The 144179-nt window shown below is 37.1% G+C and overlaps 1 long non-coding RNA gene across 1 annotated transcript; it reads right to left on the minus strand.

Moving 5' to 3' along the window:
- Positions 1 to 3893: 3893 nt before the first annotated feature.
- LOC131506373 (uncharacterized) lies at positions 3894 to 113065 on the minus strand. Its single transcript, XR_009258899.1, has 4 exons — positions 112970 to 113065; positions 107845 to 107966; positions 30511 to 30550; positions 3894 to 4298 (listed from the first exon to the last, which is right to left on the minus strand). It is a non-coding gene; the product is annotated as an uncharacterized LOC131506373 (long non-coding RNA).
- Between the last annotated feature and the right edge of the window lie 31114 nt (positions 113066 to 144179).

Consider the following 144179-nt stretch of genomic DNA (forward strand, 5'->3'; position numbering starts at 1 on the left):
TAATTTTCACTGATGAAAAATATGGTAAGATTCTGTTTAAAAACTTTCACTTTAGTCACTCATTTGATAATGGACTGGAGAGGCCAAGAGAGGAACTGGGAAAACAGCAAGAAATGATCAAGGTGGTAGCAGCAGGGATAGTAACAAGGTGGCTGAGTTCTTGGCATATATTTGAAGGATTTAATTCATTAAATCCCAACAGAATTTCCTAATGGCATGAACATATAAAGTGGAGAAAAGAGTTAAGGAAGACTGAGGTGGTTGATATGAACATTTCAAAGACGAAACTGCTTTTAACTCTGAAGGAAAAAACAGAAGAAACAATAAGGTCTTAGGAAAAACATATTAATTTGAGATGCCCATTAGATGCCTATCAAGCATCCAAAGAACCATGTGGTCGAAAAGTTTGATAAAAGAATCCAGAGTGCAAGGAGGGTATAAATTTCCCAGAGGGCAAAATTTCCCAAAGACACATTAAACATTATACTTTGCTACTGAATGTTAAGTTGAAATGATAATTTTTTGAAATTTTTACATAGCATCTTGGGTCCTGCCGTCAAAACTAAGAATATGCATATTCAAAAAGTATGAAATCAAATTTACAATTCATATTGTCTGAATATTGCCATGGTTTACACACCTTTCTAAAAGTTAACAAGTCCTTACAAATATGTGATGTTAGTGGGATTGCTTCATCTTTTGAAGAGGCTATGAACTAATAGCAAGTTTGCATAACTGTTAATCATATTTTGATTTCCATAGCACCTTAAGGTTGTGTGAGAAATGAATGTCTTCTCTCCAAAATAATCAAAACCTAGCTTTTGACAGACTTATAGTGCAGCAAAGTATGTATACTTTTCCTTAATAACTTACAGTAAATTATAGGCCCAAATCACATATAGAAAAAACTGATTATACAGTCAATTCTTCTTATTCATATAGTTGTGCTCTGTATAGTCTCTACAAAGATTGCATTAGCTAATACTGAACAAGTGTTCCTAGGGGAACTACAGAGCTGGTTCCTGCAAACTCTGGTTACAACATTTTCATCAGCTTAGCCTTGATCAGTACATAGCTTTGTCTTATAGAAGTTTCCTTCCAACAGCACCTTACTTAATCTATATCACTGAATAATGTACAGTGAACTCATGGTCAATAGCATTGTAACTCATATCTGAAGGGAGCTTATCTAACACATGTACTCATCTCCTTTCTCCATGAGGCACATCACAGCCTTCTTGCACTTCAGCACTACATCTGGGGTCATTTTAAATAGTAAAATCACTAAAAGCTAAAAAATTTGAAATATGTCACACTAAATAGACTATGAAAAAGGTGCATTTGTAGTATGAGAGCTGAAATAAGAAGGCAGAGCACTGTACTCTTTCAACTTCCCTGGAAACATACACATAGAATGACTTCAATTTTTAGCCACTCCATACAAATCCAAGCATGACCGTGAATGAGCTGCAAGTATTGATTTGGGGGGGGGGGGTACAAAAACTTTAATGCATAGGCAAGTTGACAAATATAGAATCTGTGAATGAGGATCTATTGGTCATATACGCCTATATTCTTAGATTCACATCTAAATGTCCACTCCTCCCCCATAGACAATAAAATGTCAACTACTTAGTAGCAGAATGGGAAAACAACACAACAAATGAAAAATCAAAAACAAAAATCATAAAGCCTGTATCATAATGTCAGTGCTATCCTAATGAAGAAAAATTAGAATGAGGGGGAAATGATTGCTGGATACTAACAGAAACATTTTGTTGGTCTGTAACTGCTTAGGCTTGATGTAGATTTTCAAACCAGTATTTTTGGTGGTTCTATATAATTTTTCCTTGTAAATATCACACCTATTATCTCTACTAATGTCATTATTTTTATTTCACTCTAAAATGGGTTTCAGCTATTATATATGCTATGGTAGAACATGCTGTATTAGTTGATTTTAAGTTGATCCTTGTTACCAACATTATCATAGTCCCCTTCACTCTCCTATTGAGATTATTGCTTTTCTGTTGGCCAGGAAGAATAAGATGAATTTTGAATTTTTAAAATTCTACAGAATATATTTGGGCATCTGAACAAAAAGAATAATCCTTGATCACTGTCCTTTGTTTATAAGGAAACCTGAATGAGAGAGTATGAGAATCTGTAAATATTTCAAATTAAGCAATATTTGATTATTAACACAGTAAGATAATCAATGCACAATGGTTTTTCAAATTACTTTACTTACCTTTGTTCAAAATTTGCCAATGCATTAGGTCTCATTTTGAATCATACCAATATCTTTATACCACACTGTTTTACAAATATATTTTAAGTATTATTACGATGTAGGCAGGCCGGCTCCAAGGATCCAGAGGGGGTCCCACAGGAGCTACCAAGAGGATTCTTGGCTATGTACAGGATAGAAATCAAACGTAAGCCAGCAGGAAGTGAATCAGAGTTTACTGAAGATATACAGAGGGAGCTCAGATGCAGGTGGAGAGTCTGGGAGATTCAGAAAGGAAAGGAGAGTCTCATCTTTGCTTTGGGTGTGGGGGTTTTATTGAGGATTGTGCTCTGGTGTATGTGTCCTTCTAGGCATCCAGGTACTGGTAAGAACAAGGACAATAGTCCAGGTTTCCTCCATAAATCTCTTATTCCTTAGAACCAGGGGGTCTTGGTATCAAGACTTCTAGCACTGGTGGTCTGGAATATGCACACGATGGCTTCATCCAGTCATTCTTGCCTGATCCATCCTTGGATGTTATCTATTATGCTGGAAGCTCTAAAGAATCATTAACTACTTGTCCTTTACAAGGAGAACATACAGTATGAAGCCCGTGTAAGGTAGGGGTGCAGGTCTTATCAAGAATAGAAGCAGGGAAAAGGAGCAAAAAGCAGATTTCTATGGAGTCCCTTCAGCTTCCCTATTCTCACTTATATTAACAAAAATAGCATTGTATAGTTTTTCATTTGTCCCATCTGATATTTCTAAAGCTATCTTTGCTATCTAAATTTTGCTTCCTTTCTTTGCTGTATATTTATATTCTTTGAATGAGTTTTACTCTGCTCTTCTAGATTTCAGGTAATTGTCACAGTTGTGCATCGCTTTACCTATCACCTACCAGTGCAGACCAACTGAGCCAGACACGAAGGGAGAAGGATCATGTATGCAAGTAAACACCGAATCACAGTTTATAGACTAATTTAGTCTCATTGCTTTCGATGACTGTTGGAAACTCAAAGTATCTACTAGGTATCACACTTAAATGAGTAGTTAGTTATCGTGAAAACACAGAACTAACAATGCTCACTTGCACTTGGGTTAGAATTATGCTACTTGCATATCACTTGGTCATGGTGCTTAAAATCTTTTAATTAAATATCCCTATGCAAATATATTAATATTAATAAACATTTCAAATTAATACATATCTCATATCAAACAATATTTGACTATTACACATTTGATTCAAGATTTGTTCAGCCAATACTTATACCAACTATCAAAAATTCATGTTCATAATTCGTGTGTGTGTATAGCTATATCTATATCTATATATATCTATATATCTATATATAGATACACAAATTCTACACTCCCTGTTTTTAAAGATGCATCACTCTATTGTCTTTCACTGATTATTTTGCTTTTAAATCATTTCTTCTGGTCAATCATTTTGTCTTGATACCTACTGGCACATTGATTAGTTTGTGACACATCAAAAATAAAAAAAGTCAGAAAAAGTGTAGAGTGAAGAAATATTGTAACAGAACTAACTTGAGTTTGCTCCTTGGTGAATCACAGATAGAAACCATAGCAGGTAGAGTTGTTGCACAAAGCAAACTATTTGCAGCAAACAAGGAGATCATGGAAAATAACTGCCACAACTGTGATTTACCAAACAAAGGTAAATGGGTTCCTTTTATTTAGGGTTAGGGATAAATACTTACAAAGGGAGGCCTTGTTCATCATTTGTAGAGGCAGGCGTAGCATTGCTCTTGTGACTTAAGGAAACATGACAATCAATGCATTGTATGTCATGTAAATGAGGCTTGTGCCTTGGGCAGAGATCTTAGTATTATAGTGAGCTAAAGGTAACTGTTGGGAACTCCAGGAGTCACTTCATGGTCTATCTGTGCAGGCCTGAGTTGGCATTAAGTTCAAACTGGCCTGGGTGGTCTGGGTCGCTGGAGTTCCTCCTCCAGGGGGTGGTTATTGCTTCCGGGGTAGTTTTGATTTCCCACAGGGGATGCTTTGCCTGTATGGTCTTTCGCCACAGTGACAAGATAAACTGGAAACAAGAGATTACAGAAAATTATGCGACAAAGATCGGTGGGTACAAGCAGGTGAGCAGTAAAGGTCATGTCTTGGGGTGTAGCTGGTGACAATATTATAGCAAAAGAAGTTTTTAAGTGTCATTGCAGGAGCATATATTAAAAGAGGCTGTGGCCTGAAAGCTCACAGAGAGAAAAAACTGAGAGGGTTGGGGTGGGAGGTCAGGACATAGCAATTATTCTGCATTGTTCTCTTCAACTTATTAACCACTAAGTTCCCTGGAAAGAAAATACACACTTGGTTCCTATGAATTACTGGAGCTGTACTTCACATTTTTGTCATCATTTGATAAATAGTACAGTTAAAACATGCATCAGTGTTTTACCTTTCTTGACATTTTAGACACATAGCATTTGGAAAAAGAAACTAATTATAGAAACTTTCTCTTGATTAACCCAAAGTATTTTAGTAAAACAATATCTTGATTAAGCCACATAAATCATAACTCTTAATGTTTTTATCAATGGAGATCATGTATATTTTTACTGAGTCCAAATCAATAACAGAAATAAATTAATGATGAAGTAGCAAAGACCATATGGTAAATTCAATTAAATTAATTAAGAATTTAATTAGAAACAAACATGTGCCTAGTAGTCTATTAAATATTGAAGGGCACCCAAAGGAAGCACAGGGTACAGAACATGTTCTCCAGATACATACAACAGCACTTGAAAAATACATGAGATACACACCTGAACTAATTAAGATTAAGGTAATTCAGAACTTTGGAATTGGAGTGGCATGGGTAAAAAAACTTAGAACCCCAGCTTCTAAATCTTTAACTTTGGGCACATTGCTTGAATTCTTTAATCCTCAAGGCCTCAACTATACAATGGGACTATGAACAAACACATCAATGGATTGCTTCAAGAGTAAAATGAGGTATGAATATAAAATAGTTCATGAAATACCCATCATTCTGTAGATATTTTTAAAGTGGTAAAACATGAAAATATGGTGGTTCATTCACCTGACACAGTAATGGCTACATAGTATCTAACCTTATAGAGATGCAATGATAGGGATATTAAGAGGAAAGACTACATCTGTGTACAGCATGATGCTATATGGAATGGTATAAAAATGATTTTTTGGATAGGTTGAAATTACAGGTGATATTTATTTTATGTTTTATTTTGTCTATATACTCTTCAAATTTTTTGGAATAGTTTTTATAACAGTCATGTATTACTTTTTAACCAAGAAATTGAGTAATGAATGAGATACATTGTACTCATCAGTGTTCTCATGAAGTAGAACCAACTGGAGAGAGAGAGAGAGAGAGAGAGAGAGAGAGAGAGAGAGAGAGAGATTGGTTGATTGATTGATTGATTGATTATGAGGAACTTGCTCACACAATTATGGAGGATGAGAAGTCTCATGATATTCCATCTGTAAGCTGAAGACTAGCAAAGCCCGTAGTCTATCGTCCATACACTCTGTGTCCAAAGGCCTGAGAACCAGGGGACCCACAGGTGTCAGTCAGCCCCAGGGGCAGACAAGAATGGTGATCCAGATTCACTGTTAGCTGAAACACAAATTCTGCTTTCCTCCAACTTTTCATTCTATCAGACCTTCAGTGGTTTGGATCCTGTCCATTCACACTGGAGAGAGCAATCTGCTTTACTCAGTCTACCAATTCAAATGCTACACTCTCCCAGAAACACCAATAATAGACATACCCAAAAATGGTAAGCCAACTTCTCAGCACCCTGTGATCCAGTCACACTGACACATAAAATTATCCTTCACATATATTGCACAGACATGATATTTTAAGAACAATTAGGTATGGAAAATTTACTATCAGAATAAATACTATCTCTTCCACCTTTCTGTAGTTGTAAGAAGGTTATGCATGTAGGGCATACGCTTGAAAGCACTGGATATAGTGATGGCTCCCTCTTTGAAATATTTTGTATTAGTCTTCTAGGGCTCCCATAATACAATATCACAGATTGGATAGATTAAATAACAGAAATATTTTAAATCACAGTTCTGGAGGTTAGAAGTCCAAGACCAATGTGCCAACAGAGTTAGTTTCTGGTGAGATTCTCTTTCCGACTTCTAGATGTTTGCCTTCTCATTGTGCACTTACGTGTCCTTTCTTCTAGGCAAATGGGGAAAGGAGATCTTTGGTGTCTGTCTTTTCTTATACAGATACTAGACAAACCAAATTTGGGCCTCACAATTAGTCACTTAACCTGACCTATCTCCTGAAAGGTCCTGTCTCCAAATACAGCCACACTGGGGGATAGAGCCCCAACATATAAATTTTGGGGGGACATAATTCAGTCCATGACATCTTTATTGATTTAAACTTCTATAAGACACAATCTCTTTTGATGTCTCTTATTCTTTTACCAAACCATGATACTGATTTTGTGGGTGTGTAAAATGTGTGTGGGTGCACAGAGTATCCTACTAGAAAGAATCCCATGATTGTTTATATTCTTTGCTGTTGTCGTCCTGAAGTTATTAGTAATTTTTATTAATGAATTTTGTTTTATACAGCAGGTTTTGGTTCCCAGGAAAATTAGGTGGAAGGTGCAGAGATTTCCCAAACACCCTCATCCCTGCCCACACACTGTTTCCTCCACTTATCACTATCCCCCACTAGAGGATGAATCTATTACAATTGACTAAACTACACTGACACATCATTATCGCTCACAGTCCATACTTTATGTAAGGGTTTTCTTTTGCTTTTGTATATTTTATGGATTTTGACAAATTATATAATGACATGTACCCACCATTCTCCTATCGTGCAGGATAGTTATACAGCCCTAAAAAATTTTTGTGCTGCCTATCCGTCCCTCCCTTCCCCGAACCCCTTGATGGTCACTGATCTTTTCACTGTCTCCGCAGTTTTGTTTTTCCAGAGTATCATGTAGTTGGAATCATACAGTATACAGCCTTCTCAGATTGGCTTCTTTCACTTGATAATATGTATTATATATTTCCTCCATGCTTTTCCATGGCTTGATAGCTCATTTCTTCTTATCAGTGGATCATACTCCATTGTCTGAATATACAAAGTTTATTTATCCATTTTCCTACTGAAAGATATCTTGGGTGCTTCCAGGTTTTAGTAGTTTGTTTTTTTTTTTTCCATAAGACTTTTAATATGACTCCACTCTCTTCTTACTTGCATGGTTTCTAGGAGAAATTATACATAATTCTCTTTGTTCCTTAAGTTTTTTTCCCCTTCTAACTTTGTTCAAGATTTTTTCATTATCTTTGATTTTCTGAAGTTCAAGTATGATTTGCCTCAGTATAGCCTTTTTTCTTTTTACATTTATCCTTCTTGGTGTTGTCCTTAAGATCTCTGCAGATCTTCCTAGATCTGCAGTCAGGTGTCTGACATTAATCTGAGGACATTTGCAGTCATTTATTGCTTCAATTATTTCTCCTGTTCTTTTCTCTTTCTCTGGCATTCCAATTTATGCATTTCGTGCCTTATGTAGTTGCCCCACAATTCTTGGATATTCTTTTTTTTTTCCAAATACTTTTCTCTTTGCAGTTTTTGCAGTTTCTATTGTCTAATCCTTGAGATCAGTCATGCCCAATATTTTCCTGTGTCCAGCAAAGACATTTTTTTTTTACTACACTGTGTTTAATGTCTAGCATTTTTTTATTCATTCCCAGAATTTCTGTTCACATTATCCATATGTTCTTGCGTGTTGTCTATGTTGTCCTTTAAAGTCCTAGCATATTAATCATAGTTTTAAGAAAATCTCGTATCTGTTTAATTCCTAATTCCTTGCCATATCTGTCTCTGGTTCTGATGGTTGTTCATTTTCTTCAGACTGCATTTTTCCTCTGAGTGTGCCCTGGGATTTTTGTTGAAAGGTGTGTATGATCTGCGTGAAAGAAACTGCTATAAATCTTTGTTTACTAATGCAGTAAAGTGTGGGGGAATGGGATGTATTCCGTAATCCCATGATTAGGTGTCAGGCTTTTGGTGGGGCTGTGTACCTGAATTGTGAACCTCACCAGTGCTGCTCTTCTTTGCTCGAATAGGTGAGATGCAATGGCTGAAGTTCACTGAAGCAGTGTTTCCCCTCCCCCCCACCCCCCAAAAAAACGGCTAGAGGGGGCTGAAGTCGGGGAGCTCCTTGCTTGCAAGTGTCAGACTCCAGTGAAAGTGTCTCCTCAGAGCAAGTTTTGTTAAGAAGAACAGTAAACTTTGGTGTATTTCGGAACGACTCATTTTCCCCTCTGTTCACCAGAACCCTGAGGGGATTTTTCTACAGGATTCACTGTGAGGCCTGGTGCAGCTCCAAGAGGTAAAATTGGGTCCCCCTGGAGTTTTTCCTCTCTCACGCTTGTCTACACGGAGACTCCAGCAATTCGCCAATTACAGTTGTGGTTTTCCAGCCCCAGTACTGGTTCCTGTGCAGGTTTCTCCACGTGGCTTTCTGGTCATAGTTGTGATTCTCTGTATCTGCTTGTCTCTCACTCTCTCTGATTTTGGAGGCAAGAGTTTGCCCTGGGAATCTGACTTCTCTGAAAGATCTATGAAGAGGTTGATTTTTTAGTTTGTTCAGGTTTTTTACTTGTCATTATGATGGAGTGAAGACTTCCACGCTTTGTAAATGCTGGACTGGACACCAGAAATAAATCAAGTTCTCAGCAATTTTTTTAACAAGGGGCCCACATTTTTGAGTACTGCAACTTGTGTAGGACAGACCGTTAGGGTGCTCAGAGGCTCTCTCCTGCCTGCTTCCTCTCTCCCTTCCTGTTTTGTTCTCACCCTCATCCATACGACTGTCTAACCATCTGTCCTCTGCTGACTTCTCCCAGATGCACTGCCTACTTGGGATCTTGATTCTCATATCTAGTAAAATTCTGAAATATTTTCCTTGGAGATTTGTCATCATCATCATGAGGATCACCATACACATAATCACACAATCGAAAACAAACGAAAGTCTGAGAATCTTTTTATGTTTAATTCTTGTATTCCCTTTAGATTCTCCATCCAATTTAAGAGAATGTCCTTCCAGCTCTACCTCCAAAATCAATCCCAAGGTAGGCCACATCTCATCCTTTCTATTATTCTGGCATTAACTGCTATCAGTAATCAGGCCGCATATAGTATGAACCCATGTATATGAAGTGTCCACAAAAAAACAAATTTATAGAGACCAAAAGCACAGTAGTGGTTGCCTGAGGTTTGGGATGGGAATGGAGCTTAACTGTAGGTGGACATAATGGATCTTTGGTGGGAAATGAGGGGGAGGGTATTCTACAACCAATTCATGATGATGGTTAAACTGTTGGGTAGTTACTAAAAGTCAATGATTTGTACACTTGAGATGAATAAACTTGGTGATATATAAAATATACCTCAACAAAGCTATTGGAAAATAAGTAAATCCTTAATCTGTTCCTTTTCTCCTAAACCTGTACCTATAGAATGTATTCTCTACTCAACTGCCAGAATAAAAGTTCCATCAGTCACTCCTTGTCAGGTTTCCATTTTGTATTCCACTACAGTCTCAGTGCACTTGGCTGCTTTTGATTCATGTTTCTTGAACTAGCAAACATTATTCCTGACTTGGGCTATGCTCGTATCTGTTGTTATCTTGGCTCATTGGTTGGTGTCTTCTCATTATTCAAGCGTAATATCAAAACTGAAAAGAGCTTCCTACATAGCCTAGCTAAATCGCTCCCTCACTTTATCCTAATTTTCTTCATACCAAATATTGGTCTCCTAAATTCTTCTTTCTGTGTTTATGTTTATGTCTTTAGATTTGCTTCTTCCACCAGAATGGAAGTTCCTTGAAAGCAGGGATTCTGCTTATTGGTTCACCATGAAATTCCTAATGCTAAGATTAGTAGCTGTTATAGGTTAGGGGCTTCCATACTTCCTGATTGACCTTAGAAATGAAGCCTAATAGTGAATTCAAAAGACAGCTTTAATTGTATAAGAAAAAAGATTTAAAAAGAAATCTAAGACACAGAGCTGCACATCTTTTCCTAAATACTGTGTCATTTTTCATAACATTCATAATATAAATGGGTCTTTAAAATGTTACCCATGCCAGACTTTTTTATCCACATTCCTCATCATTATAATTTTACTACTACTACTTACCAAACATGGCATGTTCTAGCCTCAAACTGCTTTATAAATGATAACTGACATTAATTAATTAGTCATTATCAATTGATTTGTTGAATTAATCTCATTTCTAAAATTTCATTTTTATTAAAGATAATTAAGAAGGTGTCCAAACAGGATCTCAAGCCATATCTAATCATATCTCCTGTGCATATATTGTGTCTCAGTAAGAAATTGGAAATTCTTTTTTTCTGTGTATTTCTAAATTAGTGCAGTTAAAGTGACCTTCAGCTAACACCTAATTTATTCATAGTCTCTCACTTTTCTTTCTAGATCTCAAAAATCTTAAAAATGTCCTATGATAATACATGTTCTTCTCATAGTCCAAAAAGCTCACAGGCAATCAGAATAAATTCACGATTTCACTTCCTTATCTTTCAAAGTATCTTGAATTTTTATTTTTATTAATAATGTTTAGAAAGCATTTCTGCATTTTATCATACTATATTTTATCCTCAGATTTGGGATATTAGTAAATAACAACAAAAAAAACCCCAATCCACATTTACTCTTTATATATAATGCTACACAGAGAACTTCTAACCGCCAGCAACAAAATATCAACAAAGTATGAAAGAAGAGAACTCATCTTTTCACTAGTATTTCCAAAGTATTTAATACTTTCATGTTCTTCATTAAGAGAGATAAGAAGATACTTTAAACACTGTAAAACCCATCCTAAATATCTGTTTTATATCATTTAAGTAGTATGAAGTATAGTAAAATAGTAACACTCCCCGAATGGCAGGTTAAAAGTCTCAGTATTTATGTTTGCTATCTTTATTTTTTAAATTTTTTTAATGTTTATTTTTGAGAAACAGCATGAGCAGGGGAGGGGCGGGGCAGAGAGAGAGAGGGGGAGACAGAATCCAAAGCAGGGTCCAGGCTCTGAGCCTTCTGCACAGAGCCTGATGCACAGCTTGAACCCATGCACTGTGAGATCATGACCTGAGCGGAAGTCAGACACTTAACTGACTGAGCAACCCAGGTGCCCCTTGTGTTTGCTCTCTTATCTCTGTCAGTTACAGCAAAACTGAATAGGATTCAAACTATTCTATGGAGATCTATTGCCAACATACCAAAAATAACAAAATGTCATAAATGACATGGCTGAGTCAACAACAAAATAGTATAAAACAATATTTTCTTACTTGTAGTCCTTTAAAAAAATCTAGCTTTAAATTTAGTGTCTTATCATTTGCACATGTTGGTGACCATATTCACAGTACAACCTGAAGTCTCCTTTGATGTAGGCATTTCCCTCCCATCGTCTGCTTTTATAATCTTTTTCACTCAAATTCCAACCAAACAAAAACCAAAAATTTACAAAGTTCGTGTTAGTGTATCAAACAATATTTCTGGCTGAAAGTAGGTTCGCTAAATACAATTTTGTGTTACTGTTTAGAACAATTGGAAACCGACTTAGTTGAATGACTGAATATATTTTTATCTTAATTTGTTATTAGAGGGAAAAATTCCTATAAGCAGTGTTAACTGCTTTTTCTCTGAATATAGCACATAATGTATATGAATAATGTGTATTCATATCCTTTTCCTATTTTGTCTCCATTTAAATCAGTTACTCTTTATAAGGTTAACCACACAGTTTTGAATATATGGTCGTATGTTTTAGTTGCAATGTAAATTTATATATTAAGGGAGTTACTAGGGTGGAAAATCTATTATTAGTTTTACTATCACCATTTACAATAATGGCAAGAGTATGTATTAGTTAGTTTCCTAGGGCTGCTATAACAAAGCAGCACAAGCTGGAGCTTTGAAAACACCACAAATTTATTCTTTGACAATTCCAAAATCAAGGTTGGTGTTGGTGTCATTTGAAGACACCGAGGGAAGATCTGTTTCACGCCTCTGTCCTAGTTTCTGGTGGTTGACAGAAGTTTTTGGTGTCCCTTGCCTTATAGATGTATCCATCCAATCTCTGCCTCCATGTTTTCATATTCAAATTTCCCATTTCTTAAAAGAGCATCCTTCATACTGGTTTAGAGCCCAAGCCAATGCAGTTTGACTTGACTACACCTGTAAAACACTATTTCCAGATAAGGTTACATATCGAGGTTATGGGTAGATGTGAATTTGGGGAGAGGGCACTGTTCAACCCAGTCCTCTCCACCTTCTGTCCCCCCACCAATCCAAGTCCTTCTCATGTGCAAAATACATTTACTCAATCTCAACATCACTAAAAGTCTTAACCCATTCAAGCATTAACTCTGAATTTAAAATCTCATTTAATATCAACTGAAAAGTATTCCAAATCTTATAAAATCAGATATAAGTGAGCCTCTGCATATTGCCCATCTGAGGACAAAATTCCTTTTTGTTCAGTGATGAGCACAACGAGAAAACCGGTTATCTGCTTCCAAGATACAGTTATGGGACAGGGATGGAATATAGATTCCCATCCCAAAAGGGAGACACTGAAACAAACAAACAAACAAACAAAATATATATATATATAGGGGTTACTGGTATAAAGCAAGCGTGGATCTCTTAAGAGCAAATTCCAATAGGTCTCTAGGCCTGGGAGTCATCTCACATGGCTTGATGTTCTGCCCTCTCAGCCCTGGGACAGCCCACAGTCCTGGCCATCCAAGGCACCAGACTTGTCTTTTCTGGCCTCAGCATCCTTGTCTCTGGTCTCAGCATCATTCTTCGTTTTGTCCCATCTCCCTCCTTTTTAGTCTAGGCCAGTGGTGTAGCTATAAAATTCTCGGAAGCCTTATTATTGTTTTTCTGGGTTGTCAAGGGGATCCATACCATCAAATATGAGGATTCTCCACAGATCCCTCCTGGATAATCCCATCTCTATTCCTGGCTTCTGCAGAGAGGTTTATTGGATCCATAAGTCACATTCCTCATCTCTTTAGTGAAGATTTCCCAGATACACCCTTGGGTTTGTTTCCCAGGCCTACTGTCCTGATATACTGGGAAATTTTCAAGTCGTCAAGTGCTGATAACTTCGTGCTTTTCAGTTTCTCTCTTTCCTCTCACATTTCACCCTAAGCAGCAAAGAGAAATCAGGCTTCATCTTCTCCACACTGCTTGGATAGTTCCTCAACTAAATATCCAAGTTTGTTATTTACATGATCTACTTTCCACCCAACAGAAGTTAATTCAGTCACATCCTCTGCTACTTTAAAGCAAAGGATCATCTTATTCCAGTGTCCAATACCATGTTTCTCATTTGTGTCTGAGACCTTACCAGAAGCACTTGAACATATTTCTGGCAGCATTCGGGTAGTGATAATACACATTCTCCCCAGATAACAGACATTTTCTCTACATCTCTTCTAGCTTCTTTTTGAGACCTCACCAGAATTGCCATTAACATCAATTTTTTTTTAATTTTTAACAATTATTCATTTTTGAGAGAGAGAGAGAGAGCGAGCGAGCATGAGTGGGGGAGAAGCAGAGAGAGAGGGAGACACGGAATTCAAAGCAGGCTCCAGGCTTTGAGCTGTCAGCACAAAGACCAGCACTGGGCTCGTACTCATGAACTGTGAGGTCATGACCTGAGCCCAAGTCCAACACTTAACCAATTGAGCCACCCACGTGTCCCAACATTATTTCTAAAAACAATCTCTTTAAGGCTATCTCGGTATCTCTATCCTAAGCATCAAAATTCTTCCAGCCTCTATTACCAATTCCAAAGCCACTTTCACCTTTTCTGTATTTGTTGCAGTTCTACCCAACTGGCTAGTACCAATACCTGTATGTTTCCATGGGCTTTTATAACAAAGTGCAACAAACCAGGGGGTTTAAAACAACAGAAACGTATTCTGTTACAGTTGAGCGGCTCAAAATCCAAAATCAAGGTATCAGCAGGGTTGGTTCCATCTGAAGACTGTGAGGTAGAATCTGCTCAATGCTGCTTTTCCTAGCTTCTGGAAGCTGTCAGAAATTCTTGGTGTTCCTTGCCTTGTAGATGCATCATCCCAATCTCTGTTTATATCATGTTTTGTTTTCCTTCTGTGTCTCTATGTCCAATTTCCTGCATTTCTATGTAGGAATCCACTTTTCATAATTTGAGAATGCACTATTCAACCCAATACAGCATATTTTATGGAAATAGATAAACCTGATAAGATGATATATTCACCGAATAGCTGAAAATTTAACTATTATGTCAACTCAATATTTGGAACTGTGTCCATGTAATTCCTTGAATTTGAAGAAACTGAGAAAAAATGACATAAAATAATTTGGTGCCTCCACTTTCTATAAAACCATCATTATAATATGAATGCCTACTTTACTAACAGAAATTACTACTGATTACTAGTGACCAAACAAAAGGTTAAATATTAAAATTTAACTGGTAAACTTGAATTGATCAGTAACTTACCTTTGAATATTACAAGTTTTATCCTATTTACTTCTCATTCCCCTTCCCTGCCCCACATAAGCTATTATTTAGTCCATTTTAACAACTAGGGAAATTAAAGGTCACAAAGATTTAGTTCTTGATTAATGCGGGAATGAGGAGACAGATCTGTTTAATGGCATGTGTTAGCATGCTAAACATGATTATTTTACTACAGTCTTCTTCAAGAATTTTTGCTTTGTGCTATTTCCTTTATTACTAAATCTTTCTTCTAGTCTTAGATAAATTTTATCATCATAAATTCCTTTATGATTCCTTTAACTTGAAGGCAGTCTTGCATAACATCTACTGGAGAAAGGATGGTCGTTTTGGTACCATTCAACTTTCATTAACAAAATATTAATGAAGGCCATATAATGTATATGCTGATATAGAAATTTATATCTAGGCAGGCTTACAATTATGGTTTTATCAAAGAAATTATTTAAGAGTCAGTCTCATATTCACTATGTATTAAAAAAGGAACTAGGCTTTGGGCAAAGAAGACTGTTCATCAGAATTGAAAGTAAGATTCATGTCATTATTAGTGTTTTCCTTGGGGCCATGGTGCTTGTAACTGCAGTGTCTTCTGTCCTTTCTTCATTGTGTTCTTGGAAAATGGGAGTAAGTGGGGGAGTGGGCACACGGTGGGGGCTCTGGAGGAGGATAAAAATAGAATTTGTGGATTTATCTACCAGTCAGAAATTTTCTTTAGTAGCTTAAAGTGACTGATGACCATGATTATTACATTAATTTTCATGACACCCTTGGGCGACAGTCTGAAGTATCATTTTCGCTATTTTTAGAGAGAGAAACCTAAGATTCTCAGATTAAATAACTTTGCACAGGGCAAACAAGTCCTGAAGTGGGAACAGTGTTCCCAGAACAGGACTTAAGTCGACTCTTTTGTAAAAGTACAGGAAATCTTTCACCAAAGGCAGAATTGTAGTTGCAGATGGGCCTCTTAACGTCCCGTAGGCTTCCGACGCGGTGCACAATAGACAGTCTGAACATCTGGATTCAAATCCAGCATCTACCTCGATTATTTCTTAACCAGCGCACGACTTTATGCAAGTTACTTAACTTCTCTGAGCCTCAATTCCTACCTAACAACTTCACTTCACTGTGTTTTTGAGACTGACTGAAAGCGTATATACCCGAAAACACTAAGCTCACAGTTTGGCACATAACAGGCGCTCCTGGAAACATCCACGTCAGTTCATTACATCCACGCATGCCTCCAGGACACAAGATTGCAAGTCACAGTTAGAAGTCTATTCCTACCTTTAATGACCCTCAGATTAAGTCTCTGAAAAACATTTATTTAACAAGCCTGTTGTTCTCAGCCTGGCATGCTTGAAGTACATTAAAAAGCACCTGTTTGGCTCTTGCAGAAAATCAGGACTGAAGAATGACTAACCTCGTAAGCCAAGCAGAGTCAGGAAATGCTACTCGCGTGTATTTCAAACTGGAATTGATGTTTGCTCCATAAAGCAGGCAGGCTACAGTGTAAGTCTCAAATATAGTAAACCGTCAACAAAATGTTAAGGGTAGAAGAAAAGCGTCATATAAATATCAGAGCACTTCTGGTGGAGACATGATGCAGACCCAGAAATTACAGCTTGACTGGTTTTAGGCACTTTATTCCACTAAGGATTGAAAGTGTAATTATTAAACATTTGTGAAATTTCTTCATAGAATATTAACGTAATACTCTTAAACATTTCATTGTAGAAATCTAGGCTCCATTCTAGTAATCCTAAAACTTGAATGTAGGTTTTTTTTTTAAACTTTTTAAAAAGTTTTTATTTATTTTGAGGGAGAGAGAAAGAGAGCTTGAATGGGAGAGGGGCACAAAGAGAGAAGGAGACAGAGAATCCCAACCAGGCTGGACACTGGCAGTGCGGAGCCTGATGTGGGGCTCACAACCATGACCTGAGCTAAAAACAAGAGTCTGTCGCTTAACTGACTGAGCCACCCAGGGGCCCCTAGATTTGAAAATAGTTTTAAGGTAGTAATGATCAGGGGAAAATATTTTAAGTATCTTTTATCTATGAAGTATACTTTATTGACTGATCCTTCAAACTGTGCTCTTGAGTTAAAATTATAACATAGACATTAATTCCTCTCCCACAAATATTAGGTCTAAGTTTACATGATGTATTTTACAGCAATAAAGTCATCTTCATTTTGCATTTTTTGAATATTTGAAGCTTCTCTTAGAAATGTTTTCCTCCTTTAAAAAGTCTATCAAATGCACATGCCTATCTTTCATACAACATTTCCTCATTCTTATGTAGAGAGAAGACAATAAAATATAACTGTCACTCTTTTGGGATGTTGTTTTAGGGTTCAACAACAACAGACAGACAAAAGACATCAAAAATACCTTTGTAGCTATGTCCAAAAGGAAATATTTTCAGGCAGGGTAGACAGGAAATACACCGTGCAAATTACAGCGAGCGAAAATGCCTTGGTTAAGAGTGGGTGCATGTATTCACGGAGCCCCCATCAAGAGCTGATTCTTGGCTTCTTGTGAGGCTTTGCCTGATCGTCTAGGGGTGGTTCTCACCTCAGAGCTTATCTGCAATTTAAGTGCAATATATGTTGATTTAAAAACCATTTTAGAGCTACAATTTTTTCCAAGGAAGTTTAGTTTGTAATTAAGTCCTTGTTTCTGGGAATCAAGTTTGCATATTAAAAAATTTAAAAAAATGAGCATTAACAATTAAAACTGTCATTATAGGTTAATACCATTCCCAATATATTCATAGATCAAATAGATTAAATGTGTCTTAACATCAGTACGTGTCTATCACACTAAAAGCAAAAAAAAAAAAAAAAAGTATGTGAATGGAATAAATTATTTCCAAAGAATCAAAAGTTAACTACCCTTTGTTATATTTAATAAAACCTGTGAATTGCATATTTGCTTGTATTCTTGAGTTATTTACATGGGGGCCAATAACTTAAAAAGTTTCTGGAAGGCATAACGCTTGTGATGACTAGGGCAGGTGTGAAGAATACAAGACTAAATCCTATGTCAAACCTATTATATACTTAGGAGAGTCTTTGGCAAAGAAATTGAATGCAAATATGAAAACAAACGGTTGTCATATATAGTGGCAATATAATAAATCCTTTATCCATGAATTTAAGCTTTTATGAACCTATTTATATTTTCAGTACTTACCACGTTTTAATATAATAAACACCATAGATTTGCTACCAGTAAAACCTTAAGGAGATCGGTTGTCCACATCTCAAAAAACATGGTTATATATTGACAAACACACACACACACACACACACACACACACACACACCTTAAACACTTCCAATTGCTCTGCTGTCAATAGATCAGCCCAAGGATATACAGCAAAAACCAAAAGAGAGAGCCAGAAAGAGGGGGAGGAAAGAGGGAGGGAGGGAAAAAGGGAAGTAAAGGGAAAAGGAGGAAAAGAGGGAGGGAGGACAGGACGAAAAGACAGAAAAAGAAGGAATCCAAATTTCAAAGAGTACACCTAGTGTATTGTATTTTGCTGTTATAACTTGGAGGAAAAAAAAAGTCTCTTATGAGTTTATGAAGTCTATAAAAAAGGGACAGAATTTTCACACAAAAGCTAATAAACATGGTAGAAAATAGAGGCAAAAAACAAAAAACAAAAAAAAGCCAAGAAAGGAAAATGAAGACACTACTGGTAATTTGGGACAGAAAGAAAAACTATAATAACTAGAGTATCATTAGACATGGCAGAAATCTTCCGACAAAGCCTGCCCTGATGCCTGAGGTGATTCACATCTCCGGGTGTGCATTGGGGTTGTGAATCCATTGAGGAAGAGAACAGAGAGCCGCGCTTCAAACCAGTGAATTAGGACTTTTCATAAGAAGGCAGGACAAGGTTTGACTGTTCTTGAATGTGCTGATCCTGCAGAATTCTAGAAGACAGAACATCTGGTAAATGGGAATTTTATCATTCTAGAGTATTCACATGTGTCCCATATTTACTCATTACTGCAAAGACAGTAGCTTTTGTTTGACTAACTGGCTTACCTTTAGTAAAAAATCATTTCAGAACCCTGAGCATGCCTAGGAACGTAAGAAGCAGGAAAGGACTCCACTGCCAGGCAACTATGGAGGTAACCGGAAGAAGCAAGGGTGTTGTTGGAAGTAACTCTGATTACTTCAGTCATTTCTTTGGTTTAGTTTGTGAAGGAGGGTCTTATTTAGAAGTTTTACTGTTACTTCAGAAAATGTTTTGGGATAAACCATTTCATTGTCTGTGACTCCCATTCTTGAATTTATCTAAGTTAATGCTTTGATTCTGGCTTATACGTGTATTCTAGTCAAAGCAAAATATTAATGAAAATTTGAATATTGATTCTAAAATGTCTTCTATTGGAGCCGTCATTCCTCCTTGGTGTCACTGCCACAGTCAGAAGACAGCATTGTGGTGCTTAATGGAGCTTTGTAATGCTTCCCTCCCTGTGGTATCTGGAAATTAGTCATTCCTTACCCCCCTCCGCTTGAGGGACACTCTGATATATGATGATGTAAGCACTTATCATATTGTTTCATCACGACTATCTGTGCCTCAGAAAAACCTAACAAGTGAGCTCTGTTAAGTAGCCTCTGAACTGTTCATCCTTAAATTCCATGCAAAAAAGCATAAAATGTGACAGAGCTTTCTGGATTTTAGCGGTTTTTTTTTTCCTTCAAGTGGGTTCAAGGAGAGCGATCAATTTTTATTAATGTTATTATATATTAAATGTAAAAATAGGATATCAGAAATTAGTTTATTAAACCTGCTGAGATTTAAATCTGTTTAGCTTTGGAAAAGAAATTTATATCTAGTGTTTTCTAGACCCTGCTTCATTTTTAAACCCTTACGAGTTCATACATCTTAAATTCCGAAATTTGAGAACCCCATTGTGTAGCACAGAGCATTTAAAAGAATTAAAAATTTACTTTTTGCCATTAAATGCAACTTGGTAGGCATTAATTTTTCAGTTTTTCCCACTACTAACCCTTTTGTCAGGTATTAGGACAGAAAAGCCTTGTTTCTTAGTCTAGCATTTTCCACATTAGTATCAAACTAATCATCCACATAGACAAACGAGTGATTAATTTTTTCCAAATAAATTATTTGCTAAGATCCTTTTTATAAATTGTTAGTTTAAACCAAGATCAACTATTAGTATTGCAATAGGTGATAGTTTTCAAGAGTTTAATAAGCAAAATTCAGTCTGTTGGCTTTACAATTTCAACAAGATATAATTTATCAAAATCTTCTAAGATTCCTATAAACACTTATATCCACATATTCCTATTTCCCTTACCTCCATCCTTAAATAGAAGCTGAAATGGAACTTCTTTACTTACTAAAGATCAGCTCTTTATAGGGGGGGGGGGTATTTTATTTAAAACAGTTTAAATTTGCATAAAGGAAATGGTAAAAAAATAGAAGCACCTAATCACTTCTCTTTTTCACCTTAAAAATGTAATTGCATCGGTAGTTCTTTTGTTTCACTGGGGTTTGTTTCTTTGGTTCTTCATTTATGTTCTGTTGGGGCATTTTCTATTTCAGGGAAGGGGTGATTACAAATTAATTCTGATAGGAATTTTGGCTGAGAAGTCTAAATCACACTATGGTGTAGAGCCATAAACATTTCTCCGGACTTCCATAAGACTATGGCTTGACTTTGTTACAACAGTGTCCAAAAGAAAATGTGTCAGATTATGAGAAGTTGAAAAAGGCACCGAAAACATGGCATAGTTAAAGAGCTAATGTGGGCAGTGCTACTGATTAAGTATCTGAAGTGTACTTGGTGTTTATCTTTTCATGCTAACTTCATATGCAGCCACCGTAATAGGGCCATTTAGTGCCATCATGACTTTTCTTTTGATCCAGATGTCATATAAATTCAATTAATTTCAACAGTATCTAGGTCTTCAAAGACCATACGCTATCTCTGGGGAATGTCTGTGCAATCTACTTGCCAGCTGTGAAACCAGAGCTATGAACCAGCAATTTTCCGATTCACAGTTACAGCGTTTATGGCCTAATACCACCATCCACATGAAGGAAGAACACAGACCTGCTTCACTCAATGTTTGGTGGAAGGATGTAGGCTGTGCAATAATCTGAATGATCTTACATTAGGCTTGCTTCATTGTGCCCTACCATCCCTAAGGTGCTCTGCCCCAGTGTATTTTGTGTGAGAAATTAGAAGTATGCATCACAAAGTAAGTACATGTCTCCTTTTATTTTTATTTTTATTTAAAAAAATTTTTTTTTCAACGTTTTTTATTTAGTTTTGGGACAGAGAGAGACACAGCATGAACGGGGGAGGGGCAGAGAGAGAGAGGGAGACACAGAATCGGAAACAGGCTCCAGGCTCCGAGCCGTCAGCCCAGAGCCTGACGCGGGGCTCGAACTCACGGACCGCGAGATCGTGACCTGGCTGAAGTCGGACGCTTAACCGACTGCGCCACCCAGGCGCCCCAGTACATGTCTCCTTTTAAATGATTTATTGTGTTAATGTAACGTAAACAACTTCTCTCTACAATGCATATCCCTTATTAGAGAATCCAAATATCTTTCCTGTTGCAAAATACCCAATTTGTATCTGAAATGGTTAATTTTATGTGTCAACTGGGTTAAGAGATGTCCAGATGGCTAGTCAGACATTATGTCTGGATCTGTCTGTGAGGGAATTTCTGAAAGGGATTAGTATTTGCTTCAGTAGACTGGGAGATGGCCACTCATAGTGGTGAGGGAAACTCTCTTCACTCAGTCTGCTGATGGCCCCAATGGAACAAAAGATGAAAGAAGGACCGATTCCCTCTCTCTTCTTGAACTAGAGCATCTATCTTCTCCTGCCCTCAGGCATCAGTGATCCTGGATGACAGGCCAGGCCGTTGGACCCCGACTGAAATATACCACGAGTTTTCTGGTTCCTCAGCTTGCTGACAACAGACTGTGGACTTCTCAGCCTCTGTAGCCCTGTGAGCCAATTCCTGTGACAAATATCTTCACATATGTTTATATATCCTACTGCATTTTTTTTTCCTCTAATACAATATCTAAGCAAAGTTGAAGATGTCCTAGAACATTCACACTTGATGGATTTATTGTCAAGGGAAAGAAAAGTGGCTGGAGAGGACTGTGTATGCGCATTGGTGTTAAAGCAGGTGGTATGTGTATTCAGATCATAAAATGTAATCTAAGAGAAAACAAAGGTGAACAAAGGGCTGACCCAGATATTACTCAGTATCCTGTTTAGCACTTCCATTTTCTTGTGCAGTTTACTTTTTCCTTGATTTTTCCTATTGACTATGTCCTATTTAATGGAAAATCCAATTTTCACCCTCTCTCATTTTAGAAAGACTACATTAAATTCACTTTCCTCCAGCCTTGGACTGAATGAAATCCCCACTCTGAATCTAGCAGTTGTTAAAGGTGCACTAAGCCATCTAATGTATCTCATAAGGATTTTTAAGTACAAGAAGTTTTGGAATTGAAATAAAGGTAGCATCCACCTGATTTACCCATGGATGGTGGTTCCACTGGCAGTTTCCATTTTGTTTAGTGGTTCAGTGGTGTTACGGTTTGGTGTAAGTTGTGTTTTTACTACTCGTGGTTTTCTGCATTTTCAGTTTATATATTTACATATCTATATTAGACATACAGGTATATTTTAATTCAAAGAAGATCAGACTGATACAGTGGTGCCTTCTCATTGGTGTCAGATTTTTCTTTAAAAAATAATTAGATAAAAGGTCATGGGCAAATTCTTTATGAAAAGTAAAGATTTCCGATGCCGAAGTGTAGTGAGCATGTTAAGCCCTTGCCAAGGAATATATCATTTCTATTTAGCTCTTCCTAGATAAAGTGACTGTATTGAGTCTTCAGTGAACTCTGTTATTCTGGAGTAAAGGAGAAATGACTCAGAGGAAATATGTGAAGGGCATCTTGAAAAAGGGAATTGTAACTGCAACTTTTCAAACCTTTGCAAATTATAGTATTCTTCCCTACCTGGAATTCTGCTTTCTGTTCAAATTAAGTCGAAGGTGATTAGTAACCCTTACATTAGAAACTCTTCCCGTGATGACACTGTTAGCTTTGAGAGAAAATTAAGTTAAGTTAGGAAAAAGTTTAGTTTGATAAAACACAGTTGCAGAATTATAAGTCAGTGTCTGTATCGCTTTATTACGTGGAAAATGACTGGAAGGAAGCAGTATCCTAGCAGTGTTTCCGTTCAGGTTTTTCATACTGGAAATGTTAATTCATTTGTAAAAACTAGAGATATAGAACTATTACAAATCTTGATTTCAGCTCAGGTTCCCCTAAAATAGAAAAGCTGCCAGCGTGTCTATTTCTGATCCAAATGCGGAAAACCACAGTGCCATTTCTCAAAGGTAACAACCCCGCCATTGCTCTGCCTGAGGACTTTATTAGATTTAATACTGAGAGCTCACAGTCAGCTACTGCCAGTGAATCCCTTGAAAGCTGGAAACTTGGATTATCTTTTGTCTATATTTCTATTACACAGACTGTTGTTAACCTTCCATTCCCAACTTGAACCTACTTAATGGTGTTGCCAACCAGCAGCTGTACCTCTGAGGGCCTCCAGCAAAACAAAAGCTGTATTTCACATCTTAGGTGTAGTGTAGATTTCCAAGAAGAAAGGTAACCTGATCTTTTAACATTCTGTTTGTACTTGCAAAGTATAGCACATTTGCAATATGATATTCCTTCTGAGACATCACCATGTGGATTATTCTGCAACTTTCAGAGGTGATTGAAGTATTTCAAATTAGAGTCTTGAAATAAAGGAGCTCATGGCCAGGAGCATTATCACTTCACAGAGTGGAAAATGAGGTTTACTAGTTACTAAATCAATAGAAATAACAGGATTTGTATGAATAACTTAGGGACTCTTTATTGAAGCTTTTGTTTTCTTCATTCTTTTCCTTGCTTACTCCTAATTTAAAACATAGCAAGTATGGCTTCAACTTCACTCTTCATTATACAATGTCAATATTCTTGGTTTTTTATACATGACACATACACACAACACTGCTCCAGGTATACATAAGGGCATTGTAATTGCTTGCTTACATGTTAAACTAAAATACGTGCCTATTAGTTTTCTCATTTAGACACAGGTAAATGTGAAGGGAATAGTTCTCAAAATCAGAATGTCATCTCTGGATGAAAGTCATTTAACAGTCAGTTCTTTACTGTGCATCCCAGGGCTAAATGCTCTTATTAAATATCTAAGTCAGTACTTCACTATTGTTTCATTTTACTTTTTTAAGGTTTATTTATTCTTGACAGAGAGACAGAGACAGAAACAGACAGACACAGAATCTGAAGCAGGCTCCAGGCTGAGCTGTCAGCACAGTGCCCAACGCTGGGCTTGAACTCACAAACTGCAAGATCATGACCTGAGCCAAATTCAGACGCTTAACTGACTGAACCACCCAGGCACCCCAGGCCAGTACTTAGTCATTACTAATATTCTGATTAGTTACCACAAAATATTCTTGCATTGAAGCAAGAGTTTTGTTGCATAGAATTCAATGTTCTTATTCAACATCTAGAGATCATGATTAAGGAAATCCTCTACTCAGGATATATACTTAACATGAAAGAAACAGAAAAACAGAAAAATGATTACTCCCCATAACTTCTTAATGTCCTCAAACTTCTGAAATTTTTTTGTAGTGGCATTCCAGCTTACAAGTATCTTTCCAATGAATAGGATAATTCTTGGCTTTAATGTCATATTATCCCAAGCAAAAACTCAGGGAAGGCTACACATGCATAAATTAATCTGACCCGTAATTCACAGCCTTGACACTAGCTTCAGAAGGAAAACTCAGTATACACCCAAACCCTACCAGTCAAGTATGTGGAATGGTGACTAATGCTTTGCAAAATACAGAAATACTAACCATTCTTTTTTTTTTTTTTCTAGTATAGTTAACATACAGTGTTATGTTACTTTCAGGTGTACAATGTAGTGACTCAACAATTCTATACATTACTCAGCCTTCATCACCTTAAATATACTCTTATCCCCTTCACCTATTCCATTCCTTCCCCGATCCACTCCTCTCTGGTGACCATTAGTTGGTTCTCTGTAGTTAAGAGCATGTTTCTTGGTTTATCTCTTTTTCTCTGTTCATTTGTTTCTTCAATATTACGTATTAGTGAAATCATATGGTGATTTTGTCTTTTTTCGCTTAGGATTATACCCTCTAGATCCATCCATGTTATTGCTGGTAAGATTTCATTCTTTTTTATGGCTAATATTTCATTGTATACATACACCACATATTCTTGTTTTCTTTTTTAATTTTTTAAATGTTTATTTTTGAGAGAGACAGACTGTGAGCAGGGGAGGGGCAGAGAGAAAGGGAGACAAAGAATCTGAAGGAGGCTCCAGGCTCTCAGCTGTCAGCACAGAGCCTGATGCAGGGCTCGAACTCACAAACCATGAGATCATGACCTGAGCTGTAGTAAGACACTGAACCAACTGAGCCACTCAGGCGCCCCCATACACCACACATTGTTTATCCATTAATCTATGAAAGGACACTTGGGTTGCTTCCACAGTTTGGCTGTTGTAAACGATGCTGCAGTAAACACAGGAGTGCGTGTCTTTTCAAATTAGTGTTTTCATATTCTTTGGGTAAATACCCAGTAGTATAATTCCCAGAGCATACAGAACTCTATGTTTAATTTTTTGAGAAACCCCCATACTGTTTTCTACAGTGGCCACACCTGTTTTCACTACCACCAACAGTGCACAATGGTTCCTTTTTTTCCACATCCTTGTCAACACTTGTCTCTTGTGTTTTTCATTTTAGCCATTCTGACATGTGTGAGATGATATCTGTTGTGGATTAGATTGGCATTTCCCTGATGACGAGTGATGTTGAGCACCTTTTCATGTGTCAGTTGACCATGTGTATGTCTTCTTTGAAGAAATGTCTGTTCACGTCCTCTGGCCGTTTCTTAAACTGGATATTTGGGTGTTTTGGTGTTGAGTTGTATAACCTCTGTAAGTATTTTGCATACTAACCATTTATCAGATATGTCATTTGCAAATATCTTCTCCCATTCTGTAGGCTGTGTTTTAGTTTTATAGGCTGTTTCCTTTGCTATGCAGAAAGTTTCTATTTTGATGTAGCCCCAATAGTTTATTTTTGCTTTTGTTTCCCTTGCCTCAGGACACATATTTAAAAAGTGACTGCTGATATCAGAGACAGGACTGCCTCTGCTCTCTTCTCAGATTTTTACGGTTTCATGTCTCACATTTAGGTCTTTAGTCCATTTTTGAGTTTATTCTTGTGTATGGTATGAGAATTTTGTACACTTTCATTCTTTTGCATATAGCTGTCTAGTTTTCCCAATATTTGTTGAAAAGAATGTCTTTTTCCCATTGCTTATTTTTGCCTCCCTCATCAGAGATTGACCATGTAATTGTGGGGTTTTTTCTGGGCTCTCTTTTCTGCTCTATTGATCTATGTGTTTCTTTCTGAGCCAGTACCATACTGTTTTGATAACTAAAGCTTTGTATTACCTTGATACCTGACATTATGATACCTCCAGGTTCAGTCCTATTTTTAAGACTGTTTTGTATATTCAGGGTCTTTTGTGGTTCTACACAAATTTTGAGATTACTTGTTCTGATTCTGTGAAAAATTCTGTTGGTATTTTGATAAGGATTGCATTAAATCTGTAGATTGCTTTGGGCAGTAGAGACATTTTAACAATATTTGTTCTCTCAGGCCATGAGCATGGAATATCTTTCCATTTGTTTGTGTCATCTTCAATTTCTATCATCACTGTTTTATAGTTTTTCGGCTACAGGTCTTAGGATAAGTTTATTCCTAGGTATTTTATTATTTTTGGCACAACTGTAATGGGATTATTTTCCTTCTCATTCTGCTACTTCATTATTAGTGTATAGAAATGCAACGGATTTCTCTATATTGATTTTGTATCCTGCAACCTTACTGAATTCATTTATCAGTTGTAGTAGATATTCAAATCATGAAAAGAAAAAGCATAGACACTTAAAGCTGGAAGGAACCAAAATCAGTTCATCAGACTCCCATACTGTCTGCAAAAAGAAGGGGGAGGTCAAGTGACTTACAGCGTTAATACAGAGCCATAGTTAAACACATTCCACTTGCATTCTACTATCTAATTTAAAATTACTACATTGGATTTTACCAGTAAGATATCTGAATCCTTCTAGAAGGGCTGAGCTTGCTATTATTTGGCTAAGGCCATATTGGAAACGTCATGTGTCTGCTCAGCAGGGCCATTGCTAGAGAGAGCGCACATTTCTGGGACAATTTCCAGCCCTTTATAGTTAGTTCTTCACATACCCCAAACATTACTAAAGCAATTAACCTTGTTGAATCTTTTATTTAAATCACTGACTTGAAGCCTTTAATTTAAGCCAACAAAAAGTCCCTACAAAATGTCGGCAGTTTGTTTTGTGATAACTACAAAAGTACTATCTAGGCTTACAACTAGGTTATTGAGTCAATAAGCTTTTTCAAATAATTCATCAAATATTTATTGAATACCAATTATATTTGAAACAGGGTATCAACTGTCATTCAAGGCTGGGAAAGTACAACTTTTTTTCTCAAGAAGCTTTATTATGAATTACGTGAGTAACGGTAATGTATTGTATTCCAAACATTTGATTTGTCCTAAGAAAATAACATAAAGTGCTCCATGGTTTCAAAGTTCAAATCAACTGTGTTGTTTGAGGAAGATCAGGAAAGTCTCGAGAGATGAGATGATAATTGACTTTGTGCCTAGGTAGTTTATTAAATTGTAAACAGTGTTTTATATTGTTTTACAAAAGAACACATTTCAGTACAATAAAAAAACATAAGCAAAAACCAAAAATATGACATCTAAAATTCCATCATTCACAGAAATGGGTATGAATGATAACTGGTGCATGTTACTCCATACATTCATATGCATGATATACATTATATATCTTACATTTAAAAATAGTTTCATGAAATCAAATATTATCCAAGTAGAATATGGCTGTACATATTTAACTTAAAGAAACTATCTTTCTTTCAATGTATTTTAATGTCCAGGAAACAGAAAAATCGATCTTTCTATCTATAGCAGAGACTCTTCTAAATCTAATTGAGTGGTAGGAAGCTCCTGAAATGCCAAAATTGTGTTTTTATTTGTTATACAGGATGTAGTGATACTCAAGTTGCATTTTGGAGTTCTGCATCTCCCTATAAGAGAGGTCTTTTAATTAGTAATATAGTAGACATATAGAGTTTATTCATTTTAGTTCTTAATACCACAGTGAGTATATGGTAATTTATTCTTTTACTAATCAGTGCCTAGCATCAGGTTACTATATTCTCAGTAATTTACATCTGGGGATTTTTTATTTAATTTTTTTCTTAATGTTAGTATTATAATAGTCTGCATTAGCAAGTAATAAAATGCATTGCTTTATTAGAACTTCAATAAGGAGGGGCGCCTGGGTGGCTCAGTCGGTTAAGCGTCTGACTTCGGCTCAGGTCATGATCTCGCGGTCCGTGGGTTCGAGCCCTGCATCGGGCTCTGTGCCGACAGCTCAGAGCCTGGAGCCTGTTTCAGATTCTGTGTCTCCCTCTCTCTCTCTGACCCTCCCCCATTCATGCTCTGTCTCTCTCTGTCTCAAAAAGTAAATAAAAAAATTTTAGAAAAAGAACTTCAGTAAGGATAGAATACATCTTTATTTCCATATACGTAAACCAAAATAAAAGATTTTATCATATTTTTCTTCTTCTCAACGAAGTGCTAAATATTAAGATTTTAAATATATAGCTACCAGTTTACCAAAAGAAATTTTCCTACAATATGAGGGCCTGAAGATCTGTAAATATATTTAGTTAAGCCAATCATGATAATAGTACATATGTATTTATTCCTAGTGTGTGTTAGGAGTTGTGTTACTCAGTGCTAGAAACTTTGAAGATTCACAACTACCTAATGAGTAAGGTATTAATATTATTCCCATTTCATAGTTTAAGTGGCTGAAGCACAGAGATAGTGATTATTATGCACAAGGTTACCTAGGTGATGAGGGCGGGAACTGAGAGAGTAATCCAGGCCATTAGACACTATGCAATACTACTTCTTGTGAAATGAAACTATACTTATTCTTTTACCAAAGGAATATTTTCAGTGGAAAATTTTTTGAAAGATTTTTTTTATTCTTTATTTATTTTTGAGAGAGACAGAGGCAAAGACGGAGGGAGACACAGAATCCGAAGCAGGCTCCAGGCTCTGAGCACAGAGCCTGATGTGGGGCTCAAACTCACGGACCGTGAGATCATGACCTGAGACAAAGTGGGACGCTTAACCGACAGAGCCACCCAGGCACCCCTCAGTGGAAAATTTTTGTTCTTGGTTAAACATCTTTTACATATACCACTAGGTCCTACAAAGACGACACTGTAACTTTATGATTACACAGCTTTTAATGTTTAGATCAACACTTTTAAAAAATACTAGTTTCATGAAATGTTTAAATGTATGACTTGAGGAAAGCTATCCATAATAAAGTAATTTGATACTTTTGGGCTTAAAATTAATCTGGCTTCTGTACTATGCCAATTTTAGAGACTTTACATGTGAAATATACACTGTGACTCTTCAAGGGTAATAGAGTATGTCCAGTTTATCATATGAAACCCAAGCAAGGAATGGGTTTATTGAAACATTTAGGTAATTTTATTGCTTATCTTAAATATGCTACATGATAGTGGGTACTGGATACAGTATAGATCTGTTCTGTTTAGTAAGGATTTGGTTTGGGGTAAGGTAGACACCTCAGGGTTTCCATTGGTACTGGATTCGAGAGGTACATCAGTTTTCCTGGGCTAGAGATATTTAAAACAATCTTATAATATAACCATTTGGACACTCAAAACTGCATTACCAATTCTGCATATGCCATCTTGTGATTTTTTTTCCTAATCTGAGATACAGTGTGGTGCAGATCATACAGCTTAAAACATGTTGAAACTCAAATTCCAAATATCTACTAGAGAATATTTCTCATCTGTTTATTAGCAGAATGAAAATTTTCATTACCTGTGAACAATTTTCCATTAGAAGTCATTTACCATATTTTCATAATTTCAAACAGTGGTTCTCAAACTTTAGGGTGCACAGGAATCACCAAGAGGCCTTGTTAAAACACAGATTGCTTATTAGTAGATGTATGTTGGAGCCAGATAATTAGCATTTCTAGCACCACTGGAAGGTTCATCCTTGTGAAGAATGTATATGGCAGTCAATATTTGTGATCATCATATTATTTTGAAATATCATTCAAGACAAGATATTGTGACCCGTGGATTCCCAGATTACACAAATAAAAAGTTATTCAGTTAAATGCTGATATGGTATTTAAAAAACATTTTAGATTACCTCACACCACTAACTACTTTTCAAGCTAAGGTATGGAGGAGATTTGAATTACTTGGAAAATATCACACCTAGAATCAATTCTGTACTTAGTGTGGAATGCATTGTTGTTAAACCATGAGGTACAAAGCCTGAAACACAACTCTAGTCTCACCTGGATTTGTTAGTGATGACACAATAGATAGTCCACTCATCTGTTCACCACGATGCACGGTATGGAAAAGAAAGAGAAAGTGGTAAGTCAGTTACTAACTTTTTAGACAAGCTCCTTGAGTCAAACAGTGCTTCCAGATATATGGTCATGAAGAGCAGACTGCAGTGGAAAGGATTTGAAGGGCTGGATTTTATTGCTCATCGTTTCATGATTATGTCTACAGACAAATCATGTAAACTCGCAACATTTCAATCTATTCGTGAAATAAAAGGATTCTGTTGGATGAGCTCTAAAGTCTCCTGTATTTCTGAAATATACGGATTCTTTGCTTTTGCTCCTACAAATATTTCTCAATTCACTGGCTCAGAACACTGTGGTATTCTGACACTGGTAATGCTCGATTTTACTTATTTAGGAAAATTAATTAGGTGCTCTCTGCTTGTAGTAGCCATAACAAAAATCAATTGGAAGTCATTAACAGATCGTAATTACATTTAAGCAAGCTCTACTGTAATTCAATATTCATGTTAATAGAAACTTCTAATAAACTCTCTCATTAATTTCAGATTTAGAAATTATAATTATCACAGTTGTATCCACATATTTGCCCATAACAATACAGAAAGATAGCAAGCACAGTGGTTAAGTAGGTAAGAACAAAATATACATTTCTGAATATTTTCACTGAAGTCATATACTCTACAAATATACACATATCTAACTCTTTAGATTGCAAAACATAACGCTCACATGAAGCAATCTTAGAAAGAAAACTGTCCTCCCAAATGTCAGTTAATGTTTCATCAAGTGTAAAGATGATCTATATGTAAGGAAGAGTCATTAGAGTCCCAGAAGGAAACCAAATCATAAGCATATTCAGGTGACTGACCATGGAAGATGTTTTAGATTAGAGTCAGAACCTCAAGTCCAAATTAAATACTTAGCTTAAAGAAACACTCATCAATCTGCAGTTAGCATGAATATGACCCACAATCCAGAGAAAAAAAGGCTGTTGATATGCATGTGGACCATAAGTCTAAAAACGATGCTTTCTAAAAGAGCAAAATGACAGCACCAGATAAAAGAGCAAAAGGACAGACTTTCTTTAACTCAAGAAATTCTACTTAGAGCAAAAATTCCACAACAAAACCAATTTATCAAACAGGAAGACCTGAGAGAAGCATTTTGATTTTAAAGCTGAAATGAGGTTCCTTGCAGGATATATTTATTATTTTGATCAAGTCTTCCAGCCATGTGCTTTTGAGATACTCTGCTAATATAATATTCTTTACGTTTTGATTTTGGTAGTATATTATTATTCTCTTGTCACTGGTGTTTCAATATACATGGTTCTCTTCTGATTAGTGATTCCTTTTAACATGTAATTAAACTCAAAGAAAACAACAGACTTAAAGCTTAGTTATAATACAAACCTACAAACTTGGTAAAAACTATATCCAATGACATAGTGTGAGACATCTTTTGCGTGTCAGCCATAGGGGAAGAAATGATAGGCAGTTTCAAAATGCTAAAATGTGTAAGAACAGGAAGAGAACTCTATCATAACCTATTGTAAAAGAGAAATCTGATTAGTATCCACATTCACTAAATAAAAATGTATATTCTAAATACATATAATATGGTGTGTTACCAACTAAAATAGATAACTGACCAATGAAAACAGTATAATTTTAAAACAGTAAGAATAAAGAGCGTTTCATACACCAGATGTCGTCTTGTTGATGGAGAACTTTTAGAATCAGCATAGGTAATGAAAACAAATGGCACAGGAATTGAAATCGATATAATTTGTGAAGCAAATATGAAGACAGAGATAAATTACTGAAAGAGGAATAAAAGTAAGCTCATCAACACTCTCTAACTCCTGTAAGGAAACAAATCAGGAATGTGAATGGTGTTTATGACTATTTTTTAAATGATCCACAGTAAAGGGTAAATAAAGGAGGTTACTAGGAATTCAAAGAAATGAACAAATGCAGAATGCAAAATCTTGCCAAGAAAATAGACTCAGAAACACTATACATACAATTCTGGGATAAAGAAATACTTATTCAAACTCGTCATGATGGAGATTAATGACACATTACTGATGGAGAATAATGGGTGGAAATATTGAGTTGAACTCAGAGAAAGGCAAAAATCTAGGTCAGGTTGTCACACAAAGTAAGGAGATTTGCTAGAGGACAAAGCTGTAAAATGTTGTCTAAAATGTCAGTGAATAAAATATGTGCATCTTTCTTTTGCTTAATTAAAATAATTATGACATGAACTTTGATTCATGGATAGTTTTTGAGTCTCTGTAATTGAACTTAAATTTTTAAAACACACTAACATTCTATCTACAGCGATGGATGGATAATGTGGTAGTTGTCCAGTACAAAATCGACCCCTACTTCCCAGGAAAGGTCTACAACAAGCAGAGTATCACCAGCCAAATTTGTCCCAGTAGCTCTGTTACTCAAATTAAAGCTACAGTTTTGTATACACATACCCCATACAAAGGCAGTTAGAATGACCCAATCAGAATTTGGGTACTTTTCAAACTGGAACAGGGGAAAGTTACTTCCTTTTAGCAGGCAGGAGCAGGTCAATGTAAATACCTAGTCAACTAGTAGGCTTATTTCCGGATGCATTCCTAAGATTGTGTTTGGAGAAATTAAGCTAAGCGAGACAACAAAAGAAATTTAGAAGTGAACAGGAGAAGAAAAAGAGATCACTCCAAAAGTTCGGTTGTTGGACAACTACTGTGTTGATTTCATTTACAATTTGGCTTAAGGGAGAGTGGGCTTGCAACAACAAAATGTAATCAATAACACACCATGGAGCACTGAATCCCTTTTACCATAAGATTATAATATGGGTAAAAATGCTCTCAAAATTATCCCAGAAGTTTTACTTCTAACAGTATGTGGGAAACCCCAAGTATTTGGAAATTAAATCACACATTCTAAGTAATCTACTGTCAGAGATCACAAACACAAAAATCTAGTATGTTTAACTGAATGATGATAAGTAGACAACATAAAAACTTTCAGAATACATATAGTACCTACAGGAAAATTTGTAACTTTGAAAGATTATATTTAAAAGGAAATAAAAATACATAAATATAAATATCTATTTTTCCCAATGCAGAGATACAAGAGCAAATTAAACTCAAAATAAGAATAAGGAAGGAAATAATTTAAGAACAGAAAACAAATAAAAATAGAGAAATATTAAAGGAAATACATAAAACTTAAAGTTGTTTGGAAAAGATGAATAGATTGATAAATAACTAGCAAGGATGATCAAGTAAAGAGGAGAGACAGAATTGCTCACTTCAGAACAAACTAGAGACATCACAATGTTACAGACATTAAAATAATAAAAATGAAGTTGTCAAAAAAAACCTATTTGAATAAACTTGACAACACAGAACATTAAAAAGTAATTTGTAATTAAAAATATTTTCACAAAGAATTCTCTAGCTCCAGATGATTTCACTGGTAAATTTTATCAAACTTTTAAAGAAGGACAAGGATCAATTCTACTCAAACTCTTTGAAGAAATAAAGGAGATTGAAATTTTTTTCAATTCATATTCTGAGGCCAGTATCATAGTGACTGCGAAAATAGAAGTGGATATTAACAAAGTGGATATTATACAGAATAGTATATCTCATGGACACAGAAACAAAACTCCCTAACAGAAGATGACCAAATATAATTCAAAAATATAAAAAAAGGATAAGCATCCATAACCAGTGTAGGTTTACTGTAGGAATGCAAGGTTGCTACAACATTAAAAAATCACATCTAGGGGGCACCTGGGTGGCTGAGTCGATTAAACGTCTGACTCTTGATTTCAGCTCAGGTCATGATCTCACAGTTTGTGAGTTCGAGCCTCATGTTGGGCTCCGGGCTGATGGCACAGAACCTGCTCTTACTTCTGTCTGCCTCTTCCCTGCTTGCCTTCTCATCTCTGTCTCAAAAATAAATATTTTTTTTTTTAAAAATTTTTTTTTTTCAACATTTTTTATTTATTTTTGGGACAGAGAGAGACAGAGCATGAACGGGGGAGGGGCAGAGAGAGAGGGAGACACAGAATCGGAAACAGGCTCCAGGCTCTGAGCCATCGGCCCAGATGGCTCGAACTCACGGACCGCGAGATCGTGGGGCTCGAACTCACGGACCGCGAGATCGTGACCTGGCTGAAGTCGGACGCTTAACCGACTGCGCCACCCAGGCGCCCCAAAAATAAATATTTTTTAAAAATACTTAAAAAATCCAATCTTTTAATTTGCCATATTACCAAGATGAAAACAAAAACAAAAACATAAAAACAAAACAAAGACATAATCATTTCAACAGGTACAAAAAAGCATTTGCTAAATTCAAAATCTATTCATGGTAGAATTTATTAGCAAATTAGGTACAGAAGAGAATTTCCTCAGCCTGATTTAGGGCATGCACAAAATGCCTACAGCTAACATTTATTTGTGGAAAATTACGAAACATGCTTTCTAGCTATACATTAAGCAAGGACATTCAACTCTCAATTATGTCACTGTAGAAAACAAAAATGCAAGAAACACAAACATAAACTGTCCATTTCTTACCAAAACTTTAAAAAGAGATTCAATTAGGTTTCACAATTTACTGACTGGTTCTCAACATCCATTTCCTTTCTCAATTTGTATAAAGGAAAAGTAAGTATGCAGGGAAACATCTCTAGGACAGAAGCAGTTTGATAGGGATTTTGGGAAATGTAAGAGTGAGATGCGTTTTTTTTAATATCAAAATTTATTGATTGAATAAGATTTATTGTCAAAGAACAAATTTTATAAATATACTTGTAAGCACATTTTTGTTCATATAGGAGTAGATTCTTACACAGTAAAGACTTCTCATGAATTTTGCTTCACTATTGAAGCATTGAATATGCTTGAAATATTTTGATATTTTACAGATCACATAATCCTGATATTATTTCCAGCATAATTACACAACTTGGAAATTCACTTTCAGAGCTACTCATATTAGCATTCACAGACGGAATAGAAGAAGAACCAATATATACGATGAATAAAGTTAGAAAAATTTAGTATCATATATTTCATCTGAAATATGTATTTTTAAAAACCATGGTAAATTAAAATTAATAAACCTAGGAAAAATATCTTGAAGAAAGAGAATGTTTTGGCAAGTGACAAGTCAGAGTATTTCAGTAATAGGGAACAGTTAAAACCATCCATTATGTTTTCATTAAATTTCCATTCAGTGTAAGAAGGTAGTAATCACTACAAGGGATACAAATAAAGATAAGACACAGCTTCTACACTACACTGGTTTTCTCTTATTCACTGGAATATTTGCAAACATCAATCATGGTGCCCAACTAATTAGGACAAGTTGCCACCAAAAATGACAATTGCAGCAATATCACATTTCATAACTATTATATTACACAGATTTTATATGAGGATTATGGAAGAGGAAGAGGTGAAAATAAAGTCATAAAGCTACAATATAAAAATTTATGTAAGATAAAACATCAGATAAAATTTTGTTTTCACAAACTGCTGAGTTTATTGAAGGCAGGAATAACCTATTCTATAACTCATCAAAAGGACCATTGAAGAATGCTTAATTATAAGACTGAAAGAATAGAAAAAGTATGCGTATTGCTTTCACATAGATTCTTTGAAATGTGGTTTTTAAAAGATGAACTTTGAAGTGCTTAAACGGTGGTTTGCTGACCCTTTGGTTACTTTCATCCTTCACTTTTATAGGCTATATTGATTCAAATACTGGAAGACTATAATGGTAAAAAACAAAAATACACACCAACCCAATAAATCAATAATACTGATATTCAAGCAATATTACATATTATTAAAATAATCTCATGTATTTCATCAAAGAAAATTAAAGTTCTCTAATACTTAAAATATATGTGTGACTCATCTATGTGTACATGCATATTATGTAAGTATACGAATAGATAAATACTTGGGCAATATTACAACAGAGACACAATTGACAAATCGAGAGAAGTTTTATTAAATTTTTTTGATGGACAAAAGTTCTTATATTGATACAATGCTCATTAATTCATTTGACAAATGTTTATTAAATACCTACTGTGTATTAAGTGTTGTATTATACATTGGTTACACATTGTCCATGGGTGTCTGGGTGGCTCAGTCAGTTAAGCATCCAACTCTTTATTTCAACTCAGGCCATGATCTCACAGTCCATGAGATTCAACCTTGCACTGGGCTCTGCACTGTCTTCGAGGGCTGGTTTAGTGCTGATGAATTTCTTTAATTTTGTTTGTCTGGAAAACTCTTTCTCTCTCCTATTTTGAATGATAGCCTTGCTGGATAAAGTATTCTGGGTTCCCAGGTTTTTTGTTTGTTTGTTTTTGTTTTTCTTTAAGCGGTTTGAGTTTATCATACAGATCTCTTCTGGCCTTCAAACTTTTGACTGAATCAGTTGATAGCTCTATGGGGTTTCCCTTGAATGTAACTCTTTCTTCGTGATGTGTTTGAAACTCTCCTTATCACTATGTGTCCTGGTATGGACCTACTTTGGTTGATTTTGTCAGGGGATCTCTCTGCCTCCTAGATCTGGAATTCTGTTTATTTTCCCAGATTCTGGAAGTTTTTGGCTATTATTTCTTTATATAAATTTTCTGCCCCATTTTCTCTCTTTTCTCCTTCTGGTATCCCTGCAATGCAAATGTTATTACACTAGATGGTGTCCCCGAGTTCTCTTACTCAATTTTTATTTTTTGAGTTTTTATTTTTTCTCTTCCTTTTCAGTTTGATTTCTTTGCCTTACTCTGTCCTCCAAGTGACTGATGTGTTCTTCTGCTCCCTTTATTCTACTATGTATTCCCTACATTTTTAATTGCCATTATGGAGTTCTTCATCTCGGATTGGTTATTTTGTTTTGTTTTCTCTTTGTTGAGGGTCGCATTGAGGTATTCCACTCTTTTCTCAATTCCAGTGAATATCTTAATGACCATTTCTTTAAATTCTCTATCAGGCATATTCCTTATCTCCATTTTGTTTAGCTCTCTTGCTGTGATTTTGTCCTGTTCTTTCATTTGGGACATATTGTTCTCTCCCCTCATTTTGACTAACCCTGTGTCTATTTTTATGTGTTAGGAAAGTTAGCTAAGTGTCCTTCTCTTGGAAGCAGTGGCCTTATGAAGAGGAAGCCCTGTGCTGGCCTGCAGTGCAGTGTACCCTAATCACACAAACCTGGCACCTCAGGAATGTCTCCTCTGTGTGTTGTGTGCACGCTAAACTTGTGGCTGAGCCACTTCTGCTTTTAGACCATTCGTCTTAAATGGCTCTCTTTTTATTGTGGGCAGAGTTTGATCCCCTTGTTGTGGGCCACTCTGGGACCACACTGGGCTTGAGTTGTCAGACCAGGTGTTTGCCAGAGATGCAGTAGCACTGAACTGCAGGGTACTTTACCTGAGGTGCTTTCTGAGAAGCTTGTGTTGTTGGGCGGGTCCTGCAGTCTGACTAGATGTCTGCCCCAACACATTGCTGGGACTGCCGTGGGACTAGAATTTAAGCCTCTTGAAAGCGGGAGCCCTTTTTTTATTTTCATTTTTTATTTTGATAGAGAAATGATTAGAGTCAAGCAGGGGAGGGGGAGAGGGAGAATCCCAAGCAGGCTGTGTGTTGTCAGAGCAGAGCCCTATGCAGGGCTCGAGCTCACGAACCACAGAGCACGACCTGAGCCCAAATCAAGAGTCGGACGCTTTGTGTGTGTGATTTCTACCTTGACAATGGATTACTTAGAATGTTATTTAATTTCCAAATACTTGGGGTTTCATACATACATTCAGAAGTACAATTTCTGGGATAGTTTTGAGAGCTACCATGCTCAGTATGCTATATGCATGTTTTATATAAACCTAATGGTAACCACAAATCAAAAGCCAGCAAAAACAAAGAGAAAGGAATCTTTATCACTAAAGGAAATCAGCGAACCATCGAAGCAAAAGCAAGGCAAGAAAGGAACAGGGAAGAACTACAAAAACAACCATGAAACAGTTAATAAAAGGGCAGTAAGTAATACCTGTCAATAATTACTTTGAATGTAAATGGACTAAATGTTCCATCAAAAGACACAGGGTGACAGAATGGATAAATAAGCAAGACCCATCTATACGCTGCCTCCAAGAGACTCGTTTCAGACTTAAAGACAAAGGTAGATTGAAAGTTAAGGGATAGTAAAATAGAAATAGAAAGTAAAAGAAAGCCAGGGTAGCAATACTTATATTGACAAAACTGACTTGAAAACAAGACTGTAACAGGACACAAAGAAGAACAGTATGTAATCATAAGTGGAACAATCCAACAAGATAATATACCAATTGTAAATATTTATGCACCCAACACAAAGGCACCCAAATACATAAAGCAGCTAATAACAAATATAAAGGAAGTAATCAATAGTAATACAATAATAGTAGTGGACTACAATAGCCCACTAAAATCACTGGATAGTTCATCCCAACAAAATCAACAAGCAAACATTGGCTTTGAATGACACACTGGAACAGATTGATCTAACAAATATATTCAGAGCATTCCTACCTAAACCAGCAGAATACACACTCTTTTCAAGTGCACATGGAACATTCTCCATATTAGATCACATAGTAGGGCCAAAAACAAGTCTCAACAAATTCAAAAAGATTGAAGTCGTATAACATGCATATTTTCTGACCACAATGCTATGCAACTAGAAATCAGCTTTAAGAAAAAAATCTGGGAAGAACCCAAATACATGGAGGTTAAACAACATGCTACTGAACAATGAATAGCTCAACCAAGAAATCAAAAAGAAAATTAAAAAATACAGGGAGACAAGTGGAAATTAAAACACAACAGTCCAAAACCTCTGAGATGAAGGAAAAGCAGGACTAAGAACCAAGTATATAGCAATACAGGGCTACTTCAAAAAGCAAGAAAAATCTCAAATAATCTAACCTTACACCCAAAGGAGCTGAAAAAGCAACAACAAAGCCCAACGCCAATAGAAGGAAGACAATAATAAATATTAGAGCAGAAATAAATGATACAGAAACTTAAAAAACATAATAGAACAGATCCAAGAAACCATGAACTGGTTCTCTGAAAAAAAAAAAATCAAGAAAATTGATAAACCCCTAGCACGACTTATCAAAAAGAGAAAAGACACAAATAAATAAAAACACAAATGAAAGAGGAGAAATAAGAACCAACACCACAAAAATACAATCTTATGAATATGAGAGAGTATTATGACAAAATGTATTCCAACATGTTGGAAGACCTAGAAGAAATGGATCAATTCCTAGAAACATATAAATACCAACTGAAACAGGAAGAAATAGGAAACTTAAACAGAAAGGCAACAGCCAGTAATCAAAAACCTCCCAAATCCAGAGCCAGATGGTTTCATAGGTGAATTCTGCCAAACATTTCAAGAGTTAATACCTACTCTTCTCAAACTATTCAAAAAAAAAAAATTGAAAAGGAAGGAAAACTTCCAAATTCATTCTGTGAGGCTAGCATTACCTTGAGACCCAAATCAGAAAGACTCCTCTAAAAAAGACAACTACAGCCCAATATCCCTGATAAATATGGATGCAAAAATTCTCAATAAAATGCTAGCACACCAAATCCAACAATACATTAAAAAAATCATTCACCACAATCAAGTAGGATTTATTCCTGGGTTGCAAGAGGGGTTCAATATTTGCAAGTCAATCAATGTGATACACCACATTAATAAAGAAAACACTAAGAAACATGATCATTTCAAAATATGCAGAAAAAGCATTCAAGAAAGACAATATCCATTCATGATAAAAATCTTCAACAAAGTAGGTTTAGGGGGAATATACTTCAACATAATAAAGGTCATATATGAAAAAACCCACAGCTAATATCATCCTCAATGGGGAAAAAAAGATTTTCTTCTAAAGTCAGGCACAAGACAGGGAAGTCCACTCTCACCACTGTTATATAACATAGTACTGGAAGTTATAGTCACAGGAATCAGACAACAAAAAGAAATAAAAGGCATGCAAATCAGCAAGGAAGAAGTAAAACCCTCACTATTTGCAGACGACACGATACTTTTTATAGAAAACCCAAAAGACCCAACAAAAATTGTTAGAATTCATATACAAATCATTAAAGTCATAGAATACAAAATCATTGTGCAGAAATCATTCATGTATCTATTCACCAATAATGAAGCAACAGAAAGAGAAATTAAGGAATCAACCCCATGTATAGTTGTACCCAAAACAATAAGATACCTAGGAATAAACCTAAACACAGAAGTAAAAGACTTGTACTCTGAAAGTTATAAAACACTGATGAAAGAAACTGAAGATGACACAAAGAAATGGAAAGACATTCCATGCTCATGGATTGGAAGAAAATACTTTGTTAAAATGTCTACACTACCCAAAACAATGTACACATTTAATGCAATCTCCATTGATACACAAATAGCATTTTTCAGAGGTAGAACAATCCTAAAATTTGTATGGAACCACAGAAAAGCCCAAATAGGCAAGACAAATTTGAAAAGGCAAAGCAAAGCTGGAGACATCACAATTCTGGACTTAAAATTATATTACAGCTGTAGTGATCAAAACAGTATGGTACTGGCACAAAAACTAACACACAGATCAATAGAACAGAAGAGAGAACCCAGATATAAATCCACAACAGTATGGTCAATTAATCTTCCACCAAGCAGGAAAGAATATCCAACGGGAAAAATAGTTGCTTCAAAAATGGTATTGGGACAGTGATTGGGTTTATCAAAACTGGACAGCAACATGCAAAAAGAATGAAACTGGACCACTTTCTTACATCATGCACATATACACAAAACTTCAAAATGGATTCAATACTTAAATGTAAGACATGAAACCATAAAAATCATAGAGAAAAACACAGGCAGTGACTTCTTTGACACTGGCAATGGCAATTTCTTTGTAGTTATGTCTCCTAAGGCAAGGAAAACAAAAGCAAAAATAAACTATTAGGACTTCATCAAAATAAAAACCTTCTGTATAGCAAAACTAAAACTAAAAGGCAACCTATCGAATGGGAGAAGATATTTGTGAATGACGTATCTGACAAAGGAATAGTATCTAAATTATATAAAGAACTAATAATTCTCAATATCCATAAAACAAATAATTCAATTAAAGACTAGGCAGAAGGTATGAATAGACATTTTTTCCAAAGAAGACATGCCGATGGCTAACAGACACATGAAATGATGCACAACATCACTGATTATCAGGGAAATGCAAATCAAAATCACAATGAGATATCACCTCACACCTGTCAGAATGACTAAAATCAACAACACAAGAAAGAAGGGTTGGTGAGGATGCAGAGAAAGGGGAACGCTTTTGCACCGTTGGTGGAAATGCAAACTGGTGTAGCCACTTCAGAAAACAGTATAAAGGTTCTCAAAAAGTTAAAAATAGAACTACCCTATGATCCGGCATTTGCATTTATCCAGCATTTGGGTATTTAACCAAAGAACACAAAAATACCAATTCAAAGGGATCCATGCACCCTGATGCTGATAGCAATACCTACAATAACCAAATTATGGAAACAGTCCAAGTGTGCATTCACTGGTGGATACATAAATCTACACACACACACACACACACACACACACGTGCATGTCCACACACACCCAATGAAATATTACCCAGCCATTTTAAAGAATAAAATCTTGCCACTAAAAAGAATGAAATCTTGCCATTTGCAACAACATGGAAGGAGCCACAGAGTATAATGCTAAGTGAAATAAGTCAGTTAGAGAAAGACAAATACCATATGATTTACCTCCTATGTGGAATTTAAAAAACAACACAAACAAACATAGGGGGAAAAAAAGAGAGAGAGAAGCAAAGAAACAGACTCTTGGGAACAAACTAATGTTTACCAGAGGGGAACGGGATGGGGGGATTAAACAGGTATTGAAGATTAAGGAGTGCACTTTTTGCGATGAGTACTCGGTATTGTATGGAACTGTTGGATCAATACACTGTACACCTCAAACGAGTATCCCACTGTATGTTAACTAACTAGAATTTATTTTTTTAGCATTTATTTATTTTTGAGAGACAGAGAGAGAGCATGAGCGGGGGAGGAGCAGAGAGAGAGGGAGACACAGAATCTGAAACAGGCTTCAGGCTCTGAGCTGTCAGCACAGAGCCTGATGCGGGGCTCGGACTCACAAACCGCGAGTTCATGACCTAAGCTGAAGTCGGATGCTCAACCGACTGAGCCACCCAGGCGCCCCTAACTAATTAGAATTTAAATAAAAGCTTAAAAAAACCCACTAAAGAACAGTTCAGAGAAACCAGGCACTGTTTCTTTAAAAATATCAACAAAATTGATAAACCTTTACGCATAATTATAAACAGAGAGAGAAATCAAATTAAAAAAATCACAAATAAAAGAGGAGAAATAATAACCAACAAGACAGACATACAAGAGATTATGGTAATATTATGAAAAATTGTACACCCACAAATTGAACAGCCTGGAAGAAATGGATAACTCCTCAAAACATACAACCTCGCAAAACTGAACTAGGAAGAAACAGAAAATATGAACGTATCAATACTAGCAGTGAAATTAAATCAGTAATTGAAACACTTCCAACAAATCAAAGTCCAGGGCTAGATAGATTCACAGGTAACTTCTACCAAACACTTAAAGAAAAATTAATACCTATTCTTCTCAAACTATTCCAAAAAATGAAAGGAAGAAAACTTCCAAATTTGTTCTACAAGGCATACATTACTATGATATCAAAACCAGATAAACACACTACAAAAAAAAGAGAGCTATAGGCCAATATCTCAGATGAATATAGATGAAAGTACCCTCAACAAAATACTAGCAGAACGAATCCAGTAGTACATTTAAAAACAATCATCCACCAGGATCAAGTGGGATTTATTCCTGGCATACAAATATGGTCAATATTTAAAATCAATTAATATGATAACATTGCATAAATACAAAAAAGGTTAGAAACCATATAATATTTTCAGTAGATACAGAAAAAAATTGACAAAGTACAAAATACATTCATGATTAAAAGAAACTCTCAACAAAGTAGGTTTACAGGAAACATACTTCAACATGATAGAGATCATATATGAAAAACTCTCAGATAACATTTTACTCAATGGTAAAAACCGAGAGCTTTACCCCTAAGGTCAGGAACAAGACAAGGATGTCCACTGTCACCACTTTTATGCAACATAGTACTAGATGTCTTAGCCTTAGCAATCAAAGAAAAAGAAACAAAAAGCATCCAAATTGCCAAGAAGTAAAACTTTCACAACTTGCAGATGATATGCTACTATATATAGAAAACCTGAAAGACTCCACCAAAAAAAAAAAAATACTAGAACTTATAAATGAATTCCATAAGGTCTCAGGATACAAAATCAGTATACACAAATCTGTTGCATTTCTATACAATAATAATGAAGTAGCCAAAAGAAAAATTAAGAGAACAGTCCTATTTACAGTTGTACCAAAAAGAATAAAATACCCAGGAATGAACATAACCAAGAAAGTGAAAGACTGTACTCTGAAAACTATAAAGCAATGATGAAAGAAACTGAAGATAACATAACCAAATGGAAAGATATCCCATGCTCATGGACTGGGAAAACAAATATAGTTAAAATATCCTTACTACCCAAAGGCATCTACAGATATAATGCAATCCCTATCAAAATACAACAGCATTTTTCACAGAACTAGAACAAAGAGTCTTAAATTTTCTATGGAACCACAAAAGACCCCAGATAGCCAAAGTAATCCTGAAAAAGAAGACTAAACCCGGGGACACTATAATCCCTGATTTCACGATATAATACATAGCTGTAGTGATAAAAACAGTATGGTACTAGCACAAAAATAGACACATAGGTCACTGAAGCCAAAAAGAGATCACAGAAAAAAAACAAAACCATGATTATATATGGCCAATAAATCTTTGACAAAGGAGGCAAGAATAAGCAATGGGAAAAGGACAGCTTCTTCAACATGTGGTGTTGGGAAAACTGGACAGCTACACACACAAGAATGAACTGGACCACTTTCTCACACCATACACAAAAATAAACTCAAAATGGATTAAAGACATAAATGTGAGACCTGAAACCATAAAAATCTCAGAAGAGAGCACAGGCAGTAATTTCTTTGACATTGGCCATAGCAACATTTTTCTTGACAGGTCTCCTCAGGTAAGAAAAACAAAAATAAAAATAAAATATTGGGACTAAATCAAAATAAAAAGCTCTGCACAGCAAAGAAAACCAACAAAACTAGAAGACAGTCTACTGAATGAGAGAAAATATTTACAGATGAATCAACTGATAAAAGGTTAATATCCAAAATATATAAAGATCTTCTAAAACTCAATACCAAAAAAACTCAAATAATCCAATTAAGAAATGGACAGAAGACATGAACAGACATTTTTCCAAGGAAGGCACATGATGGCCAACAGACATGTGAGAAGATACTCAATATCACTGATCATCAGGGAAATGAAAATCAATACCACAATGAAATACCATCTCACACCTGTCAGAACTGATAAATTAAAAAAGACAAGTTTCAAGTGTTAGTGAGGATGTGGAGAAAAAAGAGCCCTTATATACTGTTGGTGGGAATGCCAAGCGCTACAGCCACTGTAAAAACAGTATAGAAAAAAGTTAAAATAGAATTACCTTATGATCCATTAATTCCTTACTTGGTATTTATCAATACAGAAACCCTATTTGAGAACATACATGCATCCCTATGTCTATTGCACCCTTATTCACGGTAGCCATATTATGAAAGTAGCCTAAGTGTCCATCAATAGATGAATGGATAAAGAAGATGTGGCACATATTTACAATGGATTATTACTGAGCCATAGAAAAGAATGAAATCTTGCCATTGCAACAGCATGAATGGATCTAGAGGGTATAACGCTAATTAAAATAAGTTAGAAAGAGAAATGCCATCTGGTTTAAATCACAGGTGAAATTCAAGAAAAAAAAAAGAAAAAAAAGAGACAAACAAAAATCAGACTCTTAACTAAAGAGAACAAACTCATGGTTACCAGAAGGTTGGTTGCGATATGAGACAGGTCAACATGCTGAGCACTGAGCAAAGTACAGAATTAATGAATCACCATATTGTATACCTGAAACTAAAATAACACTGTATGTTAACTATACTGGAATTAATTTTTTAAAAAGAAGCTTGGGGTGCCTGGGTGGCTAGGTTGGTTGAGCATATGACTTTGGTTCAGGTCATGATCTCATGGTTCGTGGGTCTGAACTCCACCTCGGGCTTTAGGCTGAGAGCACAGGGCCTAGCTGGGATTCTCTCTCTCTCTCTCTCTCTCTCTCTCTCTCTCTCTCTCTCTCTCTCTGCCTTTTCCCCACTGTCAGTCAATCAATCGATCAATCAATCAATAGCTTATATTTTATTTTGCTTTACATTTACTTGGTGTTTCATAGTTTAGGATTACTCTAACACACAGAATCATTCATCTCTGTCAGGAAGTTGCTCTAAGATTGTATTTATGAAGAATGTAGCAGAAATGGCTCAGAAAGGAAGTCACAAATATATTCAAAAAATACTAATTCCTTGCCACAGTTACCATCCTTCTAACAGCCCTATACTAGAGAAAATCAAAGCATGAAGTTTTTTTCCTCATAGACCATTTAACATGATCAACGTTCATCTTTATTTTCATAGGTAAATGTTAATACAACAAGGGATATTTCTCAATCTTATCACAGTTTGGGAGTCATAGGAAGTACTTATCAATATTTAAGTTGAATCCAATGGTCAGTGTATAGCCATAATGCTGAACAATTGTGTACTTCCTGAAGAAAATTTCTGATTCTGAAAGCAAAAACTGTGTGACAAGTGACCTGACTGGTTCAAGGTAATTTGGGTGCATTCTGGAGGGACACCAAACTAGTTTAAGTAAAACAAGGAAGGTGTCATAAGGGAAGTACAGCCAGAAGTAAAAGCAGAAGTTAGCATCCAACAAGAAAAAGTAAAGAAGAAGTTCTCCAAGATTGACAGAGGGAAGAGACAAGGAGAGAGGCAAGTGCCTGCAGACATACATATGACAATGGACATATATTTAAGGAGAAGAATTCGACAGGAAATAACAACAGATCTGCCAGAAACTTGCAAAAAGGCATGGCACCATGTTACAAATCTCAGCAAAAGAATATGGAACAGGTGAAGAACTCTACATTGGACATCTCAGCTACGCTCAAAGGCACAAGCTCTCTCACCGTCACCATCTTTGAAAAGAAAAGGCAAGGTAGATTGTCAATTGTCACTTCAGCGAAATAGGTGGGGGGTGCTCCTTCTCTTAGATATTACAGGATGTGAGCCGACTGCTTCTGAAAGGAAAACTAGAGGATCCTGCAGTTGAGAACTATAGTATTGGTCTGAAATACCAGCTATTGTTTTTTAAATGATCTTCAAAGGCACCGTTTTAATGTACATCCACCAAATATATTATCATGGGTAACACTCTGGAGATTCTGCTATGAAATATTCTATGTGCGAAATAGAAAATTTCACAGTCTTTCATGCTGCATTTAAAGATTTACTCTGAGCTAACTGGTGTATGGAAACATTTTTACCTGCACAGAAAAAGAAAGCAAGCCAATGTTCTACTATTCAGTTGATAATCATTTGTAGTTTCTGGATTATTGAAAATTCCAGTACTCTAAGATTCAGAAGAAGGACACTGTAGTTATATAATTATTATTATGGGATTTTTATATATTTATGAGAGTTTGATGAAAACTTTTCTGCTTGGAGAAATATAATAAGTACTGCAAAGATAGCTGTGATGACAGTCCCTGTGATGAATGTGTCAACTTGGCAAGGCTATGGTACCCAGCTGTGTCATCAGCCACCAGTCTAGATGTTGCTGTGAAGGTATTTCTTAGAGGTGATCAACGTTTAAATCAGTGGTCTTTGAGTAACTATTCTCAAAGAATGATCTGAAAGACTTGGAGCAGATTATTCTCCGTAATGTGGGTGAGCCTCATCTAAGCAGTTGACAGCCTTCAGAGAAAACCCTTGAGGTTCCCTGAGGAAGAAGGAATTCTGCCACCAGACTACCAGCTACACTGCAGATTTTGTATTTGCTCGTTCTCATAATCACAGGAGCCAATTCCCTAAAATAAATCTCTCTCTCTGCACATATGTGCATCCAGTGTGTGTGTGTGTGTGTGTGTGTGTGTGTGTGTGTTAGTTCTGATTCTTTTGTAAAGCTCTAACGAAATCTTTTATAATCTATGCTTATTATTTGATTCATTTGACAGATATTTATTGTGCATCTAATTTATGCTTTGCTCTATAGAGTTGGAAGTATAGTAATAAAAAAAAAAAAAGCTAACACAGACTCCCCCCTCATGGAGTTTAAAATATGCTGGAGAGTCAGGACCTCATAAACTGGTCATTACAAAAAATACTGAATTAAAAGGTGGCGCTCAACTGGCCTGACTTCAGGCAGACTAATGTTTATTTTCTGCGTATAGTATCGAGTCTCCAAGTTTGTTTCTACCTATTTAGGAATAAGTTGCTCTTAGTATTCACACGCTGTCTTCCTGTCCGCAAGCAAGAACACACAGTACCTGGTAGTGGGTGCTTTGGCACTCTGTACAGGTTACCCTTGCCAGGCCCCACGCTCATCTCCAAGCTGCTGCAGAGAATTGCCCTGAGCCTAAAGGTAATTACCACCCATCCAGGATACACTCTTTGAAAGTCAAGAGCCAAGGAATTACTGACATGAGGATAAAAAAAGAGAGCATTTGGGGCACCTGGGTGGCTCCGTCGCTTAAGCATCCGACTTGATGATTGGTCATGATCTCATGGTTTGTGAGTTCAAGCCCCACATCAGGCTCTGTGCTGACAGCTGGGAGCCTGGAGCCTGCTTGGGATTCTGTGTCTCTCTCTCTCTCTCTCTCTGCCACTCCCCCGCTAACACTCTCTCAAAAATGAATGAATTAACATGTACAAAAAGAGAGAGAGACAGAGCTCCTTGTTCTTGGTGGAAGCAATGTTTCTGATGCAGAGCTCCTCAGGAGAGGAGGCTGGACACAACATCTGTGGGATGATTTTCTTCTTCCCTGTTTTGCATCTCTCATCCCTTTCTCTCCAAACCACTCTCTCCAAGTCACTCTCATAAAAATCTGCATCAGGTTCTGTTTATAGGGATATAACCGTATACCCCTTCTGGAGGAGAATCTTTACTACTATTGGAGAAGTGATGGTTTTTCCACCAATAGATATTCTAAAGCCCTAGGTGTTCATTAGAGATAGTTCTGCCTGTGCCACATGTTCTTACCTCTGGCTGCAGACTCCAGGGAGGACACTATTCCCCCAGGGAGATTTTCCACTAAGGCTTCCCACAAAGAACTGTCTAGGTCTCAATGACTGCAGTTTTGAGATATACCATTTTCACTTGATCCTCATACAGCTTTTCCCCTAAAACACTCCCATGTGGCTAGGGGACCAGGGACACAGTCAACCCTCTTTTGTGGTGATCTAGACTTTGGAATTGAGTCCTGGAACCTTTCCAAATGTCCCTCATGTGCTGTCCTTTCCTGTTACTTCTGTTACCCTCTTTCTACCAGTTTCACTCTATGCCATCTTATATGTTTTGATCCCTTTGAATCACAGAGAAAAGGGATCACAAGGCGGATATGCACGTATCCACAGGTTTAATTCATAATTTGTAAAACACTTCCTGATAAATTCATGAAGGAGATATACCACCATATTGCACTCAGTAGAACATAGACCTAAATCTCTACCATATGTTGAAGTATAATTGATATGCCACTTCCTTGAGAAAAAAAATGTATTACATTTTAATCAAAAACCTTAAAATTAGGTCTAACTTTACAATTCTTCTTCAACACTACCCACCTCTGCTGATAATAAAAGGGAAATAGGAGGTTCTATTATAAACATGTTAGAGAGCTTAGAAAATGACTCCAGGAGACTTAGAGTTTATCTACCTAAAAATTTGCGAATTAAAACAGTTCCAAATTTTAAAAAGATAAGCATATCAAAACAAAAATGGTAAACTGAGTAACTAGTTGGAAAATGTATTTGTAGAAAGCTTTTGGTGTTTTTAATGTCAAGGTAATTATCCTGAATACCTTTGTATTTGGGTGCAGTGATGTGGGTAAAAAAGAAGATTGTATTGCAAGTTATAAGGTCATAGAGTTTATTACACAAATAAATCAACCAATCAAAAAGTATTGAGTTCTAAGGAGAGAGAGGAAAAGCATATAAAAGATGACCTTTTAGTAAATTTCTTAATTATTCTAGTTACAAGTTGATAAAATGACTTATTTTATGGACATGAAGCTTATTGCCTCAAGTATTCAAGTATCATAAATTTTATTCTGAGTTACTCTGATAGGCTTGAGAAATGACCCACAATCAAATTAATTTATTAACTAAATCTGAAAGGGAACATCACGTGCAAAAATAAGGATGTATGAGAGAACAAATAAGGAAGGAGAAATAGTTTGATGTGATTGCAACCGGGGGGGAGGGGGGCGGTCACGACAGAAGAGGAGGCATACAGGTGACAACTTAATAAAAGGGCTACATGCCTCATGAGCAGATTCACTGATTTCATGAATGTTTCTTAAAAGTGACATCAGATTCATTGTGGGGCATACTTTAAAAGTGCAGATCGTCCCAACAAGGGATTTTATTATCACTAAAGATTGAGAACCACTCTATAAGTAATGGGGAACCCTAAAGGGGCTTCAAACAGAAGTATGACAAAAAGTGAGGGAAGAAATAAAAGAAGAAGACATAAGGAGAGAGAGCTATTACCAAATCCAATGAAATACAGAACATGGATAAAAAAAATCAAATTCTAATTAAAGGCTATACAGATCACTACTGGAATCAGAGATATAATCAGCCCTCTCTTTCAAACTGTGTTGCACAGGATAACTATAAATACAAAGCCAGAAATGTATGTTTTAGACAAGTTCAAGAATTACCCTAACAAACAAAGCACACAATTAAATGGAGAATTACATCACTACTTTTTCTCCTTTTAAATAGTCACCTCCAGAGACATATTTTCTTCTAACCAATTTTGATTTGATATTTCAGCTTTACTGGAATTAATTTGTACTTCCCTTTTACTAACCAGAGGATATAGTTAATATTTCCAAATAATTTTTGGTACATGGGATCAGAAGTGGAGAGGTGAGTTTTGATGATTCAATAGCTAATGCTCTGAGCATATAAAACAAAATTAAATTCTGGAATATTTTATCTTTTTATAATTAATTTTTATAAAGTCCTGGAAAGAGCAAACCTAAATCTCAGTGGGTTCCTTGCGGAACAAATAGCTACTAAAAATACTCTTATAATTGCCACAGAGAACATGCATGCCAAAGCCTTTTGGCTCAGATGGAGATAAAGTTAAAAATATCAGAACTAAACAAATTTTCTGTATGCAGCATCTTTTCTAGCAAATAATACTAGTTCCTTATTTTTAATAAATATAGGGATATTGAAGTAGCCATGTTTGCTAGACTTGAGACTGTTACCTGGCTCTTTGAGTTCCTTATGCCAGTGAATCCACAGGAGAAAAAAGGTGGGGATTACTGTACTGGCTGGGGTAAGTGATCCTGTCAATCAAGGAATTTTGGTTTTCTACTACAGAATATGTGTCAAGAATGGGTATGTCTATAATGAAAGAGATCTATTCGGTTTCTCAGTACTCCCATGCCCTGTGATGAAAGTAATTGGAAGACTACAAGATCCAGTGCAAGCTACACTGCTAGTGGCAAAGAGCCCCCAGAAATTAAGGTCTGGATAATACTACCAGGCAAGGATCCAGCTGAGTATATGTTGAGGGCAAAGAGAATATGGGACGAGTAGCTGAAGAAGGTAATTACAAATACCTTCACAAGAATACAAATACAAATCACAATACAATACAAATACAAATCACAAGAGTACTTGCAGAAACAAGAAATAGTTATGAATATTTCTTCCTTATTTTGATAAATTATATTTGTGTTTATTATAACCAATTCTTTAACTTTTTTCTATTCTCTCATCTCCTGATCATCTAAAATGAGATGTTAATAGTAATTAGTATTATGGCCTAGTTCAGTTAATGGATATCAAAAGGTAATATGTTTACCTAGAAGAATGAACACACAGAAAAAAAAGAGAGAGACTTAGTGTCATCTATCATCTTTGTGCCATTAACATTTTTTATTTGTATATAGGATAATTGTTTCATGTTAGGCAGAATGTGACTTTGCTATTGTCTTTAAAGATGAAGTATGTTTTCAGTTGACAAAAGAAAGCCAGAGTAGCTATATGTGTATCAGACAATATAGACTTTAAAACAAAGACTGTAACAAGGGATCAAGAAGGGCATTATATCATAATTAATGGGTCTAGCCACCAAGAAGACTTAACAATTGTAAACATTTATGCTTCAAACGTGGAGACACCCAAATATATAAATGAGTTAATCACAAACATAAAGAAACTCATTGATAATAATACCATAATAGCAGGGACTTCAACACCCCACTTACAACAATGGACAGATCATCTAAACAGAAAACCAACAAGGAAAGAATGGCTTTGAATGACACACTGGACCAGACTGACTTAACAGATATACTCGGAACATTTTATCCTAAAGCAGCTGAATACACATTCTTCTCCAGTGCACATAGAATGTTCTCAAGAATAGATCACACACTGGGACACAAATCAGCCCTCAACAAGTACAAAAAGATCGAGATCATACTGTGCATATTTTCAGACTATAACACTATCAAACTCAAAATCAACCTCAAGAAAAAATTTGGGAAGGTAACAAATACTTAGGGACTAAATAACATCCTACTAAAGAATGAATGGGCTAACCAAGAAGTTAAAGAGGAAATTAAAAAGTACATGGAAGCTAACAAAAACGATAACACCACAGCCCAAAACCTCTGGGACACAGCAAAGGCGGTCATAAGAGGAAAATAAATAGCAATCCAGGCCTTCCTAAAAAAGGAAGAAAGGTCTCAGATACACAACTTAACATTATACCTTAAAGAGCTGGAAAAAGAACCACAAATAAAACCCCAAACCATCAGAAGACAGGAAATAATAAAGAGCAGAGCAGAAATCAATGCTATCGAAACCAAAAAACAGTAGAACAGATCAATGAAACCAGAAGCTGGTTCCTTGAAAGAATTAACAAAATTGATAAACCTCTAGCCAGTTTGATATAAAAGAAAAAGGAAAGGATCCAAATAAATAAAATCAAGAATGAAAGAGGAGAGATCACAACCAACACAGCAGAAATACAAACAATAATAAGAGAATATTATGAGCAATTATATGCCAAAATGGGCAATCTGGAAGAAATGGACAAATTCCTAGAAACACATACATTTCCAAAACTGAAACAGGAAGGAATAAAAAATTTAAACAGACCCATAACCTTCAAAGAAATCGAATCAGGAATCAAAAATCTCCCAAAAAACAAGAGTCCAGGGCCAGATGGCTTTCCAGGAGAATTCTACCAAACATTTAAGGAAGAGTTAATACCAATTCTCTTCAAGCTATTCCAAAAAATAGAAATGGAAGGAAAACTTCCAAACTCTTTTTATGAAGCATTACCTTGATTATAAACCAAAACATATGGCCACCTAATCTTTGACAAAGCAGGAAAGAATATCCAGTGGAATAAAAACAGTCTCTTCAGCAAGAGGAGCTGGGAAAACTGGACAGAGACATGCAGTCAAATGAACCTGGACCACTTTCTTACACCATACATGAAAAGAAACTCAAAATGGATGAAAGACCTAAATGTAAAACAAGAAGTCATCAAAATCCTAGAGGAGAAAGCAGGCAAAAACCTCCTTGATCTTGGCTGCAGCAACTTCTTACTCAACACGTCTCCAGTGGCAAGGGAAACAAAAGCAACTATGAACTATTGGGACCTCATCAAAATAAAAATCTTCTGCACAGAGAAGGCAACAATAAGCAAAACTAAAAGGCAACCAACAGAATGGGAGAAGATATTTGCAAATAACATACCAGATAAAGGGTTAGTATCCAAAAATCTATAGAGAACTTATCAAACTCAACACCCAAAAAACAATCCAGTGAAGAAATGGGAAAAAGACATGAATAGACACTTCTCCAAAGAAGACATCCAGATGGCTAACAGACACATGAAAACATGCTCAACATGACTCATCATCAGGGAAATACAAATCAAAACCACAATGAGATGCCAGCTCACACCTGTCAGAATGGCTAACATGAACAAATCAGGAAACGGCAGATGTTGGCCAGGGTGCAGACAAAGAGGAAATCTCTTTTGCAGTGCTGGTGGGAATGCAAACTGGTGCAGCCACTCTGGAAAACAGTTTGGAGGTTCTCCCAAAAAATTAAAAATAGAACTACCCTATGACCCAGCAATTGCACTACTAGGTATTTATCCAAGGGATACAGGTACACTGTTTCAAAGGGGCACATGCACCCCAATGTTTATAGCAGTGCTATCGACAATAGCCAAAGTATGGAAAGAGCCCAAATGTCCACTGATGGATGAATGGTAAAGAAAATGTGGTATGTATATAATAGGGTATTACTCGGCAATCAAAAAGAATGAAATCTTGCCATTTGCAACTACGTTGGTGGAACTAGAGGGTATTATACTAAGCAAAATTAGAGAAAGACAAATATCCTATAGCTTCACTCATATGAGGACTTTAAGATACATAACAGAAGAACATACGGGAAGGGAAGCAAAAATAATATAAAAACAGGGAGGGGGACAAAACATGAGACTCTTTAATAGGGAGAACAAACAGAAGGTTGCTGGAGGGTTTGTAGGAGGTGGTGGGCTAAATGGGTAAGGGGCATTAAGGGATCTACTCCTGACATCATTGTTGCACCATATGCTAACTTACTTGGATGTAAATAAATAAATAAACCAATTAATTAAGTTAAATGTAAAAAAAAATCACACACACAAAAGATTAAGTATGTTTTCAAGAGATGTGTATGTTTGCCAAGTTGATGAGAGGTAGATTGTGATGACTTTGTAATGTATCAACATGGCTAGGCTGAACTACATTTTCCCGAATATACTTTTTTTTATCAGATTCTGGTTAGAGTGGTCCACAGGAGAGATTCTTGTGAAGATTTGGAGGATGGAAGTAAGCATCTGCCATTTTGTTGCTCACTCTCTTCTGTCTGATCTGTTGACTTACCTCCTAAACAGCAGTTGGACCTTAAACTGTTCCACCTTCCTCCGAACATTCCTTTTCAAGGGCAGCTATGATGTTTGCTTCTTGACAAGGGTCCCCTGCCTTCTCAGGACACATTCCACCAAGGTCAGAGTGAAAAAGTGATATGGGCTTCAGTCCATTCTCATTGGCTGCAGTGTGTGTGTGTGTGTGTGTGTTTGTGTGTGTGTGTGTGTGTGTGTGTGTGTGTGTGTGGTTTCCAGCTTGTTGCATCCAACTTCTCTTCCCAACTACCTGTCTTTTAAGTCCCAGCATCAGACACAAAAATAAGTCTTACATAGATTGTATAACTGGCTCCTATAATTACATAAGAATATCTATCTGTGAGACATATAATCATATAATATTATTTTGAACTTGACTTAACCTTGACTGATACACACAATAACTTAGAAAGCTAGCATTAGAAATTTCCAAATTACTAATACTATTCATTCCACTCCAACTGACTACACACCACACAAATATTTGAACATCACGTATCACAGGAAATCCTTTGTCCTATTTATGTGTAGCTGTTAGGCAGTTAGGGAAGCATGAGGCAAGAGGGATAAAGCAGTGCTGGCCACCCCTCAGAGCCACTGCTGAAGGTTAACAGCCACAACTTCAGAGCCACCTCTAAGGGCTAACAGAACAGGAAAGGTCTAGCCACAGAGCTGGCTCAAAAGCCACAGGGGACTTCTGAGAGCTGAACATGTGCAGAAATGGATGGTGCAATTTGCCTTGCCTTTAAGATCACAACAAAGCTCATTAGACACTCATAAATATACAATACATAAATACAATTATAACAGAAGGCATCATGGGTAGGTACACACACAGAAACCAAAATGTTATATAACCAAGCTGTCCATCAAAAATGTCAATCGAAGTCAAATTTACCTACACAGAAAACAGGTTTAAAAGGATGCAGCTAGAACTTCTCAGGCCATTGCCACTCTTGCTTCAGCAGTGACCCACTTTCACTCTTGAAAATATATTATACTTACCTACTCAATAAACTCTATCTCCCCATCCTGGTTTCTGGTCTCAAATTCTTTGGCACATCTGGGACAAGAACTGAATGACCAGGTAACGACTGTGAATTCTGACAAAGATGCTTTCCTTGACCAAACTCTGTTTAGGCTCTTCTGAACTCTCTACTCACACAGGCCTCAACCTTGGCAAGGGAAAACTACGGACTCAAACCACAAATGATTTTCTTCAAACCGCCATGCCTATCCCATACCTACACAACACACTACCAGACATGAGCAAACACTAACAGAGATTCTAACCACTCAAGGCCACATCTCCAGGATGACGACTCTAGTGCTCTCAAGTTCTTGCTTAAGAAAGGTCAAAGTGGCCAGAATGTACTATTTGTTCCAGCCGAAACCCAAGGAACAAACCCAATGAGCAGAAAGCTTGCATTATAAATCCTTTCTCTGCCCCTTTGCTATGTAAACCCTCTACCATCAGAACTGTCTTTTCAAGAACCCAAGATGCAAACATTCCAAGGAATCATTCTCACTCCTGCTCCCTCCTGGAGGAGAAGGGCCAATTCAGATGGCGCTTGCTACAATCTGCACCACAGTCTCCAGTCATAAAGCTGGGACAGGTCTGTTTGCTCTCTGAGTGTGAGCCATTTAAGAAACACATATGGCCTGGTCCCATGAACCAAACCTCTTTAACACTACTCAGTGCCTTTCCTTTAACACAGCCCAGGCTTGAAACAGTCTCCTGCCCATTGTTTGGTAAAGGTGAATTCAGTTCTTGCTGGAGCCTCTTCCCTTTTGTAATAGTTACTCCTGAACAACATCTATCCTTATGCCTTTTACTAGTGTCAGGCTTTGTTATCTTGGTCAGTGAATTCCCTTTTAGGATCTGTATATTGAGCTACTATTCAGACTAGTGTGGGACCGGGAATCACTAGGACCCAAACACATAGTTGGAGATGCACTTTAGTTGCAACTTTGTCACCTCCTAGGGATGAATTGGAAAGCCTGGTTGGTTTCAAGGTTTTTTAGCAACTTTCATAAACTATTATTCCCAAGTTATATCCAAGCAGTTGAAAATGGATCTGAGAAGTAACAAGAAACAGACCAGGCTAACGTGCCTTTATTTCAGGGACACTACATTCCCTAAACTTGACAAAGCATTACCAGAGGATTGTGGAAATTCCAAAATTATTCTTTCATTATGTGAACTTAAGAAAACTTTACAAAGTATGAGGAATAAGCCTACAATTTCAGATTTCAAAGTAGCTATTCTCTTATCTAGACATAATTTCAAATATATATATATATATATATATATATATATATATACATGTGTGTGTGTATATATATATGTATATATGTATATATATGTATATACATGTATATATATATCTTTTTTTTTCCAAAGAAAAATAGAAAAGCCCTTTTGGTTTATTGCATAGAAAAACACTCATTTTCAAAAATACAAATTTAATCTAGATTATTTTACAGTAAATTTAGGGTGAATAATTTCTTTCATTTCCTGTAGATATAAAGTAATCTTGGTTTGGGAAACATTACTACTTCTTGCAATACCCAGTACTGTATGTATGTCTGTATATTTGTGGTTTACTACAATGAAATTACAGATTTATATACCAACTGGGGCAGGGGGGGTGTAAATGAATACCAGGTTGCACTATTTCCCCTGGTTAAATTTTTAGCCTATAAATCAAGCCATTCTGAATTACCATAAGTGTCCTTATAGTCAACTACCTAGCTAACTAGAACGTTAGGTAAACCTAAGAACACAGACATACTGACTCCTCGGTTAATGAGTTCTTTAAAGTCCCTCTTGGATTTGAGGCAATCAACATTAGTGACCTTGTCACTTTCCTTTCCTGTTGATTTTTTTGAATATCATTTTCTTTAACCTAAAAAGTCAGTGAGAAACACAGTGATTGTGTATGATGCTGAATGAATGTGTGTGTGTGTGTGTGTGTGTGTGTGTGTAGAGGGAGAGAGAGATACAGTGTTTATTTCAATAAAATGTTAAAAAATGTTTCTTAATTTTAATCATAATTTGGCCAAAGTGAAACACTTTTGGTCTTTGATTTAGTAATACTTCCTTATAAGACCTTCAATTTAAACCTAGTATCATTCAAGACAATGAGAAGGAACATGTACAGATTAGTGGGGGGGAAAAGTTGAACTTATTTAAATCATAAATAGCATAGCTTATGTCCCCGACTGGCTGTTTCTGTAAATAAAGAAAATGAACCCGTTGTAGCCAAGGCAGTTTCTGTCCTGACCACATGTGAGAACATCTTGCTTTATAGAGGGAATATCATCTCTAATGCAGAGTTCACTATTTCTAACCCCAATCTTGGTTGTTTTAAAATTTATGACACAACTTATTTTTGAGTGCCTTTTCTACAAAATGCACAATGTCAGTTATTTCTAGATAAATGAAATTGTCTGATGAATTCTAGATGACAATTTCCTTTCCTCCTTTTACCAAGAGGAGGTCTAAGTTCTGGGCATCACTAACACACTGGTCACCTAAACAAAACTTCAGTGGTATAGAATGGTTAGCGGGAGGAGCTGAGTGTTTACTCTCTTGAGCTGACATGAGTTGTCAGATGGCCAGAATGTGATCCAGATGTTCCCATACGGCCAGTAAGGGACAGTGCAAATTAGCTGCGATTTGGGCTAGGGACGGTGCCAGATAGGGGCAAACATACTTCCTGGCTAAAGTCGTACAGAGTCTATCCAGGCAGTTTTCTGGAAGGAGACACGGGGTCGTGGGGAGGTCTGCAGCGCCATCAAGGGCAGAGGCAGGCAAAGCGAGCAAGGCAGTTCACTGAACCCTGTGCAATGCTTGAGCCAGGTCCTGCATGCTACACCTCTTCTCCATGATGTCATTCTCCCTTCCGATGCGAGGCTGAGGGATTTTATCACCGATGAGACTGGGGATAGTATGTTTGGGCAGGTGCAGCCTTATCTTTGGTTCTTTCTTTTGCAGTGGACTTCCTCACAGTGCATGTTCTTTTTCTCTTGATTTGATCCCCTTTACGAAGTTAGCCAAGAGAAGAAGGTTCTGCTTGATAGAAGTCTGCATTTGACAGTTGCTCTGTCCATGATTTGTAGGAACTTCAACTGAAGAGGTTAAAGAGGTACAAGTTTGGTCCTTGGACAAAGTCTCATTTCACAATCCAGTTTTCCACAAATTGTTTGATCCTTACTTTACTCCCTGTGTCTATTTTTTCTACTGGTTCAGAATTGGGGGTGGGGGGAGAAGTGATTATCTGCTTTGAACACCAAAACCTACTAATAGATTATTATATTGATTGATTCACTAATTCACTAAAGAAATTTTCATTAAGCACCTACTATATGTTGGGATTGGGGTTAAATCATGGAGATAAAATAATAAAAACATATGATCTCTGAACTCACTATGTCTGTGGCTTAGAAAAGATTGATATTAATAAAGTTATCATAATAGCACCTGTGATTTCAAACTGAGATGATCTATTGATTGCAAGCGCGTTGTAAAGGAAATTGATCTTGATAGACTAATTTAAGAAAAGGGAGTGGGGTTTCAGGGAGGACTTCCTTATAAAAATGATCCTCAGGGTTAAATTTGCAGGATGAGTAAATAGCTAACAGACTGAAGGGAGACAGTTCTAGTCCGAAGGACCAGGAAGAGTTATCCCTCAGTCAGTTCCATTTATACTGAAATAATGGGTCAATGGGCATTACTAGGGGCTGATGGTCTTAAAGGAGCCCTGTGCAGATTTAAGGCAGTTTATGTTTACCGGGTCCTTGAAAATATGTTTTTTCGACAGGGCCCACACCTATGTTCTGTGGTCCTGACTATGGTATGAAAAAACCACAGAACTCCCAAGAAACACAGAGAAGGCTTGTGTGGCTCAAAAGCAGAGACTCAACAGGAAAGTGGAAGAGACGCAGGAGAATTAGAAGTAGCACATTTCAGGATTGCATTCATACGAATTGTAGGTTTTATTATACGAACAATGGGAGGCAACTGAAGAATTTTACGATCAGATACGTGTTTTGAAAGTGTCACTCATGTGGACAAGGAATTGAAAGGTGAAAAGTGATGGCAGAAAAGATATGATAGCATGGTATTTCTCTTGTCCTTGTGAGAGATGATAATATTTAAGGTGGTAGCACATGTTTTTAGAGAGGCCTTGAGAACTTTAAAGCTGTAAGTCAGGGAGACAGCTGTGCCATGCAGAAAAGCTTATGTGTCTGACCTGGGCAATTTAACTCATAGTCATAGTATTCTTGCTTAGGAATCTTGGGTGTAGTCACGGTTTATAGGAAAAGATTTGGGTACAGTTTGGCATAGATTTAGCTTAACTTTTATCATACATATATAAGTCAGATCGAATCTTATGTAGATCTGAAACTCACAGGAAAATTCAGAAGTTCACATATAAAATTAAGAGTCATCATGTAATAATGGAAATAAGTAGGAAAGTACATATGGGGATCCTCATGGAGATAACTACGTCACAACGTCAGTACTTCCAAAATTTAATGGTCAGGTGGGAGATGACAGTATGCAGGGAGAAAGACAGGATCCAGGAGCAAAATGTAGGGAGAAAACAAGGAGCAGGTGGATGGAGAGTGATTCAAAAAAGATCAAACAGCCAACATATTTGAAGGATGTTAGTGTTAAAGTACGAGGACTGACAAATGTTCACTGAATGTAATGGCTTTAAAGTCACAGGAAGCATCAGCAACAATTAGTTTTGGAGAAAGTCTCCAGAGTCTACAATACTGATATGGGTTAATAGGTAAAGAGTGAGGGAGAGGTCCACACTCATACAAAGTGAGTATAGACAATTCTATCCAAAAGACTGGCTACAAATGGGAGCAGAGTGAAGGGGTGATAGCCGGAGGGCACAGTGAAGCAGAGCTGGGGAAACTGCTTTTATTATTGTTGGAGATATCGTGTGGTTTAATTTTACAAAGGGAGAACATTAAATTGGATTAAATGTGGAAGTGAAAGATTGATTTCACAAGTGGTTTTTGACTACCAAACTAAGACAGAAAGAATTATAATCAAGGCACAGGTGGAAGTGAGACCACATAATTAATGATTTTCTCAGGTATTTAGTAAGTGCCTACTTAATGAGTCTGATAAATGGGACCAGGAGGTAATAGGGAACAACACTTCTATAAACCGTGGCCTTCCCTGGGACCATAAAGTAATGTGTCATCAGAAAAAAGTTTATAACCCTTTCACATTCAACTTTCAGAGACAGAATGTTTATTATTCTAAAGCTATCTACTAAAGTTAACTCATTTTTTTCATTTGTAATCAGATCCATTTAAAATATAAAACCCTATGTGACATGGTCTTTGCTAAAGTGTTTCTTCAAAAAGGCAGACGAGCTAAATGTATAAACAGATACCTAACTGAACTGTGAAATTTTACTATTGCTATTGTGCTCAATTTACTTTGTTGAATTTTAATGTTAGGATGCTATCAAATCATAGCCACAAGAAAATGCCCTGCATTACAAATGTATATACCGAGTTTCATGAATGTTAATTATTTTATTCACACCAAATTCTGTTCAGTGAAATATTTGACTTTTTATTCATAACTGTTTTCTATAAAAATGTATTAAAGATCCCAAATTATAATAAAATTATTTTACTATCCTACTGAAGGAACAGAATGACACTGTTGCTCAATTTATTAATAGAAAAAAGGTAACAGTAAAGTGTATTTGTTTTAAAAAGTAAGTAACAATGAAGTCTTTTTTTTTTAAATTTCAAGGGCACTTCAACTCATCTGTCAATATAAAATCTAGTCAATATTCACAGAAACTGCCATTTATATATTACAAGGTATGATGAAAGAGTTTTGCTTTTAGCAAGTGCAAAGAGGAAAATTAAAATGCCACAAAATGTATGGAACTTGAAGAATATGCATTCTAGCTTCATTTGACAAGGGAAATTTGTCAAACTCTCAATTGTACTTATTAACCACATGGCTTCACAGTACCAGGTTTTATCTCCACTTTTAAGTTATATTATAAATTTGGCTTTCTAGTTAACAAAATACCCTGACACAATAAAATGATACCTTCTCCACTTACTAGGTAAGATTAACTTTCAGCATCAGCTTTAATTAATATTATCCTTATTGTATTTTGACTTGCTGAAAACTAGCATATTTCCTAAGTTTATACATAGATGTTATCTAAATACTCAGTTCTGGACAGTACATCACAACTGGGAAGTCTGGAAATGCTAATAGAAACAGGTGGTATTTTCAAATGGAAAACAGCCACTACTGAGTTCATTTATGTTAGGTAATTACACTTCTCATTACCTTTTCCTGTTGATGCCAGATTGGTTGTGATTCCACAGGGAATACATACCTAAAAACTGCATTTTCACAATTACCTAGCACTTATTTTGTTCCAAAACTAATCCAGAATATGAAAATTTACAGATTGCGAGGAGACATGATTTTCCTGCAGCTAGAAGAACGCATGTAAGTTTAAAAATTCTCACTCAACACATTACCAAGACATATCCCTTTTCACCTGTTAGCAGGGCCTTAATCGATTAGAAATCTATTACTGTAAGTAGTAAGAAATGCCAAATTCCAAATAACAAAGCATTCTTCTAATATTTTCTTAAAATTAAGTTTTGAATGTTACTAGCCAATATTATGATTTTGAAAGAGAGAAGGAGTGATTGATTGATAGATACTCAATTGTGGGCAGCTAGTGGTTCTGAGCCTTACTCTTAATTGACAATGAAGAAAGTTGTTTGCTTTTGCAAGAACAAAGCAATGAAGATCCATTATTTTGGGGATGGATAGAGCCATCTCAGGATGTAGGATGAAACTTGACCGTGTTTTAGACATGTTCAGATCCATTTGTCAGTTAATGTATAGAGCTCAATTTAAAATCTATTGGACTAAAGATTAGTCCAATCTTTAGTTGGACTGGATTTCAGTCTCCTATCTTAATTATATACTGGTTTTTTATAAGAAAACATAGTATATTTAGTTTGCAAAATGGTGGACAAATAAGCAAGAGAGAAGGTAAACAAAGAAGCACACAAACACAGACCAGCACCAATGTTAAGTTCCCTCCTCCCGCAGACAAATACCAACTCTGTCCCATTTCTGATTCCTTCCACCCCTCAAACTCTTCTAGATTAGCCCTTTAATTAACAAACCAATTACAGTCAGGGACCCTGATATTTTTCCTCTCTTAATTTTATTTTTGTAACTATGAATTTCATCGTATTGGTCACATCTCTACTTCACGTACACATGCAATTCTTATACATTGCAGTCATCTCACAGAACTCATGCTCTTAATATTTAAGGACTTCTTTTGTCCCAATAACCAGCAGTCTTGATGATTTCATGTCAAAGGCAGCAGTTTGCATTCTGTGAAGCATCATTTTGCCAGTAGCGCCATTCTTTGTTCAAAGTAATGTGCAATTTCTCTTCACATTTAATCATAACTATTTTGTTTACTTTCACAATTGGGAAAAAATGATTTTCCAATATATGATTTCTCTTCCCTTCCTAACAAACTATTTTCAAATGTTCTGCCCCAGAGGCACTTTCCTTCATTTCTCTTCCTTTCTTGCTTAAGACACCTGTCAGTACGTTTAATATTTTCTATTATCTCTCCAACAGAAGGGGCCTCAGGCTGTAGCCTGACAAAGGCACCCGAAGGTATCGACTTCTCAAGTAGACCCCAGCTGTCACTACTTTCCTGTCCTCTTGTTCTGAACAGGGAATGATTGAAGTGTTTGGTCTAATGATGTTTTAACATTTATTTAGGGCTCATTTTGTGTCAGGTCTTTAACATGTAAAAGATACAGGTCCTCCCTCCAAGGAGCTTACATTCTAAGATATTCAAAGAAGACAGATATGCAAAGAAGCCCTTTGTAAAGCATATTTTCCCAAGTGCAAGGGAACATAAATGGAAAGAGGAGAGGGAAACATGAAAGGGGAATTTACGACAGAAGCAAAAAAGAGCACTGGCTCTCTGTTGCCATATTAATTGTAGAGACAGTCTTCAACAGCAGAAAATAATTTCCATTAAAGAATCAAAACTGGGGAAAATGAAATTGCATTTCTAGTTTCTAGTCTCACATTTCTATAATTCTCAATGTAAATATCAACTTTCAGATAATACAAGATGGCTTATTTCAGGACAAATCTCCACAGAAAACGATTTGTTCTTGGAAGAATTAGAAAGATTTCAATGTTGTTTCACTCGGGGATGAATCTTAACATCAGATAAATACTGGAATGTCTAGTGGGTTTGAAGTCTGGGTAGAAGAGAAGGGGTAGATTTTAACTCTTCCTCGAATTGTATTCAAATTACAGAGAAAAAGGCATTATGAAGATCATTGGCTAGGAAGACAGCACCGGGGAACAGCATGTGTATTTTGGATTCACAATTTATGATAGCAGAGTGATAGGTGATATACAAGAATTTCTCCCTCTATCCGGGAAAAATGGGTTGCCAGGAAACTTTACTATCTGAAAAGAGACTTAGAAAAGAAGATTTGAGGTACATAAATGAAAAATCCTAGATAAAACCATAAGAACAGAGAGTATGAAAAACAACATGTTATGACACAGAAAATACAATTCTCAGGGTGAGCAAATAGGGAAAAAATGAAAACAGTTTCTATAACCTACAATTTCTATATGTCAATAAGCAGTTGCTGCCATCAATACCCCTTTTTGTTTTAATAAATAAGAAGGCAGAATTTTTACCCTGGGAAGCAAATAGGAGATATCCTAGAACAACAGTCAGCAAATTCTTCCTCTGCGTAGCCAGATATTGTATACAGATCTCTTCAGCAATTATGCAATTTTGCCTATATATTGTGAATATATTGCCTATATACGTGTGAAACAGTTATAAACAACACAGAAATGAATGAAAGAAAATGAAACTTTATTTTCAAAAACACGTGGATTGGCAGGTTTGGTTCATGGGTCATAGTTTGCCAATCTCTGTTCCAGAACCATTGAGGTTATCTGTAAAACGACTCCCAGTTGGGCTTTTGATCCCTCACTTCTTTTCTTTTTTTTTTTTTTTTAATGTTTGTTTATATCTGAGAGAGAGTCAGAGTGTGAGCAGGGGAGAGCAGAGAGAGAGGGAGACACACAATCCGAAGCAGGCTCCAGGTTCCGAGCCGTCAGCACAGAGCCCAATGCAGGGCTCAAACTCCTCAACTGTGAGATCATGACCTGAGCTGAAGTCGGACACCCAACCGACCGAGCCACCCAGGCGCCCCAGTCCTTCACTTCTTTAGTTTAATTCTATGGCATTTGATTTTTATTTTTTTTAAAAAGGGATAGTTTTATATATAATGTTATATCATAAAAAAAACCATGTATTTTGAATTTTAAAATATTGTAAATTTGATCAGTATTAATCCATTGGTAAGTTTCAGGTCACCTACAAAGTCAACAAAAGGGAATACATTTATATATCAACAGTGAACTAGGTCACATTTATAAACACACACATTTATTTAAGATCTTAGTGTTGTTACCTCACTCTTTTCTCACTCAGGGCTCTTTGTGAATATCCTTCCCACTGTGCCTCACCTCCTTTAGTCTTGACCAGGGGTACACGTTATTCTCAGAGACAGCCCCTCACTGTGCTGCAGAATGTCAGCCATGCTCTGATTGGACCTCTACACACCGCTGAGGTGCAAGCACCCAATGTGTGACCGCAGGAGAATGGTTGTTGGGCCCTTAACAGAGCTGAGGTAAGGTGAGGCTCACGGCAAGGAGTGATCTAAATAATCTTATGACTCAACTGGCGTTCTTTCATTCAGCAGCTGTCAAAAGTGTACATATCCAATATATCCATGCTACAGCTACATTCATCCTTCTACAAGATCTCTTTACTGAAACCAGTATGACATTCACAACGAATCAAGAAACGTCACTCTTGTAGAGGCAGCCCTGCTCCAAGTTCAGTCAATTCCTTGACTCATTTTATCCCCCACTATGAGGAGAGACCTTCAGGACACTCGGACCAATACATCTGACTGCTTTGGTCTGGCCTCTCAAAGTTATGGACCAAAGCTTCAACAAAAAGCATGTACTTTCCCCAGTAACAGACATAGGATTTTAAGCACTTCATACCCTACATCCCCACTTAAGAAAGGAAAATAAATTCCCAACATTTTGGAGATGTAGTTCTGTTAATAAACCTTATTTGAGATATTCAATTCTGGCCAATGATGACATTACAATTTCCTCTAAGAACAATGAAGCTACTCACTTTATATTTGTGTAACTAAGGGAACCTAATTAGAGATTTTCCCCAAACAAAAGGAAATCTGCCAAAGGTACATTGAATTTCTCTCTACCTCTAGAGACATAAACTGTGGCAACTTTTAAATACATGTAGTCCAGCTCCAAAAAGATTAAGACACAGTATTCACCAGGCACCCAATTCCAATACAGTTAGAATAAACAAGTATCGACAGCAAATTTCCTAATGTAATCTCTGAGGAAAAACTGAAGGCTTTCAAGGGAAGCTAGAATCAAAGCAGGTAGAAGCAATCACTGTAGGCATGCCTTTAAAAGATGAACGTGCCTTACGGAAAACCAAATGGAAGTACTAAATAGCTTGAACGCCTATTCACACAAAATACCCTGTTTCCCTGGGTGGTTTCCTCTGCTGGAAAACTGCCCCCAACTCCATGAAATCTGTTTGGTTCACTCCCTCACCTCAACTGGGTCTTCACTCACAAGACTTCTTCCATGAGACCTAGACTACCAGAGACTGAATCTCCCTTCCCCACGTTCCTCCACACTCCATTCCTCTACCTTATTCTGTTTTTCTCATCAGTATTTATCATTATCAAGCTTTGTTTCACCTGGTTTATGTTTTTTTTCCCCCTCACAACCCTAGATTAGAATGAGTGCTTCAAGAAAGCTAAGGTTTCCTTCTTATACATAGTAGGTGCTAAGTAATTTCTTGGTAAATAGGTAAATGACTGAATGGATGAATGAGCAAGTGAGTAGCTCTTTCCCACACGATAATATAAGCCAGTCCATTTCTCTTCACCAAAATTTAATATGAAGTTAGGATTTGTGGAGACTTTTATGCAATTTAAAAATACTCATTATTTTCTACTTCAGGTCTATCAATGTTTTCTTTGCTAACTTAAATTTTTCTCAGCTTGTTAGCATTTAATGCTTGATAATGCCACAGCAGACAACCACCCAAATATAGGGGCATTATATCAGAGGTACAAATAATTGATGTAAAGAAATCAACTTAGTCTACAGGCACGGGGATGAAGAAGAAAAATATTCGTCTAAGTCATTCTACTAACACTTACCTTAGCCTGTTCTCAGTCCTTGCAATGCCAGTCATGAAGTATCTTATCTTAAAGCACAGACTGTTTCTAGGATGTCTATTTGCTCTTATAAATTACATATAATTCCTTACTGATTAGAAATGTGAAAAAAATATCTCAATAAAATACTTAAATATAAAATACTTGAGCATACATTTAAGAAAGCCCAGAAACTGTGTGAATAACAGTATAAAACATATTGAAGGTCAAAAATATCTGAACAAACAGAAAAGTATTATGTGCTCTTTGATGGAAAGAAAATAATAAAATTGTCAGGTCTCCCAAAATTAATATAAGGATGTACTCCAAGTTCAATTAGGATCCCAATTGTTTTTTTAATTGGATAAATTAAAATGTATATGGAAAAATTAATAACTAAGTGGCAAGGAAATGTATGAATAGAGAATAGGAAGGGAAAAGTTCCTGTGCCTCATTCTGCTGCTAGAATATGAGGAAATGATGCTTTCATGTCTTACTATGGGAATATGCAGTGCTATAAGCTTGGAAAGAGAACAGACATTATCTAGTATAATTACAAACACACAGACCCTGGGATTCAGCTACATGACCCTAGAATTCACTCCAGAGAAATAAAGACCTTGGTATATGAGGCATATGTACAAGGATGATTATTATACCCTTGTTCAAAGGAAAAATAACTACAAATCTTTCTAATATCCACGGATAAGGCAATGACTGGGAAAATTATGGTAAATTCAAATTATGGAATATCACAAGGAGACTAAAAATCATGAGTTTATTCTACCTCAAATGACTTGGAGATATTCATATTAGGAATCATTTAGCGAAGAAAGCACAGATAAATGTGTGAGATATGATGAAACATATGTATTTGTATCTAAACATATGAATGAATACTAGGCAGGATGTGCAGGTGTGGGTTTTGGGGCAAAGACAAGGAAATGTGGAGATGTGTGGAAAAGCAAAAGTCAAATAAAGGTGGCATTAAAAGTAAGGCATATATAATATGAACACATTTATGCATTCATATAAAATTATACACACACTCAGAAACCCAGGAAATGCAAATCAAAACCATAATGAAATATAACTTTATGACTCTAGGGATGTTATTATCAAAAAGACAGGTAACAACGTGTCAGCAAGAACATAAATAGGAACCCTCATGCACTGCTGACAGGAATGTAAAATAGTGCAGCTGTTTTGGAAAACATTCTGGCAGTTTCTCAAACAGCTAAACATGGAGTTACCATATGATCTAGAAATGCCACTCTTAGGTATAGACACAAAAGAAATTAGAACACGTGCACACAAAAAATGTACACAAATATTCATAGCATATTACTCAATAGCCAAAACTGGGGAAAAAAAAACAAATGTCTATCAGCTGAAATATGGATAAAATGGATATGGATAAATAAACGTGGAATATCCATACAATGGAATATTATTCAGCCATTAAAAAGGAGTGAACTACTGACACATTCTACAACATGGATGAACTTTTAAAACATGACACGTGAAAGAAGCCAGTTGCAAAGGACCTCCTGGCATGATTTCACTTAAATGAAATGTCCTGGGGGCATCTGGGTGGCTCAGTCAGTTGAGTGTCCCACTTCGGCTCAAGTCATGATCTCACGGTTCATGGGTTCAAGCCCCACATCGGGCTCTGTGCTGACGGTGTGGAGCCTGGAGCCTGCTTCAGGTTCTGTGTCTCCTTCTCTCTCTGCCCCTCCCATGCTTGCTCTGTCTCTCTCTCAAAAATGAATAAACATTAAAAATTAAAAAAAAAAAAAGTAAATGTCCTGAATAGGCAAATCTATAGAGACAAAAAGTAGGTTTGCGGTTACCTAGTTCTAGGGGGTGTGGGGAGACTGGCAGTGATTACTAAGGAAAAGAGGGTTTCTTTAAGATAGAATGGAAATGTTCTGTAACTATACTGATGGAGGCACAATTTGTGAACAGGCAAGTAAAGGGGGTCTGAGCAGCTTCTCTAAAAGGGACCCTCAAAAGTTAAGCTGAGTACCCCTCCAAGATGACCATGGACACAACCTAATGGAGGCCACCACATTAGCACAGTCCACGCACATCAAATGGAAGGGTGGATGGACGGTCTGAAGTAAAGAATGCCTCCCTACCAGCATAACGGGAATTTGTCTCCTCCTCCTCCCCTACCTTTCTGCTCCTAACAACAGCAAAACTACAAGGAGAAGGGGAAAGAGGCACCTCACTGAGTGATCCTGCTCCCATATCGCCTCCATGAAATATTCAGCCCGCAGATGAAGTCGCTGGGAATTAGGCAAGGGCCAAAATCTGTTGAGTCTGTGATTGAATTTTTGAAAATGAGTAAAACTGAGACTTACTAATAATTGAAAGTGGCAGGAATTTTATGGAATCTGAGGAAGCTGTCATTGAGCCACCTCCAACCCAGTGGGAAATCTAGATTCCAAAGGTAGTATCTGGGCAAAATAAACTTATGTTTACACCCCAACGCCTTAGGCAACAAACTGGCTGCGTTATTATCATTCTCTTTCCAGTTGAATCTTTTCCATCAGCTTTGAAAGATGCTTGATTCTTTTAACAAAATATGAAAAAAATGAACAAAACATTTTTTGCTCTCTTGTGTTATCTAAAAGTTTTATTGGGAGTTTGACTACTTGCTGATTTCAGTTACTTTTATTCTCTTTTGTCACCTTACTGCATTATCTGCCTCTTCTCTCTTACCATACCACCAAAGATCTTCATTCTCTGCTATTAAATGCAGAAGACACTTTTCAACCAACACCTACCTCAGACTCACGGCAGCATCTAGTGCAAGTGAGCATGGCTTTAATGAGCCCAGTTAATAATGTCCTGAAATAATCTAAAGTTCTCATACCAAGATACTCTAAACCTAAATATTTCAGCAAGATTCTTCAGACACAGTCACACACAAATCCATATACAACCAAGACAATATTTCAACATTCTTCATAGATAGTAATTAACCCCTTAAAATGGTGTTATTCTTAGTCCATATTCAAATTTCTACAATTGATCCTAATGTATTTTTTTACGATTAAACTTTTTTTTCCTGGAAATATTCTTCTCTAAGCTTTCAAGGCTCAAGTTTCACTATTACTTCTACCATCCATCAGACTTATTCCTCCCTGAGTCTTTTTAGGGCATTAAGTATTAGGTTCCTTGTCAAATCCTTCCATGGAGTTTTTTTTTTTTTTTCTTTTCATTCTAGTCTAGGTACTCCCCCCATAGCTATGACTTTATCACCTTAAACTCAACAAGACTCCTATTTTTATCCCCAGTATCTAATCTACTGAAATGTGTTATATTTACTTCCTATTTACTTGTTCACTTTTCTCATCTCTTCAGCCACTGCATTAAGTACAAGCCATCCTTCTCCATGACCTCTGCTATGGAGCCTTTTCACAGCCACATTACCAACTGGTTTTCTAGACATTACTCATTTATTTATTTTATTCATATTTGGTATTTCTAATTTTTAAAATTTTCTTTTGGAGGGAGACACATGGGGAACAAAGGGAGAGCACATGGGGGAGAGGCAGAGGGAGAGAGAAAAAGCATCTTAAGTAGCCTCCATGCTCAGAGTGGAGCCCAATGCAGGGCTGAACCCCACAACCCTGGGATCATGACCTGAGCCAAAATCACGAGTTGGACGCTCAACCAACTGACCCACCCAGGAACCCCCATATTCGATATTTCTAAATGATGTTAGTATTCACACTTGGCCCATGTTTGCATCTTGTGTCCAAATCCATGAGATATTGGTAGTTGAGAAAGTATTTTGTAGTAAGAATCTTCTTTTTAAAATCAAAATATTAAACCACTTTGTTGCTTAAAACTTTAAGCAGCTTTCCATTTCTTTTATGATGAACCCCAAACTCTTTAACGTGAACACCACCAACAAAAAGACTTTTGTGAAAAAAAAAAAAAGACTTTGTGTGATCTAAGCCCTAAGTCCCTCTCTTATTTACCAATATGTTCCTCCATGTTTTCTTCATTTTGCTCTATAGGTTTTTCTTTTAGTTCCCAAAGCCCACAGTTTTGGGGTGTTTTATGGTGGCCAATACCTACAATGCTCATCAGTCAACATCACCTTCATTGCCCACAGATATTAGTTAGTTATCAGCTCAAATATTTGGTCCTCAAGAAATATTCACTGTTGCATCCTCTCAGGAAAGCATTACCACAGTTGATAAAAATAACTCCTTGTGATATTCTGGATAGGAGGCTCTCTTCTCCACTAGTCTGTGAGGCACATGAGGTGTAGCCAGGTGTCTGATTTTAACTGAGTTCGGATGTTCAGCCTTAACACAGCTCCTGTGTCATAGGGATCCTCAATAAATATCCATTGAGTAGGGAAAGAAGTCGACAAATATTTGCTTACTTATCTAAACCATAATATAACTTAGAGCAGGTAGATTTTGTAGCTAGGGTAATAATATTGAGTAAACATACAATATAAAAAGTGCAACAGAAGTTGATCAAAGGCAGGAAAAAAAATTAAAGACGAAGTCATCTCAGACACAGAACAAATTAAACTTGAGCAGGAATGATCAATTATGAAAGATATCTTTGCAAAAGTTTTAAATTTAATGACAAAGGTAATATCCTCAGAGAATACAGGCTGAAGTTCAAGCTACTTACAGGGGTAAAATAAACAAGTTCCATCATGACTACCTCTGTTTTCTGCTGTTCCTGGTGCTATTAATATCCCAATGCAGTGGGAAACCGGCCCTTCTTTGGAAACCTGATGTTGCCATGGGCAATGAAAACAAAGAAGGTTCAAGACACGGAAAACAATCCTATTAATTTGCAGGTGTCAGGGCAGAATGGTTCTACAGTGCAGTTTACACACCATTTAATTAATGAAAGTCTATTGTGAATGATAGTTTGCCAATGAGTCAGATAAGATTCAGATGTGATGGGCAGTAAATCAATGAAACAGACATATCAGCACAGTTGGAAATGGAGAATGAAGAAAAAAAATGGATACGCTGTAGTAGCAGACAGCATTGGATACTAGAAAAAAGAGAACTTGATAATTTAAGTTTCTGTCCCTGCAAACAAGATGCATTCTTAATTAAATAATTTGATACTAGTACATCCTTACTGCTTAAGTATGCTCCCCTTTTGTTTATTTTGCACAAGGTACCTGATGTATGGGCATGTGCATATTGATTTCTTGCTAATTTTGTTTTTTTATTAAATGGTCTATGGTATATTTTGACATAATCACAGAAAATTAGATTAAGAATGGTTCTATAAATGTCTCTCTCTTTCTCCTTTAGTGCCTTCAGAATCAAACACACACACATGCACACAAAACAAAAAGCAGAAACAAAAACAAAAACAAAAAACAAAACACAAAAATCAGCCAAATACTGTTCTTCCTTCTTTACTGGTAGATGTAGGAGGCAGCAATTTGACTTTTACTCTGGAGGGTATGTGCTGGCATAATCCTGACCATGAAATTAGACAACTTTACTGGTGTCATACCCTGAATCTTCCCCAGGTTTCTCTGCCGTCCTTGGAGCACATGTGTGTTGCCAAGCCTATGGTGTACAAGTCACCTCCAGGTGTGGGGGCCCTTTGGGGGTGGGCCCCATCTGCCTGCATAGGCAAAACACTCAGGAAGCTGGTCCTACCAGGGAATCATGATGCTGCTGCTGCCCTTGCCCCTGTAGGTGTTATGCTCAATTAAATCTCTCTACAACTTTCTGCAGGCTTGTCCCCATGACTGCTGGCACATAAGGGCCACCGCATGACCTCTATTACTGGGGAGTCCTATCACCCCAACTTTCTGACCATTTCTCCTAATCAAACCTGAAACAGATAAGAAAGGACCACTGAACTTTGCAGTTCACCGCAGGCCAAACTGAACTATATGTTTCTTAACAAAATAAGTATTTCACATACATTTCCAAACGTGTTTGTATAGAACTCTATTGGCCAATATGGTCGCTGCTGATCTTATTTGGTTACTGAGGTCTCGAAGTGTGACTACCAGGAATTGAGATCCGTTGTAAGTATAAAATAAATCCCAGATTTTGAATATTTAGTAATGAAAAGTAATTATCTCAATTATCTTTGTAATATTCCATGTTAAAATTAAAATATTTTGGGTGTATCACATTGAATAAGATCTGCTATTGAAATTAATTTTGCCCGTTTCCTTTTACCTACAGTCAAAACGATTTAAAATTTCATAGGAAGGACTTTTGAATCTGAGAAATAGGTAGAGATGTACTCTTTGTCAGTATCCTGCTAAAGAAAACTAAAAGCCCTAGACATCACATATTAAACATAAGAAGACTCTGAGCGGTTGGGGGTGGGGGGTGGGGAGAAGGCAGATCCACTAGGAACTTCAGAACCTAACTGGAGTTCTCTGGATTTTCTTTTTGCTCTATAATATCCCTGACTTAGAGCTGTAGAAGCTAGCAACCCAGAAATTCCCATGAAAGCAGACAAAAATATCCACAAGAGAAGTTCATTCTCTAATCAAAGAACAGGGAAAGGGACTAGCTACACATACAGAAAACTTATAGATAATAGCTGCTCTACTCTAGCCAAACATCACATTCAAAACCGTAGCCTAATGTCTACCCATGCCAGCAGAGGCTGAGTGGGGAACATGGCCTTTGGTGTTCCTAGGACTGTAACAAGACAACAAACATCCTCCAGAGCGGTATCAGAGAAGGTTCAGTAGGGAGCTAGGACTTTACTCCCACTTACTAATTATAATATTCACCCTCACCCCCTTCCAACTGTGTCCACAAAAACCACATGTGGAGTCTAGATGTTCACCCTTAACCTGCGAGCATCCCCACCCATCCCTGTTGTAGGAATGGCAGAAGAGGTTCCAGGGAGAGTCAGTACTTCCAGCATCCCTGAGAACTAACCATATCCCTGCACCATAAAACAAGCCTCAACTTGTTAAGGCTTAAAATAATTTAAATCATATAGTGTGTTCTACAAACACAATGGAATCAAATTGGAAACCCATCACTGAAAGACAATGGGAAAATCTCCAAACATGCCTATGGAACCTACTTTATAGCACATGCATCTCACTGAGCATTTTGAAGCCTTTCTGCCTATAAATTAGCAGGTGAGAAGAAGAAGCATCACGTTGGCAGGATAAACGATTCTGATCAGGAGGAAGTAGGAAGGCTTTTACCAATTAAGAGGGGACAGACATATGTTTGGAACCCATGTTGTTCACTTGAGTGCCCCTTCTTACTATTTTGTCCAAATATAACTGAATGGATGTGTGGAACAACCTGGCATTAGGAGGGCATGATAGCCCAGAGCTCAGACCCTTGTGGAATGAGTTTTGGTCACATTAGAGTTAAGCAACCAGGATTAGCTGAGAGCTGAAGGTAGGGTGGATTTAGAATGGGTAGTGCAACATGGAGATGATGGGTACCATTTACAGCCTCAAGTCCAAGTCTGGAGTTGAGAGAGTCACAGCATCTCACTTGCTGCCTTCTCCAGAAGTCTCCTCTACAACAGACACCCACAGCAACTTGGAATTGCTTCTCTGCAGATCTGACAGGAGAGGTGAAAACATGCAGGAAAAAAAAAGGTGAACTATGGAGAGGGTACACCCCTCTCTCTCTTGGCTTCAGTATGTGATTTAAAGATATAGCTTACCAGAACTTACTGATTCACAGTGCGTATTTGATTCTTAGAACTAAAAGGCAGAGGCTTATTTTAAAAGACTTCCTAGTTCTATTTTCTTAGGCACCACATTTTCCTAGAGAGCAAATGGACATGGGTTCAAGAACCAAAAAGACCTAATCTTTGTTTTGACTCATGCTTATTTAGCTGGAATAAAGCATGGTGATATCTAATAATTTTAGGATAAAACCAACTGTTTTTCCTGGGCTCACTGTATTCAGAAAAGTAGAATTGCACCTCGTGGAATGCTTAGAGATTGTTCTGGAAGATAGTTGTAACTAGGACGTTTACTTCAGGCTTTTACCTCTCCATTTGGTATAAATGTGTCATATAAAATACATGAAAAAGTTCGACAGTGTTTCCAGCTGTCAGATATTTGTACAGGAAAGTGTCCTTACGCTCCCCATTTATTTTAGATGCAGAGTCTCATACCTATCTTTTAAATTTCCTGGGTCCCCCAACATAACAGAAGATTTTCACTAGTTCTCAACATATGGTTTGTTATCTCAACATTTTCTGAGGTGTCATTTGGAGACAGACCACAGTTTTCAGGGAGACGGTTCATACTACACAAAAAATATGGCTACAGCACTCCAGAACCCAAAAGGTATTCATGATAATGTGTAAGGTAACACCCTCAGTAGCTTGAGCAGCATTTCTGACATGTTAGCTCCAGGCAGTACCATGAAAGGGAGGATTGGAACTGGATGGAGAACCTATGTCTAACTCTGTCAATCTTCCTTCTCTCTCACCCCTGCTTTCCCTCTTCCCTTTCTTCCTCCCTCTTTCTATCATTCCACTTACTTCTCTTCTCTATTTCTTCCCACTTTCTCTCCCTCCTCCTACTTCAAGCCCTCCTCTCTCTCTCTCTCTCTCTCTCCCTCCCTCCCTCTCTTGCTTCTTCCTTCCATCTCTGACTTAGAGCTTTGTAAGAAAACTAGCTTACCCTGAAGTCAATCTGTCTTATTTATTTCTCTAGCCCAAAGAACTCTTATAAGTATGGACCACCTTTTCATAGTTTTTTTAAGAATTCTTTCTTCTGGGGTGCCTGGATAGCTCAGTTGATTGAGTGTCTGACTCTTGATTTCAGCTCAGGTCATAATCTCAGGGTTGTGGGATCAAGCCCCACATTGGGCTCTGCATTGAGCATGGAGCCTGCTTAAGATTGTCTCTTTCTCTCTAAAAAAATAAACAATTCTTCTTCATGTCTAGAGAAGGAGAAGTGTCCTAAATGACATATATTTTTTGATTTCTTTAATTCCAGGACACATTATAAAATTATGATGTCTATTAGAAAGAAGGAAAATCTGGGGCACCTGGGTGGCTCAGTCGGTTGGGTGTCCAACTTCGGCTCTGGTCATGATCTCACAGGTTGTGAGTTCAAGCTCCAAGTCTGGCTCTGTGCTGACAGCTTGGAGCCTGGAGCCTGCTTTGGATTCTGTGTCTCCTTCTCTCTCTGCTCCTCCCCCATTCATGCTCTGTCTCTCTCAAAAATAAATAAACGTCATAAAAAATTAGAAAAAAAAAAAAGGAAAATCTAAGAGGTCTTATGCAGTGAAGCTATGTCTATTTCACAAAACTTACTTAGACAAGTTCATATACAAATGCTCACCTGAGTATAAATGCATACAAAGGCAGAGAAAGACAGAGCACTTAATTTACGTTATTCTTAGCTGTGAGTGTAAAAATATATATTGCATATATGTTCTATGACATGTGCTAAAGGAAATAGATCATATTCAGAGATCGTTAGCACCAAATTCATGAATTATATGAGCTACGGCCTACTATTATATAGTCACATACATTTCCTGGAAATACAGCCTTCCTTTCCAAGCGTCTCCTTTTAGCTTGCCCCCCAGACAAGCTTTATAAAACATTTCAATTTATAAACATTTCAATTTCATTCACAAACCCAATAATCCCTTGGTTGGCTACACATTAAAGATGGCATATATTAAAGAAACAATTTATTACATAGTTCCTTTCTTTTAAAATGGTAATATGGAGCCTTGCAACATAAACAGCTCCACTACCATATTTGTAAAGACAATTTTTGTATATACCATATCTATATATTTTTTTTAACGTTTATTTATTTTTGAGACAGAGAGAGGACAGAGTATGAACGGGAGAGGGTCAGAGAGAGGGAGACACAGAATCTGAAACAGGCTCCAGGCTCTGAGCCGTCAGCACAGAGCCCGACGTGGGGCTCAAACTCACGGACGGCGAGATCATGACCTGAGCTGAAGTCGGCCGCTTAACCGACTGAGCCACCCAGGCGCCCCTATACCCTATCTATACAGTTGCATATTTACACTGCTATAAAATGTGTCAGTTATATAAACATACCTATAATATATATGATAAACTGTACAAAATGCATTATGCTTCAAATAATATCAGAATAAAACTATATATGTATATAAGTAATACATATTTTTAAATGACCTTATTATTTCTTAAAATTTTAGCCTTCCCTCATGTTTCTGTACTCATCCACAAATGTAAGGTTAATGAAAGGAAATATAAAAATAGCACACTAGCTAAGAGTTTAATAACGATAAATAAGAAAACGGCATACCATGTTGACATGCAACATTTCTGCCACTGGCTTTTATTTTCAATATGACAATGCAAACAAAAGAAGCATAACCTCAGTGGATCTTCTGGAAAAACAAATAAATTCCAAAATGAGGACTGAGTGTCCATCTGTGCATTTTTCAGCCACAACGACAAATTGTTGATTTCATACCATGGGCATTATTAAACTCCCAAGTCCTGCCAACGCAGCTTTCATACACAACAGATTATACTAATTATCATTTGGGGCCAAACTGACACTCTTAATATTAACTCTTATTTACCTGAATGGATAAATCAAGTATATAGAACACAAAAGCCAGCAATGTCCAAAACAAAAAATAATTGGACTGGAAGATGACATTCCCTGGCTAATAAATTCTGATATCAGCTTCGTTTCCAATTTGATAAGGAAACAGAACAATTCTGGGTGTCTCTGAATCAGCCTTTCTGACAATGAAGAGCCAGTGTTGTCATATGACTCCAAACAAGACTGTGGTTGTCTGGATCTGAAATTTTTTTTTTATTTTTTATTTTATTTTTTTAAAATTGTTTTTAGTGTTTATTTTTGAGAGAGAGAGAGCATGAGAGCGAGCATGGGTGGGGGAGGGACAGAAAGAGAGAGGGATGCACAGAATCAGAAGCAGGATCCAGGTTCTGAGCTGTCAGCCCAGAGCCTGATGTGGGGCTCCAACCCACAAACCATGAGATCATGACCTGAGCTGAAGTTGGACGCATAGGGATCTGAAATTTTTGACTTCTCCAGAAATTTTTAAAAATTAATTCTGATCACTTTTGTCCCCTCAGTTTAATTGTTCTACTCTCTAGGTAAAATATGGAAAAAATATAGAGTATTTTCCCTGGAACCTATCAATTAATAAATCTTTCATCAATCCTTTATTGAGCATCCACTATGTGTCTGAGAATCTAGACTTTATTACTGGTGCGATTTAATTGTATTATTAATGAAATCCTCATATTCTGAATCCCCGTGTTTTCAGTTGTAAGAGGTCCATTATTATATGACTACCCCCAATGCAAATACTTAATTAAAAAGTTCCATATGTGCTTATACTAAGAAATTAGTCGTATCCTTACTGAAGTCCCAGGCCTGACAGCACCACCAAATTTCAACTCACAAGTGTCCACTGGATCTCTTCCTACCATACTCAGAGCAACGTAGGGAGCATGATTTTTCTGGTTTATCCTGTTGGGAGGGACAGGATCAAGTGTTTCTGTTCCCAAGGGATGTGATAATGAGTGACAAAATACAAAATTAATTATAATTAACTGAATGAGAGCCAACATTCCTGCAAAAGTTTTTCCTTCCATCTCACACACAGATAGATGCAAACATGCACAACTCCACCTGATGTCCTTCTCAAACTGGCATTTATTTAACATATTTTCCATAGTGAATGCTTTGGCTTACTTATCTGTAACTCTTACGTGTCACTCCCATTTGACCTTTATCTCCACTTCTTATTAATTCTATTCTCACTAAAGACACTGCCTTCCCTACCACTAAATCCAGATACTTCACTCTTTATACGCTCCAGCACTTGACCAATTGTTTGTTCACTCCGCTTTTTCTATTTTAAGATACTATTTTCTTCCATGATATCCCATGGTCCATGTTTTCCCCAAATTTTCATGCTCATTTTTCGTAGTTTTCTTTTCTTCCGTAGTTTTCCCATCTTTAATGATGAGTTCCCATGTCTTCATCTTAGGTCTCATTTCCATCTCATTTTGTCCTCTCTTCCCTTTTTCCCCCATTTTTTCAACAAGGATATCAATCCACTTTTCTCCTATGGACTTTATGATGATCTGGACACAATTCAAATCATTATTTCAAGGTTCTATCTCTCTGCTAAACTGGAGACTAGTATATCCAGCTATTAATGACATCTGCAATTGCATACAAACACTTCAAAATTTTTTTTTTTAATTTTAGAGAGAGACAGAGAAAGAGTGAAAGCAGGGGAAGGGCAGAAAGAGAGATGTAGGCACAGAATCTCAAACAGGATCTAGGCTCTGAGCTATCGGCACAGAGCCCAATGCAAGGCTCAATCTCCATAACAGTGAGATCATGACCTGAGCCGAAGTTGGACGCTTAAACAACTGAGCCACCCAGGTGCCCCAAGGATGCAATACTTCAAATAGAGCAGCATTTTCAACACTAGTATCTTTTCTACTCCTTAGATTATCATTAAACTGTACCATTGTCCTAAAAAATGGTCCAGCCCAAAACATGGGATTTTTTTAATTCCCATTCCCACAGCCTCACTGATACTACCTCTTAAATATTACCCACACCTTCTTTCTGCCTAGTCTTAGCCATCATTTAAGAACTGTCTCTGAATATTTCAGTAGTTTCCAGTATCCTTCTTTATACGATTTTCTACAATGTAACAAGAATGTTCTACTTAAAACACAATCTGATTATTTTATACTTTTGTCTAAAGTCACATAGAAGTTTTCCAGTGGCTTTAGAAATTACATCCAATGTTTTGAACAGGATTTGGCAGGATTTGCCTTTGTTCATCTACTTAAAGCCTCCTTCCATCACTCTTCTGTTCTTAGTATCTATTCACACGCAACCTTTTCCATGTCTTAGTCATTTCTATATCTGTTTTCAATTCCATGACTGAGGACCTCTGAAACATTTGCATAAAACAATCATTCTCAATTATCTCTCCTTCCTTCCCACCTCAACTAAAGTGTCACTTAGAATACTGTTTGTATATCTGACAATTTTAAATCTCCAGGATGCACATTCACCTAACACCCTGTGCTTATACTCTGGAAAGATTTTTCAGTAGACTATCTCTACTACAGTGGACTGTTTAACAACACTAGTTAAGAATGACTGCTGAGGGAAGCAAGACACAATATCTCTTTCTGTGTTAAACTATGAGAGTGCGTGACCCAATGGATTCCATATGTTATATCTCTTTCATTTCAAAAGCCATTATCTCCTTGGATATGCACATCTAATCAGGGAGGGTGACTGGACCATGATGTGTTTTATTACTGGTCACCTAACTCTGTCCAAAATGAAAAGATCTTTCTGATTCCTACATCTTGGGATGGAGTCTGGATTGATGGCCTGTAATTTTTTCTTCCTTATACTGAGTTATACCTAGGAATACAGACTTGTGTTTAGGGATTTCAGTTTGTCTAGCAAGTTCCAATAATCATATAAGCCAATTCTTTTGGATAAGTCCCTTGATACATATCTCCCAGTGGTTCCGTTTCTCTGGTTGAACACTGACATATAGAACATCGCAGAGGCAAGTAAATGAATATTGACAAGTGGAGGCAAATTGATAATGCAGAGGAGGAGACAGTTACGTCTGCAAGGCGAGATACGGGGCTCAATAAGTGTTACAGAGAAATTACAAAATACACTGGTTCTTGGAAAAGCTTATAATGAATAATGGCCTAATATGAAAGCAAAGTCAGGAGAACCAAATGCAGGGAGGAAAAGCACATAAAAAAATGGAGGTATGTTAGATTTCAGGAAAAAAAAAAAAAAGAGTTGACTAATATGTATGACTATATGGAAGGAATAGAGTGAGAGATGATGAATGTAGGAACAGTTAAACATAGATCATTAAAGTCATTAAATGTCAAGTGAAGTTATTCTGATAAGGTTGAAGCTATAATGACAAACAGAGTGTTGTGTAAAATACAAGCAAAATTTGTGTTTTATAAAAATCCACTTTTTCTGTATGGGTCATGGATTAGAATGAAGCATACATGAAGGTATGAAGTAAATAAGAGGCACATGCATTGTTAATGTGAGAGATCCTGAGATATTGAACAAGGCCAATGCCAGTGTGGGCAGAAAAAGAGGCTTAATTACAGATATATCAAGAGGACCAATTATCTATTGAATATAGGACATAAAGGAACTTTCCAAGTCTAGAAAGGTGCTACATTTATAAGTATACTCAAGGAACCAGTACCATCAATGAAGATACTCAGGTCAAGAAGGGAAATAGACTATTAGGAGATAGAAGGGTCAGTATTAAATACCTTGGGCCTCAGGTACATGTGAAATGCCCCATACATGATGAATATACTTGTGTGTACCTCAAAAGAGAGACTGTTAGGATCCCATGCAGCTATGAATAACAAAAAGCCATCGCTTGGGTGATGTAAACAAGTAGAGGTCATCAGGTTATGCAAAGTCATGAGAATGGCAATCCAAAATGGACATGGTATTCAGCACTGATACTGATACTGAGGACTCAGGCTTCTTCAACCTACATGTTGCACTGGTATGAAGAAGATATTATTTACACTCCTATCATAATACAGTTGCTGTAAATTCAGGAAGTGTATTTGTTCCAGGAAAAAAGGGAGTAGGATGAAGGACACAAGGCTAAGCACCTTTTCCTTGGTGTTTGTGCATAGGTGGGAGAGGGAGAGAGACAGACAGACACAGAGACAGGGATTCCTTCCCCAGGGATTTCTATCTATACCTCACTGACCAAAATCATGCCAAATTCCCCTTCTCCAGCAACGAGAAACTGGGATATTGAGCATTTAAGCTTTCCAGACTCCAAAATTTGAACTTCCTTCTAAGTGATAAACCATTAGTCTCTACCACACAGGTGATGTCTAGAAACGCAGGGGTAGGTAGGATTAAACATATTAATAAACGAATTTTTGTGATTGGAAGATGAGTAAAAGACCAGAGGTGTTAAAATAATATCTTGGGCAATGAATAAGGAGTACACAAAGTAAAATGAAAGGGAGACATCAAAAATATACAATCATAATATAGTGATGCCAAATAAGTAAAAAGAAAAAAGCAGGTTCATAAAAGAAATATCCAGGAAATTTATACATGAAGAATATTGTAATGTGAACATTAGATTTGTTAACTGGGGGTGAACCATGAGTTTTGTCAAAACAATTTCACTGGAATATTTTTCATGCAATAGCAGCCTGGCCTCATAAAAAATGTGTATTAAAGAGAGAAAACAGATACATACATTCACAAAAGAATTAAAGGGAACATGAATAAATAAAACAATAAAGTAAAACACAAATAAACAGATTAAATAATCTTATTTAATAAGATTAAATAAGGAACTAAGAAAATCCAAGAAGTGCATACCATTTAGGTTGGGTTCTCGTAGAAGGTCTCTCTAATGAGATCTAAATAAATGGAAATAATATGTGAAATATGGTGGGAAGGAAGAGATCCTTTAGCTGAGCAAGTGGCAGATAAAAATTCCTTATGATAAGAAAGGCAAGCTATGTTTGAGAACCTAAATTCCAAGGTTATTAGAGCATATGAAGGAGACTGAGAGCAGACAAGGTAAGGTTGAAGAGACGGGCTTGGACCATATCACACCAAATTTATTTTCTTTTCTTTTTTCTTTTTAAAATGTATTTGTTTTTGAGAGAGGGAGAGAGAGATAGCACGAGCAGGGGAAGGGCAGAGAGAGAGGGAGACACAAAATTTGAAGTAGGCTCCAGGATCTGAGCTGTCAGCACAGAGCCCGACATGGGGTTCGAATCCCACAAACTGTGAGATCATGACTTGAGCTGAGGTCAGATGCTTAGCGAACTGAGCCACCCAGGTATCCCACACCAAATTTCTAAGTCCATGAAAAAGAGTTTTTTTTTTATTTCCAGTGAAATATAAAATTTTTATGGGTTTTACATGGAAGAAATCACATGATATAACTTACACCAAATTATCACTTTTCTTTTGAGTGAAGAAATATTTGAAAAGGGGTAAGAGTGGGGGAAAAAGAAAAAAAAAGAATGCAAGTAAAAAGTCCATGCAGTACTCAACAAGAGGATGGTAACTTGGATTCAGGGGGTGTTAGCCATCTTGGCAAGCAGTCAGTAAATCTGAGGTATATATTCAAGAAGCAAGAAACTAAAGGTTAGTTAGAGTAAGAATTATGAGGTATTATCTCAGGTCAGGAGACTGGAAGGAGACTCTGATATAAAAGATTTGTATTCAGGCAGTTTTGGGGAGGTGCCCTTAGGAACAACACTGTAAGGGAGTAAAGAAAGCAGCATGGTGCAGAGGGAGGAGGTTTGATGCACTTGCTGCAGAAGTCATAGCCAATGTCATGGGTGCTCTTGAGCTGGAGAACTATTTGGAGTTGTCCAAATGGAGACAATGGAACTGACATTGGTACACTTGATTGACCAGTCATTTAATAAGGCTATCCTGTGTGTGTGTGGGGGGGGGGGGGGGGGCGGTGCTTAGCCTTCAGGTAAGGCAGCTTCATTGGGTAGGAGTTAATTCATAGAAGGAGATATATTATAGGTGTCAGCAGCAAATACTCCTAGAAGATGGGGAACAAGTGACGTAAGAGGGTCCACAAGAAGGGATCTGGATAATCATCATTTATGCTATAAACCATGGGCATATGCATATACACACATGCGTGCACACACACACACACACACACACACCACAAACATCTGTGGCTAATACAACCAAGGTCTGAACGTCCTAGGCAAATTTTCTACATGGGTCTCCTATGAAAATTCCTTCCTCTAGTGTATCCAAGAGGAGTCTCTGAATTCGTCCTGAATGCCCACATTAGGAGCAAACTCCTTTGGTCATTTTCTTAGTAGCCTTTTTCTCTACCTTCTGTAATTTTATTTCATTTTTGTTATCTTTCACGGGCACACCTGACATGAATATTGGAGAGTATGTCCTCTGTAGGGGCTTTATAGCTTTCAGAACCCAGGCCCTGCTTGGACAAGCAGAAGGGTAGGTAATAAGGATTATTTTTAGCCTTGAATAGTCAAATTTTTTTTTTAGTTCGGGACTATGGTTCATTTGTCAATATGATTTCTTCAGAAAGGGAGTAGGCATCTGATTTATTCCATTTCAGTCAGTTCTATGTGCCTACATTGTTCTTAAACATGCTTTATTGTGTTTCCTCACTCTATAGTTCTCTCTCAAGTTAATGGAGACCATTCTGAGACTATATGGAAGAATAGGGAGAAAGACCTTATTCTGAACCTGACCTTTGGCCTGAGTTGTTCATTATTTTTTTTTCTTTCTTTTCTTTTCTTTCTTTTTTTCTTTTTTTTTCTTTTTTCTTTCTTTCTTTCTTTCTTTCTTTTCTTTCTTTCTTACTTTCTTTCTTTTTCCTTCCTTTCTCTCTTTCTTTCCTTTCCTTCCTTCCTTCCTTTCTTTTTTACTGAAATGTTTTCCTGGACCTTAGTCATGAAAATCCCTTTTAAATCACAACTCCTAGGATTTATCACAACTTTTAGGATTTATCACCTGTCACCTTTCCAACCTTGCAAGTCTCTGAACTTCTGGATCCTTTCATTCTGCTTCATACTGGCCAATTCTTCCTGGAGCTCATCTCTTTCTAGTCAAATACAGCCAATAACAACCAAACAAAAACCAAACTTTTAAGGTCTGTTTTCCTACCTCTGCCCTAGAGATTCCCATTACAACCTTTTCAGTCTTTGGTATGAGTACCTTCTTGCCAATCACCAAACAGCTAAGCCAACATCATATAACTTAGGTTTGTTATCTTTACTATTCTAAAGTAAGTTAAGTACATTCTTAAAGGACCAACTTCTATATTAGGGTAAACATTATCTGCTATAATAAAGAATACCGAAATGTCAGTGTCTCAGTAAAGTTTTATTTCTAACTCATCTTGTTCAGATTGAGATCTTAGGGGTCTTGTATGTATACATTATAACTAAATATCCTAGCAAGTTTCCATTTGGGAACTATATTAACTCAACAGAATTTCTCTTCTACCCTGTACTGAGGATAAAGCTTGAGACATTGTACAAGTCACACGTGGAAGAGGTATCATCACTTCTATCTATATTCAGTTGGCCAGAATTCAATCTTATGATCTCATATAAATGTAGTGGGGTGAGTTGCTGGGAAGCATAAGCTTCCTTGTATTTAAAGAAGAATGGAAAAGATTGGTGGACACTGGCCACTAGAGGCATGCTGGAAATACAATTGATGTGTTTTTTTTTTTTTTTATGTATTGAGCATGTATGTGTATGTTTTGACATGCCGTGCCAAGAACAGGAGATCCTGAGGCAAAAATATTATTAAGAGAAACCAAAGCTATAGATTATTATAATAAGGTAGATTAATAGCTTCAACATCTCCACGGGTCAGCAGTGGGAATACTTAAATATATCACCTGAAAGAATAGGAGCCAATGATAACAGAGCGACATTTTGAAAACAAAAGTTCAGGTGGTTCAGTCAGTTAAGCATCCGACTTTGGCTCAGGTCACGATCTCACAGTCCGTGGGCTCAAGCCCCACATCAGGCTCTGTGCTGACAGCTCAGAGCCTGGAACCTACTTTGGATTCTGTGTCTCCCTCCCTCTCTGCCTACCCCCCCAACTCATGTTCTGTTTCTATCAAATATAAATAAACAGGGCTACCTGGGTGGCTCAGTCCGTTGAGCGTTCACGTGGACTCAGGTCATGATCTCGCAATTTGTCAGTTTGAGCCCTGCATCAGGCTCTGTGCTGACAGCTCAGATCCTGGAGCCTGCTTTGGATTCTCTGTCTTCCTCTCCCTCTGCGCCTCCCTGCCTGCTCTCTGTCTCTCTCTCTCAAAAATAATAAACATTAAATAAAATAAAATAAAATAAAATAAAATAAAATAAAATAAAATAAAATAATAATAAATAAAACATAGTCTTAAAGTTAAGAGTTAATGCAAATTCTACAGGCAGGAAAAAGCCTAATTATGGTGCATTCAGAAGTAAATAGTTGGTAAGTATATAGTGATCATATAAAATCACTACTACTTCGCACTTATTTTGCAAAGACCATAAACAACAGATGAAGTTGTAAGCAGTTTAACACAGAAAGGAGGGGAATATTAGCCTGGTAGGTAGATGGGGGCAAAAACTAAGGCCATATTTCTCAGTTTTTTATACCCATACATTTTCTGCAACAACCTTCTTTAAGTATAGATCACTTTACATTATACATAACTTCATACGTATATAATGTTGTTATAACAATGTGTATCACACAGAACACTGAACTAGAGGTTGTATCATAAAACATGTAGCAGGGTACAACTAGATACATCTCATAATAGGGAGATTGAAATATGAGAATGTAAATAAGCTTTATTTTACTAATATGTAAGAGAACATGATCAGTGGTCTTCCAGAAACTTTTTTTGCTCATTTATTTAAAGACAGGAAGGTTTAGAGAAAGAAGCATGTTAAATAGGCAACCTTGAAGAAATCAAAACTGTTGAAAGAACTACAGACAGGGAATGACTTTGTTCTAATCAGAGGAGAGAGGTGCCTTTATCCTTTGAGGTCAGAAGTAAAACAATGATGTGTGTGGATGTATAGGTGTGATAGGAAGTTGAGGGATCCCATGTCTCACAGATTCTTTTGGCCCATGAAAGAAGCAACAAGGTCACGTGTGATCAGCGTTGGGTTTGATCACAGCCTACTTCTCCACGTTCATCAACCAACATCCCCCCTTTCTTGCTCATTTATATCACACACTAGCTTTTGTCTGTTAAATTTTATAATGTTTATTTTTGAGAGAGAGAGAGAGTGTGCACACATGAATAGGGGAGGGGCAGAGAGAGAGGAAGACACAGAATCTGAAGCAGGCTCCAGGCTCTGACTGGTCAGCACGGAGCCCGATGCAGGCCTCAAACTCATGGAGTGGGAGATTATGACCTGAGTGAAGTCAGATGCTTAACCAGTTGAGCCACCCAGGTGTCCCTATGGTTCCAGTTTAAGTATCACCTCTAAGAAGTATTTTCTGGCCTCCCTTTCAAATTAGATTTTCCCATTGTATTATCTCATAAGATGTTATATTTTTAATAATACTCATTTCCTAATTTTATGCTTATTTCTGTCCTTGTTTATTTTTCCACATAAGGTAAACCATGAGATCAAATAACACACATTATCCTGTGTATCAGCCTCTCCTCAGTGCCTGGGCTTAACTAATATTTAATGAATGAATACATGAATAAATGGATGAGTAAATAAACAACCAAGTGAATGATTAAGACTACCTAGCATAATTTAGAACATCAACTGAGGGTATCAAAAGAGGAAGCTTACCAAGAGCAAGAAAGAAAATCTCATTGGTAAGTCTTAAAATAAATGCCACTAAAAATTTGATAGACACGTTGGTATGTTTGACAATTCAGTATATATTTACTCCCATGCATCTTCAGATTTTTCTAAAATTTGTGATTATCAAAAGAGAAGAAGTAGTGATCTCATCAAAATTAGTCTCCAAATGTATCGGTGAAGGACAGACATGAGAGAGCCCATCTCAGACACTGTGATGGATTGGATCATCCTCTTAAAATAGAGACATATTAGATGACTTCCAGAAATAACTGAAATGTAAATGGTAGTTCAGAGAGAAAAGATAAACATAATAAACACAAATAAATGGGAATCTCATAGTTCATCTAAAACATGTTTTCCTACTTTTTAACCCCATTAGACAACGACAAATGGGACAGATAAGAGAAGGAGGCAGGGGTGGGTGGGGAGGAGGCAGGGACAGGCACCATAACAAGCATCAGATGAGCATTCTTTATTCTCATTCTGTGTGACTAGTTACATAATGGAAGAGAGACCTACTAATGACAACAATGGTAGTAGTTAACCCTGCACGGTACTTACTGTGAGCCTGTACTGTCCTAAGTGGTTTTCATTTTAGTAATCCACGTGTCACAACACCATGAGTCAACTACTATTCTTAACCTCATTTAAAGGAAGGAAACTGTACCAATTCTCCATAAACACTAGATTTATTTTATCTGCAGTAAAATTAATAAAATGTTGACCAAGTTGATCTTTGGATCTTGAGCAAAAAACATCTGTTTAAATGGCAAAAATGCTTGAATGGCATTTAAGCAAACAAAGGTCAACTATAACGAAAATGAGAAGTGTGCTCTGATTCCCTTTACCCAGGATGTCATGGAATCATTAGTAGTCACTTCGCTTCGCACTTAGTTTGCAAAGACCATAAACGTTAAAACACTGTACCTCTAAGTTCTCAGAGGAAAAGCTATTTAGCCTTCTAAATCAATGCCAAAATTTTCTGTAGTACTGGGCATTGGCACATCTTTCCTGTGAACGTTTAAAATCAAAGAATCTTAGAACTTGAGATAATTCTGCTTTATAAGGTTTTAAAGGTTAAAGGGATAGAATGATTTAAGTATTTAGAAGAATAAAAGGAGTGTTTTCTGAAGCAAAGAAATCACTCTAAGTTATTCAAAGCCTTCCTTTTCCTCAGGGCAGCTGAAATAATTAGATTCATGGGTATCTGAATCACTGGCAGGGGGTAGAGAGGAACTAATGCCATTTTTTATATTCATCCTAAAATATTTGCTCCACTTTATTATGTCATTTAAAAATAAATTCTTTGACAGAATTAAATACTAAATATGCCAAGTATGATGTCAGGCAAACTATTTTTACAACAATGTAAAGGAAATTACATAAAATTCCTGCAACATAAGTTGTATAAATTTAAAGCAGGTTATCACTTAACCACTGATTATTTAGGACAGTTTATTTATAATCTTTTATACATTAACTCATATCTTTATAAGACTGATATTACCATTTAGTAAGACAAATGCCATATCTAACATAATTGTGAATTCTTTATTTTGATTCATTTTTTCCTATGTTTGCTGTTAACTAGTGAACAACATTCTAGCTGTAACAAGATTTAACAAGAATTGGGTAAACAGTTATAAAATTTACAGAATCACCTTGACTATCATAGTGTTTTTATATATCACTATCAGAACAGGGGAAATCTATCCCAATTCATTAGTTAATTCACATAATATAAATTTTTGTACAAGATTTGAAGTTAGGTTACCATATTCGGTTATAGTTGATGAGGTTAAAAAGAAATACATAAAAGGAAATACTGACTTTTACCATCAAAATAATAGAACTAATTCTTAAAAAGAGAAAGACAAGCAAAATTGATGAAAACGTAAAAAAAAGATAACTGAACTGATAACAAAAACATCAAAAGGAAAAAAATCCTTTAACCACTGCCGATACTGTCTATATTTAACACCGAGAACCAAGGTGTTTGCAAGGACCATAGGAAGCAGCATTAATGCTTTTGCCCAGATCCCTGAAGAGACCATCTTCCTAACTACTGATAGAATGTCTGTAGTTGCTAGAATTGAAAGTAGATTAATAGTGTGCTTTTCTAGGTGCTGATTTGATAAGAGTAGCAACTCTGGAAACAATGGGTCATATTAGTGAGAAAATGTTGGGTATGCAAGCACTAAAATACTGCTTGGGAGGTTATGAATCAGAAGAAAAATAGACCCATATCCTGCTCAATTGGTCATCCTGGGTCAAGTGGGAATAAAATCCAAGCAATAAATAAGACTGGTGATATCTGTGTCTCCTGTCACTCTGAAAAATCTAGAAAGATCACGATTTTTCACAGAGGTCCTTCTTATGCTACCAAACCCCACAAGAAATCCCAATGTCACACAATCAAATATGTGGCTTCCAGTGAAGATTACATTTTCTCAGCCACTTTATGATTAAATGGATTTTACTGGATTTGGAGAGTGAATTAACTGATACAATACATGCAAACATCTGCATACTACACATTAGTGTATGTAGTTATAGTATTACTAAGTAGTTTAAAAATATTTTTTTCAACCTCAAAGGGTTAAGTAGTTATACATGTTAAAAAACAAAATGAAAAGTGGTGGTTTGATGGCTCAGGTGGTTAAGCATCTGACTCTTGATTTCAGCTCAGGTCATGATCTCATGGTCTGTGAGATGCAGCCCCGCGTCAGGCTCTGTGCTGACAGTGTGGAGCCTGCTTGGGATTCTTTCTCCCTCTCCCCTGCTCACATGCACATGTGCACACTCTCTCTTTCAAAATAAATAAACACTAAAAAACAAAAAAAATGGAGAAGATGGAAGACTCTGGTCATAAAGCCAAAGAACGACTACAGAGGCCTTTTCGAACATCATTTAATATTTACTCTACTGACTATGCAATCAACATTTTTATGATCTTTTATATAAAACTGTGGGTTCGGAACAATGTTACAAAGACTAATGTTTGTGATTTAAAATTTACAAAGAGTTGTGGATTTTTCATTTGTTGGCGTTTAATATATTTTAAAAAGGTTTAGAAGGGAATTGGGGATCATTTCACATTTCCAAACCACTTTAATTATATTAAGTACACAGTTTATTTCCTTGATTATAAACTTTAACAGAAAATCTGGTAACACCTAACTTAACCAAGGATAATAGAGTAAGTGAAATTATCTGACATGAGGAAACAAATACAATCTAGAGCTAAGTCACTATAAGATGATCCACAAAGCATTAATTTTAAAAGATAATTATAAAGCATTAAGCTTTAAATTCATATTAAATGTTTACTAGAGAATGTCTTAATTATCCGAAGACATTGAAATGATTTCTTTAATAAAAGAAAAAGAATAGATGGCACAGTTTCTTTTCACCGTGAGTACAAATAACAGTAAATGTCCTGGTGGGGGGTTTTAATGTTCCTACATGAGGACACTGAGCGTCTTCACATCAGAATGGGCCAGGAGCTCCTTTGAAATGAATTTCTAATATATAACAGTTGCTTGTCCTATTTGTTTGTTAAATCCTAAGAATTTCCCAAGGAGATAAAATAAAGAACTGAGTTGACGTATATTGAAATTTGATGCAAAGATTAAACAAGGAAATCCTTTGGGCATATGCTAAGGGAATATGAACTTGGTTCTTAGCAGGAAAAATTCTAAAGGTCTGAGCATCATCCAGGGAATAAGCTTTTTAGAGAAACAAACTGTAGGGCTCAATATTCTATGATACAACTTGTGCACTTCTAAAAATTTGAGAAATATGAACTTGAACTTCTTGAGATAAAGCACTATAAAAAAAGTCTGTAAGTCAAATATAATTGTAACCCTAGGGATTCTGGGGGGAAATAGAAGAGAATTCACTCTGTTCAAGATTCCAAATATTAATTTTAAAATCATAATAGCAGTTGGCAGTAACAGTTAAAAGGAAATGATATCAAATTCAACAACTGAGTGCCACTTTGAACTGAAGTTAAACTCAGGAAGTTGGGTAGGAACTTGTAATATACATGGAAAACCAAAATGCCAGCAACAGAACGTATAAGCTGCTTTGAAATCTGTGAGAAATTTTATTAAAATGAGTAGGTCAGGTGAGAGCCCAGAAATCTGATGCAAGAATTTAAGGATCAAAGAATATCATTATTTTTTAACATTGTCTTTATTACTCATACCCAGGTCTTGAATATATCAAAGTTACCCAAGAATAAATTATGCAAAAGACTTAATTAGAAATAAAATATAGCTTAAATAGTCAAATTTCATGTTTTCCATAAAAACAAATAAATATGGGAATTATTATCTGGAGTTCTATTCTCAGGATGTGGAAATTCATAAACTCATATATATGCAGTCAGGAATTAGTATTTCTAAAAATAATAATAATTAATTTTAAGTAATAATCAACTGATAATAAAATACAAGAACTTTCTAAAACAGAAAAAGAAAAGGAGAAGAAAAGTATGACAACAAAACTGCTGGGAATAATTAATTGTTGCTGGATACTCACTGTTATGGACTAAATTGTGTGCCCTCCAATATTCATATGTTGAACCCAGTGCCTCAGAATGTGTCACTATTTGGAAAAAGGGCCTTTAAAGAAGTAATTAAGTTAATATTAGACCCTTATAGTGGACCCTATTCTAGTATGACTGGTGTCATACTTATAAGAAGAGGAAATTTGGACACACAAAGGGACGCCAGAAATGCATGCACACAGAGGAAAGACCATGTGAAGACACAACAGGAAGCCAGTGGCCAACTGCAAACCAAGCAGACAGGTCAAAATAACACCAGCATTCTTCATAGAGCTAGAACAAATAATCCTAAAATTTGTATGGAACCAGAAAAGACCCAGAATAGCCAAAGCAATCTTGAAAAAGAAAACCAAAGCTGGAGGCATCACAATCCTGGATTTCAAGCTGTATTACAAAGCTGCAGTCATCAAGATGGTATGGTATTGGCACAAAAATAGACACTCAGATCAATGCAACACAATAGAGAACCCAGAAATGGACCCACAAATGTATGGCCAACTAATCTTCAACAAAGCAGCAAAGAATATCCAATGGAATAAAGATGGTCTCTTCAGCAAGTGGTGCTGGGAAAACTGGAAGGCAGCATGCAGAAGAATGAACCTGGACCACTTTCTTACACCATACACAAAAATAAACTCAAAATGGATGAAAGACCTAAATGTTAAGACAGGAAGACATCAAAATCCTCGAGGACAAATCAGGCAAAAACCTCCCTGATCTTGGCCGCAGCAACTTCTTACTCAACACATTTCCAGAGGCAAGGGAAACAAAAGGAAAAATGAACTATTGGGACCCCATCAAAATAAAAACCTTCTTCAGAGTGAAGGAAACCATCAGCAAAACTAAAAGGCAACCGACAGAATGAAAAAAGATTATTTCCAAACGACATTATCAGATAAAGGGTTAGTATCCAAAATCTATACAGAACTTATCAAACTCAACACCCAAAAAACAAATAATCCAGTGAAGAAATGTGAAAAAGACATGAATAGACATTTCTCCAAAGAAGACATCCAGATGGCTAACAGACACATGAAAACATGCTCAACATGACTCATCATCAGGGAAATACAAATCAAAACCACAATGAGATGCCAGCTCACACCTGTCAGAATGGCTAAAATTAACAACTCAGGAAACAACAGATATTGGCCAGGATGTAGAGAAAGAGGAAATCTCTTTTACAGTGCTGGTGGGAATGCAAACTGGTGCAGCCACTCTAGAAAACAGTATGGAGGTTTCCCAAAAAACTAAAAAATAGAACTACCCTATGACCCAACAATTGCACTACTAGGTATGTATCCAAGGGATACAGGTACACTGTTTCAAAGGGGCACATGCACCCCAATGTTTATAGCAGCACTATCGACAATAGCCAAAGTATGGAAAGAGCCCAAATGTCCATCGATAGCTGAATGGATAAAGAAGATGTGGTATATGTATGTGTGTGTGTGTGTGTGTGTGTGTGTGTATATATATATGTATATATATATATATATATGCATACATATATACACACACACACACACACACACACACACAGAGGGTATTATGCTAAGTGAAGCATCTTATGATTTTACTCATATGAGGACTTTAGAGCACAGAATAGATGAACCGAAGGGAAGAACAAATAATATAAAAACAGGGAGGGGGACAAAACATAAGAGATTCTTAAATATGGAGAACAAACAGAGGGTTACTGGAGTGGTTGTGGGAGGGGGGAAGGGCTAAATGGGTAAGGGGCATTAAGGAATCTACTCCTGAAATCATTGTTGCACTATTTTCTAACTAATCTGGATGCAAATTAACAAAAATAAAATTAAAAAAATAAGTAGAAAAAAAAAAAAAGAAGAAACCAAACGTGCTGACATCTTGAATTTGAACTTTGACTTTCTGAATTGTGAGAAAATAAATTTCTGTTGTTTAAGCCACCCAGCCTGTAGCATTTTATTATTGTAGCTCTAGCCAACTAGTGCACCCGGGTACAGTTGATTCTTGTTATCTACCGAAATTATACTCTATAAAGTTGCTGTAAACACTGAACTAGAAAATACCGGACCATTAGTTTTAGGGGAATTATGGGGTAAGTTTCCTGAAAGTCTCTGGTTATTATAGTTTTCTCAGCTAATCAATATATAGCATTGTTTTATGTAGGTTTCTGTTTAAAGACACCCATTTTAATATTATTGTTGATTCTCTAACATGAAAGTCATGGCCAACAGCACTATAGCTCATGCCTAAATGAAGCTTATCTAAGATCTTTATTATCTCCATAAGGCATGTCACGGCCATCTTGCACTTAGGAACACTGGACAGCACTTCAGCACTATGCTTCGGGCATTTCACAGTGAAATCATCAACAAAAAGGAAATAAATATGAAAAATAGAGCACCAAATAGACCATGAAAAGGACACTTGTTTACAGTATGAAAGTTGAGACAGGAATACACAGCTTTACCTGGTTCAGTCTCAGCTGGAAAGGTACACACTCGATGACAAATATTTTGTTGCTCTGTAGTTACTCAAAATGCCATGAAAGTGCCAAAAATACTTTTGAGGATACAAATAAATTTTAGAGAAAAAGAAAATTCCCAAATGTGGACTCCATGAACATGAGGATCAAATAGATCAAGGAATTTTTCTCTTTTAACACCAACCTCGCAGTCTAACACCTGTCATCCATGTCATGCAATGTGTACTAGGAACTCACCTCTCTTGCTGTGCTGACAGCAACAGGAAATGTAGTATTTAAAAGACAACTAGTAGAAATAGGTCACAGAACTCTTGGGAAAGATGGTGGAAGAGTAGACCCTTAAGTCTCACCTCGTCCACAGAAACAACTAGCTAACACCCCCATCATTGTACATAACCAAGGAAAAGACTTAAAGTATTTTAACACTTGTTAAGTGTTGACACTTATAACACTTTCCATAGCTAAATGAAGAGAAGAAGGCATATCAAAGAAGGTAGGAAGAGCAGAGACCCAGTTGGGAGCCAAAGTGACCCACAGAACCGTCCCTGGGAGGGAGGGACACTGGGGGCAATGTGAGGGGAAAGGACTAGACTCCACTCCAAGCACTGGGGACCTGAAATGAGAAAGGGAACCCCTATGATATTTGGCTTTGAAAACCAGAAGGGCCTAATTCTGCTAGTTCTTAAAATCAGCAGGGCATAATGCCTGGAGTTTTAAAAATCAGGTGGCTGGGCTCTGGGAGAGCCAGAGAGCAAAAGGAAATGGAGTCCCCACCCTTAAAGAGACAGCATAGCAAACAGTCCCACTGAGATACAGCACAGAAGCAGCAATTTGGGGGAAAAATAACAACAACAAAAAGAAAATGAAAAAAAAAACTGAGTTATAGGAGGGAGGTTTGTTTACTAATCTCAGAGCATGTACTGGATGGCAAGGATCTTTGGGAGGCATCTCCAACAATAAAAGAGCTGGTGGGCACCATTTCCTGCTCTCATCCACCCAGACTAGACACAGGAACACCGATAGGAACCAGCTCAATTCGAACACTGTCCACCTAGCTTACTAACATTGCCAGCTGCCCCTGAGCACGTTTGCAGATCCACCCCCTCCAACTATGCCTGCCTAGCAGGAGTTTTCCCAGGTGGTAGCAGCTCCCCTCCCTCAGTGGACAAGTAGGACCTTGCTGGCACCATATGTCCTGCCCCCACATTCGTCTGTGGACTCCCCACTCAAGCCCTGAGGCGTAAGTTTTCCAAAGTGGCTCCAGGTCCCCTCTCAGAGAAGACAGTGTAAGTCTTGCTAACACCATACATCTCAATTCCTTTGCAAACCACCCTGGGCAGGAGTTCCTCCAAAGCAGCATCAGAAATGTGGCAGTGTGCAAACAGCCCCAACGGGGACCAGCACCACTCCAAAGTGAGTCTTGACCCAGAGAGAGGGGAAGATCACCAAACACACCAGACCATCAAGTTACTATAGACTAGACTGCTATATGCATAATATGTTATATAAACTTAATGGTAACCACAAATCAAAAGCAGGTAATAGATATATAAAAAATAGAGATGAAACCATGTTTATCACTAAAGAAAGCCAGCATACTATGAATGAAAAGATCAAGAGAAGAAAGGAACAGAGAAGAACTATGAAACAACTAGCAACAAAATGGCAATAAGTACCTAGCCATCAATAATTACTTTGAATGTAAATGGACTAAATGCTCCAATCAAAAGACATAGTGTGATGTCACAGAATGGATGAAATAACAAGACTCATCTATCTGCTGCCTGCAAGAAACTCATCTCAGACCTAAGGACACAGGCAGAATCAAAGTGAAGGGATGGAAAATTATTTGTCATGCAAATGGAAGTGAAAAGAAGGCCAGGGTAGCAATACTTATATCAGACAATAAACTTTAAAACACATTTTAAAAAGAGTTAAATAAGAACACTGTGTAATCATAAAGAGAAAAATCCAAGAATATAACAATTATAAATATTTATGCACCCAACATGAAAGCACCCAAATACATAAAGCAGTTAATAACAAACATAAAGGAAGTAATTGATAGCAATACAATAATGGTAGAAGACTATAAAAGCCCACTTCATCAATGGATAGATCATCCAAACAGAAATCAACATGAAAACACTGGCTTTGAATGGTACATTGACCCAGATGGTTCTAACAGATACATCCAGAATATTCCATCCTACAACCACAAAAAACAAATTTTTCAAGTACACATGGAACATTCTTCAGGATAGATCATATTTTAGGACACAAAGCAAATCTGAACAAATTAAACAAACAAACAAAAAACCTAAAGTCATACCATTCATCTTTTCTAATGACCATGTTATGTGAAACTGGAAATCAACCACAAGAAAAAAAAACCTGAAAGAACACAAATACATGGAGGTTATATTACATGCTATGAAACAATGAATGGGTCAACTGGAAAATTAAAAAGAAAAAAAAAACCACACACGTGGAGACAAATGAAAATGAAAATACAATGGTCCAAAATCTTTGGGATACAGTAAAAACTGTTGTCAGAGGGAAGTACATACCAATACACGTTTACCTCAAAAAGCAAGAGAAATCTCAAATCAACAACCTAACCTTGTACCCACAGGAGCTAGAAAAAGAACAATAAATAAAATCCCAAACACGAAGGAAGGAAAAAATAAAGGTTAGAGAAGAAATGAATGAAATAAAACTTAAAAAAAAATAGAAGAGAACACTGAAACCAGGAGCTGGTTCTTTGAAAAAAAAAAAAAATTGATAAACCTTACCCGAAATCAAATAAAGAGAGAGACAACTCAAAGAAACAAAATCACAAATTAAATAGGAGAAATAAAAACTGAAAGCACAGAAATACAAAAGATTATTAGAGAAATTATGAAAAATTAAATGCCAAAGAACTGGAAAACTTAGAAAGTGGATAAATCCCTAAAAACATATAACCTCCCAAAACTGAATCAGAAAGAAACAGAAAATTTAGGTAGACAGTAAGAACATTGAATTAGTAATAAAAACTTTCCAACAAACAAAAGTCAGGTCCAGATGACAGGTCAATCTATCTGTGACCACATCACAGGTGAATTCCATCTAACATTTTAAAAAAAGTTAATACCTATTCTTCTCAAACTATTCCAAAAAATAGAGGTGGGAGAAAACCTTCCAAATGTATTCCATAAGGACAGCATTACCCTGATACCAAAACCAGATAAAGACACCACAAAAAAAGAGAACTATAGGCCAATATCTCTGATGAACACTTATGCAAAAATACTCAACAAAATACTAGCAAACTGCATACAACAATGAATTAAAAAAATCATTCATCACCATTAAGTGGTATTCATTCCTGGGATGCAATGGTGGATAATATTCACAAAACAATTAATTTAATATATCACATCAATATGAGAATGAATGAAAACTATATGACCATTTAAATTGGTGCAGAAATAGTATGTGAAAAGTATAATATCCATTCATAAAACCCTCAGGAAAGTAAGTTCAGAGGGAACAAACCTCAACATAGTAATGGCCATATATGTAGAACCCAAAGCTAATAACATACTCAAGGGTGAAAAACTGAGAGTTTTCCCTCCACGGTCAGGTGCAAGACAAGGATGTCCACTCTGATGGCTTTTCTTCAACATACTACTGAAAGTCCTAGCCACAGTGATCAGACAAGTAAAAAGAAATAAAAGGCATCCAAAGTTTTAAGGAATAAGTAAAATTCTCACTATTGGCAAAAGATACTATATATAGAAAACCCACGACATCACCAAAAACTTCTAGAACTGCTAAATGAATTCAGTAAGGTCACAGGATACAAAATCAATAGACAGAAATCCATTGCACTTCTATACACTAATAAGTAGCAGAAAGAAAAATTAAAAAAAAAACAATCCCATTTACAATTGAACCAAAAATAATCAAGTACCTAGGAATAAACCTAACCAAGAAGGTGAAAGACCTTATTCTGAAACTATAAAACAATGATGAAAGACATCGAAGGGATATATAAACAAATGGAAAGATATTTCATACTTATGGGCTAGAAGAACAAATATTGTTAAAATGCCCATCCTACCCAAAGCCCTCTACAGATATAATGCACTCCCTATCAAAATAACAAGAGTGTTTTTCACAGAACTAGAACAAATAATCTTAAATTTTGTATGGAACCACAAAAAACCCTAAATAGCCAAAGCAATCTTGAAAAAGCAAAGCAAAGCTGGAGGCGTAACAATTGTGGACATCAAGTTATGTTACAAAGTATAGTGCTGCAAACAGTACAGCACAAAAATAGACATATAGATCAATGAACCCACAACTTTATGGTCAATTAACCTTTGACAAATCAGGAAAGAATATCCATTGGCGAAAACACAGTCTCTCCAAAAAATGGTATTGGGAAAACTAGAGAGCTAGAATGAAAAAAAATGAAACTGGATAAAATTTTCACACCATACAGAAAAATAAACTCAAAACGGATTAAAGTCCTAAATGTGAGATATGAATCATAAGGTCCTAAAGGTGAGACATGAAATCATGAGGGAGCACAGGCAATAATCTCTCTAACATCAGCCATAGCAACATTTTTCTAGGTTGGTATGCTGAGGCAAGGGAAACAAAATCAAAAATATACTATTGGGACTACATCAAAATTAAAAACATCACAGTGATGGAAACAATCAACAAAATTAAAAGACAACCTAGCACATGGGAGAAGATATTTGCATATTACAGAATGGATAAATGGTTAGTTTCTGAATACATAAATTTCAACACCGCTAATAATCCATTAAAATTGGTCAGAAGACATGGATAGACGTTTCTCCAAAGAAGAAAACAGATTAGTAACAGACACATGAAAAGATGCTCAACATCACTCATCTTCAGGGAAACGCAAACCAAAACCACAAGGAGATAATCACCTCACACCTTTCCAAATGGCTAAAATTAAAAACACAAGAAACAAGTGTTGGTGAGGATGTGAAGAAAATGGAACCCTTCCACACTGTTGGTGTGAATGTAAATTGGTGCAGCCACTCTGGAAAACAGTATGGGGTTCCTCAAAAAATTAAAACTAGAAATACAATATGATCCAGTAATTCTACTACTGGGTTTTTACCCAAATACAAAGACTCTAATTTGAGCAGATATACGCACCTCTATGATTATTGCAGCATTATGTACAATAGCCAAATATGGGAGCAACCTAAGAGCCATCGATAGATGAATGGATAAGGAAGAAATTACACACACACACACACACACACACACACACACACACACACCACACAGGAATATTATTCAGCCATAAAAAATGAAATCTTGCCATTTACTACAACATGGATGGATCTAGAGGGTATAATCCTAAGTGAAATAACACAGAGAAAGACAAACACTGTATGATTTCACTCAATGTGGAATTTAACAAACAAAGCAAAGAAAAAAGAGACAAAAAAAGAAAAAAAAGACCCTTAACTGTAGAGAACTGATGTTCACCAGAAGGGAGGTGGGTGGGCCAATGTGTGAAATAAGTGAAAAGGATTAAGAGTACCCTTATCGTGATAAGCACTCAGCAATGTTTATAGAATTGTTGAATCGCTATATTGTACACCTGAAACTAATATAAATCTGGATATTAATTATATTGGGATTAAAATAAAAGACATTTAATAAACTTAATATAAATAGTGTAAAAATAAGTAATAAGCAAAAACAATTAAAAAAAATAAAAGACAACCAGTACTCAGGGACAAATTATTTCATATTATCGTTACATTTTTTGGGTAAATTACAGGTGCAGAATCAGTTCACCCAAACCAGTCTACTTGTGTTTCACATTGCTTCCTGACTCCTCAGGGCTTTGACTCCTTTGCTTCTCTCTAGGCCTCTGTTAGATTCTTAGGTTCAACTTTGAAGCCAAATAGAAGAGCTTTCTCTTCAGAACTCTGAAACTATCTCAGACACTGGTTTTTGTTTCCTTGAGATTCCACAACATATCCCAGTCAAAACAGAATAAATTATGGAATAATCAAGATATCACAGACAATAAGTGTTAACTATTAATACTGTACACATAAGGAAATTACTCTAACTTTTTAATTTATTACTTCAGCTTATTATGTTTAGTGCAATTATATTCTCATACTCTTGTTGATCATTTACTTCTATGGTTTATAAAATGTTATGTAATAAGAACATTTAATTATTTCAGCCATATGAAATCATTCCAGTTCTTCTTAGTAAATTAGTATAATCATCTTTTTTTAAGATTTTTTTTTCATTTTCATTATCTTTGAATGGTTCTATACTATAATCATAAATGTGGTTTAGTCTCTCCCACAGGTAACTTAAAAAGATATTTTAGTCATGATCAGGTTCTTTTGATCCACTGGTAGATCTTTATCAGGCTGTTATTTTCTTGAAGTCTTTGATACTGGAAAACATATTCAAAAGTAATTTTATTTTCTAGAAGTTCAATGAGAGAATCAAAGATTAAAACCTCTAATTAGATGACAGCAACCAAAAATTCTTTTGAGTGTACTAAGCCCTCATTTAAATTCCAAATTAATTCTACCTTTACATAAAAATATCGCTCATTCCATTTTAACAAAGATTTAGTTTTAAAATTTTCTTACTTTAAGACCTTTATATGAATACAAATGAATATGAATTTATGTTAGAACATGTCATTGTATTATAATATAATATAGATTACCCTGAATATAAAATTGTTTCAGAACATTACAAGATGTCTATGTAATTAAGAATTAATAAACTGTCACTAAATATGGAACTTATTTTCAAAAGTAATTTTAATATTCAAAATTATGTTATGAATGGAAATGGAAGCCATGATTACAACAATTATTTCAGAAACCTGTGTAAACTGCTGGTTTCTAAATTTATGAGGATTTGCACCTTCAATTTTTCATTTGGTTGCTTCACTTTTTCTGATGAAGCTGGACAAATTACACAGATCACACTTAATAAATAGAGACATATGCATTGTCACTGTGTCAAAGCTTCTTTCCCTCTAGCAGGATTTCTTAACCTTGATCTACTCATTGTCTGAGCTTTTTGCCTCTCATATACCATCAAGCTTTTATGTACACACAGAAGTCTTTGGATGACTCTACTCAGACAATCCTAAGGACGTTCTTTGTCATGATCATTAACCAATGATTCCTGCATACATCACCTGGGATATGATCCAAATGAAATAAGGCCATTATAAGAAAGAGAGAAACTAAGACTTGAACCCACACAGTGACTGAGGCCACAGGACAAAAAAGGTAAGGCAGTCAAGATGGCTAATTGGCCTACCCAAAGATAGAACAAAAGTATCTCTTCCCCCTTGTTTTCTGAAGGCATCATCTTTGCCAGACTCCCACTGCAACATCGTCAAATATATCTCTGTTTCTCAAGGGTTTGTTCTCTTACCTTTTCTAAATGAAATACCATAGAAATACGGGGATCTATTCACTAAATTCTAACCTAATCTCCTGCTAATCACTGTCACTAACTTTTATTTATTCAATGGGATCAGTTACTTTTCTAAATTTTTCAACAGATCTCAATAGGACCAAACCTCTTTAGAAAAAATTAAGAAAAAGAGCCATTCTTATTCCATGGTAAACAGTCTTAAAATATCCTAAGGAATTTAGGATTCATTTAAAAATTTCTACATGAAAACCTTGACAATAATATATTTAGCTGCTTTTTACATTAGGGGAAGACAGAAAATCTTTGTATCTAAAATTAAACATGTAAAACTGTTCTTTTGCCTTTGTCCAGAGCCAAATCTATGTAGATATAAAAGTTTATATTTTATTTGGTTTTGATTTTTTTAAAGGTTACATGTAGGATGTGGTTAGATATGCGGAATGTTTGACTTGTCTAATTAAAAAGAAAATGCAATACTTTAAAAGAATGTATCTTTTACACCTACCACATAAGAATTAAAAATAATGATAACCTTGTATAGTGTCATATCAAAAAAAATAAAAGCCAACTTCTTGCTGATCAGTAAAACCACAAATGGATGTCAAACATTTTAGAAATTATTTAAATAATAAAATTCAAGAACTACAAACTGTTGATAACCTTTTGAACAAGGAATTTATGAAGCAAAGGGTCATGTACATAGGATACAGTGAAATGTAGAAAATAAGATGATGGTCCAAAAGCAGAAGAGTTGTTAATTCTTGGTATATTTGCAGAATAAATCATCATTCACCAGTTATCAACATAACAGATATTTAGATACTATATTCAAATATAGATGGAGATTTTTTTTTTTTTACTTTCTGTGAGTATGGAGACTAACAGCTAGAACCAAGTAACATAAAGTAACTCCACATTCTAAAGAGAGCCCCGGATTAAGAGATGCAGGCACCCCTTCAGGGTTCTCATTTCATAGTCTACATTAAACATTCCTATTCTGAATGTCATCTCTACCTTTACTATTACTGACAGGTCATACATTTTGCCCTGAGGTTTTGGCAGCCAAATGGTGTTGATTCAGTGGAATAAAATCTCAAAAGTAGCATGACGTGTCTAATACTGGGTCTTAGGTCCAACAAGTACTTGACCCGTGAATCTGCATAATGAAACCTAGTTTAATTGGTAGTCAATAACATTTGTGGAGCAATACAGCAACACTAAATGGCCATTTTTGCTGTTTTTGTTTTGTTTTGTTTTTTTAATTCCATTGTAGTTATCAGAACAGCGTTAGATTCGTTTCAGGGGTACGATATAGTGATTCAACAGTTCCATATATTTACTCAGTTCTCATCAAGAGAGGCATACTCCTAATCCTCTCCACCTATTTTATCCATCTCTATGACTCATTAGTATCTAGATTTTTCCTACCCAGTTGGATACATCTCATTGCACTGAGGAGAAGTAGGTTAGTTTTGGAGGAAGCATAGAGACAAGAAAAACTGGTGTTCCTTTTTGTTTATAGGCCTTCCAGGCTGACTTTGTAAAACCAAAACAAAAGCCCTACACAGTAGATTATAATAAAATACTGCCCAACTACAGAGGCAAAAAAGGATAGGAGGAAGTGATCCTTGTCCCATAACCACTGAGGCTACAGAGGGAAGGGAGTAGGTGGAGATCACCCTTGAAATTGCAGGAGGTGGAAGAGTAGTGGGCTTGGGAGGGAAGGAAAGAGAAGCCTGTTAGAGCCGCTTGGGATGCAAAGGAGACCTCACTGGAGGCTATCAAGTACCACTGGGGTCAGCATAATATTAATGCCTGAGGAAAAGTCAATACCAAAGACTATAGTAGTCTCCACACAACACCCCCATCTGCAGGTTCAATTTCCACAATTTCAGTTACCCACTGTCAGCTTCAGACCAGGAGTGGATAGATGATCTTCCTTCTGAGAAATGATCAAAAGGTTGACAGTGTCCTGACACTACGTCACAATGCCTACATCATCCACCTCATTTCATCTAAACACAACGGCGTTTTATCATTTCACAGCATCACAAGAAGGCCGAGTACAGTGAGATATTTTGAGAGAGAGACCACATTCGGACTTTTATTACTGTATATTAAGATTATTTCACATTATTAATTCTTATTGTTAGTCTTCTGTGCCTAATTTACAAATTAAGCTTTGTCATAGGTGTGTACATACAGCAAAAAGTGTATATACAGGGTTGGTTTCTGCACTTTCTGGCATCCTCTGTAGATAAGGAGAACTTTTTTATAAGAATTTCACTATGCAAAAGAGCTATTTCAGCTATATTTGTTATTAATGGGTGATGAGCCTCTACTAAGAGCCCTCACAGCTCACCTTTGCATTCTTTGGGGATGCATTCTCGGAGTTGAAGAGAGGGGGTTGAACTGGGAATACAGTGTGGTGTTTTCTTGTACTTTGTTGGGGGTGGTGGCGGTGGTGTCTTTTTAACACCCGCAAGTCAGTGATGGGAAGAAACCGAAGCCTCCAAAATTTGTACTTGAGAGTGGAACTGGAAAGTGATAAAACCCTCACTGTCTACTAAGAATGAATGTATTTTAGAGTAAGAAATTCCATAGATGTAGTATGTTCTTCATTGATGACCAATCACAGCAAAGTTAATTGGTAATGAGAATTGAAGGCTCTATTAGTGTGGCTGAGAATGTACCCTATCAGATGAATTAGCTCAACTCAAGAATGATCCTGAGGGTATATGGAGGAATACATATACCAGGTATCATTCAGTCCATACATCTGTCCAAGCTTTTATTTAAATACCTGCGCTAACTATGCTATAGGATTAATTTGTAAATTCACAAGTTATTATGGAACAAACAGAAAAAAGTGAGGCTAACTCCAAGGTCTGACTAGGTAACTATTTATTGCTGCCAACCAGGGGTCTAGCCAAGTAATAGATCAAAAAGGGGAGGGAAAATTAAGCGGTCCATACTCCTTCAGAGTGCAGACAAGGCTCTTCCAAGATTTCAGTTTTAAGAGACTTGTCTGGAAAATGGGTTCCAGAACGCAAAGATGGTACCCGGAAATAGGAAGAGACAGTGAGTGATGGAAGTTGAGCAGGACATTCAAGGGCCACTCTAGGCCACTCTGGGCAAGTGTGTGGATTTCTGACTTCAATTGGTCATTAAAACATTTCATTCATTTCACTCCCAGTTTTGCCATTTGAGATGTCTGTTAACTACTTTCTGCCCGGATTTACATTCAGCACTGGCAAAGAATGATTAAAGAAAACAATTCATGAGAGACAAACAATTTTGCCTAGTTTCCAAATAGCCTGTCCCCCAGGTTTTTCTTTTTTTCCTTCTAAAAAGTTGTTCTTAATTTTAGGACAGTTGCTTTTCATTCCTCAAAGAATTGGGTTGCAACCTGAAAGATATCAAGGTGTTTACTCAGCAATGTAACTATATTATCTTCAATTTGCTCCTTTGTATCAGGGAGAAGATCTTCAACTAAGAAATCAAAAGATCCCTATTTTCTAGATTTACAGCAGTTTGTCTTTGGAATATTTTTCCTTCCCTCTGGGTATACAGTTTTATTTAGTTCAGGAAAGAAGGCTTAGAAAATAAAAGTTATGAACATCTGAACAGGCTCTGAACCCTACCTTCCAATTTGGTCAACTTCTAACTATAGAGCTACTAAAAAACAAACAAACAAACAAACAAACAAACAAATCCTTCGAAATATCGTGTCAGGTTTCAGCCATGGAAAACAGTAAATATTCATGGCAGTATTGAACAACTCTGGACTAAGAGGCATCCCCAAAGAAGGTGCGAAAGACCCTCCCATCCCAAGATCCAGAGCCACTCCCAATGTTAAAAGAGACAAAGACAAAATAATTCCCCTGAGAGCAGGCATCTGTAGGTAGGACCTGAGCTGCATACAAATGGAGCAGAATCATTACTTCTGTCTGGTCACATTGACCTGCCAATGCTGACCATTGAGCATTTTCTGTCTTTTTTCCTTCCTCCCCATATTTTGGAGGCCCCCAACCTGACAGCTGCCAAGCCAAGTTCTCGAGACAGGCAAGGAGGTGATGGGATCAACAAATAATGGGTCTAAACTTGGAAATGAAGGGACAATGTGAAACTTTATTATCCTCTCTCGACCAGGCACTGGAGAGCTCCCTCTGGCAAGAATTCTCATTCTCCACTGGCTTCTACCAGTTGTCCCAGAATCCCATTTGCTTTGAGCAAGTGGAGTTTAAGACAGAATATAGCTTGGGTATCTACCAGAATTTGCTAGGTCTCCATTAATTTTATTTTTAGTTTCCCCTTGGCCTTTGAAATGACTGGTCACCATTTATCGGAGAATCTCTAGGATTCCCATCAACCATCTCATCAAGTCTCGGAGGGGCCCTTAAAGGGCTTATAGATAGTGGCATCTATAAGACGACTAACTTTGGGCTTTTGTTTACTGTACTGTAGTCTACTTAGAGTGGAAAGGCAATGGAGACAGAGGATTAGTAGACTCTGAGTACTCAGGTAAAGGTGGAGAGGGGGGCAAGAGGGAGTCCCATCAGTCTTACAGTCTTTTGTCTTAGGTACCTCTTGTGTCTTTCACTTTTCCTTAGCCTTTTCAAACAAATCCTTCAATGAAATTATTTTGGAATTTTGAAGCTCTTGGAAAGTTTCCGCATGCCTGTTAAAATAACCCATTCTTTTTGTTGATTTGGGATCCCTTGCTTTCAAGGGTATTTTTCAAATAAAGACCTTGTCTAGTTGGAATGTTTGCATAATGGCCATTGTAATTCTAGGTCATCTTGGTAATATTTTGCTGTTTTTGTAAATATTGGCGGTTTCCAGAACCATGGTTTTTAGATCGCAAATAAGCCGTTATGCTGGAAAGTGGCATGGCATGCTCAGTTCTTTGAAACTTGAGGATCTCATTTCACTAGCTAAGACTTGGACTTCTCAGAGTTGAATTAATACCTAAGAAGCATGCGCTGCTGGGCTAAGGATTTTATGGGGTTTGACAGTGCATCCTGTCTCACAACAACTTGCCTGAGGTTGCCAGGTGACCTGGTGTCAATCCAACATCCCGTGACCAACTGATGCTAGCACAGGGGTCTCAGACCTAGGTGGTGATGGCTCTAACAGCTTTTCTGAGCTTCACCCACCAGTATGATGGCTCTGGCTTCTAAAATTCCCATTAGCAAAAGATTTGTTATTCCTTTCACAAGATGTCTTTATAGTGGCCAACACCTTCACGGCTTTTCATAGTCTTGTGCCCACTTAGATTTTGATGGTCAAGACAATCTCAATTTCCTGTGTTAATTGATTTCTCCAAGTCCCTCAAGTGCTTTATGCTGTGGATTTACCTTGAGGTACTGTGACTCTCCTTACAACCACCAATGGTTCTAGACACTGGAATCCCTGTTTCCGAGTGCCCTAATGGCCGCCACCCACTGCAGACTCCCAGTTCCTGAAAAGTTTCCGGGAATTTAATAAACTCCAGAACCTTTCCAGGGTCCCAAAACCTTTCCGGGGACCATACCTATCTATTTACATAAAATTGGTTTGGATTGAAGGGCTGCACACATGACAAAAACTCAAATCCAAAAGTGACTTACCCACAGCTCTTGGGGACAAGAAGAGCAGTGAACTCGAAGGGTTCAGCAGGTGCCTTGTCTGAGCATCTTGCCCTATAGGCCATTAACATTCAGCTTCAAATCTCATCCCTTGTTGCCAAAAACTGTTAAAAAAATGATTAAAGAAGACAATTTAAATGATACAATCAAACTTTAACACTTCATGAAGCTTATAGATTTTTGTTCTTCTTTGTCAGAGAACTGCAAAATGGGGTAGGGGTGCCTGGGTGGCTCAGTCGGTTAAATGGCCAACTTTGGCTCAGGTCATGATCTCGCAGTTTATGGGTTCAAGACTCCCGTCATCAGGCTCTGTGCTGACAGCTGGGAGCCCGGAGCCTGCTTCAGATTCTGTGTCTCCCTTTCTCTCTGCCCCTACCTCACTCTCACTCTGTCTCTCTCTCAAAATTAAATAAACATTAAAAAAATTTTTTTAATGGGATGGAAGGCAAGTTTTTATAGGACAAAGAATAAAGAACAAGGAAGAGACAAAGAAAATAACTGATAGGCTGGGGTCCCACAGTCACTTTGTTTGGAGTCAGGAGGCCCAGAGCTGGCTTGGTGTTTGGGGAAAGGCTGATCATTTATCCTGTGTTTCCGGTCAGCTGGAGCAGTGCAGGGACATGGAAGTTATCTGAGTTTCAGTTTTCTGATAGGGCATCCCAGGCAGGAACAGCTCCATCTCGGGGCCAGAAATTTATTTCAATACCACTTACTACATTGGCCAATGTTGTAAAACAAAACACAATGAAACCAAACACATCAAGTCTGCAAAATCCAGCTGTGCTTCCTGGTTGTCTCACATCATTAACATATGCATCTGATAAATTAGAAAGGTATCTCTCGCAATAAAAACACCTTCATACCAAAATAAAGGTTTCTACAAGCATGACACATATATAAATTCACTTGGCAGCTATGAAATCTTGGTTAGATGCAAGAAACAGATTCGTTTTGCAAGCTTTCAAAAGTTGGAAGATTTTTCAGTTTTTTATTTTCACAAACATTTTTCACAACCAATATTCTGGAAATTGTTGAATAACACATTGTTCGGGATTACACACCTTAAATACTGGCAATATGGATATTTGATGCTGCCAGTAACGACTACTATAGAGTCCTGATAACTCCGATGGCAGTATTTTATGCAAGTGTCAAAGCCCATCGAGCACGTGTGTCTCAATACAAGACCACAGGACCTCCGCATCCCTAACATCTAAATGCTAATGACTACAAGATAAGGTATCAGTGCACTTTTTATTTACACAACCAACAGTATGCTTGGCATTCCTTCTTTGAAGTCTCATCTTGAAAAGTCAACATCAAAGTTAACCTGTCCACAAAGTAACTCTTGATTGTTCTTCTCAGCTATCTCTTCAAATCCTACTCAAGTCCAGTAAATGGCAGCATCCTTCGCTGTGTCGTTTAATCAGGAACCCAAGAGTATCCATGCTTTCCGTCTCTTGTTTGCATCCTACATGAATCAGTCAGTCAGACTTTTTACATCCTCAACACATGTCAAAATTGCCCAGTTCTCTATACTTCATTGCCAGCATCCTGGTTATAGACGCTGCTGTTTTTTGTTTGTTTGTTTTTTTGTTTTTTGTTTTTTTTACCTCGACTATAGCAAGAGTTCTATAATGTATCACTTACCTCTCTTCTTGCCCCTCCTGTCCTGACTGTCCACATACATTAAAGGGACTAGTTTCCCCCACAGATTATTCCCCATGCCATGTGAATGTACACCTGTGATTCACACCATCCCTCTTTTCTTCTGGTTGCTCATCACCAAGCTCTCAACTCAAGCTCCAATTCTTCTAACTAAGAAGGCTTCTTGGTCTCTCTCACCAGGTCAGATCTTTCCATTAACTCTCACAGCATCAATCATCAATCTTTTAGACAAATTCTAACATTACCATTCTATACTGACTATATGATTACTTAATTGGTATTTATCTTTCCATTAGCTCAAGTTCACGTGAGTTGGCTCATGCCTATTGGACCTCACTTCTAAGAACATCTGGCTCTCAGTGGATGTTCTAAAGCTATCAGGAGAGTAAGTATATCCTTCATGTAAGCATAAGCCCCCACAGTTCTGGACACTAGCTAACCTTGCTGTAGGTCTCTTTTTCCTTTGTCCACTCTACCCCAGTCACAACGAGCTTCCTTCACTTGCTAGAAAGGCTTTCCCATCTCCAAGTATTCCAAAGCCAGTTACTTCTACCTAGAATACTCTTCCTATAGGAAGTTCTTGGTATAGGTGGCTTTCTCTCATCTTTCCATGGCCTAAATGTATCTTTCTCAGGGCTCTGTTACCTGAGCTCCTTTATAAGTTGGTTGCACTTCTTGGTTATTCTAAGTTATGGATATGTCATTATTTTCTTTATATTGCTTATCAAAATCATACTTTATATTTAAGCATTACTTATGTATTATTTCCTCCTCCTCCCCTTTATAAGCTTTCTGCAGAGAGTAACATTATTTCTTTTGCCAACATATACTCAGGATCTAGCATGGTCCCAGACATGTAGGCACTTAATAAATATTCCAATAAATAGCAAATCATAATCATGTAAGAACACTTATAGTTAGATTCAAGATTTTCCTCAGTAAATAATTTAGGACCTATATTCTCTCATATTTGAATGGGTAAGTCTAGGCAATAGATTAGAGTGGAAATGCTTTATGTCTAAATAATTTCAAATGAGGTTTCAGCAAATATTCACTATAGCCACGTAAAAAAGAACACACTCATACAACATCCAACATTAAACAAGGTAATGTTGGCAAACTTCTAAGCATAAGTTGAGTGGGGGGGGAGTGCATATTTAGTTAACTGAATATGATAGGTTGCTGTATATGGTTTTGAGCTCTAAACCAGTTCTCTATTTTGAGAAATGGCAATTGTCCAGAATAATTTATCTGAGGACTTTCTTTCCTGGCAAGATTTAGGTGACAATATCTGCTATTTCTTACAGCCAGTTGGGATCACTATATTCTACTGATTTAAGAGTGTGGGCTGTGGTTTCAGACATATTTGGATCCTAATCCAATTTCTATACTAACCAACAGCTATGTAGAAATTTGGACAATTTGTTCAACATTTATCAGTTTAAAATAAGGACAAAAAAATGCTTACCTCTTCTAAAATTAGGTAACATTACTTAAAGGATTTTCATCATGACTTCCAATTTATCAATATACACTAGTGCCCCTTGCATCTATAACACATATTATCTTTTGCTTCTTTGTGATAACATCCAAGCAGAGGAGGACTAGACAAGAGATCACCTGGGCAGGCTCCTGGAATGCCGATCTACAAATAGTACCATTTCTCTAGGATTCCAAGTATCACTGAAAATGCAGACAACTGAATTTATCAGCACACATCTCAGGTCCACTTCCTGTGTGCCAGGCAGTGTTACAAGCTTTTTAAAATTACCCTGTTGCTGGGGCGCCTGGGTGGCTCAGTCAGTTAAGCGGCCAACTTCAGCTCAGGTCACGATCTCGCGGTCCGTGAGTTCGAGCCCCACGTCAGGCTCTGTGCTGACAGCTCGGAGCCTGGAGCCTGTTTCAGATTCTGTGTCTCCCTCTCTCTGACCCTCCCCCGTTCATGCTCTGTGTCTCTCTGTCTCAAAAATAAATAAACGTTGAAAAGAATTTAAAAAAAATAAAATAAAATTACCCTGTTGCTTAAATTCTGCCGCTCAATGAAGACAAAAAGGACAAATGCTTCGCTTAGCCATCTAAGGCATGCTGAAAAGCCTTCAAAATAACGTGTCCAGGAAAGGGCAAGCTTTTATTGTGGTTGAGTGGCATATGCAAGTTTAGGGCAAAGGAGGAGTTTCTAAGGGCAACATATTGAGAGAGTACTGACCCCAGTGTCTTCCTCTGGCCCTCCTTTTTGCACTGCTTGGTCTCCTTCCAAGTAAATGTTAAATAACTATTTAAAGAATTATGTTTAATAGGTCACCATTCTAATACACTTATATTACTTCCTCCACTTTTGTTTGTTTATTTTTGAGAGAGAGAGAGAGAGAGAAAACAAATAGTGGAGGGGCAGAGAGAAAAGGAGTCTTAAGCCGGCTCCATGCCTGCCAGCCAGGCAGAGCCAGAGGCGGGAAGCTGAATCCCACAGGATCATGGCCTGACCTGAAATCAAAAGTCAGATGCTCAACCAACCAAGCCACCCAAGTGCCTCTCTGCTCCACTTTCAGATTCAAGTATGTGACTAACTCATGAAACTATGTTAGCAAATCATCAAAAACAAACTTCTGTAAGAAGTTTAAGAGATTATATTCTTTTTTACCAAATAAAAATCATCACAAAATTTATCAAAGGACCATGTAAACCAAACCTGACTTTTAGAGTAAACATGAAATGTAGGTCATTCATGAACACCAGTAGCGTGCTTTGGAAGCAAGTTCATTAAACTTAGTTTGCAACAGGTTCGTCGTACCCATTAGGGAAATTAACAAAAGTCAGAAACACCCCGATTTTAGGGTTTTCCCTCTGGAAAACAATTATCAGAGTAGAGGCTTATGTGCTCTTTATGCAAAATATTGGCCAGAATGTCTCTAATTAGCAATGTAGCAAAAAGAAAATTCAAAATTTTAGAAAGAACACATTAAGAACACAGATTTATGATTTGGACAAGGCAAAAAATTGTATATCTTACCCTAAAATAATCTATTCATATGTATTCCTCTTAGGAAGGCTCAACAGTATTTTCTCTATGGGATAGTCCTACAAAATAATTGCAAGATATATTGGTCTTCTCAAAATAAAAAACATTATTAAACAATGTTTTCAAAGCATTTGAAGCATTTATCTAGGATTAATACTATTCACTTAATTTAAATACTTCTGGGCTTAACGCTATATTTTAATCCGATAGTGAGAAAATAGATTGATATAACCTTATATAATACCACACTGCAAGAAAAAAAGAGGCTTTTCTTAATTTAAAATTTGTAATATCCAAAAAGTAATTAAGGAAACAAGAGCGTCTACTGCTTAAAACACAAGGTTGAGAAAAAACTTAACAGTACAACAGTAATAACAACAGCAACATCTTGCACGTCCTTTTCCGGACCTCGGTCTCACCCACCCTGCTCCCTCTGGCTGAGACCACCTTCTCACCCCGCAGGCTCCTGGGCGCCACTGAGCTGCGGGGGCTTCTTCCAGAACACGCTGGGCGGCGCCACGCCCGTCCGACTGAGCTTCCGTCGTCCGGGAGGCGGGGGCGGGGACCGGGTGAAGGACACGTGGGACGTCGTCAAAGCCCCTCCGAGGCCCCGACCCCTGACGCGCACCTTCCGGGCAGCCCCGCCCCCACGTGCCACCCTGCCGCGCAGCTGCAGTGGGCGCCTTCCTTCCTTCACGTTCGCACACTCCTTTCACCTGCCGAGGAAAGGAAAGAGCCCCACGACGTTTAGAGGTAAATTAACTAGTATAATGATAATAAGGATTTCAACATTTCTGGAGTTCGTCTACACCGAGATAAGGTTGTTGGCTTTTTTTTTGTTTTTTGTTTTGTATGCTCTACGTGTAAGTGAATCTGTGCCAAAATTGAGGAAGGTAGAAACTATCATTCTTTTTTGATCAATAAGGAAGGAGAAACTTAATCTGAACAACTTAACCACGGAAACTCAGCTAGTAGGTGGTTGAGATGAATTGTAAGCCATCCATTTGCCCGGAGCCTAGCTCCAAATCAGTTTGCTATACCAGATAGTAAGTGTATTATGTAATGTCCATTCATTAAGATGTTACAGCAGTAAAGAATTCTTATAGAATATATTCTTGACTATACATATAATGCACAGTAAATACATTTGTATATAGCAATGCATTCATTATATTAGAGAAGTTCACTATATATGCATATATATAAATCTTTATACTTTTACTCATATTTGTATATCAGTCTTATTTTATAATTTCTTCATGAATTTGTAATATATTTATTAAACATATCGAAATTTCCAGCCACTCTCCTAATTCTTCTTCTCAAGACTCATAACGAGCAAAAGGATATTCTATAAACTCAGAAAAAACTTTTCATAACCTTGGCTTGATTAAACTTGTGAAACATTTTTTAGCAAATATACAGAAACATTATTAAACTACTTTTGGTTGTTGTTATAACTCAGTCTTAGCACATAAGTTTTAGGAGAAAAACATTCACCAAAGTTTTGCTATAGATTCTATCAAGCCATTTGTTTATTTTTTGCTACTTCTTGTTTGTTTTAATTTACAAGTAACCATCTAAGCAAACTAGAGCAGGCTTATAAGATATGCATTATAAATTAAAGTCATCTATTTGAATCTCCAAATATTTAGATCAAGGCAATATTCATTCTTGACATATGCAGAAAGAACAAAATTGACTTCCTGTTCTCATCATGAGCCCTGGTTTGCAAATGAGGAGTGTATGCTTTAAATTGCATACAATTTTGACCTCAGCATTACACGCTGTTAACTTCAGGAGCTATAGATACAACCCCTTTGTAATGCTCTTGAAAAACCTCTCTAAAGTACTCAGAATTTCTGGGAACCATCCAGGAAACCAATTAAAAATGGGGTAGGGAAATATAGTGGGGCTGGAAAGCCTTTGCCATAAGGAAGGGAGGCATTAGCTACATCGAATAACCTTACATATCTTTACCACAATCACCTCAGAAAGTCTTCCCTTAAATACATGATAAAAGAAATGTCCCATTTTCATTATAGTTCATTTGTATTGATTCATCACTGCATTCCCTTTAAGAGTTGTGATACACTATATTGAGTTTATGGAATTACAGAAATCAGAGTTATAAAGGGCCGATCAACCCATCTTGCTCAATTCATCAGTTAAGGATTATTTGGTGTGACTTATTCTTTAGTGTTTAGTCAGATTGTAAATCAGTTAAGCAATAGTGCTTTTGGGAAATGACCTCAGTGATAAGAAAACGTGGGGCATGCATTTGTCATCATTATCTCTAAAACATGAGTGCTTAACCATATTCTAGACGTTGGGATTTCAAACATGTGAGTCAGTTTTTTCCCAGTATTTGAACTTTCCCATAAGGAATATGGCAGTGCTCTGGTATATTTAGTACTCAATACTTCAGACAGAGTAAGAAATACTACCCAAGTGCCCACGGTGATACATTTTAAAATCATACTAATTTGCTACCAGGAAAAAGAAAATGGTTGGATTTTTTAAAATGTAGAATGTAATATCAAGAAACGACTCTGTGGGAACTTAAATTCTCTCATTCCTGTCATGACTTTTCACAAGTCTGCCTTACTGGAGAACTTTTCATGGCTGTTTTCTCTACCCTTAGTTAACTTTGAATCCCTACAACTGCATCATCTCCTTTATTCATTCTCACAATTCTTACTTTCTATCTTTGGAAATAAAAAAAAAAAATGGCCACAGAATCTTCAAAATATTTTAGAGCAATCACCATAGGTTAATTTTCTACAAATGACATATTCAAGAACATTTCCTTCAGTAAGATGAAAGTTGAATAAATCCCCTGATCCCTCATCAAACTCTGTAAGTCAGTCTATGTTGATGAATATTCTGTTACAAACTATTGTGTCTGTTTCCTAGATTTAGCATGGAGTCTGAAATGGGGAAAATGAGAATTGCTCTCGAATCCAGCTGCAATCAATCATCTTGGAAAATACTCTCGTCCCTGTGAGTGACATAACATAATAATTAAAGTCCTTTTCCGTCAGAAATTGAATAGATTCAGAAACATTTTTGATAGAAATAGACTTTTTAACTTTTAATTTTCAATTGTTCCTAATTAATTCCCATAAGCATACGTTAGCTCACTTAATTCTTTATTCTTTCTTGCAGAAACGAAACCCTTGAAGCAATGGGAAATTATTATTTTTTTCCATTTTTATTTCCCTCTGCTCACACATTTTACTCTATTTATGTGACACAGTAGAGGTTTTGACAGGATCATGTGTTTGAAAACCCTGCTCTCAATGTCTCTCTATTACTCAATGCATTTATCTATCAGATATAAAGTCATCTTGATGTAGTTTAAAAAGTAATTTGAATGCAGTTGTTTCAAAGTAAATTCATTTTTACAAAGATATTTTATCTAGCTCCATCATTTTCGTGGTCACTTCCTCTTAAAATTCAATATCGTCTCTGTTACTAATTTCTCTCTTATAGTCGGATACCTCATCCTGTTTTACCTCCTCTTTTCAGCGATTCTGTCTCAAAATCATCCAGTTCAGTAACATTTTTCCTTTGTAATTAATCTGATTTTTTCTTATAAAATATTTTTTTCCTTGAGAAATTCCCTACCTTGAAGGAATTGAGGAACCAAATTTCTTACTTTGGCTCAAAATAGGTTCCCATTCACATCCCAAATGCCCCAAAACCATTAAATAATTAAGTCAGCAGTAACGTCATCCTAGTATCTGATCGTTTACTCCCATCAAGTCTCCAAGATTAGCAATTTTGAGAAAATTGAGGTTTTGCTGAATTTTAGATGAAAATAGATGTTGGTAAAAGATAGAAACTCAGCGTAAGCAGAAGTGATGGAAGGTTTTAATGGAGAGTTCTGGACGCATTCTTTAATTCACGGAATGATCAAGAAGGCACTTAGGACGGTGAGGCAGGGGAGAATGTTTTCCATGAGAGAGTAACTGAAAAGCAGCTGCCAACAAAGAAAGATGTTTAATTTACATGTGTGCCTAAGGATGCTCATTACTACTGCTTAAATATTTCATTAATGTTGACTGGGCAGTTAGAGTCTGTGAGGGTCTGTGCTAGGTATTGATAGAAAACTATTTCCTTCGGGGTGCCTGGGTGGCGCAGTCGGTTAAGCGTCCGACTTCAGCCAGGTCACGATCTCGCGGTCCGTGAGTTCGAGCCCCGCGTCAGGCTCCGGGCCGATGGCTCGGAGCCTGGAGCCTGTTTCCGATTCTGTGTCTCCCTCTCTCTCTGCCCCTCCCCCGTTCATGCTCTGTCTCTCTCTGTCCCAAAAATAAATAAAAAATGTTGAAAAAAAAAAAAAATTTAAAAAAAAAGAAAACTATTTCCTTCTTTAATATTAAGTAAATGGAGTAGATAACATTTCTGCTGAGATATCCCATGGTTTTATGTAATGAATAGTTAGTTCAGATTGCTGACAATCTATTTAAAGACAGAAGCAATAACCACCAAGAACAAAATTATAATCCGATGCTTTGCTGAGAAGATATCTCACAAAGTAGGTTGTGTTTAAGTCAGAAGTGATTTATATAGACACCATATACCATTGAATGGAAAAGAGAGCACTAGAATATCCATTTGCTGAATTTCATGCCCTTGAGTTTCTCATCTGTAAGGACCTCATAATACATGATATTGTGGTAGAAGATAAATGAGATTGTTATATACACTAAATAATATCTTGTATCATTGAAACTTGTGTATATAATAAAAAGTAGTTGTGAAATGTTCAGGGCTATACAAAGGCTTGTTTTTTGTTTGTTTTTTGTTTGTTTTTTTAATTTCAAAAGACTATTGTGATTTCAAACAGTGATTCCTACTAGGGACGATTTTATCCCCCAGAGAACATGTAGCGAAGTCTGGAAACAACGTTGGTCATTGTGAGAGGTGGAGGAGCTGCTGGTATTTAGTGAGTAGAGGCCAAGGATGATGTGAGACATCCTGCAATGCATAGAGCAACCCCTTGCCCCAACACAGAATTACCAGCCCCAAATGGCAGTTCTTCCAAGGTTAAGAAACCCTGTTGGAGAGCATTTAGGAAGTCACTTGGGAGTGAAACATAAAGTGCACTACGTCTTAAAGAATGCCCATGAATTGAAGAGAGTAGTATTCTCTTTTTCTTTAGTATAATTTATTGACAAATTGGCTAACATGCAGTGTGTACAGTGTGTTCTTGGTTTTTGGGGTAGATTCCCGCGGTTCACTACTTACATACAGCGCCCAGTGCTCATCCCAACAAGTGCCCTCCTCAATGTTCATCACCCATTTTCCCCTCTCACACATCCCTCCATTGACCCTGCGTTTGTTCTCTGTATTTAACAGCCAAACAGAGGGGTTTGGCTCCCTCCCTCTACAACTTTTGTTTTTTCCTTCCCCTCCCCTTCCCCTTCTGTTAAGTTTGTCAGGATCCACATAAGAGTGAAACCATATGGTATCTGTCTTTCTCTGTATGACTTATTTCACTTAGCATCACACTCTCCAGTTCCATCCACGTTGCTACAAAGGGCCATATTTCACTCTTTCTCATTGCCACATAGTACTCCATTGTGTATATCAACCACGATTTCTTTATCCATTCATCAGCTGATGGACATTTAGGCTCTTTCCATAGTTTGGCTATTGTTGAAAGGGCTGCTGTAAACATTGGGGTACAAGTGCTCCTATGCATCAGCACTCCTGTATCCCTTGGGTAAATTCCTAGCAGTGCTATTGCTGGGTCATAGAGTAGATCTATTTTTAATTTTGTGAGGAACCTCCACACTGTTTTCCAGAGTGGCTGCATCAGTTTGCATTCCCACCAACAGTGCAAGGGGGTTGCCATTTCTCCACATCCTCGCCAGCATCTATAGTCTCCTGATTTGTTCATTTAGGCCACTCTGACTGGCATGAGGCGGTATCTCAGTGTGGTTTTGACTTGTATTTCCATGATGAGGAGTGACATTGAGCATCTTTTCATGTGCCTGTTGGCTGTCTTAGATGGGGAGAAGGAATGCGTGGTCATATAATTTCTAGCAGGAACCTTGTTGCTCATCTGTGGATCGTGAAGGTGACCATAGAGCAATGAAATGAAGCAGGTTTGTTGGTGCAAATACATGAGGCTGTACTCTAGATGGTGATTATGTAGTTGACATGGAGGAGTTTAAGACTAGTATAATATTGGAAAATGTATATGGTTAAGGGTGAGTGAATACTGAGGCAGGAAAAAAAAAAAAAACAAGAAACAAGGAAAAAATTCCGAATATTTTATAATAGAACTTACCTGTGTTGATGAAGACCTGCCAATGAAAACCGAATGGAAAATGTAGTTGAAAATATGAGGAAATTCCGAAGGGCTGTGGGAAGGTAGACTGAGGGCCATAGAAAAAAAGTCATCACTGGTTTACCTCAGAAATGAATATTTGCTACTTTAGACAATATAGAAAACCTTAATCTGTGTTGATTGTTTGACCAATTGCATATATTAGGATTATTTTGCTGAGGAACTGAAATTCTATTTCTCAGAGCTTTACATTGTAATAAGGTAAACAATATATAATATGTATAATATAATATACAAGAAACCATGATGGGTGGCAGTGCCTGGGTGGCTGAGTCGGTTAAGCATCTGACTTGATTTCAGCTCAGGTCAGGATCTCAGGTTCACAAGTTTGAGCCCCGTGTCAGGCTGTTTTGACAGCCTGCTTTGGATTCTCTCTCTCCTCTCTCTGGCCCTCTCCAACTCTCTCTGTCTCTCTAAATAGATAAATGAATTGTAAAAGAAATAAATAAAGAACCGAAACCATGAGAGCTCAGAGGAGTTAGTACGCCCTACTCTAATTTATGATTAAGGAAATTTGCTTAAAGAAAATAAAATGAATACTGAATCTTTAATTAGGGAGAATTCATCACTTCTGAGATCTCCTTTAGTTAAACATCTTTAACTCCTTCAGCTAACTTCTGCTTCCCCAGGGTAAAGAAACGTTTTTTTTAATGTTTATTTATTTTTGAGAGAGAGCTCTCAAGAGAAGGAAGGAGAGGGAGAAGGAGGAGGAGGGCCAAAGAGACATGAGGATAGAGGGTCCAGAGTGGGCTCCCCGCCGATAGTGGAGAGCCCCACCTGGTGCTAGAACTCAGGAACCAACCTGTGGGATCATGACCCAAGCCAAAGTCAGATGCTTAACCTTAGCCAACTGAGCCACCCAGGTGCCCCCACCTCCTCCCGGGTAAAGAAACTTTTGGGTGTTCTCTCACCGATTGGTAGGTGCCTTAATGACCTCTCTGTCTCCTGGCAGCTCGAACAGGCACACTATCCTTGCCTTACCTCCCAGGACCCCAACAAGAACTGGAGAATGCATATTCTCGGCTGTCATAGTCTCACAATATTCCGAAAACAATATCCCTTCCCCCGCCATAAAAATTCTGCAGCCCTGCCCCCACCCCGCCAGGCTGAACATCTTGCTTTCTCTCCAGACCCTTCTCTTCTCAATACACAACTTAAAGAATTTTATCTTGGCAGCGAAAACTATAATGTGGGAGGCAAGGAGAAAATAGTTCTGTCACATCCTGTGTACTTTCAAACCTTCCAGTCTTCCCCTCTTATAAGCATTTGAAATCAAAGCCTGAAATAAGAAGGAGCATCTCCCCTCGCTCTGCAGGTATCTCCTCACCTCCTGAGACAAAAGAGGACTATGGGAGAGGAGCTGGACGGAGGCACTTCAGGGACACTGCCTCTGGGTATATCACAAATCATCTCATCCAGACACCTGTATCACCAATTTGATGAGAACTGGCATTATTGACTCATTTTAGGCATCGTATCATACTGGCCAGGGGAAAAGACATTTAAACTTGTTTAATGCATTGCTATTCCTTATTGGTTCTGTCAAAGAGAGTCATTTCTAAGAGTTCAAATAGTCTTTCTCAGTTTCTTTATATTACCATTTCTGCCAATCACCTTGTCATTCTTCCAATCAGCCAAGCTAGGAATGTATCAGTCTTGCACAATTTTGTTTTCTTACTCCATTGTGGAATTTTCATGTCCTTCTGGTACTTTCCTTACAATATATCTTTGGTTTGTTCTAATCCCTCCAGTTTCTTATATGTCTACTCAGGACAGCATTTTATACAGCAGAAAGAATAATGTATGTCCTAAATGCATTTTAATCTTTGGTCTCTCTGCCAGTATAACGTGCAAAATACTACCCAACCAACCAAAGGAACGCAACTTTAATGTTACTGTATCTAAAAGTCAAATTGAACTCAAACTCATTCTTTTTTATTTTATTACTATTATTATTTTTAATGTTTATTTCTTTTTGAAGGAAAGAGAGAACATGAGCAGGGGAGGGGCAGAGAGAGAGAGGGAGACATAGAATCCGAAGCAGGCTCCAGGCTCTGAGCTGTCAGTGCAGAGCCCGACAGGGGGCTCGAACCCATGAACCGTGAGATCATGACCTGAGCTGAAGTTGGTCTGTTAACCGACTGAGCCACCCAGGCACCCAAAACTAGTTCTTTTTTAAAAAACTTTATTTATTTTGAAAGAAAGGGTGGGGGGAGAGGGAATGAGAATGAGCAGGGGAGGGGCAGAGAGTGAGGGAGAGAGACAGAATCTCAAGAGAATGTGGGGCTCTGTCTCAAGAACCGTGAGATCATGAACTGAGCCAAAACCAAGAAGTTGGACGCTTAACTGGTTGAACCACCTAGGGGCCCCATCATACTAATTCTTTATATTCAGTATTTACTTTGCAAGTTAAATGCAAAACTTCATAAGTTTATAAACATTTACTACATGATTTTTCATAGAAATAAATGTAATGCGAGTGTTTCCTTGTTTAAGCTTTCCCATTTTCCCATTCTTATTTTCCTTATTTCTTTTGGAATGATCCCAGAATCCTTAAAATATAAAATATCAGTAAACATCTAGGTTTCAAAGTCATCAATTTCTTTATTTTAAAAATAGGGTATTTATTACCACGAAGCTACATAAAACTTTTATTAAAGATTTATATAAAACAGAATTTTATATAAATGTAAAATGATAAACTTGCTAAAACCACTCAAACTGCAGGCATATTCTGAGCAACCTAAATTATTAATCATGTATTTCTGTGAGCAGCCACTAAGAAAGGTTTTCTTCTTGCACCCACTCACTACAAGGCCAGTGGGAAAAACCGCCTGGGCAAATGCTATCCCATTTTATCCCATTGGGTTAGTTCCCTAGTCCTGCCAAAACAAACATAAACTTGGTGATGTGAAACTACAGAACTTTATTCTGTCATAATTCTGGAGGCCAGAAGCTTGAAATCAACGTGTGGGCATAGTCGTACTCTCGCAGCTTCTAAGGAAGACGCTGGCTGTTCCTCCTTCTGGTAGCATGCTCCAATCTGGGACTCCGTGTGCACAGGGCTTTCTTCCTTGTGCCTATCAAGTCTCCCTCTCCTTTCTTTTTTAAGGACAGGGGCCCTTGGATTTAAGACTCCCCCTATATGCAGGATGATCTTATCACAAGACCCTTAACTTAGTGATACCTAGACAGAGTCTATTTCCAAATAAGTTTACATACACAAGTAGGGGGCTACAACTTGACATATATTTTTGAGGTACATATTTTATTTTATTTTTATTTATTTATTTTTTTTATTTTCTTTTTTATTTATTTATTTATTTATTTATTTTTTAATATATGAAATTTACTGTCAAATTGGTTTCCATACAACACCCAGTGCTCATCCCAAAAGGTGCCCTCCTCAATACCCATCACCCACCCTGCCCTCCCTCCCACCCCCCATCAACCCTCAGTTTGTTCTCAGTTTTTAACAGTCTCTTATGCTTTGGCTCTCTCCCACTCTAACCTCTTTTTTTTTTTTTTTTTTTCCCCTTCCCCTCCCCCATGGGTTTCTGTTACGTTTCTCAGGATCCACATAAGAGTGAAACCATATGGTATCTGTCTTTCTCTGTATGGCTTATTTCACTTAGCATCACACTCTCCAGTTCCATCCACGTTGCTACAAAAGGCCATATTTCATTTTTTCTCATTGCCACGTAGTATTCCATTGTGTATATAAACCACAATTTCTTTATCCATTCATCAGTTGATGGACATTTAGGCTCTTTCCATAATTTGGCTATTGTTGAGAGTGCTGCTATAAACATTGGTGTACAAGTGCCCCTATGCATCAGTACTCCTGTATCCCTTGGATAAATTCCTAGCAGTGCTATTGCTGTGGGTCATAGGGTAGGTTTATTTTTAATTTTCTGAGGAACCTCCACACTGCTTTCCAGAGCGGCTGCACCAATTTGCATTCCCACCAACAGTGCAAGAGGGTTCCCGTCTCTCCACATCCTCTCCAGCATCTATAGTCTCCTGATTTCTTCATTTTGGCCACTCTGACTGGCGTGAGGTGGTATCTGAGTGTGGTTTTGATTTGTATTTCCCTGATGAGGAGCGACGTTGAACATCTTTTCATGTGCCTGTTGGCCATCCGGATGTCTTCTTTAGAGAAGTGTCTATTCATGTTTTCTGCCCATTTCTTCACTGGGTTATTTGTTTTTCGGGTGTGGAGTTTGATGAGCTCTTTATAGATTTTGGATACTAGCCCTTTGTCCGATGTGTCATTTGAAAATATCTTTTCCCATTCCGTTGGTTGCCTTTTAGTTTTGTTGGTTGTTTCCTTTGCTGTGCAGAAGCTTTTTATCTTCATAAGGTCCCAGTAATTCACTTTTGCTTTTAATTCCCTTGCCTTTGGGGATGTGCCGAGTAAGAGATTGCTACGGCTGAGGTCAGAGAGGTCTTTTCCTGCTTTCTCCTCTAAGGTTTTGATGGTTTCCTGTCTCACATTCAGGTCCTTTATCCATTTTGAGTTTATTTTTGTGAATGGTGTGAGAAAGTGGTCTAGTTTCAACCTTCTGCATGTTGCTGTCCAGTTCCCCCAGCACCATTTGTTAAAGAGACTGTCTTTTTTCCATTGGATGTTCTTTCCTGCTTTGTCAAAAATGAGTTGGCCATACGTTTGTGGGTCTAGTTCTGGGGTTTCTATTCGATTCCATTGGTCTATGTGTCTGTTTTTATGCCAATACCATGCTGTCTTGATGATGACAGCTTTGTAGTAGAGGCTAAAGTCTGGGATTGTGATGCCTCCTGCTTTGGTCTTCTTCTTCAAAATTACTTTGGCTATTCGGGGCCTTTTGTGGTTCCATATGAATTTTAGGATTGCTTGTTCTAGTTTCAAGAAGAATGCTGGTGCAATTTTGATTGGGATTGCATTGAATGTGTAGATAGCTTTGGGTAGTATTGACATTTTGACAATATTTATTCTTCCAACCCATGAGCAGGGAATGTCTTTCCATTTCTTTATATCTTCTTCAATTACCTGCATAAGCTTTCTATAGTTTTCAGCATACAGATCTTTTACATCTTTGGTTAGATTTATTCCTAGGTATTTTATGCTTCTTGGTGCAATTGTGAATGGGATCAGTTTCTTTATTTGTCTTTCTGTTGCTTCATTGTTAGTGTATAAGAATGCAACTGATTTCTGTACGTTGATTTTGTATCCTGCAACTTTGCTGAATTCATGTATCAGTTCTAGCAGACTTTTGGTGGAGTCTATCGGATTTTCCATGTATAATATCATGTCATCTGCAAAAAGCGAAAGCTTGACTTCATCTTTGCCAATTTTGATGCCTTTGATTTCCTTTTGTTGTCTGATTGCTGATGCTAGAACTTCCAGCACTATATTAAACAACAGCAGTGAGAGTGGGCATCCCTGTCGTGTTCCTGATCTCAGGGAAAAAGCTCTCAGTTTTTCCCCATTGAGGATGATGTTAGCTGTGGGCTTTTCATAAATGGCTTTTATGATCTTTAAGTATGTTCCTTCTATCCCGACTTTCTCAAGGGTTTTTATTAAGAAAGGGTGCTGGATTTTGTCAAAGGCCTTTTCTGCATCGATTGACAGGATCATATGGTTCTTCTCTTTTTTTTTGTTAATGTGATGTATCACGTTGATCGATTTGCGAATGTTGAACCAGCCCTGCATCCCAGGAATGAATCCCACTTGATCATGGTGAATAATTCTTTTTATATGCTGTTGAATTCGATTTGCTAGTATCTTATTGAGAATTTTTGCATCCATATTCATCAGGGATATTGGCCTGTAGTTCTCTTTTTTTACTGGGTCTCTGTCTGGTTTAGGAATCAAAGTAATACTGGCTTCATAGAATGAGTCTGGAAGTTTTCCTTCCCTTTCTATTTCTTGGAATAGCTTGAGAAGGATAGGTATTATCTCTGCTTTAAACGTCTGGTAGAACTCCCCTGGGAAGCCATCTGGTCCTGGACTCTTATTTGTTGGGAGATTTTTGATAACCGATTCAATTTCTTCACTGGTTATGGATCTGTTCAAGCTTTCTATTTCCTCCTGATTGAGTTTTGGAAGAGTGTGGGTGTTTAGGAATTTGTCCATTTCTTCAAGGTTGTCCAATTTGTTGGCATATAATTTTTCATAGTATTCCCTGATAATTGTTTGTATCTCTGAGGGATTGGTTGTAATAATTCCATTTTCATTCATGATTTTATCTATTTGGGTCATCTGCCTTTTCTTTTTGAGAAGCCTGGCTAGAGGTTTGTCAATTTTGTTTATTTTTTCAAAAAACCAACTCTTGGTTTCGTTGATCTGCTCTACAGTTTTTTTAGATTCTATATTGTTTATTTCTGCTCTGATCTTTATGATTTCTCTTCTTCTGCTGGGTTTAGGCTGCCTTTGCTGTTCTGCTTCTATTTCCTTTAGGTGTGCTGTTAGATTTTGTATTTGGGATTTTTCTTGTTTCTTGAGATAGGCCTGGATTGCAATGTATTTTCCTCTCAGGACTGCCTTCGCTGCGTCCCAAAGAGTTTGGATTGTTGTATTTTCATTTTCGTTTGTTTCCATATATTTTTTAATTTCTTCTCTAATTGCCTGGTTGACCCACTCATTCGTTAGTAGGGTGTTCTTTAACCTCCATGCTTTTGGAGGTTTTCCAGACTTTTTCCTGTGGTTGATTTCAAGCTTCATAGCATTGTGGTCTGAAAGTATGCATGGTATAATTTCAATTCTTGTAAACTTATGAAGGGCTGTTTTGTGACCCAGTATATGATCTATCTTGGAGAATGTTCCATGTGCACTCGAGAAGAAAGTATATTCTGTTGCTTTGGGATGCAGAGTTCTAAATATATCTGTCAAGTCCATCTGATCCAATGTATCATTCAGGGCCCTTGTTTCTTTATTGACTGTGTGTCTAGATGATCTATCCATTTCTGTAAGTGGGGTGTTAAAGTCCCCTGCAATGACCACATTCTTATCAATAAGGTTGCTTATGTTTATGAGTAACTGTTTTATATATCTGGGGGCTCCGGTATTTGGCGCATAGACATTTATAATTGTTAGCTCTTCCTGATGGATAGACCCTGTAATTATTATATAATGCCCTTCTTCATCTCTTGTTACAGCCTTTAATTTAAAGTCTAGTTTGTCTGATATAAGTATGGCTACTCCAGCTTTCTTTTGGCTTCCAGTAGCATGATAAATAGTTCTCCATCCCTTCACTCTCAATCTAAAGGTGTCCTCAGATCTCAAATGAGTCTCTTGTAGACAGCAAATAGATGGGTCTTGTTTTTTTATCCATTCTGATACCCTATGTCTTTTGGTTGGCGCATTTAATCCATTTACATTCAGTGTTATTAGAGAAAGATACGGGTTTAGAGTCATTGTGATGTCTGTATGTTTTATGCTTGTAGTGATGTCTCTGCTACTTTGTCTCACAGGATCCCCTTTAGGATCTCTTGTAGGGCTGGTTTCGTGGTGACAAATTCCTTCAGTTTTTGTTTGTTTGGGAAGACCTTTATCTCTCCTTCTATTCTAAATGACAGACTTGCTGGATAAAGGATTCTCGGCTGCATATTTTTTCTGTTTAGCACACTGAAGATATCATGCCAAGCCTTTCTGGCCTGCCAAGTTTCAAAGGAGAGATCAGTCACGAGTCTTATAGGTCTCCCTTTATATGTGAGGGCACGTTTATCCCTTGCTGCTTTCAGAATTTTCTCTTTATCCTTGTATTTTGCCAGTTTCACTATGATATGTCGTGCAGAAGATCGATTCAAGTTACGTCTGAAGGGAGTTCTCTGTGCCTCTTGGATTTCAATGCCTTTTTCCTTCCCCAGTTCAGGGAAGTTCTCAGCTATAATTTCTTCAAGTACCCCTTCAGCACCTTTCCCTCTCTCTTCCTCCTCTGGGATACCAATTATGCGTAGATTATTTCTTTTTAGTGTATCACTTAGTTCTCTAATTTTCCCCTCATACTCCTGGATTTTTTTTATCTTTCTTTCAGCTTCCTCTTTCTCCATAACTTTATCTTCTAGTTCACCTATTCTCTCCTCTGCCTCTTCAATCCGAGCCGTCGTGGTTTCCATTTTGTTATGCATTTCGTTTAAAGCGTTTTTCAGCTCCTCGTGACTGTTCCTTAGTCCCTTGATCTCTGTAGCAAGAGATTCTCTGCTGTCCTGTATACTGTTTTCAAGCCCAGCGATTAATTTTATGACTATTATTCTAAATTCACTTTCTGTTATATTATTTAAATCCTTTTTGATCAGTTCATTAGCTGTTGTTATTTCCTGGAGATTCTTCTGAGGGGAATTCTTCCGTTTGGTCATTTTGGATAGTCCCTGGAGCGGTGAGGACCTGCAGGGCACTTCCCCCGTGCTGTGGTGTATAACTGGAGTTGGTGGGCGGGGCCGCAGTCCGACCTGATGTCTGCCCCCAGCCCACCGCTGGGGCCACAGTCAGACCGGTGTGTGCCTTCTCTTCCCCTCTCCTAGGGGCGGGATTCACTGTGGGGTGGCGTGGCCCGTCTGGGCTACTTGCACACTGCCAGTCTTGTGGTGCTGGGGATCTGGCGTATTAGCTGGGGTGGGTAGGCAAGGTGCACGGGGGCGGGAGGGGCAGGCTTAGCTCGCTTCTCCTTAGGTGATCCACTTCAGGAGGGGCCCTGTGGCAGCGGGAGGGAGTCAGATCCGCTGCCGGAGGTTTGGCTCCGCAGGAGCACAGAGTTGGGTGTTTGCGCAGAGCGAGCAAGTTCCCTGGCAGGAACTGGTTCTCTTTGGGATTTTGGCTGGGGGATGGGCAGGGGAGATGGCGTTGGCGAGCGCCTTTGTTCCCCGCCAAGCTGAGCTCTGCCGTCCGTCCGGGGGCTCAGCAGCTCTCCCTCCCTTTGTCCTCCAGCCTTCCCGCTTTCTGAGCAGAGCTGTTAACTTATGACCTCCCAGACGCTAAGTCGCGCTTGCTGTCGGAACACAGTCCGTCCGGCCCCTCCGCTTTTGCCAGCCCGACTCGGGGGCTCCGCTTGGCCGGCGAGCCGCCCCTCCGCCCCGGCTCCCTCCCGCCAGTCCGTGGAGCGCGCACCGCCTCGCCGCCCTTCCTACCCTCTTCCGTGGGCCTCTCGTCTGCGCTTGGCTCCGGAGACTCCGTTCTGCTAATCCTCTGGCGGTTTTCTGGGTTCTTTAGGCAGGTGTAGGTGGAATCTAAGTGATTAGCAGGACGCGCGGTGAGCCCAGCGTCCTCCTACGCCGCCATCTTCCGGAACACTCCTCCGAGGTACATATTTTAGTTCATTAGACCCCTGGAAGGTTAAATTTGAACTAATATGGTCACCTGGGTGACTCAGTCTGTTAAGCTCCTCACTCTAGATTTCGGCCCAGGTCATGATATCCCAGTTCGTGGGATCGAACCCTGCATCCGGCTCTATGTTGACTGCTCGGAATTCTCTCCTTCTGTACCCCCCCACCACTTGTGCTCTCTCTCTCTCTCTCTCTCAAAATAATTTTTTTTTAAATTTGAACCAATAGCTTTCCTTTTTTTCCCACTGTAGAAAAAAAATTGTCTCACACATTTAAAAAAATCTCAATGGTCCACTTAACTATGAATTCAGTATTCTCATTTGAAGAGTTGCAAACTCTTAAAGTTTAAAGAGAAACTTTTAAAATGCCTTAGGTGTACATTTTAAAAACTCTTAAATGTACTGAGGGAATCTATAAAAAAACATATTCAGAAGGTTAAGGCATAAACTTGATGATTAATGGGTCTATTCTTCTGCCCCCAATGCCAGTGCTGCCTGACAATGCAGACGATCCTGCTCCAATCTCCAGCTAAAGAATGAAGTAAAATAGGTAAACACTAAATCTTGCACCAGTTGCTAAACGAAGCATTACAAAAATTTAGGGTGGAAAAGTCATCTGTTAAGCTCTTACACAATTTCATTCCTTCCTTCTGGAGTAAAGAGGGAATCCAAGGATGGACTCTCTCCCAACTCTAAATAAAAGGCACCCCTCCACCCCTCTTCCTGCACAGCTCCTTCCTCCCTTCCTCCCTCCTTCCTCCCTCCATTCCCCCTTCATCCCTCCATTTCCCCTTCCTCTGTCTATCCCTCCTTCCTCCCTCCACCCATCCCTCCTCCATCCCTCCTTCCTCCCTCCATCCATCCTTCCTTCCTCCCTCCCTGTGTCACTCCTTCCTCCCTCCATCCATCCCTCCTTCCTCCTTCCCTCCCTCCATCCTTCCTCCATCCATCCCTCCTTCCTCTATCCATCCATTCTCCCTTCATCCATTCTCCCTTCATCCATTCCCTCTCTCTCCCTCCTTCCTCCCTCCACCCCTCTTTCCTCCCTCCCTCCCTCCTTCTTCCCTCCATCCCTCCTTCCTCCCTCCACCCCTCTTTCCTCCCTTAATCCCTCCTTCCTCCCTCCTTCCTCCCTCCATCCATCCCTCCTTCCTCCTTCAATTTCTCCTTCCTCCATCTGCCCATCCCTCCTTCCTCCCTCCCTCCTCCTTGCCTCCCTCCTTCCTCCCTCCCTCCATCCTTCCTCCATCCATTCATTCTCTCTCCATCCATTCTCCCCCATCCATTCCCCCTTCCTCCCTCCATTCATTCCTCCTTCCTCCCTCTAACCCTCCTTCTTCCCTCCATCCCTTCTTTATCCTTCCATCCCTCCTTCCTCCCTCCCTCCATCCTTCCTCCCTTCCTCCATCCATCCATTCTCCCTCCATCCATTCTCCCTCCATCCATTCCCCCTTCCTCCCTCTATCTACTCCTCCTTCCTCCCTCCTTCTATCCCTCCTTCCTCCCTCCATCCCTCCTTCCTCCCTCCATCCCTCCTTCCTCCTTCCATCCATTCTTCCTCCCTCCATCCCTCCTTCCTTCCTCCCTCCCTCCCTCCATCCATTCCCCCTTCCTCCCTCCATCCCTCCTTCCTTCCTCCATTCCTCCATCTAGGAACACACAGAACTAACGGTTTCCATCCCAAACCTGCTGCACTGAGGCCCCCACGGGCCTTCCTTGCGCCTCGAAAACAAAGGGGACTCCTAGCCATTGTCCTCTGCAACGCCAAACATCACCAGCACTAGAACTAATAGCTTCCCTTTACCACTGTCACCCCGTCACCCTAAAGTGAGATTATCCAAAGCAGTATCTTTTACCTCTTATTATCTATCTAACTATGTTATGGTTATTATATACCAATCATAGCTTAACTCTGAAAGCTTATTAGTTACTAGTATTATTAATATACACATTCTGATTTATGGTAGTTCCCCTGACCTATTTCCTACATAGGAAATAAGGTGTGTAAGTGAATATAATTTGTGTGCAAATTAAACACTTTATTTTTGTAAGAGTAACTGCACTAAATGAGTAGAAAACGACTTCTTGATTAAAAACATATATTTAAATGAACGTTTATTCAAATAAATTTGATAGCTTATGTAGACACTTGTAATCTCTTTTGGTGACCTTCCACCCTAGAAAGTCCTCCTGCGTTTGGGAGAATTTCCCGTATCTTTAGTCTCTGCCACAGATGCCAGATACTCACTTTCCCTGTCTCTGTTGCTGGTAGGATACGGGCAAGTGACTTTAGGCTTCATGAATAAAATGTACGCAGCCCACTCTCTGGGTTGTACACCAGGCATGTGGACAGGCTGGCACCTAGCTAAGGGAGTGGGGACGTTTCGTTTTCAGAGGGACAGTGGTAGCTGTCTCCGCGGCGGAGCCCTTGCCCAGACCAGCAGCAGTGCAGACGCAGACCGTGGTGAATTTGGTGAATTGTGCTGTGTGACAGTGATATGGGGCTTGGAGCTGTGTGGTGTCTTCTGGGGTTATGACTCCTGGTGATACAGTCTTCAGTGCCTGCTGTGGGCCTTCCCAGAGGTTATGTGGCCTATCTGTAATTACTTCCGAGACTACTTTTCCGTGTTGCTGGCAACAAAGAACAATGGCAGATACATCCACCTGGCCCACTCCATTCACTGGCAGCAACCGATAATCCAATGTGTCAATATGAATTTAAAAATTGACTAGGAGGCATAGGGAATGGAGAAGGATCCGATTTTAATGGTTGCTTGCAACACAAAGAAATGAATAAGATCCCAGATTTCTTAATCAAATACTTTATTTGTGTAAAATATAATTTTTAATATGTAATCAGTTCTTCTTTTTCCTGACTTAAAACTTGTCCAGATAGAAGAAGAATGTCTTTACTTTTGTAGCATGTCAGTCTGCATGGGAAATTATAAACAAAATGATAACCAAGACAAAATGTATCTTGATGACTGATGTCATCACCATTGTTACTACTTTTATTTTTATTATAAACTGTAAGATTTCTTAGCATTCTCTCATATACCCCATAAATACACTGTTCTTTTCCCCCAGTAATGTACAACGCCAAGATAAGAAATTTTCACTTTTATTAAATTTCACTATATGTATTTATTTTGCTACCCGTATGGAAAAAAAAATAGCCATGTTAAGGGTCTAATTTCATGCAACTTAAATAAACTTTGTAGAAATTAACCAAAGGATCTAATTACGACTCTACACAACTTATTTTCATCAAATGAAAGAATACATTCTGAGTTCCAAACAACAAACTTGTATGTGTAGTTTTGTAACATCACTGCTTAAAAACAGAATTTACTAATTAAGCTTCTTCTGTAAGTGAAATAATATGAAGTACAAGTGATTACACGATGTCATTGTTGAAGGTAAGAAATGTCTTTTGCATATTTGAAAGGGTGAATGTTTAAGAATAGACGTTTAGATTAGAAAAATAGTTTTAATTTTAGTTCTTAAATTTTGAGAAACATCATGCAGATCACTTTCATAAGAGCCAGGGAAGTGAGATAGAACAATAGGAATTGACAATTCTCACGATATTAAATGCCAGAAAATAAACTTTTGTTTAATTAAGAACTTAAAGAAAATCTTTTAAGTGATGAAATCAGCAGTGAAAAATAGTGCCTTTGAATTTTTCCTTAAACCTCCACTGTCTGAACATATAAACAAATCCACTCTGCAACAATCTCAATCAATGACTCATTAAGAACCTTTTAACAAAAAAAATCGATGTATTTTAAAGTCCCTCTACATAGAAAATACATAGGCTACTTTAGCAAGCACTTAGAATTGTTTCTCCCCCACAAACACTAATATTTACATATTTGCTGGACGCTCTGTCATTTGCTATTGCAGTGTTTTTCTCTCTGCCAATTCTTACTGTCTGATGAAGGGAAAGATTCCTCAGCTTCTATGTTTGAGTTTAGTTTTCTTACATTTTTATTTTCTCATTTTGTGAACATTGATGTTTGAGGAGGGTTAGACTTAAAAAAGAGTGATTTGTATTCACAGCTGAGGTCAAACTATGCCTTCCTGAACCAGACATTTTTAAGCACAAATCTTATATTTTATAGATATAAAAAGAAGAAACATAATACAGCTATAATAGGCATAAATGAAGGTTTTTCAGTGAAAAAAAATCTCTGGAATTTAAAGTATAAGTTCTACATTAAAAGTTTATATGCGTATATGTACATATGTGTGTATATATATATATATATATATATACACACATATATATACTTTTCAGTAATTTCTGAAATAAATTATTTTTATAACTCTACTTACAAAACTATTTATTGACTGGTTAATATATAAGAATATTCCGTGCACTACAAAATCACTGAAGACATAAAGCTCACTGAATGGTTTATGTGTCCTTAAATAGTTAAGGAAATGCAGACATGTAAAAACAAATTACAAATAATATGGGCAATTATATTAAAGAAATTTGTACAAGGTTGAGTCATAGCTTAGAAGAAAATGATCAATAATAACCGTGTCCCAAATAACGTGGTTTTTGAAACTGAATCTTGAAAATTAATTGATAACTCAGTAATTAAACAAAATTTAAGGAAATAAATTATAAGAAGAAAGAGTAGAGTCTGTAAAGACACAGAAGCATGAAACAGTACGTTCAGAACTACAGATCCTTTATGAGTTCTAATATCTGAGACAAATACACTATATTGTTTCTTTGTTTTTTTATTTATTGATATAAAATTCACATATAAAAATTCATTTTTTTAATTTTTACAAAGTTTTTTATTTGTTTTGACTTAGAGGGAAAGGCAGACAGAGATGGAAAGAGACAATCCCAAACTGATAGCATGGAGCCCAACGCAACACTCAGTCTCATAAACCATGAGATCATGACCTGAGCCCAAATCAAGAGTCGATTGCTTAACTGACTGAGCCACCTGGGTGCCCCCATAAAATTCATCTTAATCATTTTTGTGCATGATGCAGTATTTTTTTTTTAGTATATTCACATTATTTTGCAACCATCATGACTATCTAATTCTAGAACATTTAATCAACCCCTAAAAGGAATTCTTGTTAGCAGTCAATCCCAATTCCTCCTTCAACCCTTGACAAGCATGAATCTACTTTCTGCCCTGGTTTTGCTTATTCTGGACATTTAAGATAGATGGAATTATGCCATATATGGCCTTTTGTTTCTGGCTTCTTTCAGTTAGCATAGTGTTTTAAATACCATCCATGTTGTAGCACATATCAAAACCTCACTTTTTTTTTTTTTTTTTTGGCTGAATAGTGTTCCATTGTATGAATATGCCACCTTTGTTTATTTCTTCATCAAGTGATGAACATTTGGGTTATTTTCACTTTTTGGTTATTATGAATAATGCTGCTATATACATTTGTGCACAAGTTTGGTATGCATATTGTGTTTTCATTTCTTTGGGGTATATACATAGGAGTGCAATTATGGGGCCACATGAAACCTCTATGTTTACCATTTTGAAGAATAGCCAAATTGTTTTGCCCAGATTGTATTACTTTACATTTTCACCTGCAAAGTGTGAAGGTTCTTATTTTCCTACATCCTGCTGCATGTGTTATATATATATACACATATATGTATATATATGTATATATAGAAATGCAATTATTTTTAAGTCTTCTGCTGACCTGAGGAACAAAGGATAGGGACAAGGTAAATTAAGGCACCACAATTTTACTCTCACAGAGAATCATTTGGGTTCATTTTCTGGGGGGTAGGTGGAGCTGTCCATATGTTTGTTTTTTAAGTGAGTGTTTTACCAGATGGCTACAAGCTTTTGGTTGCATTCTAGGATTACCAAAAAAAAAAAAAAAAAAAAAAAGTAGTTTTTTGCTACACTTGTCACTGTTTTTACAGAGTGCAAACTCTTAGTGTTTCTCACTCTGATGCTTTCTCTGACATCACTCTACTACTTTGTTCCTTAAACCTTAATTATTACTCCATGGAGTTGGTGGCAACCTGAGTTACCCTCTAGAACTACCACCAAACACATTTCCTCTTCTGTAGGAAGAATCTGGGTAGAGCAGCTAGTGAAGAGCAAGTTTTCTATCCCCCCCACTCCACCCTCCTCCCCCAAACACTGGCTTCCTCTCTATAGCACAGGGTAATAGCCCAGGATCTTAAGACCATCTTCTCCTGTCAAGACAATTGACTATATGGGGTCAAACCAGTGATCAATATATGTACCAGAGACTTTTGAAACAATAGAGCAATTAATGGAGGCCAAGAGCTTGAACAGGGAATGTAATCTCTAAGGCACATTTAGATGGAACAATAATTAGTGAAAATCTTTCTAGTTCAGGGAGTTTACACACAATCTCTGACCTATCAGTGGCTCACAACTAATTGACCTTTGTCTAGGAGTAGCTCCTAAGAAGTCAACTTCAAAGATAAATGAAGGAGAAAGTATTTGAGCAGGGCTATGAGAATCTGCACACTGGAGTGAATATTAAAGTATGCTTTTTGTAGATGTCATTTTTGTTCAAATGAAGGAGATTTATTTCTTACAGTGGTTGCCTGAATGAATGCTGAGTTATGTCAAATGATTTTTCTGCATTATTGACAAGATCATGTGTTACTCTTTTTCTTTCTTTCTTCCTTTCTTCCTTTCTTTCATCTGTTATTATGGTAAATTACATCCTTTGATATTCCATGTTGAACCAACCTTGCTTTCCTAGGAAAAGCCCATTAGATTGTGATGCATTACTCTTTGTATGTATTGCTAGATTCAATTTGCTAGCATTTTGCTGATGGATTTTTATCTACATTCATGAGGGATATTGGTCTACAATTTTAGTTTTTTGAATGTCTGGTTTGTTAATGTAGCGTTGGCCTCATAAACTGAGTTGGACGTGTTTTCTCCTCTTCTAGATACTAGAAAGTGTTTTGTAGAATTGATATTATTTCTTCTTAAATGCTTGGTAGAATTCACCAAGGAATACATCTAAAGTTTTCTTTTTTGGAAGGTATTTGAGTAAGAGTTCTATTTCCTCAGTAGATAAAGAACTTTTCACATAAATCTTTTTTCTTGTGTAAGTTTTGGTGGTTTGTGTCTTTCAACATATTGGTCCTTTTCAACTAAAATTGTGAATGTATGGACTTAAAATTGTAGATTTCTTTATTATTCAATTAGTATCTGCTGAATTTCTACTGTTGTCTTCTCTTTCATTCATGATGTTGTTAACTTGTTTTTCCAATCATTTTCCTTGGAACTCTGAGTAGAGGTTGATTAAACTTACTGATATTCTCAAAGAGTCAACATTAAGTTTCAACTTTTTTCTGTTGTTTCCTATTTTTCATTTCATTTCATTTCATTTCATTCATTGGTGTTTTTATTTTCTTTCTGTTTCCTTTGCTTTTAATTTGTTCTTTTTCTAATTTCTTAAGGTGTAAACTTGGAGTATTAATTTAAAAAAGACTTTTTTTTCATTTTTTAAATTTTAGCATTAGGCTAAAAACTTCTCTCCTGCACTGCTTTAACGTTATCTCACAAATTTGATATATTATGTTTTAAATTGAACTTAGTAAAAAACATTTTAATTTTCTTTTATCTTTAACACATGGGTTATTTAGAATGTTTTATTCATTCCAATTATTTTCAAGTTCCCAAATATCTTTCCACTATTGATTACTAATTTCCTTTATGATCCAATAACACAGTTATATATGTTATATATATATATAGTATGTGTATATATTATATACATACTCCACAAGGTTTGTTTTATGGACTAGAATACAGTCACACTTGTTGGATGTTCCATGTGCTTGAAAAATATGCATATTCTACTCTTATTGACTGTTCTGTAAATATCAGTTAGGACAATTTGTTGACATTGTTGTTCAGGTCTTCCAATATCCAGACAAATTTTCTGCCTACTCCTTCTATCAGTGATTGAGAGAGGAGTCTGAATTCTGTCATAATTATGGAGTTGTCTGTTTATCCTTTCAGTACTGTTAGTCTTTGTCTCATATATTTTGAAACTTAGATGTCAGACGCATACAAATTTAGGATGTTAATGTTTTATTGGAGAATTGATCTGCTTCTCATTATGCAATGCCCTTCTTTATCAGTGATAATATCCCTTATTTTGAAATGTAGTTTATCTGATATTAAGTAACTAAAATTTCTTCAGGTTAGTGTTTGCCTCCTGTATGCTTTTCCACCTTTTCACTTTTAACTCATGTTTGGCTTCATATTTAAACAGAGTTTCTTATAAACAACATATACTTGGGTCTTGCTTTTTTATCCCATTGGACAGTTACAGGTTTGAATTTGCATTTACACCATTCACGTTTAATGTTATTATTGAAATGTTTGGATTGAAATCTTCAATCTTGTTAGCTATTTTCTAACCATTCCATCAGACTTTTTGTTTTGCTTTATTTTATACCATTCTGTCTTCTCTTTCCTGAATTCCTATAATGTGTAGATTAGATCATTTATTAGATTATTTGTCCCACGTACTTGGTTGCTCTGTTTTATTCATCTGTTTTACTTTTTTTTTCTTTTAGGTGTCAGAATAATTTCTACCAACCTGAGTTGGTAGAAATTCTCAAGTTCACTGATTCTTTCCTCCTTTATACGTGTCTCCCAAAGAGTCTGTCTTTATTTTACTTTGAATTTTTTATCTCTATCACTGTTATCATTTCTAGCATTCTATTTCATTCTTATAGTATGCATCTCTGTTGAAATTACTCAAATGATTTTGCATGATTTTTCCATTAGGGTCTTTGCATATTAACCAGAGGATTTTAAATTTCCTACCCTATAATGCCAACATGTGTGTCATATCTCAGCTTGATTCTGTTGATTGTTTTCTCTTTTGGAGGTGTGTTGTATTTGATTGTCTTTTCTCATGCTTCGTAATGTTTTCTGAAAGCTTGTTCTGTACTGTAAGACAGTACAGACTAAAATACACAATTTTTATTCTTGGAAATTGGCATGCCTTTCTTTCTGCAAGGCGCGCAATATGGCAGTTTGTGTTAATGTAGTCAACAGCTGAGCTTGGCTCCAAACTTGTTGTCACTAGGATTACCCCCAGTGAACTACAGTCTTCAAATTACTTTAGTGATACCATATATTTAGTGTGAAGGTTGGTTTACTAGATGTTTTTCTCAGTATTTCCTGTGAACTCACATTTAGGTCTTCCTTTATCACTGAACCTCAGTGAGAGACAGCCCCTTACAGATATCACAGTGGTATCCCACTGTGCCCTTTACTGACAATCGATTAGCTTGGTAGTGAAGGTTTGGAAGGTATAATCTATTGTTCTGATTAAGCCACTGGTTAAGCCTGTTTGAGTCAGGTTGCTTGGCCACGGGTCCTTAGGACACAGTTTTCTCAAGTGTTCCTGCCCTTCCTGCAGATGGTAATTTTTTGGTCCCAGCAGGAACCTCTGCCCTACCACTAATGATGGACAGGCTTATTTTATTCACTTCTCTCAGCCACCATCAGTTTTCAAGGTGCCCTAAAAGTGACAGGGCTTCTTGTCCCTTCCCCCATCCATTGAGACTTGTTTCATAGGAGAGTGTTAGAGACTAAGTTGTGTCTTGTCTCTCCCCTTCTCCCTAGTTTGTTTTTTTTTTTTTTTTTTAAATTTTTTTTTTCAACGTTTTTTATTTATTTTTGGGACAGAGAGAGACAAAGCATGAACGGGGGAGGGGCAGAGAGAGAGGGAGACACAGAATCCGAAACAGGCTCCAGGCTCCGAGCTGTCAGCACAGAGCCCGACGCGGGGCTCGAACTCACGGACCGCGAGATCGTGACCTGGCTGAAGTCGGCCGCTTAACCGACTGCGCCACCCAGGCGCCCCCTTCTCCCTAGTTTGAAGCCCTAACCCCCAAAGTTACTATACTTGGAGTTAGGACCTTTAGAAATAGTTAAGTTTATAAGAGGTTGTAAAGGTGCGGCCTTAATCCTACCAGGACTGGTGTCTTTATAAGAGGAAGAAATACCAGTGAGCTCTCTGTGCATGCTCAGAGGAGCGGTCATGTGGAGACACAGTGAGAAGTTGGCCATCTGCCAGTCAAGGAGGAAGGCTTCAGAATGAAACCTGCTGTATCCACACCATAGTCTTGGACTTCCAGCCTCAAGAGCTGTGAGAAAGTGAATTTATTGTTTATGCCATCCAGTCTATGGTATTTTGTTGTTGCAGCATGAGTGAACTGATCCATGAAGACAGAAGAGGTCGATTGGATAGTTTTGTGATGCTCCCACAGTGACTGTTCCTATCTTGCCCAAGACGTGGGCTACAAGCAAATCCTTGCAAGTACTCTTACCAGGCCTCTGTATGTGTGCAAGGTAGGATTTGTGAAGAACAACTCTTCAAATGGTTACAAACCACCCTCCTAGTATTTGTGGTCCTCAGAATCTTTCTGTTCTCTGCCTTTCTTCTCATGCACTCAGCCTCCAGCAATGGGCCACATATTCTAGCTTGGTTCTTCGGACTAGTACCTCACTGTGTCTGCTCAAGAAAACTCAAGTGCTTCTGTCCCATCTGTCCACAGCATACCTCTCTCTCCTTAGGCGAATGTGGTGATTTGGTTGTCTCATAATCTCAGTTCTCCGTGGATTCATGACCGGTTATGAATTTGCAGTTTGTCTGACTTTTATGGTTGGATGCATTTTCCCACTCTGTAAATATCTAAGCAGAAAAGCAAGTCTGACATATTTTCTATATAGTTGTCTATTTATTGGAGTAAATATCTTTAGGTGTATATTAAATATCACCGGTTTCTTTTTGGCTATTTCTACCCTACCATTTAAAAAAAAAAAGAATGGGATTTTAAAATTCAATTATTGTATTTTTATTTCTTTTGGAATAATTTTAATTGTAGAAATCTAATTCTGATTTTTTCACAAATATTCTTCCTTATGGTTTCTACTTCCCTTTGTATTTCTCAATCATTTTATGCGTATTTAATTTATTATCTGAAATGATAATCTCGGTATCTAATACTCATGGATCTCATTTTCTTCTTGTTTCTCACTCAGGTTTGTAGACTTGTATAAATTTCTATAATTATGGATTGAGTAGTGTTTTCTGTAAAACTAAACTACCGTTGAATGCTTAGAATAAAATATTTTTGATCATTTTAATACTTTCCTATTTGGTTTTCTCCATTTTCATTTGAAATTTCACTATTAAGACTGATAGGTAATACTAGTCTGGAGTAGTTTTATAACTATGATTTCCTTAGTTTTCACATCCATCTCACTCTATGTTTGGAACAGCTTCACTGTCATAAGATTTATCTTTTTTATGAAAGGTGTTTTATGTAGGTAGATAAAAATCTCTGAGTTTGCTTTTAGGTATATATAGGTGTTTAATCACTCTTAGAATATATTTTCTAGTTATTGATCTATTCAATTTTTCTGTATATCTTTTAGTACCACTTGATAACATATTTCAAAGAAAATACTTTTAATCTAAAATTTAATATGTTGTTACATAATTGTATGTAATATATGATTACACCTTTTTATTTTTTAATTAAACTTTATTTTTTATTTCTCTTAATGTTTACTTATTTTTGACAGACAGAGAGAGAGGAAGAGAAAATGAGTAGGCGAGGGACAGAGAGACAGGGAGACAGAGCATCTGAAGCGGGCTCTGCATTGAGAGCAGAGAGCCTGATGGAGGCTCAAACTCATGAACTGTGATATCATGACCTGAGCCAAAATCAAAAATTTAACCAGTTGAGCCACCCAGGAGCTCAGGAATACTGCTTTTTAAAAATTGCATCTAGAATTGAAGTTCTTTCCTCTTTCATTATTCTGTTTATGCTATTTATTATTATTATTCTTTATTTAAAATATTTTAAAAAGTTAAAGTTGGCTTAGTATTTTTTTTAATCTGTACTTAAAAATAGCTCTTGTATTAATTTTCTAAATGTATCTTGTATCTGTTTTCTGTTTTGTTTCTTCTTTAATTTTAAGGGGGCTATCTTTATTAATTTATTTGGGGAGATTTATTTTGTTCGTATCTAAGCTAGTTCAATGAATGATGGTATTAGACAGTCATCATTCACTTACTAAAATACACTAATAAAATATTAATGCTCATTTGACCTAAGATAATGAATGCCTGTGTATGACACATTTATTTAGAGAGAGATGTTTTTCATCTAGCTGAAACCTTTGTTAAAGACATATATTATCCATAATAAAAATGGAAGTGTACCTCCTGCCTGTATAAGTATGGTGTGACCTTGACCTCAGTCCCTTGTAATCCTAAAGGCATTTCAGTTGAGCCTGTGAAATCCATCCCACAGCAGCATTACGGTGTTTTTAAAAGGCTTCGTCTACAACTGAGGAGACCCTTTAGAAAAAATATGTAAACATAAGGTGGGAGGCAACAAGGTTCTTAATTTAGGTGAAGCAGGAAAGTACTGAGAGGGTGAGACAGGAGAGTCACTTTAAATGATAGTCCATATCATGTCCAGCTGGTTTCTTTTTCTAAGAAAAATGGTGTGGGTCACATTTAGTTGGACATTTCAAACTCAGTGACAGAGCTCATTATGAGCATTATTAAATAGAAACGCCCATCACTTCCCAATTCATTACTGGATTTGAATTTCCCTCTTCACTAGAAATAAACTTTATGGGACATGTTAAGACCAGCTAAAGAATATGGAAACATTTAGGCAAAATGTGAACATGTTGAGTTCATGTGGAAAAATTAAAAACAAATTTTTCCAGAAAATGTATTACATACTTACACTACGATTGTTGTGTTTTTTTCCACTGGTTCACATGCTCTCACGGTGTGCTCTGAAAATTACACTGTAATAACGTTACGCAAAACTATTTACGGGAACTGTACAAAAATTCACAGAAAACTAATAAAATGGTAAAAAAATGTTACTTGGAAAGCCGAGGTATGTATCTTCCTTCAGGAGTCAGTGTACTATTCCTTTGAGAAGAAACATGTTTTCAAGCTTCCATTTTTGAGTTTTGATCTGTAAAGAAATGTGTCTTCAGTGTCCTAGGAATAGAGCATAAACTTGAAATTGTCTATTTTTCAATTATACTTTACCATTAAAATAGTGGTTTACAGTTTATAAAATGGTTTCTCATCTATTACTGCACTAAGATTTTGACAATTTCAGGAAGAAGGTAAATGAGGTGTTCCCACTGTTGTACATAGGAGGAAGTTGAGATTGAAAACAGATGGACACTGCTTTGATTTTGGTATTCTAACTCTACTCCACTGCCTGGGACATCCCTAAATGAGCAGAAGTCCTATGCTAACCAGAGATAGACACATAGATCTTTTTTTTTTTTTAATGTTTTTATTTATTTTTGAGAGAGAGAGAGAGAGAGAGAGAGAGAGAAACCAGGGGAGGGGCAGAGAGAGAGAGAGGGAGACCCAGAATGTGAAGCAGTCTCCAAGCGCTGAGCTGTCAGCACAGGGCCCGACGCGGGGCAAGAACTCTTAAACCATGACATCATAACCTGAGCCAAAAGTCCGATGCTTAGCTGACTGAGCCACCCAGGCGCCCTGACATCTACATCTTGTACGGAGTCACTTATGACACTTCAATTTTGGAATTACTTATAACTGCAGCATAGTATAACGTATCTATACTGTTACTCCTATCACTTCTGCTTATATGGTAATTACTGTTGTTATAAATACGCACGTGATAAGATGCCTGGTGTGGCGGTACAATAATTTGTTTGAGTCTCCTTTCAAAAACAGCAAAAATTGCTGATTTTCTGATATATAAAATTGTGAAAAACGGTAACCACCTAGAATATTTTTTACAGTACAACTACTAAGCTTCTTAAATAGAAATTCAGTTTTAATTATTCCATCATATTTGTCTAACAGCCTTTAGCAGAGTGTTCTTTATTTAACAATCCAAATGTAATTCAACTGGTTTTGAGAGGCTAAATGTACTGAATTATTGAACTTGATTTCTGGCTTCCTTGAGAGTGCCTTCCCCCCGCCCCCCAAAGGAGGGAGTTCTCTTACTTTCTTATGAGCTCAGAATTTCAGGAATTTGGATTTTTGTGGTACTAAATATTTTCAGATTTATAGTTTGCCATATTACTGGAATTGAATTATGTTAATGGAAGCATATTAAATGTTAAAGGATTATGTATATTTATATATCTATATATATTATCTATCCAAATATTTTGTGATTATATCATATGTCTATGAACCAATTAAAAACAAAATACAAAACCTCAAAATCACTAGGCTTCTTGTCTGTTTCCGTTCAGGTTGATGATTACAATCAATCTATATGCTGTGCCCACTCTGTGATGGATGGTTCTGGAATAGACACCTTCCCTGACATCTGAGTTTTTCTATAGAAAAACTTGGTGTGGTTAGTGTTGTATAAAGCCAAGTTTAAAAAAGGTGGGAGCTGAGAGTCAAAGTTACAGACAGGTTACATAACATGACAAGTCAAATACATTCTTGAGTCACAATTAAAAACTACTTTTTGTGAGAACACCATGATTTTCTTTTTCTTTTTCTTTTCCTTCTTTCTTTCTTTCTTTCTTTTTCTTTCTTTCTTTCTTTCTTTCTTTCTTTCTTTCTTTCTTTCTTTTTCTTTTTTCTTTTTTTTTTTTTTGATGTTTATTTTTGAGAGAGAGACAGAGAGACAAAGAGTGCAAGCAGGGGAGGGGCAGAGAGAGAGGGAGACACAGAATCTGAACCAGGCTCCAGGCTCTGCGCTATCAACACAGAGCTCGGCATGGGGCTTGAACCCACGAACTGTGAGATCATGACCTGGGCTGAAGTCACAAGCTTAACTGACTGAGCCACCCAGGTGCCCCTTCTTTTTTTTAAATGTTTATTTATTTATTTTTGAGAGAGAGAAAGAGAGAGAGAGAGAGAGAGAGCGAGGGAGGGAGGAGCACAGAGGAGGGGAGGAGCAGAGAGAGGGGGAGACAGAGATTCCCGATCAGGCTCCACACAGGCTCTCACCTCAGGACCTGAACTCAGGAACCTTGAGATCATGACCTGAGCGAAGTCAAGAGTTGGTTGCCCAACCCACTGAAGCACCCAGGCACCCCCATCACGATTTTCTTTTGAAGGAAAAAAAAGGAAAAGAAAGAATTTGAATGTCACCTCTATCTCTGCCACCCAGTTGAGCCCACGTAGGGTGGTTTTGGATTTGGTTTTCCATTTTTGATCTAGAATTGCCTCCCAGCCACCTCTGCCATCCAATGGGGCCAGGTCTCAGCAGGCTGTGGAATCAGTCTTGGTACTGCTAGGTCGTTCTGTTCTTTTTCTGGTCCATGGTGATTAAAAAAAAAAACAAACAAACAAAAAAACAAAACAAAACAAAAAACTTGAATGAGTTTTAAGTCTTTTTAAAAATCACTGAAGCTATCAGTGTAGTATTTGGGTTTTGGATGGGTAAATTAAGAAAAGCCTAACCTAAATGGAAATTTGTGTCTACTGCTTTGTTTCCTATGGCATAAACATAGTTTGTATATATAAACGTATCCATTTTACCCAAAGTAACGACTAGAACAGGAATCCGTCTTCTTACCACCAGTGGAAAAAGTTACCTACTAGGTTATCTCTATTCCTAGGCATTATCAAGCTTTAAAAATGTGGCCAGTCTTATTTAGTGAAAATGGCACGTGGTTTTGTTCTCTAGTGTTCTGATTGTGGTGAGATTAATCAACTTTCATGAGTTTATTAGCCATTTGTATTCCTACTTTGTTCCTACTTATATTTTATTTGGGGATGATGGCTTTTCTTTATCAGTGTATAGGAATTCTTTTTAAATTATGGTTATAAATCCATATCCTGTTGTATAAGTTATAGATGTATTTTGCCAATATGTAACCTAAGCATTAATTCTGAATATGCTGTTCAACTGACACAAGGTGTGTGTGTTCACATCTGTCTACTTTCTCCTTTC

Source organism: Neofelis nebulosa, chromosome 3 (genome assembly GCF_028018385.1).
Source record: "Neofelis nebulosa isolate mNeoNeb1 chromosome 3, mNeoNeb1.pri, whole genome shotgun sequence".
Lineage (NCBI taxonomy): Eukaryota > Metazoa > Chordata > Mammalia > Carnivora > Felidae > Neofelis > Neofelis nebulosa.